General features: G+C 56.1%; 3 protein-coding genes across 10 annotated transcripts; all 3 read right to left on the bottom strand.

The window, feature by feature from the left end:
• Nucleotides 1-3,034: 3,034 nt before the first annotated feature.
• Nucleotides 3,035-24,147, bottom strand: DRC7 (dynein regulatory complex subunit 7). Of its 2 annotated transcripts, none has more exons than XM_014827382.3 (18): nucleotides 24,092-24,147; nucleotides 20,413-20,640; nucleotides 19,853-20,027; nucleotides 18,634-18,759; nucleotides 17,713-17,907; nucleotides 15,826-15,984; nucleotides 14,687-14,905; nucleotides 12,214-12,342; nucleotides 10,058-10,130; nucleotides 8,999-9,127; nucleotides 8,684-8,812; nucleotides 7,448-7,668; nucleotides 6,423-6,638; nucleotides 5,705-5,815; nucleotides 5,508-5,618; nucleotides 4,387-4,581; nucleotides 3,406-3,545; nucleotides 3,035-3,315 (listed from the first exon to the last, which is right to left on the bottom strand). In XM_014827382.3, exons 2-18 carry the CDS (start codon nucleotides 20,601-20,603, stop codon nucleotides 3,222-3,224), a joined length of 2,613 nt encoding a protein of 870 aa, XP_014682868.1. In that variant the 5' UTR covers nucleotides 20,604-20,640; nucleotides 24,092-24,147; the 3' UTR covers nucleotides 3,035-3,221. The 2 variants fall into 2 exon arrangements, with proteins under 2 accessions (XP_014682868.1, XP_070356755.1); XM_070500654.1 differs by having other exon boundaries at nucleotides 18,634-18,831; nucleotides 24,092-24,146.
• A 4,601-nt stretch (nucleotides 24,148-28,748) lies between these two features.
• On the bottom strand, nucleotides 28,749-52,108 carry ADGRG3 (adhesion G protein-coupled receptor G3). Of its 2 annotated transcripts, XM_014827288.3 has the most exons (12): nucleotides 51,758-52,106; nucleotides 47,355-47,502; nucleotides 39,465-39,603; nucleotides 37,716-37,862; nucleotides 36,768-36,902; nucleotides 36,186-36,225; nucleotides 35,921-36,021; nucleotides 35,679-35,791; nucleotides 33,246-33,526; nucleotides 32,991-33,084; nucleotides 31,597-31,871; nucleotides 28,749-29,826 (listed from the first exon to the last, which is right to left on the bottom strand). In XM_014827288.3, the coding sequence occupies exons 1-12, from the start codon at nucleotides 51,966-51,968 to the stop codon at nucleotides 29,714-29,716; spliced, it is 1,797 nt and encodes a 598-aa protein (XP_014682774.2). In that variant the 5' UTR covers nucleotides 51,969-52,106; the 3' UTR covers nucleotides 28,749-29,713. The 2 variants fall into 2 exon arrangements, with proteins under 2 accessions (XP_014682774.2, XP_044617457.1); XM_044761522.2 differs by lacking the exon at nucleotides 36,768-36,902 and having other exon boundaries at nucleotides 28,754-29,826; nucleotides 51,758-52,108.
• Nucleotides 52,109-54,978: 2,870 nt separating this feature from the next.
• On the bottom strand, nucleotides 54,979-94,311 carry ADGRG1 (adhesion G protein-coupled receptor G1). Of its 6 annotated transcripts, XM_070500277.1 has the most exons (15): nucleotides 86,159-86,298; nucleotides 68,228-68,329; nucleotides 68,007-68,095; nucleotides 67,016-67,438; nucleotides 65,401-65,533; nucleotides 64,710-64,857; nucleotides 63,987-64,118; nucleotides 63,526-63,642; nucleotides 63,373-63,418; nucleotides 63,039-63,142; nucleotides 62,177-62,295; nucleotides 60,332-60,600; nucleotides 59,147-59,255; nucleotides 57,887-58,155; nucleotides 54,979-56,401 (listed from the first exon to the last, which is right to left on the bottom strand). In XM_070500277.1, exons 3-15 carry the CDS (start codon nucleotides 68,059-68,061, stop codon nucleotides 56,271-56,273), a joined length of 2,055 nt encoding a protein of 684 aa, XP_070356378.1. In that variant the 5' UTR covers nucleotides 68,062-68,095; nucleotides 68,228-68,329; nucleotides 86,159-86,298; the 3' UTR covers nucleotides 54,979-56,270. The 6 variants fall into 6 exon arrangements, with proteins under 6 accessions (XP_070356378.1, XP_014682779.1, XP_014682777.1 ...); XM_014827293.3 differs by lacking the exons at nucleotides 68,228-68,329; nucleotides 86,159-86,298 and adding an exon at nucleotides 94,210-94,311; XM_014827291.3 differs by lacking the exon at nucleotides 68,228-68,329 and having other exon boundaries at nucleotides 86,159-86,688.
• Nucleotides 94,312-114,682: the final 20,371 nt, after the last annotated feature.

The following is a 114,682-nucleotide window of genomic DNA, read 5'->3' as shown; positions in this document are numbered from 1 at the left end:
TTGGTCAGCCTTCCCAGGGCCCGATGCCCAAAGACCCTCGAACCCCTCCAGCCACTCGTTGCAGCCCAGGGCTGCTCGATCTCACGTAATCTCATCATAACCCTAAGGGGTAGGAATTCCTTCTCCCGTTTACAGATGAGGAAACTGAGGCCCAGGTTAAGGTGCTTGTAAGAAACCACACGGTAATGGGGCAAGGATCTGACCCCTTGTCTTTAAAGCAAAGCCTGCGGGTTGCTCCCAGTACTGCTCCCTCTGAGGGACAGAGGCTGAGGGTCTGCCCCTCACACTGTGCTTTGGGGAAGCGTATCAAAAGAGGACTACATGAGCAGAGTAAAATCTGATCAAAACTGCCCTCCTTATATTTCCCCTCAACTTTTTATTGTGAAAAACTTCATGGAGAAAACTTGAAAGAATACCATAAGGGTGTAGCTGAATAATATAGTGACCCATACACTTGGCATGTCGATTTCAACTCTTGCATCATCTTGTCATATTTGCTTTGTCCAATGTGTATATTTCTTCTGAACCATTTGAAAGTTGTAGACATTGTGAGATTTCACCCCAAGACTAAATACTGAGCCTGTAGCTCTTAAAAATAAGGCCCTTAACCTTCATAACCATTGAATCACTACACCTAAGAAAACTAATAATTCTCAAACATCCAATCCATATTCAGATTTCCCCAGTCATCCCCAAAATATCTTTAATAATTTTTTTTCCTAACTAGGGAGCAATCAAGATTCAGTACATTCGGCTCTTTTATGCTCATTCTATTTCAGTAACTTTTTAATGACATTAATATTTTGAAGAGGGCAGGCTGTTTACTTTTTAGGCTGGCCCCATATCCCACATTTGATTTTGTCTTGACTGTCTCCTGGTATCATTTACCTTGTTCCATTTCCCCTGAATTTCTTAAGTGGAAGTTAAAGCTTGATTCGATTCATGACCAGCTTTTAAAACACTTCATACTGAAGCATAGTACTATAGGGGAGGAGGACATTTCCTCTCCCCAAAAGTGGGTTCGTTTGACCGGAGAGCGAATTAAATTCACATGAGACAGAATAGCAAGAGAAAATTAAACAAAGTTTTATGAGGAACCATGGCCTGGGGCCTTTCTTCCCGAAGGCGAAGAAGTGGGGTGCACAGAGTGGTTATATACCCCCAAACAGGGTGTTTCACGTGTGATTGAAATGTACCTCCCACAATAGTCACAAGATTGTCCTGTCGGCACAGTGCTTGATGGACACAGCAGGTAATGGTCTGCTATCTCGGTGGGCATAGCAGGAGGCAAGTCGATTGTCTGGAGCTGGGCGGTCACAGGTGAGCGCAGCAGCAATCAGTTCCTAGCCTAAGGAAAGATGTTTAATCCTTAAAGAAATGCCAACGTTGGGAGGGGGAGGGAAGTCAGTTACAGGAGGTTACCAGAGAAGCACAATAAAATGCAGATTTAAGTCCTTGCCTTTGGTATTGATTAAGAGTTTTTAGAGAGAAGGTCATCTCCTTTCTTCTTCCTGGTAGAGAGAGGGAGGCCCCTTTACAGATAGAGATTTACCTTACAAATGTAAATGTGTCCTAACAAAGGGCAAGTTCCATTCCTCAGAGCCTCCTTCCCTGTCCAAGTTTATCAAAAGCAATCAGCCTCAAATAATCCTGATGCCAAAGAGACATCTCTTGGGGTGGCCAATTCCAGGTCCCCACAGTACAGATACCCCAAAGGACATATAGTGTGAGTGTACGAGATTGATTCATTTCACAAACTGAACATAATTAGGTCAAGAAGAACATCACCAGCACCGCAGAACCCCCCCCCCACCCCGTGCTCTGTCCCATTTAACCCTCACAACCCAAGAGTGACCACCATCCTGATTTCTACTACCAGTGATTCATTTTGCCTGTTTTTGTTCTTTATATAAATGGAATCATACAGAATGTACTTTTTTGTATCTGGAATCTTTTGATATTATATTTGAGAAATCCAACATGGCATCCATGTGGTTGTACTTCGTGCATTTCCACCGAGCCTGAGCAGGGTTTCTCAAGGTCAGTGTTATTGACATTTTAGGCCAGATGATTCTCTGTTGTGGGATCTGTCCTGAGCATTGCCAGATGGTTAGCAGCATCCCTGGCCTCTACACAGGAGATGCCACTGGCACGCTCCAATCAACAATGTCTCTACCACATATGTATCCATTCCACTCTGGATGGACGTTTTGGTCATTTCCAGTTTGGTGCTGCTATGAACATTCTAGTGCATGCCTTTTGGTGGAGAGAGAGATATATGCATGCCTGTAGAGTTGTTCTTCATTATTCTTGTTCGTTGGATGGATAGATGAATGGAAGGATGTGATGGTGGGTGGATGGGTGGATGGAGTGCAACCTAAGAGTAGAATTGTTGGGACATAGTTTTTTAGTAGCCAGTTTTCCAGAGTGGTTGTACTGACTTCTGCTTCCACTGGGGAAGCCATCTGTGAGAGCTCCTGTTGCTTCTCATCCTCACTGACACTGACTCATTTTATCCATACTAGTGGGTGCGTGGTGGCGTTTCATTTCCCTGATGACTGACGAGTTTGACATTTTCGTGTGTTTATTGGCCATTTTTTAAACTAATATTTCGTGAGTGCTTTGTCTGTGCCCCTCCCGCTCCTCCCTGCTTTGCAAGTCTTCCCTCATTTCATACAGCGACGCCATCCTATTTCACAGGTGGCTAAATAGTGGCTGGCGAGCAGAGGAGCTGTGATGCAGTCCCTTGCAGTCTAATGTCAAGCCTCCAAGTTCTGGGCACACGCCTTGGCCTTGCCATTCCCACTTGGTGAGCTGGGTCCCTCTCGCCATGCTGAGCTCTAACCAGGGGTTTGAAGGTGGCTGTGAGACCTGCAGACGTGCTGCAGAGCCTCAGCATTCCACAGGAAGAAGGACAGGAAGCAAGTGAGGAAGGGGGCCAAGGTGTGGCGGCAGGGGCGGTCCCAGGCTATAGATTAAGAAGGGGAGGAGAAAAAGGGTAGTGCTGGAGTGTGTGAAACATGAGGTACAAATGGCAAATTAAAAGTGTGTTTATTTACAGGAAATCGTGAGAAGCAGGAACAGACAGGGCTGCAGGGAGGTGGCGTGGCAGGGAGCCTGATCCTTGGTCCACAGTCATCAGCTGGGTGCAGGGAGCGTAGGGCCGGGCTCCGGGGGAGGTTTCTTTGTCTGTCCGCTTTGGCTGAGGCCCCAGGAGGGCCTCAAGCAAACACTTTCAGGAGCTCCACCAGCCGCGGGTCCTTGTAGAGCTTCTCCTCCAGAGCCAAGTACTTCAGTGGCGCCAACTCCTTATGTCTGAAATCAGAGGGATGAGCGAGAGGCGGTGAGGGACTACAAAGCTGCTCCTGCAGCCTCCTAGTGGGTCCCTCCCCACCTCATCCTCACCGATTGAGCCGCTGCTCCAGGATGCGGATGCGGAACATGGCTTGAGAGCAGTAACTCAGGTAGAAGTCTTCATCCTCAGTCGTCAAGGTCACCTGGTTCTCCTGGTACCACTGCTGCTTCTTCTGTAGTTCCTGGGTCTCCTTCGGGCACGGGGAGGAGAGAGCAGGCGGGTGATGAGGGCTGAGCCTCACCTAGGCTGCAGGCTGAAATCCTACTGGTCACCAGACAGTCCCATGAGGGTTGGCCCAACTACCCCCACCCACAGAAGCCAGAGACAGGGGCCACAAAATGTCTTGGGAGGGAGCAACGGGGGTCACGTTTAGAGGGACACCATGTCCATGAGGTCAGAGTAGGAGTCAAGCCTGAGACAGCCATGTGGCTCTGGACAAGGTATATTTTCAGAGCTTCCAATTTCTTTTCTGCAAAATGAGGGTCATTATACACCCCCCCACACACACAACCACCACCACTCTTTGTAGAGCTCTTTGTGAAGATTAAATGAGAAAATGCATGGGAACTACATGGTGTATACCTGACCAACAGAAATGGGTCAAGGACTAGGAGTTGTTATAATGCACCATTTATCCATCCATCCATCTACCCATCCACCCATCCCTCCACCCCTCCACCTACCTATCCATCCATTCTTCCTCCCACCCACCCATCCATTCATCCACCCATCTCTCCACCCACCCATCCATCCACCCATCTATCCATCCATCCATCCTTCCTCCCACCCATCCATCCATCCACCTACCCACCCATCCATCCATCCATCCATCCATCCTTCCACCCACATTCTTCCACCCAATGGATAAGAGTGAGGAATGACAAGTTGGTCATTTGGAAACTCCAAGCACTGACATACTCATCCCCTCAGCAGTCTCTCACAAGTCTGTGAGATGGTGGGCAGACAACCCTGGGTCTGTTTTCTGGATGAGGATGCCAAGGTCCCCTCCCCTTCCCGGGCCCTGGCCACACCTTCTCAAAACGGGCCTGGATGAGGTTAGCTTTGTCGATGAGCCTCTGCTTGAAGTCACTGAGACACTCATCCTTGAGGCGCACGGCCTGCCATCGTGTCAGCTTCTCTCCTGGCGGGAGCTGTGCCAGGAACGGGGCCAGGTAATCCAGCTGGGCCTCCACCTGCCGCAAGTGTTCCTCGTGCATCACGCGCTCCTGTGGAGGTGGTGGGGGAGGGGAGAGGGTCAGCTAGACCAGGAGGGGCTGCAGAGACCTCTTGGCCAGCCCTCCATCGACATGGAACTGAATAAAACCTGGCCTCAAATCCAGGTCCCAGTGCTTGGTGCCTCTGGGACTGAGGCCTTAGACAGGGCCTGCGTGCTGTCTCTTGTAGCCATGGTTATTGGTAACAGCCAACTCTTGTGTCACATAAATTCATGTCTCTACCTGAGCCTCAGCACTTACCTAACACTCAGTGGACGCTCGCTCAATCAGTGGTAATAAATGGTGGCTATGAACGATGTTAAATCAAAAACTGGGTACTCCCTTTCCTCTTTCACCTTGGGGCCTTGTGTCCCGTGCTGGCAGACAGGGACCAGTGAAGCTGGAGACGTGAGGCTGACGCCCATCCCTGGGAGTCTAAGAGCCAGTTCTCTGATGCCCGGCCCTGCTTCCCCAAACTCAGACTATTTTTAGAAATCCCCACTTGGTTAGTGAAGGGGATTCAGAATCTGGTCTTGAAAACCAAGCTGGGTCTTGGCAACCTGAGGGTGTAACCTGTATGCCCTGTGCTGCAGGGGCTGGAGAGCCCAGGCCTGGGGCGAGAGTCCTCTTGCTGGGGCTGCCAGCCCAGGTCATGACCTTGAGGGGAGCGCCTGGTGGAGGGAGTGCACAATTTTCATTATTCCCCATGCTTAGAGGCCTCGGCTTGGCCACAACCCCTGGAGGTGGGCGGAGATCATGAGTGCTCTTTAGGGGTGAACCACAGAAATGGTCAGCTCAGCAGCAATGATGACCACAGTGGTGTCAATAACTTCACCCCTGTAAAGGGCTTCCAGGCAGAATCCCTAATCATCCTCAGCACCCTGGAGGCGGGGAACTGGGGTGGGAAAAGCCAGGGCCTGGGCCAAAGCAAGGCTGACCATGGCCTCCCGGTACTCCTTGCTCTTCTCATTGCGCTTGGTGTCATAGATGGAGATGGTCAGGGTGTGTGCCTCCTCCTCTTCCTCTCGGAGCTTCAGGATCTCCAGCACCTGAATTGCGAAGCGGGAGAGGGCACGGTTAAGGCACTCTGTACCCCCGCCACCCCCAACCTGCCTGCTCTCTCGTGGGACCCTACCTCCAGCTCCGACTCCCAGGCCTGATGTCTGGACAGCTTCTCCTCGTTTTTCAGCTGCATCATGGCCTCGTACTGGTAGAGAAGCTTCTTAGTGTGCTCCATGGGCTCCACCTGGGACAACAAGAACCACAGTGACACAGAGACGCAGCAATGGCTGGGGTCGTGGGCAGACTCTGGAACCAGCCCACTTGGGTTCAGATCTTCCCCTGCCATTTTCCTAGCTGCGTGACCTCAAGCAAATTGCTTAACCTCTCTGGGCCTCAGTTTCCTCATCTATAAAAACAGAAATAATAATAGAAGAGGAACTGGAGACTCAGAGAGGCTAAGGAATGTGCCGGGAGAGTGAGGGTTTGCACTAGGAAAGCCAGCCTCGTGAGAGTGGTGGAATCTTCTGCTACTCCAGTGGTGGAATCTTCTGCTACTCCAGTGTTGGAACCGGGATCGCGGGTCTGCTCTCCCCAGGGCTGGGGGGTAGGGTCCAAGAGGAGCAGCCCTAGCCTGCCCAGTTGTCTTTCTTGGTGGAAAAGGGAAAGGTTTTCAAAGGAGCTTTGAAGAAAATGTCTCCAGATGGGAGCTCTTGATCTTGGCAAGGGCCAAGATGACTTCCGGGGCTGGGATCCAGGTGTTTCCACCCCAGGCCTCCCAAGCGGCTGGGACGGGACAGAGGCCCCAGTGCCTCCTCCCCGCCCCGCCCCACCAGCCGTGGCCCCAGGCCCACCTCGAAGCTGACGCACATGTCGGCCGTCATGATGATCTTATTGCCCTTGCTGTCCACCTCAGTACGCCGCAGGAACTCGCGCTTGGAGGCCGTGATGTGGTCCTCGCGGCAGTGGTAGCGCAGCTGGATGCGCTCGTCCAAGATCAGGAAAACGCGCTCCGCCACGTCCTCGTCCGCAGGCTTCGCTGGGTTGCGGGAGAACCGCTCTGTGATTTTCTGGGAGGCCAGAACAGGCACAGGATGGGAGGTGGGAAAGGGGGGGTTCCCTGTGCTCCCCGAGGGCAGGAGCAGAGGACACGCAGGGACAGTGGGGTCTGGGGTCATTTAGGGGTTCACGTCGAGTAACCCTTCCTGGCCAAGTAATGGCTCTTGTGGCCTCACAGGTTCTCAGTGCCAGGCCCCTCTAGCCCCATATGGTGCTGGACCCCTTCTCTAGCTCCCTCCACAAGACACTGCTTGCCTACCTCCAGAGATGGGGGGCTCACCACCTCTCCAGGCAGCCTGCTCTATCAGTAGACATCCCTTACTGCTAGAAAGAGCTGCTATGGTAGACAGCCATTAAACACAGTTGCCAAATAATTTGTAATGATGTGGAGGGGAAAAAATGCACAATTTAATGTTGAGTGGGTGATACAGGGGTTCTACACACAGACACACACACCCCACCTTGAAAAGACTCTCAAAACAAAACCTATTAATACACGGTAATATCTGAGAGATACCATTCTGAGATATTTTTACTTTCTCTTTATATCTTTCCACATTTGCTAAATGTTTAGTCATGAGTGTGTATTTTTCATAATAGTACGGGAATGATACCTCCTTGGCCCGGTGGCCAAGGGCACAGTCTGGCATCAGATGGCCCTGGGATGTGCACTTGGTAAATGCTCCTAGCTCTCAGCTAGGGCTGGGGAAAGGCTGCTCGGGAAAGACCCTGCTCCAGAGTCAGGGCCTTAGCCATCCTGGGGTAACCTCAGCCCACCAGAGAGGGCGGGCACTCTGCCCCGGGCCCAGCAAGCTCTTACCACCACGGGCCGGGGGTTTGACTCTGCACTGTTCAGAACCAGCTTCTTGACGCGGGGCCCAAAATTGATGTGGCGGTAGGACAGGAAGTCCGAGCGTCCTTGGTAGTACTCTGTCATGGTCTTGGGCGTCTCTTCCCGCTTTATCAGGCCGTCCACACGGGCCGTTTCGTAAAACTCCATGACACGGTCCATCCCGGGTTGCATGGTCTTGTATGAGTGCACTGCGGTGGGAGACGGGGACCGGGAGACAGCTGAGTGAGCACCAGGAGCTCTGACCGCCGAAGGATAAGCTGAGCCCGGGCCCCAAGGAGAAGGCATGTCCACGAATGCTCATGGATGAGCACTGGATGTAACCAATCTCTTACTGCTGGATGTTTTGGCTTGTTCCGACTTTTCTTGTTATAAACACACCATCATGAATACCTGCACTGTGCATTTTTTGTTCTAGCTTGTTAATTGTGCAGGACAATTCTCGGCAGTAGAATTGCTGGTCAAAAGGTATACACATTTTAAGGTTGTTATTGATATATTTTGCCTAACTCTCCCCTAGAAAAGCTGTGCCAATTTGCTTTCCTACCAGCAATGACAGGGAGTGACTGACGGCTGCTTTGCACACTTGTTCACACTCGATAGGACCATTTTTTCCATCTTTGCCAACATGAGGGGTAAGAAGGTCCCTTAGTGATTTAGTTTCATTTTTTAAAAATTTCAACCACCAAATGAGGTTGATCTTTTTAAAAAATGTGTGTTGACCCTACGTTTTTCTTTTGTGAACTCCTGGGTAGGGGTGTTCATTCTCTCCCCAGACAGGGCCTTCTCTCCCTTCCCAGCCTCCTGGGCTCATGGCCGTGTCCACACCCTCTGCCCTCTGCCCTCTGCATCGCCCTTGCTGGGGCATTTGTTGGTTTTATTGCTCAGCATCCTGACCCCCTGTAAATGTGGCCCCCACCGTGTGCCCGATCCCAACCACAGAATGGGCATGTGGCCCTGGCTGTGCCTTTCCTGGAGGAACATTGTCACGTTTCTGTGGCTCTTCTGTGCCTCCCCTGACCTCCCACACAGCTGGTCTGCTTAGGGAAGCAGGGTGGTTTCTGTTGCTGGCCACCCAAGAACCCTGTCAATACACAGATGCTGGTTCCTCCCACCACATGCCAGTCACCACGGAGAAGGCTGCCATAAGAAGCACGTAAGGCCCCACCTGGGGCTCCTCACTGGCCCACAGTGGGGTCCACATACCACGTAGAGCCTGGGGGTGGCCCGGCTTGAAGTAGTCGATATTCAGGCCTGTGACCTTGTTTATCTGCTTCAGCTCCAGCATGTCCTCCCGGTTCTGGTACCACTCCTTTATCTCCAAAGTCTTGGTGCCTGAGGGCCCAACCAGTGCTCACTGCAGCCAGGCCAGCTGCCCAGCCTCTGTCCCACCATTCCCAGAGCACAGAGGCCAGCAGGGCCCACACTCACACCGAGAGAGTGGCAGTGACGTGCCCCAGGCCACACAGCAAGTCGGGGGACCCAGCCCTCCCGCTCCCCCGCCCGGGCCATGGCCCTTACACTCTGCGTCCTCGTAGGTGGTGAGGCGGCACACGAGGCCATTGCTGTTGAGGTACGGGGCCCACTTCTCCAGCTTCGCCCTCTTGTACTGTATCACCTTCTTCCCATTTGGGCAGCGAGTCTCAAATGCTGCGGACACAGAGCGGGCTGGGATCCCTTCTCCCCAGATGGGGGGAAGGGAGGGCCGACCCCTCCCAGCCACTCCTCCAGCCACTGTCCCTTGCACCATCTGCTAAGCTGCCCCCGGCCCCAGGTCCCCTCCAGGGAGGCAGAGGAAAACAGTCCCCAGGGACGGCTCCGCCCTGAGGAGGTCTCTGGTTGGAGCTGCCCACAGGATCTGCGCCCTGCCGCACCACACTGCCTCGCCACCGGGCTGTCGCCTGTGCAGGTGTCTCTGCTGAAACACCGTCCCCTCCTGCCCTTCTGGGCTGACTCCTCCTGATCCCTCAAAACTTAGCTCAAATGACTCCTCTTCCTAGGAGCCCCTTCTGCTCACTCACCCTCCAGGCCCCATCCTCAGGTCTGGGCTGGGTGCTTCTCCTCTGGAGTCCCTTGATACCCTCTCTAGCCCTTCTCACCCTGTCAGAACGGCCTATGCCCTCCCCATGGGTCTAGGCGCTGCCAGCCGGCCAGCTCAGCAGCCAGCAGATGTTGGCATGGGGCACGAGCATCCCTGTCTGCCTGCTTCCTCTGCCTGCCTGTGCCCCGTCCTGACATCCCCTCCCTGTGCCCTGTGGGTACTGTGCACGGCCTCCTCCTGGCAGGGTGGGGTGAGGGAGGGGAACAGCTGGTCTTCGGTCCTCCATCACCTCCCACACTTCGTCATCCGGCGTGTGTTAACTGAGCGCCCTCCTGTACGCCAGAATGATGTCAGGCCCTTGGCTGCAGAGCTGAGTGTGCGTGGCGGGAAAGAAGGAGGAGGGTGCAGCAGGAAGCGGGAGGGGGTGGAAACGAGGGGCCTCGGCAGCCTCTGCTGGCCTCCCCCTGCCTGGCCAGTGCCGCAGACCCCTCCAGGGGCCCGGAACCCATCCTGGGGGGTGAACGCAAGCACGCACACACCTTCCGGGGAGATGTCAATCTGCTCCACCCACGAGTTGGGCATGTCGAAGCTCTTGTCTTTGTCGTCCTTGCACTGTTGGGAGAGGCGGGGCGGGGCGGGGGTCCCGGTCAGGGCTGGGTCTCGGAGCAGCGGTTATGGGCAGAGCCTCCGACTCGCCCCCCAGGGCCAAGCCAGGGTGGGTGGGCAGCTCCTCCAAAGGAGGCAGAGGTCACGGGCAGTTCTGACCTGGCATGACCCCGCACAGGGAGGAAGAGGAGGAGGCAGCTGCTGGCCAGGAGCCCTTCCCTGCTCCCGCCTGGCTGGGGCTGCAGCACCCCTGTGCCACATGCCCCACCTTCCCTTGGTCAGCGGAGGCACCAGGCACAACCCTCTGTTAAGAGAGGGGCTGCTGGAGTCAGGTGGACCCAAGCCCCAGCCATCCAGCACCGGCTCTGGGCTCCTGGGCAAGCCCCTTAAATGCCCTGAGCCTCAGTTTCCTAACTGTAAACTGGACCCCGCGGGAGACTTAACAGACAGAATGTACGTAAAGGGCTTGGGACACTGCCTGGCTGCCCTCACTGTTTGTTCTCTTCGAGCCTTAGTTTCCCCATCTGTAAAATAAAGCCTGTCTAGACAAACGGTCCCCAAACTAGGTAACTGCAGAAACTCGGACCAGATTTTCCTGTTTAAAACTTTTCTTGCATAAACATTGCTCAGATCTCTGACGCTGCTCATCGGATCGGCCCCCGCTCTGTGGGTCCTGGACTGAGTGCACAGGGAGGCCCCGGTCCCCAGAGACGCGGCCACTGAGAACGCTCAATACCAGCTCCGGGCCTGTCCACACTGCTAAGCCAAGCACGTCACAGCTGCGGCCTCATTTTGTCCCCAAGCCATCCCTGGAGGTAGAACAGAGTCGCCACTGGCAGACCAGACTTGGGAGGAAGACTGTCAGGCCCCAGGTTCAACTCCCAGCTCTGCCGCTTACTGGCTGTGCACCTCTGGGTGGGGCAGCTCACCCCCCGTGTGTAAGTCTTCCTGTCTGTGAAGTGGGCCGACAATAATCCTGGACGACACACTCACGCCCCCCTCACCGGTGGATGTGAAGATTTAGAGGCGTTAATCCGGTTAGCACCTCCTGGCACTTAGTGAGGGCCATGGGAGTGCCGCCTACTGTTAGGGGCTGCACTGTGTCCCCCCACATTCATATGTCCAAACCCCCAGTTCCTCAGAAAGTGTCTATATTTGGAGATAGGCTCTTTAAGGAAGTAATTAACTTAAAATGAGGTCATGGGGGGGTCCTACTCCAACACGACGGGAGTCCTTGTGAGACGACGTCAGGACACAGCCACGCGCAGAGGGAGGACACAGGGAGGGGACGGCCATCTACAGGCCAAGGCGCAAAACCAGCCCTGCCGACACGTTGTCCTTAAGCGTCCAGGCTCCGGAACCGTGAGAAAAGGAATTTCTGTTGCTTAAGCCGCCTGGTCTGTGGGACTTTGTTGCGGCAACTCCAGCAAATGAACACGCCTGTGATTACCGTGAGCAGAACAGACCCACTCCCCCAGGTAACATGCGGACGCTTAAACTGAAGCTTCCAACCACTGGAAAGTTTGCCCAAGATGCCGACGCCCATAGCTGAGGCCTCTGGGCCCCTCCACGCACAGGGCCTCCCGCAGCCACGCCTGGAAGGCCCCGGACTGGAGATAAGAGAAGGGATACTGACATCTGGGGAAGGCCCCGGCCAATGACCTTGAGAAGGGCTGATAGGATGGAGAAGAAAGGCCTGGACATACATGGGGGGATCACGGTGGCTGTGCAGGAAGGCCTGGACATGAGGCAGGGCCGGCCCTCACAACCCCAGAGGAGCAGGGCAGCCCCTGAACAGGGTGGAATCGGGGGGCGGGGTGTGTGGGGCAGGAGAGCTGAATGCAAGTCCCAGTCCTCCCCTAACCCACTGGGGGGTCCTGGGCGGGGCTCTGGACCTGTCTGGGCCTCAGTTTGCCCATCTGTAAAATGAGGGCAGGGCCCAGGCCCTTCTGCTTTGAGGAATCTACAATTGGGCTATCTGGACTGTCCCCCCCATACACATCCATGTGGTGGGGACATTTGTCTGGCTGGCCTGAAGCCAGACAGGGTGTGAAGCCCCTCCTGCCTACCATGTGCCGCTGAGTCTCACCAGATTGTCCAGGTCCTCGTCATCGTTCATCCCAGTGTCCTCTTCCTCAGTCGTGGACAGGTGAGGCTTGTCGGTCCCCAAGAGCAGGTACTCCCACCTCACAGGGTCTCCCAGGTCAAAGACCAGGTCCTGATGGGGGGGAGTCAGGTGAGCATGCCCCCACCACCACACCCCTCCTGCTCCACGGGGTGGCAGGAGACAGCTGTGCCCAAATAGAGAGGGGGCCTGGGCCCGGGTCGCAGATGGACAGAGTGTCTGCTCCAGGCAGCCTCTGAGCGCCCCCACCCTCCCCATTTCAGCAGGGAAACTGAGGCCCCGAGGCCCCACTGCCCAATCTCCCTATGAAGAAATCGCATCGGTGGTCTCGTGAGAGACTCAGAAACTCCCTGGCCTGGGATGGGCCTGGACGTGGGGTCGTTGTGTACTGTCTGGGGGCGCCCCAGGCATGTTTAGAGCAAACGCAGGCCAGTGAGATCTCATGGGAGGCGGAAGTGGCAGCTTGGAAAAAAGGCCTCTTCACAGTTCTTACCCACGCCTGGGGAGCCCCACAGGCACGCGTGGAGCTGCCCGGAGGAGGCAGGTGGCAACTTCTCCTGGCAGGGGTCTCCACCCTCTTTTCACCCTAGCCCACCTGAGCCCAGGCTCACCTGCCAGATAGCTCCCAGCATGCAGGGAGCACCCCGCACCCCAATCTGCCTCCCCAGGGTGGGGCGCCCCTCACCCCAATGCCCCCTGAGTCAGTTCCAGTGGGAGATCAAGGGCTTACGATCAGCTGCCCCCAAGCGTTTAATAGGAAGTTGTCCTGAAGTCGCCCTAATCCTGGTCCTTACTGTGGCATCTGAGTCCCCGAGCCAGAGGGTTACTCTGTCTGCTGGGAGGTGGGCGAGGGAGGAGGGGGACGTGGGGGAGGACAAGGAGGGACAGAACTGCTCGTGGGTCTAACAATGACGGGCAATAGTCAAGGCTCTGTCGGAGGAGCCGGCTGGCACAGGTGTTTGTATTTCTTTGAATCAGGTCCTCCACTCCATCCTCGTGAGTGGTAAGCAGTAGTTAGACGTTATGCTTTGCTGTTTAATGTTCTATTTCTATTTTCTAAAAACATAAATGAGTGGACGACTCCCACGTCCCGTGAGCCTGGGCGTGTGTGCACCAGGTCTCTGTGCAGGTGCATTGCGTCGCTCCCCGCTCCCAAGGCCATTTCAAGGTTCTTTGAAGGAACAAAGCAGCTGCAGCCATGCTCGTTTTGCAGTAAAAGCGGCAGCCAGTGTCGTGATCGCTTTCTTGGTACCCTCGCTTGGTGATGCAGTACTGCCCCTCTGGCCTCACTTTCCCACCAGGCCACCCTTCCAGCTCCATCTCACAGCTTCTGTTCTGCGTATCATGAATTTCCTCCACCTGGCACTGGTCAGAGCGTGCTGGGAGGGAGGCTGAAGGACCCTCAGCCTAGAAAAGGGACGAAGGGGGACTGGAGGGGCCTCTGAAGGGCCACTGTCCTTGAGAGGGCACTGGCCACCGTGGCCGTTATGAGCCTGCGCTCTGGGGGAGGGTGGTCTTGGCTGTGCCCCATCCGTGCCCCATCCAGGACAAGTCCTTTTTGCGAAATGAGAGCGATGATTTATTGAACAGCCAGGGACTATTCCAAGGACCGACTGAATGTTATTTCCTACAACCTGTGGGGCCAGCGAGGGCAGAGCAAGCCTGGCATGCGTGGCTGAGGGAGGCCAGGGGAGTGGGTGCGTCTCCTTCACTGAAGGCAGACTTCCTCCCCTCGGACCATCTGCCTTCGCCGCGGACACAGTGACTTGCACTGGAGAGCACGCGCGTTAACTCTGACGTCTCCCGCAGCGATGGCAGCGTCCTTGGACGGGGTCACATTGGAATAGGGGCCAAAGGCCCAGGATCTGCCTTTGGGAGGCTGGTCTGGTTGGAAATGGAGGAACTTGGAAACAACAAAGAAGCCCAGGACTTGGAGCCTGGAGCCTGGAGCCTGTCTCTCTTTTGACTTTTGCACAGCTCAACGAATTTCCACAAACTGGACGCACCCTGGCTCCTTGCACCCAGATCAAGAGACAGAACATTGCCCGCACCCCAGAAAGTCCCCTTGTGTCCAGTGATGACCTTCCCCTGCATACGTGCACATATTGTTAACCTATGTAAATGGTACTGAGTTTTGTGTATATACATGTAAATTTATGGAAATTCATTGAGCTGTATACTTAGGATGGGTGCACTTTTCTGCGTGTGTGTTACACTCCAACACAATGCTTAAAAAAATCCTTCATACAAACTAGCAATCCACATTTTACAAGGCTATACAAATCAAAAGAGAGACAATAATCCTATGAGAATGGTTGTTTAAGGGCAAAGGAGTGGGCTGTGGGGACTCAGCTGTGGGGCCAGCTCTCCCCGCAGATCTGGCCAGCGCCTCCCCAGCCCCCAGTTGTGCCTGCCGCTCCCCGGCCCAGCCCGGCACCTTGCAGCAATTCCAGCAGTCCTGCATGTTGACCCAGTAGTTCTTGTGGTTCCAGAGGCTCTCAATGCCCAGGAAGTGGTCATCTTGCGGGCTGTAGCTGCGTGCCGTGAACGGGTCAATGAAGAAGGTCTCGGGTACCTCGCGCTTCCCCGACAACACTAGGACCCAGCAGTGCACCCGCAGGCCGTGCAAGGGGTCAATCTTCGCTTTCTCCGCCTCCTGCACAGGAAACAGTGGGTGACTATGGGCCAGTTGGGTGGGGGGGGGGGGGGCGTCAGGGGCCCAATTATCTCCCTGGAGTGGGGGAACTGGTAGGAGAGCTGAGTTCTGATCCAGACTGCACTACTGGCTGGCCCTGTGAGGACATCACCCCACCTCTGCATCTGTTTTCTTATCAATAAAATGGGAGGATCTGAGTCGATCTGTGGTTTACACACTGGGTCCTTTGGTGCTCTAGGGTATCTGGGATTTGCTGGCTTTCTGTGTTGTGATTCTGAGTGAGCTTTCATCCATACAGAGGCAAGGGGACACCATACGGCTTCCTTGTCTGCCTCCCTCTAGGAGAAGGGTGATTGTGTCATGTTCATTATTGTATCCCTGGGGCCTGGACCAGAGGAGGCACCCAGTAAACGCTATATGGAAGGAAAGAAGGGAGGAAGGAAAGGAGGGTGGGAGGAAGGATGGGAGTGTGGATGGATAGAAGAAGAGATGGGAGGATGGATGTTGGAAGGAGAGATGGGAAGATGGATGGATAGAAGAGATGGGGAGATGGATGCTGAAAGGAGAGATGAAAGGATCAGTGGATGGAAGAACAGCTGGGAGGATGGATGGGAGGATGTATGTAGGTATGTCTTCAGTGCAAAAGTCTGGAATGAGGAGAACACCAGAGCTGCCCAGCATAAATGGGTTTCCCCAGCAGCAGAGCTCTCTGACGTTAGAAATCTATCACCAGAAGCTGACTGACCGTCTTCCCGTATGGCCCAGCAGAGGTGGGGGATGGTTGAGGGGTGGAGGAAGGAATGTGGACTTGGGTGTCCATAAGCACATCCCTTCCACGACCTGTGTCTGGTTCCCTGTTCCCAGCAGCCCTTCCTCGAGAGCTGAGCTCAGGGGTTGAGGGCTGAGGACGATGGACCCACCAGGAGCCGTTCCTCCTCCTCCCGCAGCCGCCTCTCCTCCTCAGCTTTGATCTGCTCCTGCTGCTTCATCTCCTGCTCCTGCTCAAACTTGCTGCTCAGGTCCCTGGGCGGTTTGACGGCGTACTTCTTAGCTGGTGCCTTTTCCTGCTGCTGGACAATCTGTCACCCAGCAAGAGAAAAAGGGTCAGTGGCCTTGAATTGCCCGCCCCTCAGACCAGGAGATCCCAGTGCTCCAGGAACCTGCGGGCTTTCCGGCCCTAAAGGCAGAGGGAGCCTTAGCCCCAGCTCCGTGACGGTGAGCAAGCCCCCTGCCCTCTTCCCTTCTCTTCTGTAGAGTGGGATCTGAACAGTAAGAACCTTCTCCAAGGCCTGTGTTGAGAAGTAAAGACGGGACAACGCCCGCAGGAGCTGCCTGCCGGGCAGGAGACCAGGAGAGGTGATTTTCTCCTCTTCACTCCCCACTGCCCAGACTAGCTATGACCTGGATCTGATCTAGAAAGAGGGCAAAGGGTTGGGAGTCAAATTTTCCAGATTTTGTCATTGGAGGGTTTCCTACGTTGACTTTAAGTTTTCTGGGTAAGGAAGAAGAAGAAAGCCTGTGTGTGTGTGTGTGTGTGTGTACAAATATGTGCGGGGTGGCAAGAAAAATGTCCGGAAAAGAGCACCACAGAGGCTGCAGAAGTGGGCCTGTGACAGTTACAAGGGAGAAATAGCGACCCTCCGCGGTTGAGTCAGACCAACCAGGCCTCGGTGCCTGGGTCTCTGTTTTCCAGCCTTGTGACTTTGGCCATGTTAGTTCCCTTCTCCGTTTCATCTCAACATACTCATTTATACAACAGGAGTGATGGTACCCACCACACAGCACCAGCGTGAGGAGAAGCCAAGTCAATGGCCACAAAAGTGGTTTATAAACCAGAAAATTCTCTGCATCTATTAGCTACTGACGTCATTTTAATCACTAAAATTTGGGCTGAGATAAGAGGCCAGAGTGTGAGCTCACAGGCTTTTTGGAGCCGAAAGCAACGATGGAGCTTTTGTGCTTTCTTCCTTGGAGAGTTGGGCCCAAGAGAGCAAGGCTCTCACCAGGTGCCTCCCCTCCGTCTCGCCTCCCTCCACCAGAGGGCCCACCCAGGACCCCCGGGGCTTGCCCAGGTGTAAGCCAGGTGCATGTGCACCCTGCTGGAAGCCCCAGGCCCCTGCATCCCCAGACCTGAGCTGCAGGGGCTTGACCCCAATCACAGAGTCCTCGAATCAATCCAGCTCATGAAAACCATTTTCTGCCTGTAGTATGGCTGTTTTCCAAATGCAAAGAGATGCTTTTATGACTCCTAAAATTAGATTCACTTAAAAGTGTTTCTTGTGTTCACAGCAGCCTCTGATCGTTATGGACCTTTCAATCAACAGGTATGAAAACACAGCCACCACCTGCTGGAGGCTTGGTGACATTTTCCTGCTGTTAAAAAGGGGCGTTTTACTGGGAGGGAAAAAAAAAGAAGTAAATGTCTGTCCATTCATCTGTTTTTTTCCTTGTAGGAATCGGCTGGGTGGATTCTTCTCAAGTGCGTTGGGTAAATTTGGAAGAGTTTGACTTAAGATATAGGCCATGTGGCATTCACAAAATTTACTTCATGGGGAGCATGGTAGCGAAACGGAGTTATGACAAGGGGAGACGGACAGCCCCTTTGGAGACCTGGGCTGTATGTGTTAAGATGCTGAGGACAGAGAAACCGCTAGCGGTTTGAAGCAGGAACTCCAGGGCAGCTGAGGGCTGCTTGGTGATGGAGCCGCCTGTATGTGGCCGTGATGGGGGAAGGGGCAGCAGGGACACACTGCCCTGACGATGGCGAGTCCTGCAGGATGCTGAGGGCAGCGCGAGCCCGGCCGTACCTCCTTGGGCTTCAGGGTGAGTGGGCACACCTCCCGAGTCAGGTCCATGTGGCATATGTCCTGCGAGCCATAGCCATTTACGCAGTAGGCGTCGTAGCCAGAGCCGATGAGCATGGAGCAGAGCAGCGTGCTGAAGTCGAAGCAGTTCCCCTTCTGCTGCTCCAGCACTGTGGTCGGCGAGTAGAGGAAGGGGGGCTGGCCACAGCCGGCTGGTCAGTACAGCCCAGTTCCGCTGCCCCCCGACCCGTCCTCCCCCCTTGTCTGGGGCCGGGCGCTAGGACCCACGGGCAGTCTGGGCCCCAACACGGCTCCTCCGCGTTGTCGGGTCAGGGAGGCTGCTCAGAACAGGATGAAAAGCACAGAGCCCATGTCCAGAAGGCGCCGTCCACATTTGCCTATACTCTTAAGGGGCTGTGGACTTACGGATGGGAAAGACCCTCTGGACTGTAGAAGCTTCTAGTCTAATGCTCTCTGATCCGTCATTTTATGGTTTTATTCCAAAGTTCCCCCATCCTTTCCTTCTCTTCCCTGTCTCAGATCTCCACTGCTCACCAATCCTTTCTCCCTCCCTCCTTTCTCCATGAGAAGCAGACTCAGCCGGTCAGAACCCCAGAGATGGGGCTGAGGGCCACGGGCAGCAGGGCCCTCCCATCTCTCTCCTTTCCCCACCTCCTGAAGTCATGAAAGGAAGACTCTGAAGGCAGAAAGAGGCGAAGGAGGCAAAGAGGCAGGAGCCTGGATACCGGGCTTGCTGTGTGATCTCAGGCCAGTGGCCACCTCTCTCTGGGCCTCTTTCCCAACCTGTCCCAGACAGACTCATGGGCCGTGGCCTGAGCCCTGTTGAACCTCCTTCTCCTGACCTGCCTGGCTTCCCATCTCAGGCCTCATGGGCCTAGGGATGCAGCCCCGGGTGGCACTTACCGGCTTGAGGGGGTCAGGCAGGGGCACCATGGACAGGAAGTCTGAGACAAACTGGGCGCAGCTCTCCCAGTTGTAGAGCTCAGGGTAGGGCATCAGTGTGGGCCGGAGCGTTGTGCTCACGAACTTCTGCAAGAGGACAGACCACAGGCCCCTGGGAGGGCATGCCGCCTGGGAGGAGACCACCCGCTCCCAGGAAGCCTGCGAAGCCGGAGATCAGGAGTGGCTCTCCAGGCCTCTCCAGGGTCTCAGGCTCCCCCTCGCTGTTGGGAGTTGGAGGGAGCAATTCCTCAAGACCCTTCCAGCCCAGATCTAGAACAATTCCTGGGTGCCAGTGACATGTCAGGGCCTCCCTGTCACCTCCACTGCCCCACTGAGTGCCACTAGATCTGGCATCACCTCTCTGATTCCCCACCAACCCTGTGAGGCAGGTCCGCATCACAGATGAGGACACTGAGGCTCTAAGAGGTGAGCTGACTGGCTCAGGGCCACAGTCAGGAGCAGAGCTGGGTCTGTCTGGCTCTTGAGCACCGCCCAGTGCGGGGACCTGGGGCTTCGAGGGGCCTCGAGGGGCTGCTGTGATGCCTGGTAGCCCGGGGCCAGGCCTCCAGGGTCTCCCTGTGGATTTGAGGAAGGCCCCCCCAGCACAGATCTCACGGCTCCATCTAGGAGGCAGCCCCGATGCGGCCCCCACTGATCGCGGCAAGGGAAATGCAGGCCTGGGTGACCAGCCCAAGAGAAGAGGGGCCTGGGGACCCGAAGGGGAGTTGTGAAGCTTCAAGCGCTGGCAGCTAATACGAATGTTAAAAGCCACCACGTGGGCCAAATAAAACAGTCTGAGAGTCCCTGTCAGCCTGATGGGGAAACCGAGGCCCAGAGAGACTCAAGGATGTGCCCTGGGTCACAGGGCTGGAAGAGAGGAAGCCAGCGCTCGGGCCCTGGTCCATTTTTCCTTATTTCTCCACTCTTCCCCGCACAGGGCCAGCCTCTGGGGCTGGAGACTGCCCTGGGTTTCTGGCTGCCCCTTAGGTGGGGCGCGGGGTCTCCAGGCCCCCTCAGGCCCCTGGGGGTGATCTGCACCGAGCTTTCTGGAGCCTGCGGGCACTGGAGTTTATGCCTCCCATGGGCTATGAGCTCCAGACCATGAGAGGTCTGGTCTTCGGCTCGTCTCCCTCCGCCCTCTGCTGTCTGCCCCAGGCCTGCCCTTCCTGCCCCGGCTCACCGGCAATCCACACTCATTCACGGGGTGCAGGAAGAGGGGCACGCGGTCTGGGCACAGGTCGCTGTACTGGCGGGAGAAGTTGTCTGCCACCTGCAGCAAGTGCTCCTCCTTGGGTGTGTTAGTTTGGTAGGAAACGGGCAGCTTGAGGATGTCGATCGTGTCCTTGGTAGAGATCCTGTGTCCACGAGGGGGGCGGCATTAGTCTGCGTGAGGCTAGACCCGGCGCTCAGGGACCCCTCCATCTACCTTAGCTGCCATTGCTCTATCCCTTCCTCATTTAATCCTCACAGCTACCTTGGAGGGAAGTATCATTATTAGCACCTGCGCTTTTAAACAGGTAAGGGAACTAAGGCACAGAGAGGTTGATTGACTTGCCTAGGGTCACACAGCTAGTGAGGGGCAAAGTGGGGACTTGGAGCAGGCAGCCTGAGACGCCGGCCCTCACTCACAACTGCCTCGCTCTCTGTCCTGGTCCTGCCTCCCAGCCACTGCTTCCTCATTCTGCCTGGCTCATCCTTTGCCCACCCTGCTTTGACCTTGGCCCCCACCCCGACACTCACGAGATCTTCCCCGGGACCAGGATCTCCGACAGCTTCTTCTCCAGGTCCCTGAGCGCCTCCTGCGTCAGCGGGGCTTCCTCCCTGCGCACCTCCACCGGCCTCAGTGTCTTCTCTCCCCGCTCCGCCCGCTCGGCCGCCTCCTCCCGCTCGGCAGCCTCCTCCTCCTCCACTTTCTCCTTCAGGACCTCCATTCTGGGGTGTCTCCTGCTGGCTGTCTAGAGATGGAGTCTAGAGATGTATAGAGGGATAAATGCGCTCAGGACGGCTGCCTCCAGACCAGGAAGGAGCCACCAAGAGCGCCTGCGCCCAGGCGGCGGTTTCAGTGGGTTAGACGGCGGAGGGAGAAAGCGATTCCCTCATAATTGTCCTTTCCATCAAGGAGAAAGTCCGGGCTTGGTGCTGGCCCGTCTGGAACGCCTCCCTAACATTTGCAGACTTCCCTTTAAAACAAAGACACAGCAGGCCACGGGTCGAGAGCTATTGCCAGGGCCCAAGGAGGCAGCCCGAACTTGCTAATATTGCTTTGCTTTTTCCTATATTCATTCTGACGGTCCCTTCTCATTATGGCAAGTGATGCTAATGATGTGGGATTTCTGTAGTATTATGAAGTTTCCTCTTTAAATATGTTTATTAAGTCCAATAAGTGAATTGGTTTAAAGAAAATTATTTATAATAGTAAAGTGGTATGGAATACGACCAAAAATAACGTCATCAAACTTGGAATTGAGGCACAGAGTGAGCAGGGCAGGGCTGCCACCAAGGCACCTGGACAAAGGGCAGGTGTGTGTGTGTGGGGGGGTGACACGACCTGTGCCCTCCTGGCCGAGCCCCAGGTCAGCCCGCAGGGTGATCATTTTGTGAGCCACACTGAGACGCCATATATGCCATGTGCCCTAGGGACGGCCCTGCCTGCGGCCGCAGGGCAAAGCCTTGCTGAGGTGACCACTAGTTCCTACCCAGAGATCCAGTCCTGCCTTCCGTACAGCAGAACCCCTATTTTGTTGGGGACAGCAGTGTGCCTGGTTCTAACTGTTCACCTTCCCAGCCTCCCACACGACTAGAGGTGGCCGGTGACATGAACCCAGCTCTGGCCCAGACAATGGGAGTCAAAGTTGCAGGACGTCAAAGGCCGGGGCCCAGCTGGCACAGACTCTTTGCCCTTCTCTTCCTCCTGCCTGGGACATGGGCCTAAAGCGAGAGGTGGGATGGCTGACGCGTGACTGTGAGGTGACCACCCGTGAGGACCAAAGCTGCCTGCTGAGGACAGCAGAGTGCAGAGACGGGGGGACTGGGGTCCCCAGCGCGCTGTGGAGGCCCTGAGTGCCACCTCCAGACTTCCTGTCACGTGAGAACACTCAGCCTCTGCTTGTTCGAGCGGCCGTTGTCGGGTTCCTGTTACATCAGCCCAGCTGATGCGCCAGACGCCCACCTCCTGGCTCGGGTCTTCCCGTTACCACGCCTCAAATATCTATTTTCCTTACAGCAAACGGAGCAAAGTTCCAGAGAGGAGGAAAATGGACCCAATGCACAGGATGTGATGGGGGGGGATAGAGAGGACTGGGGAGAAAAGAGCAGGGTCTCCCCAGATTTGTCACCCCTCCCTGAGATGGAGCCAGAACTGAGAGGACAATGGGAACCAGGAGGTGCAGGCTGGGTCCCCCTCCCTGCTCTGAGCCCGACCTGGCCACTGCAGCCTCTGGCGGAGGCGAGTCACTGACCGCCAGCCCGGCCAGGGCTCGGCTGGCAGCTCCTGCTGGCCCTCGGCCACTCCCTGCCCCTTCGGGGCCTCAGTTTCCCTTTCTGCAATGTGAAAGGAGGGAGAGATGTTTCCTGTCCGATGCTGACGTTCTGTAGGACTCAGGTGAGGATGAAGGCACCTGTTACTGGTGGTCGGCCTGCCTGAGTCCCAGGTGGTCAGCAGCCCACCTGAGGCCTGGTGTCCAGCAGTCCCTTCAGGGCCCCAGTTCCCTACAGGCAGACCTCCCACTGTGCCCACCAGCCAAGCAGCACAGCCCCGGGATCAGATCCGTTTGTCTGACTCTCCGGCGCAGAGAGGATGCCTCCGCAGAGGGCAGTCATAACCATCACAAGGCGCTCACAGTTTCCTGAACACCCACTGTGTGCCAGGTGCTCTGCTAAGGGTTACACAGAGATAATCCCTTTCAGCCTCCAGGACTCTGTGAGATAACAGAAAGTCTGCATTGCCTCTGCCCGCCGTTCCTGGCACAGGGCTCCTGAAACCCTTGTCATTTCCTAAGTGATAAGAACACCAGTTGCATCTCTTGTCTTGTTGAGGTGACCCTGGGGGTGCTCCTGGATGGGGCTGGTCACCAGAAAGACCCAGCCATGATTACAAGCTTGGAATTTTCAGCCCCGCAACCCTCTCCTCCAGAAAAGGGAGAAGAGCTGGAAATGGAGTTAATAATTGACCACGGCTATGTGAGGAAGCCTCCGTAAAATCCTGATAGTATGGGGTTCGGAGTGCTCCCAGGTTGGCCAGCACATCCACACCAGGAGGGCAACGCACCCCAGCTCCACGGGGACAGAAGCTCCAGTGCTCGGGACCCTCCCAGACCTCGCCCTGTGTATCTCTTCATCTGGGTCATCCGCATCCTTTAGCACATCCTTTAATAAACTGGTAAAGGCAAGTAAGTGTTTCCCTGAGTTCTCTGAGCCGCCCTAGCAAATGAATCAAACCTGAGGATGGGCCGTGGGAACCTCCGATTTGTAGCAGAATCAGACACAAGTTGTGGGTCGCCTGGGGACCTACCACTTGCAATTGGCATCTGTAGTGGGGTGGGAGCAGTCTTGTGGGACCGAGCCCCTAACCTGTGGGATCTGATGCTATCTCCAGCTAGACAGCGTCCGAATTGAGTTCACTTGTAGGACACCCAGCCGCGATGTGCAGAATTGCATGATGGGGGAAAATCCCCACACATTTGGTGAACAGAAGTGTCAGAAGTGAAGAGTTCTGTGTGAGTAAAGGAGACACATGGGAGATGGGAGACGGAACCGAGTTTTCCAGTTACAGACCCTATGAGGTGACACTGTCATGCTACCCACTTAGCAGATGAGCAAATCGAGGCCAGAGAGGTTAAGTGCACTGCCTCAGGTCATAGAGCTGGCTAGTAGCAGCCCTGGGGTTCGAACCCCATCTGGGGCTTCTGGCTCTGAAACCCATGCACTTCAGGGCCTAACGAGACGGGGAGGTCCTAGAAGGGAGGGTAGCGGGGAGTGGCGAGTGAGGAAAGAAGAAGGATGGGGAGAAGCCAAGGTGTCAGTGGGCAGCAGGGGTTACGACGGAGCCCAGGTGCCAGGACACAGCCATCAGAAGCAGAGCTGGGCCAGAACCCGCAGCACTGTTTTCCCCACACCAGGCTGCCTCGTCAGCTGCAGTGCGGCGTGGGGAGGAAGTCCTGCCTCAAAGTTCCCTGGACCCTGCCCAGGGGCCTGGAGGCCCTCCCCACCTCACAGGCCCTTCCCTGCATCCCTGTCCCCAGCAGCAACTTCTTCTTCCCCAGAACACACACGCGCACACAAACACACACACACACACAACTGACAACTTCCTCAGAAAGGTCAGGGCTGGAAGCCCCCTTACCACCGCCACCCTCCCATTCTGCCTCCCCCTGCCAGGCAGGGTCCAGCAACCCCCAGCGGTCCCCTGTTCCCTACTCACCCCTCTGAGGATGGCCTGTACAGTCTGTTAGTCCGTCTCCATGGTAACAGCTTTCTGAAGCTGAGGGCAGGCCCTGGGAGAAGAGGCTTCTGGGAAATGTAGTCTTCTGGGCCCAGAAGACCCTCTTTGGCAGGCCCCTAGGCCAGCAGCCTGAAAGAGCCAGCTTGTGACAGTTTGCAAGAGCTGACTGTTCAAATGTCAGAAATATTTGTGAGCCACTTGACACACACAGCCATTATTACAAATTCAATTATAAAAACTGATAAGTAAATAGATACTAAAAACAAAGGTAATGAATACCCCCAAACTCATCACTTCTAATTATTTTACTACTTTTTACTATGATCTATGTTCTTGAGATTATTTATGCTTATTTCATCTGTACAGTGAAAATATTATGTAACGGTGGGCATCTCTGCATCTTGTCCCAACTTCTGTTCCGTGATGTCACGTTAGTAGCTTGAAATTGGCCGTAGGATTATTTACACCATGGAAGTGGGCAAATGCTCCAGACCGGGGCTTTTTCCTCCCAGCGAACCAGTTGTTCAGCATTTACCAGGACACCGCTGCCTCTGCCCCAAGCTCAGCCAACACGGCCTTCATCAAGACAGAGGGAAACCAGTGTGTGTCCTGGCACGGCTGCTGTCGTGCTGGACCGAGCCAGGCTGCCTGACTGAGTCCTGGGTTCTAGTCCAGCCGGGGCGTCTGATTTAGTATATAGCTTGCCGGACAGGGAAAATGTATCCATTAGGTTAGTGGCCCATGAAAAATGTTTAATTTTAGTTTCTTTGACATTCATAAGAAAGATGAATAGACTAAGAATGAATATATAATTGTGAATCCACTCTGGATTATATTCATCTTTGTCCCCATGCAATTGTAACGTATAAATTTTATGGTTTTGCTTTGGGAGGCAGGAGTCCACCAGAATCGTGGTGCAGCCCTGTGGGGGTGGGGGAGCTCAGAGAAACACTGCAGAGGTCCTGACAAGGTCACATAGCTGCTGTTCCTGGTGAAAATGTAGGAATCAAGTCAATTCTCAGTAACAAAGCATGACTTTAAATTCTGGTTGAAATACTATGCAGTCATGAAAAGTAAAGTGTGCTGGGCAAATCAGACGGAGGGAAAGCTCATGAAAGGGTGTGTGGACATCAGTCCTGGAGCACACTCTGGGGTTACCTCCGTGGGGAATTTGCTCACAGTGAGGGAAGGAGGCAAGGAGGAGAAAGAAAACAGGTGATGTGTCAGCCTGGTCGAATGGAACATAGACTTCAGTTTCCTTTTTTCCCATGCAACATCTCATTTCTTTTCTATATTGATTTACTCTCTTTTATCCCTATACCTGCTCCCATTCCCTGATCCCTATGGCAACCGTTCTGATGTGTATTTTTTTCCTCAAAATGAGCCTTGTTTGCCTGCTGCTGTTTTTAAGCTGTGTAAATGGTATTGTGTTACCGTCTCATTCTGTTTCTTATCTTTTCACTAAGAGCTGTGTTTTAAAGATCCATCCATGTGGCTGTGTGTCTGCGGTATGGATCCACACTAATTATCCTCTACTCTTCCAGTGAGGGACACCCGGCTTTGCCACCCACTCCCTTCCCCTACAGATAATGCCTCACGTGTCATCGGTCGTGTGCCTTCCAGACCTTCCGGATGGTTAACAGGAACGCTTGCTGCGTCAGCAGCAGCATGCCGTTTTTCTCCAGCAGCGAAACCTCCACTCCCCAGCCTTCCGCAGTGTGTGTGGGGCCGGGGACCCTCGCCCCTGCTGGCAGCGACATTATGTGGCTTCCTAACATTTGCCAGTGTAATGGATCCCTATTAAATGTGCGTCTCTCTGATTACTGGTGATTTTCGATGTGTCTTCTTGCACTAACATGTGAGTTTTAGGTGTTTCCTCCTCTGAAATTGTCTTTTAAAAACTCAGCCCATTTTTCTTTACTGGCGACGGTGTTCTTGCTTTGATTTGCAGAACTTCCAGATGTCAACCGCTGGTTTCAGGTTGGCAAACACCTTCCTCCACTCTGTCCTGTGTCTGCCGACTTTGCCCGTGGTGTCCTTCATTAAACAAAAACAAATCTTAGTTTTGACATAATTAAATTTATGAGGTTTTGCTCTGACGTTTTGTGCTTATGAATTTTTGTTCGAGAAGTCCTTCCTTGCCTTTAGGTCACAAAAATATTTTCCTACGTTAACTTTGTAGTGTTACCATCTTGTTTAGAATCTTTCCTCTGCCTGGAGCCTCTCTCTGTATGAGGAGTTAGGTACGGATCCTGTTTTGCTTTTCTCCATAATAGCCATTTTCCAACACATCGTCAGACCGTCCATCCTTCTTGGTGATGCCACTCTTATTGTTTATTAAGTCCTCGAAGTATACATAAGCCTGCCTCTGAGCCCTCTGTTCTGTTCCACTGGTCTTCATTCCTATCCCTGCAGAGACATCACGTTGGATTTACCGCTATGGCCTTGTAATATCTTTATATCTGCAGGTCAAGTCTTCCTGGTTTGCCCTCTTTCACTAAGGTTGACCTAGCTGTTTGAGGCCTATGCGTCTTTGTATAAATTTTAGAATACATTTTTAGAAAGTCTAGAAAAGTCATTTGGAATCTTTATTGGAATTGCCTTATATTTATAGATTAATTTGTGAAGAGCTTTTATCTTTTGATATTATCTTTCTGGGAGCACGGAGCAAGCGAGTCTCCTTATTTCCTGTATATTTGTTCTATTGTAATGAAAAATACCAGGAATGAAGAAACTGGGGCAGAACAGAGAGAACTGGGCGTGGAGGCATGGAGGGGGGACCCTCCCTTCAGCACACAGAGCACACTGCAGTGCAGAGCCTGTAAGGTGATGGCCAAGGCCAAACTCTGGCTCAGTCATGTCATGCGGGTCCAGGCAGGCCAGGCGCCGGGCAGCCCTCCTGGCCAGCATCTCGTTTAAGTCCTCAGCAGCCCCGTGGGGCAGCTCAGGGGATGAGGAACTGGTCCCGGGCAAGTTGCAGAGACAGACTTTGGACCCAGCAGGCTGACCTCAGGGTTCAAGCTCTTAGCCACGGTACCGTCCACCCCCTGGGTTGCTGCTGTTACGGTTCAATGACAGGGGAACCCCGCCTATCTGTGCTGGTCGTTGGGGTGTATTTTTGCAGTAGCCCCTCTTGGCCTTAGCGTGTCCTCAGCTTGGCACTTGGAGCGGCCTTTGCAGTGACCCCAGGCAATGAAGGACCCCAGCCCCCCAGCCCTACCTGGCCCTGGGGTGGAGAGCCAGCTGGAGAAGGAGCACGTCCCCCCCACTAGCTGCACCCCCATCTGCCCTCTCTGCTTGAACCAGGAAACAGCCCATTCGGGGCTTGTGGTTTTCTTGGTCCCACATCCCACTGAGCACATCTTGGAATTTTCTCTTGGGATTCTGGGGTCAAGGGATGATTCCTGAACCCAGGGAAAGCTCTGGGAGGAGGTGTTGGCTGCCAGGGGAGGCCCCACCCTAGCTTCAGCCCAGAGGCCTTGGGCAGGCTGCTGGGCCTCTCTGGGCCTCCATTTCCTCGTCCCCATGCAGGGCTGGCCCACTGGCAGAGCTGGAGAAGGAGTCTGGAAGGGAGCTTTTCCCTTCACACCCCTCCTGTCTTACACGCAGCTTGCAGAGGGTCACGATCCGCTTTACACAAGGGTTCCACCCGGTGTAAGCCAAGGGGCCCTCGGGGAGCCGCTGACTCCTGCTGAGTCAGTGCCAGACGCTTTGCTCCTGTCACCTCCCTTAATGCTGTGGGGACCAGGCAAGGGCGTCATGATCTCCATTTTACGGGGGGGTGGGGAAGCTGAGGCTCAGAGAGATGAGGCAATGTGCCCAGGTTCACACAGCCCTTGAGTAGTAGAGCCAGGATTTGAACCCAGGCCTGTCAGACCCTGGGGCAGCTGTTCTTTCCAAGCACAGGTTAGTGGCTCCGAGACTCTGGGGGAAGGGAGCCAAGATGCTCAGTGTGAGGAGCACATGTCTGTGAAGATAAGCCCCAAACCCAGCAAGCGTGTCCACAAAAATTGATAATGTGGCTCCGTGGGTGCAGCGGCCCCACGCTGGTATTTCCCTTCCACGAACACAGTGGCTGGCACAAAACCCAGGCCCCTGACTTCCTGACGTTCACGTTTGCCGGGTGGAGGAGGGAGAGGGGGTCCACTGTAGGCTGAGGTCAGAGGAGGGGGTGGGCTGGCAGCCCAGGGGCTGCGGGGTCTGTAATAACTTCTCACCTGTAGAAAGGGCTTGACGGGCCACAAAGCCTCCTGGAAAGGGTCGGGGCTGGGTAGCGATGGTGAGACGTCCCCAGCGGTCAGTTAAGGCTAGAGTCGGGGCATGAACGTGCCAGGTGGGGTTCCAGGGAGGGGTGGCCACCAGTGGTCTGCCCTCCAGGTAGGGCCAGGCCAGGCGGGCTGCTGGCTCTCTGCATCTGCTTTCCTGTTAGTTCTGTCTCTCTCCATCTCTCTATCTCTATCATCTCCATCTCTATCTCTATTATCTCTGTCTCTTTTTGTTTCCTACCCAGGAAACCAGCATGTGGTTATCAAATGGAGGCCCAGCCCCTGGAAGCGACACACCCCAGCCGGGTCTGGTCTGAGATGCTCCGCTGACTCAGGGCCCCTTCCGGCTGGTGCCAAACTCCCGCATCCATCAATTCAGCCAAAACAGATTTATTCAGGGCCTGAACGTGCGAGGCTCGGGGTGGCTGGCCCGGTGAGCGAGGCATCGAAGGGCCTACTGTGCAGTAGCTCTGGTTCCGGGGGAAACGCCCACCCTCTCTCGGCTCGGCCCAGTCCTCTCCCCTGCCCGGGACCCCCCCACCCGTTGGGGTGCAGAGCCCTGACCAATTCGCCCTCCTCCCCCATGTGACAGCAGATTAGCGGTCGGGCCACCACGTGGCAGTCAGAGTAGGGACCAGGGGGCGTGTTGAAGTATGACAGCACTGGGTAAGGGGCATTCTCTGAAATTCAGTGTCCCCAGACACCTGGAGGGCTGGCAGCCCCCTGAATTGTGGGGCCTCCTCTGTGAGGATCTGGCCGAGACTGGGGGCAGGCGGGCTGGGAGGACCTGTCCCACCCCAAGCAGCCCTCCAGTCCACAAAGGCCCCGGGGCCTGACGGCTGACCACCTCCTGAACGCCCCTCACACGCGGGCAGCCAGAAGGCAGCGATGTGGAGGGCAGTGGCAAGAGGCGGAAGGGGAGAGGCTGGGGGCTCCTTTAAGGGGCTGTGCCCACCACAGACTCCCCTATTTGGGCTCAGGCCCTTGCTGTCACCAGAAGGTGGGTGATGGCAGAGACAGGCTGCTTTGCTGGGAAGGCAGGGGGGCGTGGGGCAGAGTGAGGGTGCTGCTCTGTGCTGGCAGGCGTCCCAGGATTACAGGAACTTCAGACCCCTGCAGTCCTGGATCGGTGGATGCTAGGACCCACAGACGGATCTGGATGGGACCCTTGAGGCCACGTGGTCGACCCTGGTCCCTGTCCCCTCCCGTCCCAGCCGCATTGTACAGACAAGGGCACTGAGGCCAGAGGGAGGCAGAGAGCCACCCAAGGTCACACAGCGAGTCAGAGCTGAGTCCAGATGGCAGGGCCCACCACGGCCTGACCACTTGAGTCCCCCTATTCATGAGACACAGAGTGGGCCTGGTCAGCTCGGGCAGTGCCAGAAGTGGAGGACGTGGTGCTCTGTCTTGGGAAGTAGAGGATGACGAACCAGCAGAAGATGAAGACACCTGTCAGGGAGGAGAGGGCGTCAGTGAGCCTGGGGTGCGGCCGGCAGGGAGTGGGGCAGCCTGGCTGGAGTTGCCCAGCAGAGAAACAGCTCCACTCTAACAACCCAAGAATGTATGGAAAAATTAGGCAAAAACGAAACTTACTTCTAAAAAAGAACCATATAGAAATCTTGGAAATGAAGAATGGAGTCCTTGAAATAACAAATATACACACATCTATCACAGAAAAGAAAGAGCAAAACACAGGAATTTTCAGACGTACAAAACAACCACCACCACAGTGGGTTTCTCCCACCGCCCGTCTATAGAGGATTACTACAGGGTGCGCTTCCGTGAGAAGAAGGAAGGTGTGAGGGATAAAAATTATAGTAAGTATAGAAATTGGTAGGACAATAAAAACTTTGTGCTTAAAAGAAATTTACAGCTAAAACTCAAAACAATGAAAACATTGGGAAGAGTTCAAGGGCCCTTAAAGCGTAGTGAGGGCCCTGTCGTGTTTGGAAGGAAGACAGAAGTACCAAGTAACTCACACTCAGTTGAAACAATTCAGGAGAGTGAAGTGTTCAGGCTTAAATATTAAGGGTAAACTCTGAAAGAATAATGATATCATCTACAGTTTCCAGGTGCATTTCTTAACCTCTGGGTTTTTCCAGATGTGGACTCATGATTCTTCATCTGGGGACCATTTCAGACAGCCTAATAATAAGGACTTCTGCTGTGATTAACATAGTTCCCACACACTGAAGGCCTACTGTGTCCCCACACGCGTTATCTCAGTTGCTCATCGGGAACTCTGGTGAGAAAGCGCTGGAATTATCCCGACTTCACAGATGACTGCGCAGAGGAGCGGGGAGACTTGCTGGGGTGGTGAGTGGAACCAGGACTTGCTCTCAGGTTCGCCTGTTCCCCACCACGAGGCCACGCAGTCCCAGGAGGTGCTGGGAGCCAGCCCGGTTTCTGTGGGCTCCCACCCGCTGGATCTAGGCCAGCCAGGTTCCTGGTGACTCTCTGGACGAGATCGGACTGTGAGCCAAAGCACACACTGTGCTTCCCTTCCCACCTGTCAGGCTGTTGTACGTATGAGCCAGGGGTGTGAGGAGCAAAGAGGGCAGGTGCGGGCAGGGAAACCGTGACCCACACCCTGGACGCCTGCCCCTTTGCGGGGGTATCAGAGGAAGGACCCTGAGGGGCAGGGAGCAGACGGAGTCATCATTTCCTTCCTGCCTCCACAGCTCCTCAGAGACTCTGTGCATGTCATGCAGCCATCGCATCACAGGACCCTGTCTCCTGGTCACAGCTGACTGGACCAGAGAGGGACCCCTCACCCAAGATGGCCCAATCAGATGCTTGGCTCTGCTCAGACGTGCAAGAGACAATCAGACTGTGGTCATTAGTTTTGGAAAGTCACGTGGGGTTGAGGTGGTCATACTGCGTGACCGTGTGGGGGCCGTGGGTAGGAATGGGCCAGCGGAGAGAAGAATGAAGGAGTTTCCACAGACAGAAGGTGAGAGGCTACACACGGCTCCAGAGAAAAAGATGGAGAAAGTCTCTGCTTTGCTTTTGCTAGCCTTTCCTCCGGGTACTGGCTGCCATGAGGTCAGCCAGCCCTCCTGCCCTGTGGTCCTTGAGGGAGCTCTGGATATTTAAAATCAGTCCCTTTGGTTTGAGCTAGGCTGACTGGTGTCCTGTTTCTTGCCATCTGCTGCCACCTCCCATCACTCCCCAGTGCAGACGGGGCAGCCCGTCACCTCCCTGGCCCGGGAGCCTCACCTTGCAGGGAGTTGAACAGTGCGAAGACGTAGGTGGTGGACAGACCAAGCGGCGTGAAGATGACCAGCCCCCACGTCATGCCCAGCAGGCTCGAGAGGCCCAGCACGGTGAGGACCCCCTTCCAGGTCAGCCCCTGCATCTTGCCCACTGTGGCATTCGACAGAGTGAAGATCTTCCAGGCCACCAGGCCCAGGACCACGGCGCTGAAGAGGAAGGTGACGAGGAAGTAGCCGTGGACAGTGACGTAGAGGGCAGTTTCCTCATTGAACCAGCACCTGGAGGAGACGGATGGCCATCGGGACTGGGGCTGCGAGGGGTGCCAGTGGCCAGCAAGGCCCAGGGATCTGCCTAACTGACCTTCTGTGACCGAGAAGAGGCCCTCTCCTGTTTCCACCCGCCGACCCCCGACTCCCGGGGACAGGGCTGTCATGAGGCTCCATTCTGCTGTCTCTTTACACCAGCGAGTGCAAAAGGTCCAATTTGGGCCCCAAAACATGTTTTGTTTGCCCCACATTATATTGTAAAAAAGCTGAATTAAGGTGGTCACCCTTTAAAAAACAGCAAGTTTGGCGTAAACATCCGTATTTCTGCTTCTCGTAAAACCATGCACCTGGCAGCCCTGGGGACGCCTTCCTGAGGGACAGTAATCAGCTGTCCTTGGGAAGAGCATGTGACTGCCAGTCTGCTGCAGGCCCCCGCCCCCGGACCACCGCGGGCACTTCTGTTATCTATCCAGCCCCTGGGTTTGGGGCCCTGGGGACAGGACCAAGGCCCCACCAGCCCCTCTTAGTACAGAGGGTGCCCCGGTATAGGCTCTGCTCCGCCCCACAGCTCCCTGCACTGCAGAAAGAGCATGTGGATCGGACCCCTCATTGTATGGACGAGGAGACTGAGGCCCTGGGAGGGGACGAGCTCGCCCAAGGTCACACAGCAACTCAGAGGCTGAGCCTGGACAGAACCAGGGCTGTTGCAAATGTTGGGCAGGTTGTGTCCTGCACAAGGGCATCCGGCGGGGAGGGCAGGTGGGGGCTGAAATCCAGCTCACCCTCCACCCACCAGGCTGAGCACCCGGCGTGACAGGTTGGGGGGACGGGAGGAGCTACATTTAAAAATTTGCCCAAAGGTGCCATATGGGCTGGTGGCGGCCCAGGCCAGAGCAAGGCATCCTGCCTCCTGGTGCAGATCTCTGTCCTCCTCAGACCCCCTCTCTCATTGCACTTCCTCTCTCCAGGCCTCAGTTTACCCCTGCAGGCCATGAAATAGCTGGATCTGAGGATCCTTTGCCTTGACTCAGTCTCTCTTCCCCGGGTTCCCTCCTCTCTCCTCCTTCCTCTGGCCCCCATATGTGCAGCCAGGGACCTGATGTCACCCCTGTGCTGCCAGCCACCACTCACAGCTCCAGCGTGGTGGTATTCTCCTTGTCACGGATGGCGTAGAGGCCATAGCTCTTGGCAATCCCGGTGCCAAAAACGATTAGGGCAGGCAGGCCTGTGCGCGAGGGGAAGAGGGATGGCATTGCCGAGGCTCCCTTGGAGTGTCCCCCTCCAACGCCCCCTCCAGCTGCCATCCCTCAAGTGCTGACAGGCGCCTGAGAGAGGGAGCTGCTCTCTGCCAGGCCGTTCCCTCCCTGCCCCTCCCAGGGCGCCTACCCCAGCCCACGAGGCTCAGCTTCAGGAAGTAGTGCCCGAAGTAGGTGTTGAAGACCCTGATGATGAGCAGGTGGAGGTGGAAGGCTTCCAGGCCCATCCAGGTGAAGGTGCAGAGCAGGAAGTAGTGGAAGACGGCCCCGTGTGCCCGGCAGGCGGCCTCGGACGCCCTCCGGCCAACCCCCACGTTGATGAAGAAGACCAGATTCAGGAGAAACAAGCTAATGCTCAAGGCCACATGGATCTTGGGGGCGTCTTCTGACTTGAGCCTCTGCCAATAGAACCTGGGGCGAGAAGGGCCAGTGAGAGGCTGCAGGGGCCACAGCTGCCATGGGGGCCCCAGGCCTCTCCATTCCACTTCCTCTGGTCCATCCCTGCCAGCAACCAGAGTGGGAGCACCCTCAGGTTCAAGTCCAGGAGTCCTCTTGAGGCCCCCAGGGCCCTATGGGTTCCGGATCCTGCTGGCCTCGTCCCTCTTTAGCCAAACTGCATACATTATAATTCCCTGAATGCACGCTGCTTTTCCACGCCTCCCAGATTTTGCCCACGTCCTTCCCTCTGCTCTCAATGCCTTCCCTACTCTGCCTTCAAAACTCCCCTGGGACGGTTCCATCTGGGAAGGCTGTCTCCAAATGTCCCTTATCCCGGGCTGATGTGGGTTTCCCAGCAGTGCAGTGAAACTGTGTACCCTTCTCTTGTCACTGTCCCTCCCCATGCTGTGACCTTGGGCCTGGCGCAGCTGGCAGGAGGAGGCCCTGGGTGCACTGGCTGAGTGAGTGGACAGATTGATGCATGGGGCATAAGGCACAGTAGGGAGAGTGAGGCTCAGAGAGGGACAGGGCCTCTCGCAGAGTCACAGAGCAGAGCAGGGGCTCCAGGCTCCCAGCCCAGTTCTTTGTCCCCAGCCTCCCCTCCCTCTCTGTGGAGCTCCCACTCTGAATTCTTAGCAAATTAGATCCTGAAGGGCTCGCACCTGAGGGATGGGACCGCAGGGCTGCCTGGAGGGGGCGTGAAGGATAATGTCCACCTCATCTGAGATATCAGACCCCACCTTTGGGAGCTGGTAACAATTCCTCCTCGTGCTCCAAGCCTGGCTCACAGGGTCCAGGTGGAAAGTCACACTCAGCTTGTCAGGGATGGGGGCGGTGGCCTCGGCCAGGGCTTGGGGGATGCAGGCAGCGGTGGCACCACTTATACTCATGGTTCAGTCTGAGATGGAGCGAGTGGGGCCAGTGGGGGCTGTAACCCAGGGCCAAATGGTGACAGAGGCAAAGGGGCACGTGGAGAAGGACATTGGAAGGGCCCCAGACCGGGAGTCAGGAGACCCAAGGGCTGCTCCAGGTCGGTCATGGGTCAGGAGCTGAGGGACGAGCCAGCCTGGGGCAGCTCCGTCAAGCTGGCAGTTCCCGTGGGTCCTCAGCCATGGCCTGGGCCGGGAGAGCCTGGGTGCAGGCTGCAGAGGCCTCTGCTGTTTCTACCTGTCCTGCACCCACTCCTCCTTCTCCCAGAACTGGCCCCAGGCTCCTCTGAGGAGCACCCCTCCCAACTCTCAGCTGTGAGCTTTGAGCAGAGTTGGCCTTTTGTGGGCTCAAATCCAAGAGCAGACACATGACCTGGGCTGGCCAGTGAGTCGTCCGTCCCTCCACCCCTGACCACCCCCTCAGTCGTGGGCACGTGGTCCAAGTGAGACCAACGACGCTTGGCTCTGGTATACACGGGATAAAATTGCATACACACTCACACTCACACACTCGTACAAACGAATGCATGTATAAAAAGGTGAAAACTGAGTGAGGTCTGTATTCTAGTTCGTAGCACTGTACCAATGTCAGTTTCCTGGTTTGGATATTGTACTACAGTTATATAAAGTGTCACCACTGGGGAAAGCTGGACGAAGAAACCATGAGACTCTGTGTACTATGTTTGCAACTTCCTGTTAGTCTATAATTATCTCAAAATAAAAAATCATTGGTTTTTTTTTTTTAAAGACCTAAATTCTGGGACTTAGTTTAGAATATTACCTGTTTAGGCAGCTAAGAAGCTGCAAGGCAAGCCTGGGGCTCCCTAAGGCCCCTGAGTGTGGAGAGGCAGCCTGAGATGACTGACAAAGGAGAAAGCAACGTTGTGAGAAGCAGAGAGAGATGAAGTTCTGAGGACATGGTGCTGGATCAAACCGTGCCTGAAGTGACCTCACTTTGGGTTTTTCAATTACTTGAACCACATGTGCTCTATTATATTTAAGGCAATTTGAGTTGAGTTTCTGCCACTTGCAACTGAAATAGCTGGGACACATTTCAACCTCCAACCCCGTTTTGTAAACGAGGAAACTAAGGTTTGGAGAAAATATCAGCACAGGGCTGCACAGCCAGGACGCTTTCTACTCTGCACTGTCGCCGCTGTTGAGGGCAGGAGGGAGTGGGGATGGGGGTCACCCACCTCAGGGCAGCGTAGAGGGCAATGGTGAAGGCCAGGAAGAACATGGAGGCGCCACAGCCAGCCTGGGAAATGTACTTGAGGGCCTGCACAGTGACGTTGTCCAAGACTGGCCTCTGTGGATGACCCCCCAAACCGGGACCCCATCATTTGGAGGCCAGGCCCACACACCCCAAAGGCCCTGGCCCCTGCCGGGCAGCCTCCTCCCTGGGCAGAGCTGTCGGGATTGGGGTCGGGGCTGTTACCAGCAGCAGGGCGAAGAAGGTCAGGTGGTCACAGCGGCACACAGTCTCCTTGGCTCTGAGCTCCGTGGAGCAGCCTTTGGAAGACCAGTCTCCTGTTGACCCTGGAGAGGATGTGGGGGTGGGGTGGGACACAGAGGAGTGGACGGGGATGCAGGGGAGTGGAGGGGAGGAGAGGGGACCAGAGGGAAGCCACAGAGGGGAAGGGCCCTGTGGGTGGAGCCCGTGCCCTCCCACCTATCTTACCTAGGGGTCCTCCATGCCCTACCTTTATTTGCATCCCAGAACACACAGCTGAGGGTCACGTTCTGAAAGCAAAAGTGGGAGTCAGGGGAGAGGCAGCGGGAGACGGGGATAGGGGAGAGGGAAGCTTGGGGAGGGGTGGGGGAGGATAGTGTGCTCCGTGTCTTAGCATGTGCATGCATTATGTAGAAAGCAAGGCCCCCCACCGTGGGTCACGCAGGAACACTGACAGCACCATGTGACGCTCCCCAGGTGGGCGCACAGGCGGTGGGGAGATGGTGGGGGCTGCACTGGGAGGGTTGCATGTCTGTGGGCATGTGCCTTTATTGGAGCACATATGTGGGAGGGTGTGTAATGCCATGTGCATGCAGGTGGGTTTGCCAGGTCCTGTGTGCACCTCTGTGAGTAGGAGGCGTCCCCCCATGGGGACATATGTGTACAGAGTGGGCCTGTGTCCCTGGGCACATTGTGTGTGTGGTGGCTTCTCCTGGGTGTATGTGGAAGGGTGGGGGTGCAGAGTCCTGAGCATGTCTGCCTGTAAGCCCGTGGGTGCACACCCTCCTGTCTGCCCCTCAGTGACGGCCACACCCGGTGGGAGGGCACTCACGGGCGGCTGCTGCTGGTGGGAGAAGGTGATCTCCAAGGGATCGGCCAGCCCGGTGACACATGTGTGGCCCAAACTCAAGCCCACTACGCGATTGTCCAACACTCTGCTGCCGTCCTCCAGGCTGAGCTGGGGGCCCTGTGGAGGGCGGGGGAGGTGGGGCTGCAGAAGGGGCTCTCCCAACCCCAGCCCGGCGGGGGTCCTGGGGTCCTCTAGGACCTGCAGTCCTTGTCTGGAGCACAAAGTCTGAGGCCAGGGGACCAGGGGGCCGAGGGATCACGGGTGACATTTCTCCTGCTGCTCCTTATAGTCTCCTGCTTGGGCTGGGCCATGGCGACACAGACCAACTGGTCACAAGGCCATGCATCTGCTGGCTCTCCATTGCTGTCCTCCAGACTTCCTCTGCCCTCTTAGCGGAGGGGTGCAGGGCCAGGAGAAAGATCAGCCCAGAAGTGGAGGGCAGTGGGTGCCCACAGGTGGGGGAGCAGCTGCCCACACCAGCACTTAGGGGCACACACGTCTACAGGTGCATGGGGACACGCCTCTGGGGCCACACACCTGGTGGTACACATATGCAAGGGCATGGATACCCTTCTTGTGTGGACATGGGCACACCAGAGCACGTATGATTGTGTCTGCACCAGGAATATGAGAGGATGTGCACGTTTGTGCCTGCACAAGGACACACCGGGGGACACGAACACACTCAGCATACACATACACATTCCAAGGGCTGGTGTGTGGGGTCCAAACATCTGAGTGCGTGTGGTCAGTGTGAGTCTGCAGTCCACAGACTTAGACACAGGGGTCTGGGTTGACTGTGGGCTTCCTTAGAAACACTCCAGAGGCTCATCACCTCCTCCACCCCCATCGGGCCCCCTAGCGGACTCCAGAGAGGGCCAGCACAGCCTGGTGAATGGAGCATTGAGCCCCCAGCAGGCTTCTTCTCACCTTGAAGAGATTCCCCGGACCGACATTCAGCACAGTTATGGCCAACCGGACCATCGACCTGCTGCCCTGCAGGGACTTGAAGAGGGTCCTGGGCAGCCGGACTCTGTCAGGGTGCTCGTGCCCATCATCCGTCATCTGAGTTGGGATCTGCAACCACAGACTCAACCACTCCCGTCTTTATCCAGGGATTCCAGCCTCTGACTCAGGTCTTTCCACTCGCCCGGTTGGGAGGGGAAACTGAGGCACACTGGGTGGAGGGGCAGCACCCGAGGACATGGGCTCTGAGAGGCAGGACACCTGGGGACACAGTCAAGCTCTGCTCTGTGCAGGCCGTGAGCCCCATGGACAAGTCATGGCCCTCATGGAGCCTCAGTTTCCCCAATATGGAGATGGTGCTAACAAGCTGCCTGTGTGGCCACCTGATGGGCTGGAAGTGGGCCGTGAAGAGGTGACACCCGGAGAAGCTCACTTTGCAGGTGTGAGGGAGGGTGGGCTGTGGTGCGCTTTTGGCCAGGGTCCTAACGGGCCCTGTGCTCACACAGGGCTTCATGATGACGGTGTTTGGCTCCTGACTTGGGAAAAAATGGAAAGAACAAGGCCATCGGGAAGGGAGATGGTGAGGGCAGAGATGGAGGATACGAGAATTCACACTGACTGTGACTTTTACCCATGTCAACAGCAAATTTCGTAAAAGCTGAGTGATCAAAATATTGAAGTAAATTTCACTGGTAATTGCAAAGTATGTTTTGTTCATGCTCTGACCTTACCGTTCCCCTGGAACTGCAGCCCGACTCCCACCCAGTCCTGCCTCAAATGCATCCCCTGCACAGTGGAACAGCGGGAGCTAAGCGTGGTAGCTGAGGGCCCCGACTTTCTTGTTCCCAGTCCGGACCCTAGTCAAAAAGATGTGTGGGTGACTTCTGGGGTCACTGTGTACCCCACACAGAGGACTCAGCTCTTGGGTGACATAAAAAGGGTTGAGAAGGGCCCTATCCGTCTTCCTTCTCCCCTTCTCCAGGCAGACCTAAAATACCTCCGTGATAGACAACTTGCCTGCTGCCTGGACCTCCAGCCTCGGCTTCATTCCTCGAGCGAGGCTGCGCCCTCGCTGAAGCAGCATTCCCTGTGTGCTGTCTCATTTGCTCCCCCCACTAACCTTGAAAGTGGGCCATAGCATCACCGTTTTACAGATGGGAAAACTGAGGCTCAGAAGATTAAGTGATTGCCTGAGACCACAATAGCTGGTAAAGGGCAGAGCTGGGATTCCAGTGCAGACCAATGTAAATCCAGTCCGCCTGTTCAGTCCTGGGAGTACTGCTAGGTGTGTCTCAACCTGGTTTCTAATGTGCCCCCTGGGTAGAAGAGCTCTTGGGAAGTTCAGACTTTGAAGGAGTCTTAAGGCTCATTTTATAGACGAGCGTTCTGGGCTGAGAGAGGGTCAGGGGTTTCCTGGAGGACACCAAGTGAGGCGGTGGGAAGTCCAGGACCAGAACCCGATCTCTTGGCTGTCAATCTGGTGATCTTCCAAATGCCTCATCTTAGCACCCCGGACACTCTGTCAACAGGATCCAGTCATCCAATTAAGTCGCTGGCCCCTGTTGGCAAGGTGACAGGGCACTCCCCATGGGACATCGAAGGGACAAGTTTTGATGGGCACCAAGCACAGACTAGGACTCTCTCAGAATTCCGAAAAATGTACCTGAGGAAAATGGGGCCAGGACTACCAACAGGAACGGGGGACCTTGTCACCTGAAAGGGCGTCAGGGAGAAGTGCAGGTCCTCTGAGATGTTGGTGCTGATGTCCTTGACAAAAGACTTCAAAAAAGACATATTGACTGTGTCCGTGACCCTCTCTTCCACCAGATGGATCTCGTAGTTCAGCCAGTATCTGCAAGGGGCCAGGATCAGGGGAAAGGAGGGGTTTGCAGGCTGAGTGACGCACGCACCTTCCTGAAGGACAGGAGGGAGCGAGCACGAGGCTCTTGGGGTAGGAAGGGTGACCCAGAATGTCGGTGGAAAGACCCTGGAGTCGCTGGGGAGAAGAGGGCTGCCGCGGGAGCCATCCAAGCTGGCTCTGAGGGACTTCAGCCAGGAGCCCCTCTCAGTATTTCACGTGTTTGCCTTTTTTATGATAAAATTTAGGCAAGGTAAAATTTATCATTTTAAAGCGTACAATTCAATGGCATTAAATACATTTACAATGTTGTGCAATCATCATCACTATCTAGTTCCAGAATGTTTTCATCACCCCAGAAGGAAACCCTGTGTCCATTAAGCAGTCACTCCCTTCCCTCTTCCCTCAGCCCCTGGCAACCTCTAATCTGCTCTCTGTCTCTATGAACTTGCCAATTCTGGATATTTCATATAAATGGAATTACATGATATCTGGTCTTTTGTGCTTGGCTTCACTTCGCATAATGTTCTCAAGGCGCATTTGTGTTGTGGCATGTATAAATATTTCATTCTTTTTTATGGATGAATAATATTCTCTTGTACAGATATAACACATTATTTATCCATTGGTCCATGCTGGACATTTGGGTTGTTTCCCCTTTTGTCTATTGTAACTAGGGCTGCCATGAATATTTATATACAAGCTTTTGCTTGAAGACTTGTTTTCAACTCTTTTGAGTATATACCTAGGAGTGGAATTGCTGGATTATGTGATAATTCTGTATTTAACTTCTTGAGAAAACATCAAACTGTTTTCCATAGGCAGCTGCACGATTTTGCATTTCCATCAGCAATGTATGTTCCAATTTCTCCATATCCTTGCCAACACTTGTAATTTTTCATTTTGTTTTTAATTGTAGCCCTCCTAGTGGGTGTCAAGCGGTATCTCATTGTGGTTTTGATTTGCATTTCCCTGATGAGTAATGATGTTGAGCATCTTTTCATGTGCTTGTGGGTCTTTGTGTATCTTCTCGGGAGAAATTCCTCTGAGTATTTTAAACTGTGGGATGATAATTATGTGGCGTGAGAGAGCACGTCAGCACGTTTATTGAGTGCTAACTGCTTACTGGGAATTCAGCCTTTGCAGATTGAGCTGTGTGGGAACTGACTTATGCGAACTGAGCTGGTGTTGGAACCACACAGAACATAAAACTTAATTGACGTTTATTTTCTGCGGCCCCCTTGCATCAGCTAAAACGTTAGGGCAAGCCCATGGTGCTCTCCGTGGTACTGAAACGTCACCACGCACGGGTGTTCCTTTTCTGGAGCCTGGGGTGCCAAGTGAGGGCTGAGGTAGCAATGAGAGAGAAGGGGGACGACAGAAGACACGGCCAGATCAAGGCAGTTGGAAAGGAGTAGCTATGGAGGGCTGGCCAGGGAGATAAAAGGAAGCTTTCATTTTGACATCATTCTTGAATAGTCACAGATACTAAGGAAAAAAAAAACCCCAAAGAAACTGCAGAAAAAATATCGTACAATACTAAGGTTAGGCCAGGCAAAAATGTGCAAATGTGCTTGGGAGGGGCAGGTAATTAGCACACCAGTCAGCTAGAAACAGTGGGCTGAGAGCATCCAAATCCATCGAGTGAGCTACACCAATTGATTCTAGCTTTTATTTACCTTTTAAAAATCTAAACAAAGACGTATCGTGATTTCCATTGTCATCAGATAAAATAGGAAGTTGTATTTCACAATACATATCGTTCACCTTATGCACTTTAAAAACGTTCCTTGGCCTCATAAACAGCCCAATTCACTTTCTTGAGGAACATTTCCTGATCTGGTTCTCAGAGTACTTTCAAAAATTATTTTAGTTGTGAAATGTAACATATAGTCAAAAAGTCTAAAGCATGGATGGACAGTTGAATTTTTTTTTTTGAGGAAGATTTGTCCCTGAGCTAACACCTGTACGAGTTGTCCTCTATTTTATGTGGGAGGCCACCACAGCACGGCTTGACAAGCAGTGCTAGGTCTGTGCCTGGGATCTGAACCTGCAAACCCAGGACCACTGAAGCAGAACTTAACCACTGTGCCTCCGCCACTGGGCCGGCCTTACAGTCGAAATTTTCAGTACAAAGTTGACACTCATTTGAGCATCATCTTCTTTGTCTGATATTAATATAGCCACTAAGATTTCTTTTGGCTCATGTTTGCATAATACATATTTTTCCACAATGTGCCAGTTTTTTCATGGTAAGTGGTGTGAGGGTCAACAACTTATTTTTTACCTTGGAGGGGATATAGTGGTGTTCTCCAGACCTCTGAATGCCCAGAAAATTCACTGAGGTGATGGGCCCCTGAATTCTTATCACCCATCCTCTGGTTCACATGTCTTCCTAAGACATTTAAGTATTTGCCACGTTCCGTTCATCAGATCACCACCCCTGTTTCTTTCAAGTCTTTCATGGTGGCACTAATCTTTGCAGTTCCCCCTAGGGATGTGGTTTTGTTTCTGGTTTACTATCCCAGTAGGAAGAAGACATTCTTTTCCAGAAGCTTCCATTTAATCCATCAGTGGAATGCCCTCCGAAAGGCAATTCAATGGAGAAAGCACAGGCTTTTCAACAAGTGGTGCTGAAAGAATTAGATAGCCAAATGCAAAAATAGTCATGTTTTCAATCTTCTAAAGACATCATTAAGAAAACAAAAAGACAAGACATACACTGGGAGAAAATATTTGCAAATCATACGTCTGATAAAAGGCTTGTATCCAGAGCATATGAAGAATTCTTAAAACTCAATAATAAGAAGACAAGCAACTCAATTTTAAAAAGAGGGAAAGATTTGAATAGTCGTTTCCCCCAAAGAAAACATACAAATGGCTAATAAGCACATGCAAAGGGGCTCAACATCATTAGTGATTGGTGAAATGCAATTGGAAACCACAGTGAGATGTCACCCACGCTGACTGGCATGGCCATAACCAAACGGCCAGACGACACTGCAGGATCTGTGGAAACAGCAGCCCTCTGCAGGCCTGATGGGAAAGGAAATGACGCAGCCACTTTGAGAAACAGTCTGACAGCTTTTTATAAAGCTAAACATATACTTACCATTTACTCCAGCAATCCCATTCATAGGTATTTACCCAAAAGAAGGGAAAACACACATCTACAAAGACTTGAATTCGAATGTTCACAGCAGCATTATTCATTATAACCCCAAGCTGGAAATAATCCAAATGTCCACCAATTGGTGAATGAATAACCAAAAAGAAGTGTGTCCACACAATGGAATATTACTCAGCAGTAAAAAAGAGCAAACTATTGATACATGCTAAAATATGTGTTACTCAAAAACACTATACGTGAACGAAGCCAGACTCAAAAGACATTATGTGGTTCCCGCATATAAAATGCCCAGAAAAGGCAAATCTATTGAGTAGAAAGCACATTAGTGGTTGACTGTGGCTGGTTTGGGAGCAGGAATTGTTTGCAAACAGGCACAGGGTACTTTTGGGGGTGATGGAAGTGTTCCAAAATGATTGTGATAAGACTTCCACACACTCTGTAAATTTACCACAAATTATCGAGCTACACGCTAACAATGCATAGATCGTATGGCATGTAAATTATACATTAATAAAGTTGTCCAAATTAAGAAAAAACAAGTGAGATACCACTACATGCTTCTCAGAATGGCTAAAATAAAAATGACTGGTAATTCCAAATACCACAAGGTGCGGGGTGACTGGAGCTCTCACATGTGGCTGGTGGGAGGGTAAGGTGACAGGGCCACCACAGAAAACTGGCAGTGCTGACTGAGACCCACCACACGCCCGCCTGTGACAGCCATTCCACCTCCAGGTGTTTAGCCAAGAGAAAGGACTGTGCGTGTCCATGTAAAGACAAGTCCAGAACGTTCACGGCAGCTTTGTTCACAGGAGCCCCTGTTACGGCCCGAATGTTTGCGTTTCCCCCAAATTCACATGTTGAAAGCCTGGCCCCCATTGTAACGGTCTTAGGAGGTGGGCCTTTGGGAGGTGACTAGGTCCTGAGGGTGGAGCCCCCATGAGTGGGATTAGCGCTCTTTTAAAAGAGGCCCGCGAGAGCTCTCCAGTCCTTTTTTCTGCCCTGTGAGGATACGAGAAGTCTGCAGGCTGCAGCCCAGAAGAGGGCTCTCCCCAGAACCCGGCCCTGGTCTTGGACTTTTGTGCTAAAGAACTACGAGAAATACATTTGTGTGCTTTTAAACCTCTCGGTCTATGGTACTTTGTTACAGCAGCCTAAACTGACTAAGACAGCCCCAAACCAGAAACAATGGAAACGCCTCTCAACAGTAGAAGAGAGATTAAATCGTGGTGTATTGGTACTGTGGAATACTAGAGAGCAACAACGAGAACAAGCTATTGCCACATTCAAAACAGCCAGACGAATGCCACAGGCATATTGATGAGGGAGAGAAGGCAGACACACGAAAGTGTGTACTGTATGATTCTACTTATACGAAGCCTGAGAAGAGGTAACATTAATGTTTGGTTCACAAGTTAGAATGGTGGTGGCCGTGATGGGCTGTCACTGGCTGGGAAGGAACAGGAAGGACCTTTCTGTGAGGCTAGAAAAGTTCTATGGCTCGATGTGGGTGGAAGTTAAAGGATGTACATATAAATATGTAAAAATTTATTGAGCTGTACTGTTCACATTTGTGCATTTTGTTATTTATATTATACCTCAAAATTGTTTTTTTGGGAAAAAAAGTTCAGGCTTTGGACCTCTGCTTCTGAGTAGGTTGGAGGTGTTTGTGATACATCAATGCTCTCACTGAGAACAAACGGGAAAGCCAGACACAACACAAAAATTACTTGTTCAAAGGCATCAGGGAGCGGCTGGAAGAAAGAGGACTAGAGGCGTTAACAGTCTGCAGAGGGAGCGTCTCGGAGAAACAAGCTGAAAACCTGCAGTCACCGTTTTCCTGGGGACACTTGCTCATTCTAAGCCTGCATGAAAGACTGAGAATTAGAGTTTTGCTTGGATAGAGGTCACTGCTGGTCACAAACAAGGCCCTGCTGGTCACAATATGAATGAGCCTCAGGAACATGCTAAATGAAGGAAGCCAGACTCAAAAGACAACGTATCGTCTGGTTCTGTTTGTACAAAATGCCAGAGAGGGCAAATCAACAGAGCGCAGATCGTGGCTGACTGTGGCTGGGTGAGGAGCGGGCACGGGTCACACTTTGCAAAGTCCCAGCAGGGCATTTAGTGGTCTTAGTGGGGTGGCGGGGGCCTCGAAGAGCCTCAAGTACACAACTGATTTCTCCTCCAGACCCTTTTCAGAGTCCTGAATCGGCGTGTCGGAGAGGCACCAGCGGAGTGGAAACTCTGAAAAGCAGAGTAGAGTTTCCCACAGGCCTTTACTTTCTTTTAGTGGATTGTAGAGATAAATGAGAAAGATAAAGCAATAAAGCTTTGAGAAGAAAGCATAAAAGAGCATCTCCATGATTTTAGAGTAGGCGAAAATTTTTTAAACAAGACCCAAACGCATTAACTATAAATCTGGTAAATCACACTATATTAAAGTTAAGGATGGCCGTCGTTAGTCAGAAGACAGCACTAAGAGAACGAAGAGGAAGCCTGCAAAGAGGGAGAAGATATTCATGTTTGCAAATATATGTATTCACAAAGACACGTATGCAGAATACATAAAGATAGCCTAAAAACCACTAAGAAAAATTAAACAACCCCATAGAACAACAAGCAGAAGACTAAGAGGGCACTTCACAAAGAGGACATCAAAATGTCAAATAAACATGTGAAAGGTGTTACATGTCAATGGCCATAAGGGAAACATCATTAAAATCACTCTATGATGTAGCACAAAGCTGCCAGAATGGCTGAAATGAAAAAGCAGACAATGTCAAGTGTTGGCAAGGATATGCAGCAACTAGAACCATCATATACTGATCGTGGGAGTGAAATCTGGTTCAAACACCGATTTGGCAGTTTCTCCTGAAGCCAAGCACGTGCTCACCCTATGACTCACCAGTTCCGCTCCTAGGAACTCGCCTCACAGAAACACACATTTTCACCAAGATATTTGAGCAAGAACGTCCATAGCAACACTGTGTGTATAAGCTGGAGGCCACCCGGATATCCATCAACATAGTGGAATGGGCAAATGAGTTACGTATTTAATCCTTGCCATAATCCTACAAGTAAGGTGTTATTTTAGCCCCATTGTACAGATGAGGGTGCAAAGTCACTTTGAGCACCAGCAGTCTGACCCCAGTCCGTATTGCTGTAACCTCCCCCACCGCCTTCCAGACCGAGGCTCAAGTTTGGGTTTGCTACTAACCTGCTAGGTAGCTGTAGACAAGTTACCTAACCTCTCGGAGCCTTAGTTTTCTTATCTGAAAAATGGGTTGATAACAGGACCTATTTCAACAGGGTTGTGAAGATAAAGGAGGTAATTGGATCAAATGATAGAACTGGAAACAGAATCCACGTCTTCTGACCCTGGTCCCCCTGCTTTGCCCAGAGTGCTTATCCCCTCCACAAGGCAGCTCAGAGAGGAGCCCTCTGACAGCTTCTTGGAGCTAAGAAGCTACTGGAGCAGCTGTGGGGGGAGGGGAGCGTTTCCAGGCCACTGGAAGCATGTCGTCCAATCAGATTGCTTTCCTAACACCCAGCCTGACACAAGCTTTTCCTTCATTTTTTTCAACAAATAAGTATTGAGTGCCAACTCTGAGCCTGTCCTGAGTCCCCCAGAAGAGCTAGGGACAACTGTGATTGAAAGGAAGAGGAGGGGAGGGAGGCAAATCTGTTGTTGGAGACGACTCTTGGAGACATTGTGCTCTAAACTCTTTCCTCTTCCTCAACCCGATCTCTCTTGATCCCTTGGTCTCATCAGTCTCCTGGTTTCATTGATTCTGCATCGTGAATCTCTCTGATCCATCCCTCCTTTCCAGGTTCAAAGGGCCAACTGGTGGTGGTGGTGTTGGTGGTGGTTCAGCCCCCGCTCACCCAGACCACCGCAGGTGTACCCCACCTGGTCACTTCTCATCCCGCATCACAGCCCTTGTATCCTTCCCTGAAGCCTGAGTGATCTTTCTGAAAGGTGAAGCTACTGTGCTCTTCCTCTGTTTAAAATATATCCTTGCCCTGCCCCCTCCTGCATTGGTATAGCTTACACAGCCCTTCACACTGGTCCCTGTTACGTCTCCAGTCTTATCCTCCACCTGCCCGCTTTCTCCATCCCCAGCACTTTAGTCTTTCACGGTTCAAAGCACTGTAGTTCTCTCCAGTACTCCCTGAAGTTCTGCTGCTTGTGTCCCCTAACATTGCTAGGGTCCAACTAGAAAACTCCTACACAGCCTCCAAAGCCCTTTCATGGGTGGCCTCCTCTGTGAAGCTTTGGCAGACTTCCCTCCTTTGAGCTGACCTGGCACCTTCTCCACACTTCTGTATGATCACATTTTAGAGTCACCATCGTTTGGGCCCATGTCTGTCCCCCCACAGCTCCCAGTGACAGGGATGGGGGCTGATCCCTCTTTGCATCCCCTGGCTCAGAGGGGGCTTGGTGGGTGGGTCAGGAGGAACGTGGGTGTCAAACAACAAGGTGGCAGAATGAGAAGGGAGCCGCGTTTTCTGGGGCCATGGGAACCGACAGTGCTGTCTCTTCCTGCTCTACTAGCCCCCGCAGCCCCCGCGGGCGCCCCACAGCCCTGCTTCAGATCCTCAGCCCCCTTACCTCTGCAGGGTTTCCAGTTTGCAGGGTTTGCTCCCCTGCTGCCCGCACTCCGTGAAGCACTTCGCAGTGTCGTTAAGGCCAAAGTGGTCGTACGTGTTCATCTTGGGCAACCCCAGGCAGACGTTTCTTGGCTGCTCAATTACCTTACCTAAGTGGGGTGCAGAGAGCGTAAATGGGCTGGGTAGGGAGGGGCAGCAAGGGCAGGGAGGAGGGGGCACGGACCTGGGGCTCCGGCGTCTGATGGTGTGGGCTGGAGTCCCAGCTCCATTCGTCCACACTAACTGTGTGCACCTGAGCTGGACTCATGCCCTCTCTGGGCCTCAGTTTCTGAGGTGAAAGGAGATACTCCTCACACCTCACAGGGCCAGTGAGATGCTTTGGGGAAAGTGTGTACAAAGGGCTTGGCTCCATGGCTGTGTAGATAAAAGGTTTCATATGGTCATGCTATTACCTTTCACTGCCTCCTCCAGGGAGTCTGCCTTGCTTTTCATAGTTGCTCCATATCAGACTTTCTAAAGCCATTATAGCTGTGGCTTCATCGTATAACTCTTGGACGTATTCTGTTTTGGTTTGGCTCATTCTCCCACATTCCCATTTCAACCCTCACAGTGACCTCTTGGGGTGGGTAGAGAAACTGAGGCCCCCTGGAGCACAGGGATTTGAGCAAGGTCACCAGCTAGCTGGAGACGGCTCCAGGACTGGAGACCAGCTTTCACGACTTTCAGTGCAGTTCCCTTTCACCTGGTGCAGGGGATGGAATGGAAGCTTTGGGCCACTTACTAGCTGTGTGACCTCAGGCAAGTTACTTAAACTCTCTGATGCTCAATCCTCTCATCAGGCAAATGAGGCTAATAATACCTTCCTTGCAAGTTTTAGGGAGGATTAGAGATCATATGTGCAAAGAACACAGTTCATTGTAGGTCTTCAAAGAGCCGGTATTATTTATTCCAGGAGGTGAGAATTTTGCTGTAAAACTATTTGTAAATTGTGTATTTATGGATGGATGGATGTGTCTACATATTTATCTCTCTCTCAACAAAAGTAATTCTCCACAAAACTTTTAACAGTTAAAAAAAACAAAACTAAACTAAACCGTACGCAAGGACACAAAATGAAAAGCAAAGGTCCCTGCAGCCCCCAGGCCACCCTCTGGAGGTCGCCACCCGCACACCCTCCCGGAAATTGTCTATGCATATGCGAGTATTTTTATATAAATCGTTTAAAAATGTGCGTGACTGAGGTGGCTTAGCAGTGGCTCTTGAAGAGCTCTCGGCGTCAGCACCTGTCGATCCATCGCATTCTTTATAAACTGGCACATTCTTCGTTACATGCGATTGAGACACTTTTTCAGTTGGTCCTCGATGACATTTAGGGTTCTTTTTGTTGTTTTCTGTTTTGAACGATGCTGCATACTTCTTTGTCAGCTTGTGTTAACAATTCATGAAAAACATTCCTATCATAGGAATTTCTGGGTCGAAATGTACGTGCTTTTCAAAAACGGCGAGGTGTTACTGAATTTCCTTCTAAAAGAGATGCACCCATTTACACTGCCACGCAAAGCAGGCGAGATGGACTATTTACTCTTGTGTTCGTAAACCTGGACTTTACCAAACATTCAAATCTTCGCCAATCCGAGGGGTAAAATTGAATTTCACTTTAACTGAAGAAGGAGTTGGCGCATCTACTGTACGTCTTTTTCCCTGAACTGCTTTCTTGCCTTGCGGGGGTGGGGTCCTGACAATCTCTGCACCTTCACCTTTCCCGCTGGCTCCCCGGGCACTGCGGGGGTCTGCCCTCGGGACGTGCAGCCCTGGGGAGAGGCAGGGAGGGAAACACCTACTTTTGATTTTTTCATACTCTTCTCTGGTGTTTGATATTTTTTTAAATCATGTACAATGTGACTTTCACAATAAAAGAAACAAGTTCATTTTTAAGACAAAAATAAAATATATGGTAAAGATAATGGCAGACCAAAGTTAGAGTAAATGTAGGGTAAAATGAAATAACATTTTAGTGGATTTTATAATAATCAGATCTATGTGTAACGATGTTTTAAGTAGCTTACAAAGGAATTTTAATTCTCTGTTAGATTGTAAAGATATTCATGAGGCCCCAGCCCCATGGCTGAGTGGTTAAGTTCGCCCTCGGCTTTGGCAGCCCTGGGTTCGGATCCTGGGTGCGGACATGGCACCGCTCATCAAACCACGCTGAGGCAGCATCCCACATGCCACAACTAGAAGGACCCACAACTAAAATATATTACTGTGTACTGGGGAGCTTTGGGGAGAAAAAGGAAAACTCAAAAAAAAAATGATATTCATGATACATTGTTTAATGGAAAAAATGCCTGATAGCTGAGCATGTATGTAATATGATCCAGGTTTGCTTTTTAAATAAAGGAGGAAGAGAGAGAGAAGAGGGGCAAGGGGGAGAAAGAGAGAAAAAGAGAAGGAGGGAAGAAGAGAGGAGAGGAAGAGAGAAGGGGGCAAGGGAGGGGAGGAGAGGGGAGGGGAGGGAAGAAGAGGAAATGGTCACCTCGAGGGAGGTGCCATTCTCTCTGTAATCCAGCCCTCTCTGTAAGCCAGAGGGATTATAAAAATGGGCGCTGGGTGCAGGTGGCACCACGGGGGTGTGAACTGCCCTGAAATTTCAGTGCAGTCTAGTATGTGTTGCTCTCGGCAAGTACCTAGTGCGGAGGAGATTATTAAAGACCTTTTTTGTGATTATTTTTGGAAGATGTCGGAAGCATTCAGCGCAGACAGGGGGAGCCTGAACCAGGCCTGTGTCCCTCCTGACCCACCCTACACTTCCCCATCCCGCTCTGCCCCCGAAGCTGGCCTCCGAGGACCACCTCAGTCCGGGTTCACACAGGGTGTGGACTGGAGGGCAGAGGCAGGAGGGTGCAGGGCCCCCACAGCCCCCGCTGCTCTCGGCCAGTGGTCTGTTTTCCTCTGCCACAGCCACAGCCTGCTCTCCCTGGCGCATGACCACCCTTCTTGGGTCCCCTGCCCACACCTTTGGAAAGTCCCTTTATTGAAGAGTGTGTCTGCCTCCTGCTGGGCCCCCTCCACGCCCTGGACTCCTCTGAAGCACCCCCTCCCCTCTGCTGGACTGTGAGCCCTGGGGGCAGGGACCACGAGGTGCACCAGCACTGGGAGCCATTAGTGCTTCCTGAATGAACCAACAAACAAATGAATGAATGAGCAAACGGATGGCTGGCGACTGACCCATCAGCATCTGCACAGGAAGGAGACAGAAACCTCTCAATGCTCCTCACACTTTTCAAATGGCTGACGCTTTGCCAGAACCGGAGCTCCCACCACACCCACCGCAGGGCAAACTCCATCTCACGGGGGAGCCTGGAAGGCCACCCAGCGAATTACGGCATTTGTGGAGGGCCTTACGAGGTTCCTTACGAGGTTCCTTACGAGGCCCGCTGAGAGCAGAGGACAGCCTCTGTCGGTTATGAAATTAACATATCCAGCCAGTGTCACCAGATGGCCTGCTCTGCACCTCCCCACCCGCCAGGAGGACCACACTGCCATTTATCACCCTTTTTTGAGCCGGGGCCTGAATTTTGTCCTTCTCTGAATCTCCCAACCATTGAAGAGAAGAGGGTTCTTAGAAGCCTAGAGAGGTTAATCCATGTGCCCAAAGCCACAAACCCCGTGCTGGACAGGCACACAGGGGAACAGACACGTGGGCCACGGGCTGAATCAAGAGCAAAGCAGGAGGAGCCGCAAGGCACGGGGATGGAGCCAGGAGGAGGGAGCACTCCTTCTGCCAGAGGGGAGCACTGCAGACTGCACAGAGCGGCCAAGAGGGCAAATGAGAGCTGGCCAGGTGGGGGGGGCTCCTCTGAGAAAGGACAAGAAGGGCAGGGCCTGAGGTCTCAGACCACCTCTGGGGAACAACACGTGTGTGCGAGGCCAGGAGGCGGGGGCTGGGAGAGTATTGTTCCTAGCTCAGCTGACCCATGACTGTGGGACCATTGCCAGGACAGGCAGAGGGGAGTGGGTGGGAGCGGACAAGGGAGTGGGGGGCATGAGACTCCAGGGCAGCCCAGCCCCTTCCCCAGGAGCTCAGAGGCCAGCTGGAGAAGAGCTTGTCCAGGGACCACCTTGTCCTGGAGCCAGCCTAGCAGGGTGCCACGGCCCAGAGTGGGGGAGTGGGGAGCGTTCTCCCTGGTCCTGTGGCGAGGCAACGGGGCTCTGAGACCCAGCGCCAAGCCATGTCTATCAGGACCACCTCTAACTCAAGGGTGAGGCTAGAGAAGGTGCCGAGACCATCAGGGTGGGCCCCTTGGAGGAGACGCCCCAGACCCCCCCACTCCTCACCCCCTCCCTGTCCCCATCCCTGGGTCTCCAGGCTTGGCAGGAGGGGACAAGGAATCAGCTGCTCACCGGAGGCCAGAGGCAGGAGGAGTCGCAGGAGCAGGACCCCCAGGGCCCTGGGCGTCACCATCCTCGGCCAGCCTTGCCCACGCCGGCAGGAGCCCTGCAGCCGTGCGTCCCTCTTGTCCCAGGCTCTGCCGGACCGCTCTGCCCCCACCCCCACAGCCGCATCGCGGCTTCCTGTGGCCTCTTGCTCACCCTTCCTGCTCCATGGCGCCATCGGTTGGGTTGTGAAAGGGGAGTGGAGAGAACGGGGCAGTGCTCCCGGTCTCACTCCACCCTGGGACCACCTGCCCAGGTGGCCAGACACTGCTGGGACGCTGCTCCCAGGGCCCCACTCGGGTGGGCGCTGCAGGGCTGGGGTCCAGCGGTCACAGATGCCTCCACACCGAGCAGACTCCTGGGGAATGGTGATGAGCGCAGGGTTTGGAGTCAAGCACACTCAGCTCAGACTTCCTCTCACAAGCTGGGGGCCTCTCTGAACCTCAGTTTCCTCCTCTAAAGCAGATCCAGCAATGGGGCTGCCTCCTAGGGCCTGCCTGAGTTTGAGGAGACCTGTAAACATGCCGGGCATACAGCCTGCCCATAGGGATGAGAGTGAAGTTGTGGACAGTGCTCTTGCTCCCTCATTGATGCCTGTGGCTTGGACAAGGCCAGGCTCAAGCCCACACCTGCTGAGGGCGTGGGAGAAGAGGAAGAGCTGGTCCTGTGGGTCGCGGTCCGCCCCCACCAGACTGGACAACAAGGGGGGGCAGGATGGTTGGACAGGAGCACGGGCCCTGGGGTGGGTCAGGCCCGGGCTGACGCCTGTCCTGGCTACTTCCTGGCTGGATGAGCTTGTGTGAGCTGACCGCTGCTCCAAGCTTCTCCTGAGGCAAGTGGGGAACTCAGGAGGTGATGCATGTAGAGTTCCTCCGCCAGTGGGTGTGGCCATTATTGTCACTATGGTTTTACCATTATCAGTATTATGAAATTATTGTCATCATCACCCAGCTGGTCACAGGTGGCCCAGGCGGGAAGTGGGGGCAGCAAACACACATGGGGAGCAGCGTGAAGATGGGGGAGGTGCTGACCATTCAGGCCCCAACTCTGGGGACCCCAAGGAAGCCGTGTGCACGAGGCCAGGGTGTTCGTCACGGTCCCGTGGCCACTTTGAGATCACGAGATGAAGGGCGTCCTGCCAAGGAGGAGGTGCATTGTCACCAGCAACCCTCCTCAGGCCCCAGGACCAGAACGGACCTTCTCTGCCTTGGGGACCTAATGGGGACTGGCCCAGCCCAGATTGGCGTCTACTTTTCTGTCCTCCCACACAGTGTCCAGACAGGAAACAGTCCCCTCTGGGCCCTCCGGGCCTGGGACGAGCCTCGGGGTCACTCCTGGCTTGCCGGCAGCAGGTGGGAATCTGGCGCTGAGCCCCAGGCACTTCCTCTGTGGGGAAGGCTGCAGGGCCGATGGGAGCCACCCGGCCTGCCCCTCCTCCCCACCAGCAGCCTGCCCCAACCTGCCACCTCCCTCCCAGCTGCAGGCCCGGGGAGGTGAGATGGTGGACGAGGCCTCGTGACCTGTGACCTACTGGGCCCACCACTGGAGAGCCGTCCTGGCACCTGGGCCCTCAGAGGGCCTCACCGGTGCCTGTTGGTGAAGAAGAGCCTGGAGATCTACAGACCAGAGCCCAGAGTGTTCTGGAGACCTGGAAGGACAGGCCTAGGGGGCTGGGGAAGTGGCAAGGGGGGTTGGGCAGGGCTACCTCTCCTAGGCCCCAAGGGGGCTGGGGACTGGCCTGGAACCTCTTACAGAGCCCTGGGCCCCCAAATTCCAGTGCAGACAGATCTGTAGCTTCCCCTCCTGCCGCCTCCCACCTCCACTTGTGTGAAAGGCTCCAGGTGCGGCTCTGTCTCCAGGGCCAAGGCCTTCAGCCGTCTGGCCACTTCAATCCATTCCCCATGCCAAGGGACATCTCCAGACGCAAAACTGCTTGTATCCTGGTGGGAACAGGTTGCCCAAGGCCCCATAGCCCAGTGATATGCACGATTAGAACCGTCAGGGTCAAGGAGCGCCACAGAGCTGTCAGGTGGGCCATCAAGGGCTTGTCACAAGAAGATGGGACCTGACCTGGGACCCCTCCCCGCTACCTGAGCTGGCCTCGGAGGGGGGAAGAAACCTCTGGGCATTCACGAGTTCGTCCAAGTGGGAGAATTTGAGGGAGAGCTGTGTGTCTGGGGCGGGGGCTGGGTCAGCTCCTTCCCTCCCTGAGGCTGGGGAGGTGGCCCAGGGGGAGCCAAGTGATGCGGCTCCGAGAAATGCTCTCGCAGAAACTGAGACGTCTGTGAGAGGGGCGCTGGCTGACCCCCGTGAGCTGCCCAATCGGGACCGTGTAGGGGCCACCTTGGGAAGGCTTGCCGTCCGTCCTCAGGAGCTGGAGAAAGGTGGACACAGAGGCCAAGGGAACAAGAGAGACATGCCAAGGTCCCTAAAGATCCCACGTTCATGCCCAAGGTGGCTTCACACCCCTCTCACCCCTCCAGAGACCCTGCCTGTCCCCAGCCCGTGCCCCCCCAGAGGGCAGAAAGCTCGGCAACCTGCGGCCACCTGCATGGACTTTCAGACCTGGGCACAAATAGCCGTGCTCACACATGACTGCTCTCGTCACCAAGGGGGACAGAAACCCACCTGAGCCGCTTCACCTGTGTCACGGTACGGGGAGGGGAGATTGACAGAGGAGGCCGGAGGTGGTGACAGGAGAAAAGTCCAGTCACTCCATGCCTGCATCCACCTACTTCACCTGCTCAGTAAACTGGTTACATATGTCACCTAAGCAGCCAAGGACTGAACTCAACCAATTTTTTGGATTAGCCCAATTTTTAAATCAGGGGATTTTGCACTACCACAATTGGGATTCTCATTTATTGTAGAAAGGCAGGCGGCCTGGCTACACGGGCCCTCACCCCTGCAAGGCAGTGGCCGGCCAAAGCTGAGCACAGCTGGCTCCCTCAGCGTGGGGCTTATAATCTCTGGTCTGCCACAGACCCCACTGCTCCCCATTGCCTCCCCAACACTGACACCACTCTGCCATTTATCCTCCTCCTTTCTCTATAAAGTTTCTAGCAGATTTCTTTTCACACATGGCCCTCTAATTTATGTTTCCTGATTGGCCCTGAGGTGTTCACATCAGTGACTCTTAGTAGAAGCACAGAAGAACGCTCAGAAGGAAATTCCCCCAAATGTTGACATCAGTTTGTTAGCTGATTTTTATTTTCTTCTTGACACTCTTCTAGTTTTCAAATTCTCTACAACAAACATGTACTTCTTTTTAATATCAAAAGACAAATGAAGCAGTAATTAAAAAGAAAATCCTCCCCATCTTTAAGGATGAGATCTAGATCAAAAGCTGCCTCCTACAGGAAGTCTTCCTGGATCCCAAGCCAGGAATGATGGCTCCCCCAGCCCTGTGTCTGCAGCTCCTGGAGCTCTTGTCTTGTACATGCCTCACACACTAGACTGAGCGCTCACAATGGGCAGTGACCAGGTCTGGCTGTCTGTGTCCAACAGAATTAACTGTGGGGGGCTCCAGCATGCTCACGTCCGCCTGCAGCGATTCAGGGATGACCCCTCAGGAGCACGTCAGGCTCTTAGCCAGTGTCACCAGGCGAGGCATGTCTATCTTCAGGGTGCTGCCGTGGAAACAGATTTGGCCTGCCACGTCCACAGTTCTCTCCACAAGAGGGTTCTGGGAGGGGCCGAGGGGGGACCAGCGGGCTTGGCAGTGTGAGCAAGGGAGAGGCCCAGATGGACAGGCAGACCAGCCCAGAGCGTCTACACTAAGCCTGAGTCAGGGGCAGGCAGAGGCCTGCGCAGTAGATAGAGGTTTACAGCAGGCACCCGGTGGCTCCTGGGAAACTGTACCCAAAATACAGCAGTGGAACTGGGCCCCCAGGCTGTGCGTGGAGGACTGGGGAGGGTGGGGGTGCTGCTGGAGGGCAAGGGCCCAGGGCTCAGAGGTAGGAGAGCTGTGCTCCGGGAGGGGGCTGTCCTCCTCCAGGGGTCTGGCTCCAACGCTCTGCCCCAACCTTCCCCCTGGTACCACCCTTGGGTTAAAATGACAGGGGCTGCAGAGTGTCCTCAAGCGGATCACAAGAGACAGACCAGCTATGGCACAGGATGCCCCAGCCTCTAAGATCCGAGGCCTGACCCTGAGGCTGGCGGGCTCCTGACCCCCAGTCGAGAGGGCTGGGCCAGCCACGGTGAGTTAAGACCAGACTTCAGCCCCAGGTTAGGAGGGCTGGGGGACAGTCCCACTCCTGAGCCCCTGTGAGCTGGACCTGAGAGCCGAGTCGCCCCCAGGCCGATTCAGAAGGTCCAGTCTGAGAGTCTGGCCGGCATGCCGACAGCCCCATCCCTCCAAGGTCCTCGGGCTTCTCAAGTCTCCAGCTGACCCGCCACGGGCCGGCCTGGCTGCAGGGGACACAAGTGCCGTGAGGAGAGGCCACACCCCTGCTCCTCACGCTGGCGAGCGGCTGGCGGCCTAGATGCGGCTGGACGACGTGCTGCCCGAGCTGATGGGGAGCCTTGCGCTGTCCGAGCTGTTCTTCAGAGGGGAGGGCCCGCCCCGGGCCTGCAGCCGCATGGACCAGTACCAGAGGAAGATGAGGAAGCCTGCGGGCAGGGAGGGCACAGGGCTCAGCGGGCGGGGCAGCCCCCCACCCCCACCCCCAGAGCCACCTCGACTCAGATCTGCCCCCCGCCCTCCTCCCTGCACAGGCGACCGGCACCAGTGTCACCTCAGGAGCACCTACTATGCGCCAGACCCTGTGCAATTCACTGGGTGCCACCTCGCTTCCTGCTCTCCAGGATCCTGCGAGGCTGGGCCTAGTCAATGCTGTTCTGTTTTACAGACGAGGAAGCTGAGGCCCAGGGAGGAAAGGGGAGCTGGCTGAGCCACAGGCAAACGGCAGTGGTCTGCCTCCAGGGCCCACGTGTTCAAGCACCATGCAATATCGTTCCGCTCAGATCGTAATACTGAGATTTATTAATAGCTCAGCAAATGTGTGTGAGTTTAGGGGCATTTACAATCCTCACCTCATGGGTGAGAAAGCACAAACCCACCTCCCTCACCCCCACTTGGTCACAGGGATGCCGCGCGGGAGGCTGGCCTTGCAGCCCCTGAGTGCCCCTCGGCCTGGCCAGGCCCTCCATGTTTTCCTGCCCATGTCCTCCTCCCTACCCAGCACGGCCAAGAACAGAGGGGGTGTGTGTGTGTGTGTGTGTGTCTGTGTGTGTGTGTGTCTGTGTGTGTGTGAGAGAGACGGGGTGGGGCGGGGGCAGGTGGAGGCAGGGAGAGCAGGGAGGGACTCTGCTGGCCTCAGGCCAGGCCCCCACGATCCGGCCTCTCTGCTCCTCTGCCCTCCCCTCCGCCCCGCTCCCCCACACGCTGCCCTTTAGCCTCGCTCCTCCTCACTCTTCTTCTAACACACAACCTGTTCCAGCCTCAGGACCTTTGCTCCTACTTCTCCCTCTGCCTGGAGCGCTCCTCGCAGCCCAGGTCTCCTCTGCCTGCAACATGCACACGCATCCCCTGGGCATCTGTGACCACGTGGATCCTGACTCAGCGGGTCTGCGGCGGGCCGGAGTCTGTCTGTCTAACGAGCTCCTGATGATGGTGACGCTGCTGGCCCGAGGAACACACTCGGAGCAAGGAGGCCTTGATCTCTCCCTGGCTGGGTCCTTCTGTTGTCTCCAAATGTCTCATACAGAGAGGTCTCCTTGGCCACTCTCCTCAGGTGTCCCCCACCGAGCCCAGGCTGTCCGTCACACTGCCCACAAGCGCATCCCTCCTCTCCGAGATCCCCTCGGACGGCTGTGTGCTTGCTTGTCACACTCCGTCTTCCTCACTAAAGATGAGCTCTGTGGAACAAGGCCCTCGCCCAACCAGTTCACAACACTAGCCCCAGGGCTTAGCATAGGGCCTGCACATAGTAGGAACTCAATAAAGACTTGCCGACTGCAGCCTGGATGCGCCCATCTTATGAACAGGAAGACTGAGGCCCAGAGAGGGGAGGCCTGCGGGCGGCCTGGATCATCTCTTCTGCAGCCCGTGCAGCCCACCCAGGCCAGGGGCAGGCGGGGCTTCTCCATGCTTACCTTGGAAGGAGGTGATGATGCTGAAGAAGTAAAGCACGATGAGCTGGAAGGTGCCAGAAGCAAAGGAGAAGAAGACCAAGGCCCAGGGCAGGCCGAGGACGAGGCTGAGGCCCAGCAGCGTCAGCACGTGGGGCCATTTCTGGGCGTGGGGGCGCAGCCGCAGGATCTGCACCACCATGGTGCCCAGCATGGCCGCATTGAAGAGGAACACCAGGCTGAAGAGGCCCAGGTTGGTGACGTGGCTGACCAGGGAGTCCCGGATCCAGCACCTGCGGGAAGGGCCAGAGGGCTCAGCGCACGAGCTGCTAGCACAGCGCCTCCCGGGCCCGGGGAGCACCAGGGGAAGCTGAGTCACGGGGAGCCGCTATAAACACCTCTGGCTACAGCGTGGGAAAGTCACTCTCCTCAATCTCCTTTATTCCGTCTCTGTGGCCGAGGGAAAGGCCGCCTGGTGCTCACGTGTCTAACACCCCTAACACAGGCCCATCTCCCCCTTCAACAAAGAGCCGCTCACAGCCTTCAGCCAGCACTTTGTGGTCCCCGTGTTTATTTTCACCATTACTCACTGCTTGTGACAAGTGATGCTTGCTTTCTACTCATAGTATTGATATAATATTTTTTTTAAAATACGTTTAAATTAACAGGTCAGATGATTTAAAGAAAATATGAAGCAAATAATAAAACAGATAGCACAAAGGTGAACCAAAACCCCCACAAGCTCAGGATGTAAAAGATTGAAATCTTCAAAGCACTGAGCAAATGGAGAGAATTCCTGCCAGCCTGTGCTCAGGAGCCCTGGTGCCTAGTCAAGGTTCAAGGGACCCACAGGTAGGTGGCCACTGGCCTGGGCAGTTAGGGGAGGAGCCTGGGTCTCAGCTCCACTCATCCCCAGATGGGCACCTTTGGGCAGCACAGGCGGGCCCCTGCTCTCTCTGGGCCTCCATCTTTCCATCTGTTTGGGGAGACAGCAGAGGACAGCAAAGGAACATAGCAGGGGCTCATGTGCTCCAACCCATACTCCCACTCACAAGTGGGGAAACTGAGGACCCGCTCAAGGTCACCTGGTGAGTGAGTGGCAGATCCAGGCCTTTTCCCATCCTCCCTGACCCTTAGTCCAGTGCTCTGGACACTGCCAGGCCAAAACCCCCAGGGCCCTGGCACCCAGGGGTCTCCTGGTCAGCGTGTCCTGGGTCTGGGCTGCTCTCTGGCCTCTGCCCACCGAGGCCCACATTCCTGCCCCTACTGCACACAGCCACTCACATGGAAGGGTAGATGACACTCTCTGGAGTCCTGTGCACAGCCAGGATGATGGGGCCATAGTTGTTCACGTCCACCAGTGCCACCAACGTCACCAGGAAGATGGGGAAGCCTGTGGGCAGCAAAGCGTGGAGTTCCGTCTCCCCAGCTCTGAGCCCCTCCTATGTCCCGCCCTCTGGCAAGACGTCCCCTCAGCCCTCTGCTCCCAGAGCCCACCCAGCACCATCCTCCAGGCTTGGACCCTTCCCTTCCCCACTCCAGTCTGGATTTCCCATGGAGGGGGCCTGTCTCCCCTGACCTCGCCCCCGCCCCCTCACCATCCCGGGGCCCTTAGGAGAGAGGCCTGCAGCTCCCCTGGATTCCACAAGGATAGACGGGAGGAGCAGACGGGACATTGGTGGATGGAGGACAGTTCAAGGGCGGGCGTCCAGAGTTCCATCCCCAGGGGAAGTCTGTACTGGACCTTGACCTTGTCCGTGAGGTGGAGATTGAGAGCTCCCTGGGTCAGGGGAGTCGCCCACCACCAAACACCTGGGTCTTGACACAGAGCCAGCTCTGAAGGAATTCCATGTCAATCAACAGAGGGAACGAAGGAAGGCGGAATGAGGAACACAGGAGGAGCAGCAAGGTGGCGTCAGTGCCACGTGGTTGGTGGGCCTGTGCTCTGTCCAAAGGGACTGGTGGTGGGTGCCCCTGGGCCTCCAGGTCTGACACAAGAGAGATCTGGGCCGTAGGCAAATTGGGTTGTCTTTGGTCAAGAACAAATGCCAGAGCCCTGGGGACTCTGTTACCTGAGGTTCAGGGGGATTCACAGGCAGGGCCACTGCCAGCCTGGGAGAATTAGGTGAGTGGAGGTCTGGATTACAGCCCCACTCATCCCCCAACTGGGTGCCTTTGAGCAGTGCACAACCTGCACATCCATACATGGTGGCTCCATCTGCAAACCCTCCTTTTAAAGGAGTGAGCAATGTGGAGGATATGTGTTTCTTGGGGAGACGGCTCACCACTCATCTTCCTAAAAGGGACCTTGCCTCAGCCAAGGTTAGGAAGCCCTGAGGATGGGTGGGTGAAGGGGGCCGTGAGGAACAGAGAGGTAGGTGGAGAAGCAGAACCAGGCGCCTGTGATTTCCAAAAGCCGAGTGGACGGGGCAGGTCTGGGGGGCCCACCAACGTCCTCTGCCAACTCACCCCAGCCCACAATGCTCAGCTTGAGCAGGTAGCCAGGGACATAGGTGCCGAAGACCTCGACCACCAGCCGGTAGAGGTTGTAGCCCTCCAGGCCCATCCAGGAGAGGCAGGCGAGCAGGGAGAAGTGCAGGAAGATGGCGCTGGAACGGCAGCCAGCCTCAGAGCCCGCCAGGGCCACTGGCTCGCTGAGCAGGAAGCTCACATCCAGCAGGAAGACGGCCAGCAGCAGGTTCATGTGCACCTTGATGGTGTAATCCCGGGTCTTCCTCCTGTGCGGGGTTGGAGGGGTCACCCTTGGGGCTGGCGTGGGAAGGGGGAGGTGCCCGCTCCTCCTCCTCCTCCAGGCAGCTTTCCCAGACCACACACACACACACACACACACACACTCCCTATCTCATCCCTGTGGCTGCCGCCAGGCCACTCCCCGCTTGCCCCTGTACGCTGACTGTGTGCCCAGCACCACGGGCTCGGGGCCCGTGTGCGCATCTAACAACAGCCTTAGCCAGACAGAGTGAGGAAGACAAGCCAGCCGCTACCATCAGCCAGATGCTCCCAAAGTCAGAGGAAAGACGGGGTGTGTTGCTGTTTTGGAGAACCCATGCCACCACGCTCTGCGTCCGCCTGTCTGTCTGCACACCTGTGTGTCTGTGAGTCTGTGAGCATAGGGCGCATGTGTCCGTCTGTCTCCAGGGTTGCAAGTCTTGTGTGCACATCACAGCCCCACCCCCATCCCGGGACTCCGCGTGGTCCAGGGCCCTGTCGGCCTTTCCTGCCCAGCCCCCACGCCCCCGCCGTGCTCAGCCTGGGCCCACCCCCTGCCCGTCCCAGAGGGCGCAGCGGAACACCCAGGCCCCAGTGTCACTGTCTGGGATGTGCGCCCGCCCTGCCCCTAACTTGGGCTGGGGCCTGGGTGGGTGAGGGTCACACTGATGCAAAGTGTCTGGCACGGACAAGATGCTCAGGCCCTAAGGGTTCCGGTCCCCGTGTCCTTGGGCACTTCTGTGATCAGTGGGGACATGTCAGGGGTGAAGAAGCGCCTGTCCCCAGCCCCCCACTGAGCCTGCCGGCTGTCGCCCCTCACCACCTGCTCCAGCCCTACCATGCGCACAGCTGCAGGCACCACAACACAACTGCCTATGCACACGGCTCCCCTCCTCCCAGGGGAGGACCGTGAGCACCCACGGGGTGTCCCACTGAACCAAGGGTATCTCCCCTCCATATGGGAGAAGCCTCCATGGGGGGAGACGTCAAGCTCCAACACCTGCAGGGGCCAGGCCTCAAAGCAGACACCAGAGCCCAGAAGGCTAGCAAGGATCATCCACAGCAGCCACCACTGCTCAGCCCCGGAAGCTGGGGCCCGTGGACCTGGAGCCAGCCTGCCTGGGTTCAAGCCTGCCTTTGCCATTTCCTTGCTGTGTGCCCTCGGGCAAGTCTCTTACCCTCTCTGAGCACTCTTTCCCAGGGGCCTTGGGAGGATGAACCAAGTTGATACGCGTAAAGCACTTAGAACAGTGCGGGGCACGTGGGAGGCTCGAGGTAAGCATAACCGTTACCACCATCACCATCGTATCACCACGCGCCCCCAGCGGGGTCACTGCTGGTCATCCAAAGGCAGAAATCTAGATTTTTATGCCGATTGTCCTGATTTCCAAGGTTGGCAGTTAATCAAATCTGTAAACGTCACGTTCTCCAAATGCCGCAGACCCGAGGAGGAGACGCGGCCCCGAGGGTCAGCCGGCTGTGCCTCCAGGCCTCCCGCCACCACACCCACCGCAGGGGCAGCCGGGCCAGCCTCCAGGGCGGGCTCCTCCGTGCTGCCCTCTTCCCGCACCCTCCCCGGCCCACCTGGAGCAGAGGTAGGCGGCGATGGTGAGGGTACAGGCCAGCGCGGAGATGACACAGCCCACGTAGGAGAGGAGGGTCAGGTAGTGCTTGTGCACGGGGTCCACCTCCACGGAGGCCACCTGGGTCCACGAGACAGAGTAGGGCTGGCCTCCGCGTCCCCAGCTCGACACGGGGGGGTCCCCCAGATGAAGCCACACCCCCCAAACAGAGCAGAATGTGGCCCCATGGGTGGATTTTTCTGGGGGGCTCTGTGGCCTCCACCACACTCTCAAATGGGTCCCTGACCCCCAAACGTCAAGAACCTCCCCCCCGAGACTCCCTTTTCTGTCCCGGCACTAATGATGTGTCTGTGACGTCCAACACCGGAACGGGGTTCCTGTAAAGGAGTGAGCTCCCCACCCCAGGGAGAGCTGGAAGGCCATCCGGCCCTCAGATGCCGGGGTCCTAAGATTCTGGGAGAACGAACCTAGGATACCAAGCTCCTGAGAGCTTGGGGCACTGAAGTGCACTGCAAGGGCTCCATGCCGGGCCTCGGCATCCCCCAGAGGAACAGCCTCCTGGCCCCACCCCAGCCTGTGGAGTCAGGATCCTAGGCTCGGGCCAGGAATCGGTATGTTTATCAGGCACCCAAAGTTGGGAATAAAGACCAAGGCCTTTAGAGACCAGTGCTTTTACTTCCTAGCTGTGTGACCCTGGGCAAATTGCTGAACCTCTCTGAGCTTCAGTTTCCTTATCTATGAAATGGGACAACAGAAGCCGCCTCGGGGGTTGCTGGGAGGAATGACTGACATATATGTGAGAGCGGCTGGCCCACAGCAAGCACTCGGCCTGTGGTGCGGCTGCAGGGCAGGAGGCCCCTCACCATCAGCACTGCAAAGTAGGTCAGGTGGTTGCAGAGGCAGGACGTCTCTGTCTCTCTCCTGATGGTCTCACACCCAGCGTCGCTCCAGCTCCCCGGGCTGCGCACTGAGGAGGGGACAGCATGGGGCTCTGATAAGCCCAGGCCCCCAGGACCCACTGTGCTCCCAAATGCATGACTGTATGACTCTTCCAGGCCTCTGCTCCATCTGGCAGATCCCTAGTCTGCCATCACTTTCTCCAGGAAGCCCTCCCTGATTGACCCCATCTCCCCCACCCTCCAGGACCACCTCTCTCCTCCAGACACCTGCCCAGCTTGGCGACCCCTCCACACTCACGTGTCAGGTCTTCAACCCAGAAGACACACTGCAGAGTCACGTTCTTCTGTAGGGACGAGAGGGAAGGAGAGCGGATCCCATTTGTCACAGCCAATGGTTCAGAAGGGAGGCCTTGGACAGGCTCGTCCCCTTGGCTGGTCTGCTAACACTCACCGGCTGCGGCTGGTGCTGGAAGGTGAGCACCACGGGCTCTGAGAGGTTGGCCACTTTGGTGTTCTCCACCATGATACCCAAGACCTTCTCACCTAAGACTTGGCTGGAATTCTTGTCCTGGATATACAGGGTGGCGGGAGAGAGTAGGGAGGGGGCTCAGGGCTGGAAAGAAAGACCCAGGGGTCCCCAAGGCTCGCTAGACTCCTGTTTCTCCCCAGCACACCACTTTGAGATGCTGAGCTGCCCTCTGGAAACAATTCTTGCACATGTAGTCATTTACACTGTAGTAAGAGCAACAGCCTTCAGACCTCTCCTGGGGAGATTTGCAGATTGCAGTCCAATTTCTGACTTTACAGGAAAGGCTCTGACTCCTGGAAGAGGTGGCTCAGCTCCACGCCTCCTTCCATCCCTCCTTCCCCACGGCTTTCCCCAGGGGAGAGCATGAGGGTGAGGGCCCACACCTGGAACAGGGCTTGACTGCTGAAATCCACCAGGAGGAGTCTCTTCTCGGCCTCCCCCCTCCGGCCTTTGGTCTTCTGGAAGAGCGCGCGGGGCAGCAGCACCGAGTACTCCAGGATGTCGCCCCGCTCCTCCTGCAGACCAGGGTCCCACTGGGGCTTAGGCAGAGGTGGACCCCCAGCTCCCCTCCACATCCCCACCCCATACCTTCCTGCATGCTGCCATCTCTCAGCCCACCTCCTTCAGGAGCCGAGCCTGACTCACAACAACCCTTCTCGCCCCTCCTTTCCCAGGCACCAGTGCCAGCTGGGGAGCCTTGTGGTTAGAGCCCAGGGCCCGGGGTGAAGGGGTGTTCTGTGGTCCGGGCCACCTCTGCCTACAGCTTCCTGGTGTTGGGGGATGGGGGCGGTGCAGGTGGCTTCCCGCTAACCAGGTCCCCTGGAGGGGCAGTCTCAGGACCGAGGTGCATGCACAGCATTCTGGGGTTGCTCTTCTGTCCACACGGTGTGCCGCAGGGGCCCTGGCGCAGGAGCAGTCCTGCCCCGCCTCTGTCCCCACCACCATCCAGGAAGGTCCTCAGTGCTGTGGCGCTACCCCACGGGCATTCCCTGGCCTAGGCCCTCCTCCGGGGCACACGCCTGGTTCCTGGAGGCCCGGGGGAGGGGCGCGCTCACAGCCCCCGCATCTGCTTCCTGTCCTGGCCGGCCCAGACCCTGACCCCTGACCTCCTGGCGGGCGTGGATGTGTAGGTCCTGGAGGCCGGCCGTGGGCTGGAGCTTCCACACCGTGGCGTTGACCCGATCCTCCTCGAAGGACGCCGTGTGCCCCGTGAACCTCACCGAGGCCAGCTTCGACTCCAGGCTCTGCAGCCTCCTGGCAGGGCGAGGGGGCGGGTGAGGGCCCGGAAGGCAGAGGGGCGGGCCGGGAGGGAGAGACAGGTACCCAGGAGAGAGGGAGGAGAGAGGGGAAGGAGGGTCAGGGCGATAGGGGACACAGCCGGTGAGTGAGGGACAGAGAGAGTGAGCTGCGGGGGACAGAGGAAGCTGGAGGAAGCAGACAGGGTGGGGCTCTCCTGGGACTCAGCCCCGGGTCCTGGCCCCAGGTCTGCCTGGACCGAGCCCTCCATGGCCATGGAGCAGCCCTAACCATCTCTGGGCCTCAGTCTGCCGAGCTCTAAAGTGGGCTGACCGCTTCCCCTTTACTGGGGGGCCGTCCTGGGACAGGGCTGTGATGTTTCTTCTTACAACGTTCTCATAGGGCAGGCGAGGGGCTTGGCCTGCAGGGCGGCCTCTTGGCTCCTCCAGGAGGAGATGGGACGATGAGAAGGTTCCAGCCCCAGGAGAGGCCCCCCACTGGCCCCCACCCCAGGCCCAACCCGGCCAGGCCCGGGGGCCCCTCCTGGCCTCCCGCACTCACTGGTGGGCAGGGGTGGGTGAGGGCCTCCTCCCCATCTTCTGTGGGTGCTGCAGAAGCTGGCTGAGCAGCTGGAGCTCTCTCTTCAGGTCACACATGTCCACGGAGGCCTCGTGGGAGGCCTTCTGGGGAGGGTCTGGGGGGGCACAGACGGACCTGCCTCAGGCTGTGCTCCCATTTAATCCTCCTGCAACTCTGGAAGCTTCTATCCCCATGTTACAGGAGAGGAAACCGAGGATCCGAGAGGTGGGGTGGATCCCCCCATGGTCACTCAGAGATGAGGCCAGCCAGATGGGGGCTCTGCCCCATGGGACCCTCCACAGCTCCAGCCCCCCCAGGGCCGGGTGGGAGGCACTGACCCAGCCCCCTTCTGGCCACACACGGAGCTGGAAGCGCCGTTCCAGGGCCAGGAGAGACGGGGGGTTGGGGGGGCCTGTGTGGTGCCTCTGGGGACTCCATGCCACCAGCCGGCCCCTCCCCAGGCTCCAGGCCCTCCGCCGTGTCGCCTGCACCCCAGGGCCACAGACTCAGGTGTGTCCAGGGGTCAGAAGGGGTGGAGACGAGGCAGGCAGACGGGGACAGAGACATGTGGGGAGGAGGCACGCCTGCACCATCAAGGCAGGCAGGCGCTGGGTAGCCACATCTGAATTTATGAGGCAGAAAGCCTGATTTTTAGGCGATTTGAAAACTCTGGCTCATGTTTTTAAAAAAACGCTCTAGGGGCCAAAGACTACCAGGCCGGAAATGTGCCCAGCTGTGCCTGACTTTGCCCTGAACCTGCCCGGCTGGGGCCGAATCCCAGCCTGGGGGTGGGGGCCTGTCGGCTTCACGGGACAGCCCCTGGGCCGGGAGCCAGGTCTGCCCTGCCATCCCCAGCGCCATCACCATCCTGGAGCTGCTGACATCGTCAAAGGGCTGTGTCCCCCCGACCCCACCCCTGGGAGCCCCGCCCCCAACCCCAGATGCCCGGAAGGAGTGAGAACCAGGTAAACCAAGACCCCAGGAGGCCTGCAGCTCCCTCTGGCCCCCTGTCCTCCCTCAGCGCCACAGGAGGCGACGGCCACACCACACCAGTCACACTGCAGCAGAACACACAGCCTCCGCACGTCAGAGGCTGCCTCGTGCCTCCCTGACCTGCAACGTCTCCTGCACCCACCGACCCCAAACGCCAATCAGCTGCTGGGTGTAAATCCTGGCTCCCTCACTTAGGAGCTGTGCAGCTTTGTGCCCCTCTGTGCCTCAGTTTCCTCCTCCATGAAAGGGGGATGAACAATTGATGATGATGATGATGAAGCGGAAATTTTCCTCTGGCTCCTGACAGCCTGTCCCGTCTTCCCGTCCTCTCGGCTCCCACCTCTCTCAGGCTTCATCTTTCTTGCCCTGGACCGTCCCTGCAGCCTCTCCACCGGACCTACCCCTCCGCCCTCGGCCCTGCCTTCCCACACACCCTCCTGAAGTGCACCTGGGAGCCCTCAACCCTCCTCAGACACCTCTGATGGCTCCCCACTGCCCGTGCACAATGCCCCAGCTCCGTGACCTCGCTCTCGCATCCCGTCTGCTCTCAAGCCTGCCTCCGGGCCTTTTCCCATGCTGTTCCTTCCACCTGGAAGTCCCTCACCGTGGAAGGAAAAGGTAAAGCCAGCAGCGCTGGGCAGGCTGGTGTTCCAGGGCCTCCACCAGGAGCTGACAGAGGTGGCAAGCAGCGGGGGGCCCTGGGCCCGGCTCTCCTCCTGGGACTGGAAGCACAGAAGGCGGGAGGCCCCGTCGCTCAGTGGGAAGTCCTTCTTGCCGTACTGCAGATGCAGTTTCCCCGCACGGCGGTTCCAGTAGAGGCAGAAGTGGTAAAGGCCCCTGGGCTCCGGGAAATCCTGGGGGTCCGGGGAGACTCCGGGGAAGGGGGCGTGGACCGTGAGGGCCTCCTCGGAGTTCTGGATGGAGATGCGCAGCTCCGGCGTCTCACTGTAACGGAGGCTGCTCCTCTGTGTCTGGTTCCGCTGGCCGCAGAAGCGGAAGTCTTCCCCGGGGCCCCTGCCACGGGCACCTGAGGACACAGAGACTACAGATGGGACTCTGGGGCGGGCGCCAGCCAGGGCCATGGGAGGGGGCAGGCCAGGGCCCAGAACACAGGAGCCCAGTGCCTGGGACCCACACACATTTCAAGGGACTATGCCTCAAAGGGTCTACAAAAATGTGAGTCTACCCTGCTCAAAATTACTGGTTTCAAAATACGAAAAGAACAAACTCAAAATTAATAATAATTTCAAATGCTAAAAAACCCTTTTAGTAGCAATAAGATATTTAACGAGGCGATGCCTGCCGTAGACAGTTGTGCAGGCTGTGCATGGCTCAAGGATGATCTGACTGCAGAGGTGAGTGGGGCTGAAACCCAGTCCATGTTCCCCGTGTCCCCCAAGCTGTTCACGGTGGGGTTGCATCTGCTGGAAAGAAGGGCTATCTTTTTCTTTTCTCCAAAATACCATCCACTTGCTAAGCTGTGTCTGCAGGCCCATGCCTGCCCGAAGGGTTAGTGACTTTGCTGGCAGCCATCCTAGACACAGGGCCTTTTAACATAAGGCACAACCGTCCCGGGGACCCACAGGAAAGCACACCTTGAACCAGGAGGAGCAGGAACAGCGCTATCTGCAGCAGCGTCTGGGGAGCCATCTTCCTCCCTGAAGTCACCCTGAGGAGCCACCACCTGAAAGAGGCCAGGAGCGTCACCAGGGGCCTGACTGCAGGGCGGTGGGCAGCCCTGCAGAGAGGGAGACCAATGGAGCCCAGATGTGGGACGTGGGGGGCAGGCCAGTGTGGAAACAACCCGTGGCCTCACCTCTTCCCCTCCCCCCAACTGCCAGAAGCTGAGCATCAAGAGACAGCGCCGTCTGGAGGCCCAAGTTCCAGCCCGAACACTGCCTCTGCTGGCTGCATGGCCCTGTGTAAGTCACAGAAAACGGGGCTCATCATACGATCTCCCTCTGGACCCGGCAGTGATGGGGTGACCTTGGCTAGAATTAGCTGGGGACAGCTCCTCCCAGGCGTGGAGGAGACAAGGAAAAACGGGGCTCTCTTCCAGGAACCCCGCCGTCATCATCCTTGAGACCTAGCTCGTGGAGGACGCCTCCTACAGGAAGCCTTCCCCAACCCCTCTGCATCAGGCCTGGCCTCCCGTGGTTCCCACCATGGGCCAGCGCCTGTCTGTTCGCAGCCCCCAGCCTGTGCAGGATGGTGCACCCCCACTCAGCCAGCCTGGGGCTCCTGAGCCATCTCTGTGGATGCTGGTGCCCGGATGCTGGGGCCTGGAGGATGCTGGAGGAGGGCGGGGTGGGTGGATCTGGTGGGAAACTGAGCGGCGGGTCGGTGCCCCCACGGCGCCCTCCACCTGCCGAGGGGAAGGGTGCTGCCCGTCACAGCCACCAGGGGGAGTGGGTTCCCAGGGCCTGGCAGCTGGGGAGGCCGAGGGACAGCCAGCCAGCCTGTCTGGCGGGGACACCGTGCGGCCTGGGGTGGGGAGGCCCGGCGCCCCCAGCCCACGCCTGCCTAAGGGGGCACTTCTGCCCGCCCCTGGCCTCTAGGGGCTCAGCGCTGACCGCCCCACCCCAGCCCTGTGTTAGTCCTCCCTCTGACCTCGGGAAGCGGGTCCATCTTACAGACCAGGAACCTGAGGTCCAGGGGTTAAAAGACTTGCCCGAGTTTACTCCGGAGGCCAGTGGCTCTCCCTTCCCGGGCGAGACTGGGTGCTCTAGAGAGATGCCAGGTGGCTAGGCCCTCTCCACTGCCAGCCTGCCCTGTGACCAGCTGGGTGCTGGCAGACACAGACAGGCAGCCTCATCCTATGCAGAAGTGCATACGGCCGTGGAGACAGATGCAATCATCAGCCACAAGCCAGACGAAGGGAAGTCTGGCAACCTGGGGGCATATGGGGAGTCTGAGTTTGAGAGAAATCAAGGAGGACTTCCAGGAAGTGGTGGCTTTTGCACGGAATATTTGAGGACAGCGTTAAAGGGAGGGGTAGCCCAGGTGGGAGCTCATTGCCCTCTTCCTGGGCCTGGCCTTGCTGGAACTAACCTGGCCCCCTCAAGCTAGAGCTAGTCTCCTGTGCCCCACCATGCATAATAGAACTCCAATTTCTCAGGCCTCATCAGTCCAATCAGAGGCCATTTGGGCCCATCGTCCTGCCCTGGTGGCACCACAGGTTCCCTTTGAAGAAGGATGTGAAAGTGTTTTAGGGAACGTGACTGTTTCCTAGGGTTTCCTAGGTTTTTTATGGTTTTGCTCTGCATCCCCTCTGAGCATTTTGGCTCCTTTGGAAACTGCCTCCTGCCACCTCAGACCAGCAGAAGGAAACCCAGCATCCGGAGAAAGGAACATGTCCCTCCCGGACCGCCTCAATCCTTCTCCTTTCTACCCGTCCCTGTTGCTATCTACTTCTGACCCCCAATCCAAATGTCACCTCCTGCAGGCAGCCCTACTTGCTGTGACCACCGTTCTGTACTTGTGAACTCATAGCTCACAGATCACTTTGAGAATTTGGCCCTAATTCTCCATTTTATGGTGTTTAGATTTGAGGCCCAGAGAGGGCCAATAACTTCCTGACACCACACAGCAAGCAAGGATGGAGCTGGCCAGAACCCACATGTGGCCCGCTCACTTTCAAAGTGAGCCAGCACCGTCGGTAGACAAGGCCCAGGACAGGGCAGAACCGTCCACTTCACAACGGTCCTCCTGGACTGATCTTTGAGAGCAAAGGAAGCAGAGAGAGGGAGTGAGCTCCCCGTCACTGGAGGGGCACCAGCAAGGCTGTACCACTGTGAGGTACCATGGAAGGGATTCAGACACAGACAAGGGGCCGACCACATGACCCAGACACCTCCTGGCTCATCCCCCCTCCACTCTGGCTGTTTGAACACCCATGCCAAGAAGGACAACTCTGTCCCCCTCACCACTCTTGGGACTTGAGGGCGAGGGGCCACCTGGCTTCCTTTAACTCACTCTTATCAGTTGAGAGGACTCTGGAGCCAGACTGCCTGGGTTCAAATCCTGGTTCCTCCACTCACTAGCTGTGTGTCCTGGAGCTAGTTGCTCACCCTCTCTGGGCCTCACTTTCCTCATCTTTAAATAGGACTAAAAAGTGAGCCTATTTCAAGAGTCAGTGTGAGCATGAGATGAACTGCTACCTGTAAAGGACTTAGAACAGGGCCACACAAGTGGTAGGCGCCAGAGGTGTCAGCTAACTACCTCTGCATCCTTTCTGACAGCTCGTGCCTGCCCCTACCAGCCTGCCACAGGCCCCACTCCTCCACCTCCCCTCCCACCCTCCATGCTCCCTTTGTGGCCTCCACGGCCAGCTCAACATCCAGAGCACCTTGCCGGGAAATTCTTGGAGCATGACAAGAAACTTCCTCTGCGGGACTGACGGCAAAGGGCAGAGCGAAGCCCCACCCAGAAAACTTCCCTCCTTGCAGCCCGGACCCGAGGCCGGCCGTGGCACCCCCAGGGACGGGAGAGCCGGTCTGGGGACAAGGACAGGCTCTAGCCCCGGTCGGGCAGGCAGAGGGCCCTGTCCCACTTGTCCACTGGGCTCTTCCCCCGACTGCCGCCAGCCCGACAGAGAGCCCCTCCCCTGCCCATCTCACGGCACCCCCCATCCCCTGCTCCCTGTACACACACTGCCACCCCACTCAGAGGGCGCAGTACGTCTCCACGACGGCCCCACGCTCCTGCACCTCCAGCAGGACGGCAGGATGCCCAGTCACCACCCGGGGCCACCACCTGACCACCCAGGGAGGGGCCGTGCTCTGCAGCCTGAAGCCCGGAACCAGGAGTCCATATATGAACCTCCACACGGACAGGACCTGTCCCTGGTCGGGAGCAGGAGACCCTCAGAGCTGGACGGGCTTCGGCCATCCGGTGCTCTTAGAACCTCCCACCAGCCCGCAGGCAAGACCCTCGGCTAACCTCACACGGCACCGGGCCGGAGCCTGGGCATTACCGAGAGCGGGGCTTTTAGCAACAGCACGATGGTGACAGCAGTAGCACCAGCCACACCCTCCACAGCCTCAAACCCTCAGAGCTGCCCTGTGAGCCTGGCTCTACTGCTGTGCCATTTTCCAGATCGGGAAACTGAGGCAGGGGAAGGACTATCTGTTCCAGGATGACTGTGAGTGGAGACAAGACACGGAGCTGGGACCCGCTCTAGACATCGTCTTGCCTAGCTGGCACTGGCCAAGGTCTGAGAGATGCATGTTCCCCTGGCTTTGAGACATCCCCAAAGAAAAGGAGAGGAAAATGGGGGGCAAGCCAAGACCCTGGGCAGCTCAGAGATCCCAGCCTGGGAGAGAGGACTTCACGCCCGATCCCTCCAGGGGAGCAGCCCCCACACACACAGATCCCCTTCCGGAGCAGCCGCCCCTGACCTCAGGCCTTCCGTAAACACACAGAGAACAGAACAGTCCGGCCCAGCTTGACACAATGGGGGCCACCATCACGGGGTCCCCAAGGATCCAGGCCGAGCGGGGTGCAGCCAGGGCTGGCCTAAGCCAGGACTCCCCGGCCCTCCCATGCCCAGGACTGGCTGGGCGCAGAAGGGGTTCCAGCTGAGCTCAGGCCGAGCCCATCTTCACCGTGTGGGACGGGGGGAGGGCAGGAGACCGGCAGGCTCACTTTCTCCCCCCGGGCCTGAGTCACTTCCTCTGCCATTCCCGTGGAGCCACGAGTCACCGATAGCCCGTCCAGGCTCCTGGAAAACCCATTTCCTCGGAGGATGGAGGTGGAAGTTGAGTGGACAGGTCCCAGGCGGCTCAGGGGTCAGTCACTCCTTCCCGGGCAGGCACCTCTCCAGGAAGATGCCGGGACCTGGTTCCCTCTCCTTCCCGTTACACACAGGGTGGGCCTCAAGCTTATCCAGCCCACCTCCAGACGGTCCCCTTGCCTGCAATGCTTCCCTGTCACCGTGACAACCCAGATCATCTTTTCAGGCTCAGCGAAGACACTCTCTCAGGGAGCCTTCCCGAGCTGCTTGTCCCCTATCTGAATTCACATCTGTGTCCTCGGGGGGGCAGGACCACAGCCTGCACTCGACGCTAGGTGCCTTTCACCCTACTGCCACAAGAGTTCACATCAGAGGTGCTCCAACCCGCCGTGGGTCAGAACCACCCAGGGAGGCAGCTAAAATGCAGATTCCCGCGCCGCACAGAGGGTAGGATGCAGCAGGTCTGGGGTAGGGCCGGGGAATGAGTCTGGGTTTAGCCAGCATCCCATGGACCGACACTCCGCGGGCTGGGGAGCGCTGGGTGACAGGCCTGGATGACACGTGTGGCCCTGTTTACAAGGAGAGTCAGAGACAGGTGGGGACCGGCCCCAGGTCACTCAGCTGCTAAGTGGTGAAGCAGCGGTGCCCTTCTCCAGCCTCGGCCAGGAGGCACTGTGCTCCTCTGCGGCTCCCCCGGCGTTAGCAGGGCTCCGGGAACCTGAGGGGCCTCCCCAGGGACAGCCAAGAGCAGGGGGGCCTGGGTGGTGGGACTGGAGGCGGGAGGGAGGGAGCCCCAGGGGGTCCCAGGTGTGAGCCTCTCCTGCTCCAGCTGCCCTCAGGGGTCGGGGTGGGCAACATCAAGCGGCTGGCTACCCCCCACCCCGAGCCCTGGGCAGAGGCCCTTATCAGGGAAAGATTTGGCCCAGGAGAGGGACAACGAGAGGGGTGGGCAGGCACCAAACCTTGAGAGTGTAAGCACGCGTGTGTGTTCGCCCCGCAGGCAAGTGTTTGCAGGTAGCAAGGCCAGGAAAGGGAAAGAAGGCCCGGAGCGGGGCAGGTGAGCGGGCAGGTTGGCCCCCCGGAGGAGGAACGGGGAGGGGCCCAGGGCAGCAGGGAGGGGAGGCTCCGAGCGGAACGGAACGGGCACAGAGACTCCTGCAGGTGTTTCCCCCGTGGAGGGCGGGGTGGGGGCTAGAGGACCCTCCACCTGCTGTTTCCAAACGGCTTCCTAAAAATCCATCTTGCTTAGAAACACCGTGTACCCACAAACCAAAGGAGGTGCCCCGCCAGCCCCAAGTGAACCCAGGGCCACTGCCGCTCCCAGCCAGGCGGCAGCGCCCACAGCCCCCAGGAGCGCAGCCCGAAACTCAAGCCACTCTCGCTCCAAGTGCGGTGACTGAGCCCAAGCTCAGTGACCACAGAGAGCTGCCGCAGGAAGGGTGTCACTCTGGGGGAAGCAGCGTGACTTCAGGTGTCAGGAATTTTTCTACAATAAAGGAGAATAAAAATTCAGCTGGCTGCCTGCCCCCGAGGCTGGCGGAGGCCCAGGCCCTGCCGGCTCGTGCCCCCGCGGAGTTCCCCCATCTCACTCCAGACCCTGGAGGGCTGCCCCTGCCAGCCGGGCCCCAGGCCTCACAGCTTCTGGTCCAGCCACACCTTGGGCCACGGCTCCCTCTGTGTGCCCAGACGGGCCCTGGCCTGGTGGGGAGACTGAGGCAGGGGAGAGGTGGGCCCTCCCTGCCAGCGAGGGACAGGCCGGGCCAGGGGAGAAGATTCCGAGTCCCGCTGAGAGCCAGCTACCAGGACCGCCCGCAGAGGGTGGAACCAGAGCGTCGGAGTGAGAAGCCTTGGGGCGGCCGCCCCAGGATCACCCACACAGAGAGCAGCCTGGGCTGGATGCTCCCACCTCCACCTCTGCACACACTGGCCCTGCTCCCTGGGTGCCAGCCTGTGACGTGTCTCTGACGGTCCCGATGCCCTGGGCCTCGGGCCTCCCCATCCTCACTGACCGCCTCCGCACTCTGGCCACCCAGTGCTCAGTGGAACAGCAGAGGGTGAGTGGGAATGGACAGGGGCCCACCTGGCACCGTGAGAAGGACCTGGAGACCACGAAGGGGAGGGAACGACAGCTCCCGTTCAGCAAGCGCTCAGTCTGAGCCAGGGTCCTGCACAGCACCTTCCCCGAATGATTACTCAGTCCTCACCACCACGCTATGAGGCGAACGCTGTCATTATCCCCACTTCAAAGATAAGGAAACCAAAGTCCAGAGAGGCCAAGTGATGCCCAAGATCACACAGCAAGTAAGTAGCACCACACCAGGACTCAAACCCAAATCTGCTCAAGCTCAAAGCCTGTGCGTTTAGCCGTTGTGGTCTCTGGAGTCCCCTCCCTTCTCGGGGACTATCCTCCTCACTTTACCATAAGGTGACTTGCCAGAGCACCTTCTAAGAAGCACTAGTTCCCAAGGGAGAGAAACACTACAGGCCCTTCTTGGTCCTACGTATTAGATGTCAAAGGCTCTGATAAGTCCTGCAGAAAGAAAATCCACAGAGTCTAGCTGGGCTTCGTTTCCCAGCCCACTGTAACCCTGCACCTTTTTCGGATCGACACCTCTTACCAATGTGGAGACCAAGCTCCCAGAAGGCTTGACACCAAACAGATAAGAAGCCTGTCGGCATCACCCCCTCCCAGCCTCCAGCCCCCTCCCCGTCGCTCGGAGCTGTCCCCAAGGCCATTAGCCAGCATGAGATGGGCTGCGGGAGCCACTTAGGCTGTGCTGTTCCCCAGGGCAACTCATCACCATCCCGGACACTTCCAGGCAAGAGGTCCCCCAGGAGCCTGGGGTATATTTGGCCCCGTCCCACCTCCCTTCAGCCAGCAGCCCCCGCTCCAGGGCAAAGGGCACTGCCAGCCCTGTCTCCAGGTTGACCATTCCATTAAAGCCAGCCCCAGCCCACCGGGCCCTCCGCCTTGCCTCAGACAGCTGAGACACTTACAATGTTGGACTTGGGAGGGAGGGAGAGAAAGAAAGAGAGAGAGAATGAGAATACGAGGATGCAAGACCTTTTAGGAACGGAGCATCGAAGCCTCTTAGAGTTGTCAAGTGGCTTGGAGAACCCCAGCACTAAGGGAGGAGAAGGGTTGAGGAGGGGTGAGGCTCGGGCTCCGGGGTTTCTTACAAGCAGTCCAGGGACTCCGGTGCCAGCCCTGTTCAGCTCCGTGCTCCTGGGGCCGCACAGCCCACAGCCAAGTGTCCCCCCCCACCCGCCCTGTCCCCAAGGAGCCACCGAGGCTGGGCTCCAGGACCCGGGGCACACGCCAGCCAGCACCTGCCCGAGGAGCACCCAGGAGGGCTGGCAGGGGTCAGACACACAAGGTCCAGAGTTAGCTCTTCGGCTAATTGGCCCTGGGAACTTGGGGCCAGCCTGTCCCTCTCGGGGCCTCAGTTTCCTGCTCTGTAGAGTGGGTGACTATGACCCCAGTCCCCACCTGCCTTCTCCCTGGACCAGGGCCTCCAGGCGCTTACGCAGGGTGGGGGCAGGGCTCACCTCCAGCTGGCAGCCAGGGGCAAAGAGAATGCTGGGCCCTCTGTTCTCCCAGCCAGCCCTGCTTCCCTCTCCAACCACAGGCGGCCTCGGCCGTCTGGCTGAAGTTCCCCGTCTCCGTCTGTGTTCTCACACTGCCCAAGGCCAGATCTACAAGGTCAGCCTGTCACCTCCCTGCTCATTTTTTAGGGCTGCAGTTCAGCTACCCTGGGCCTGGCCGAGAGCCCATCTCTGGCATGCAAGACCCTCGGCGTGCCCAAGGTCAGCCGCCAGCCCTCACTTTCTGTCTTCCTCCCCCAGGTCCCAGATCCCTGGCTGAGGTCCCTTCCACACACGGGCGGGCGGTCGGGCCGGTGCCTGGGCAAGGAGGAGCCACCAGCTCCCCCCAGGGACGGGCCGCGGAGGCATAGACCAGGATCCCATCCCAGCTCACTGAGCACACAGCGCAGCATCGCCAGGTCCCCCATTGCTGCTTGCGCACCCGTGGGCACCGTGCCCTCCACCTCCGGTGACACGGCTGATGTTAATGAAGCTCTTTGAAAATGCAAGGCTTGAGTCTAAGCTCGTTACACAAACAGACACAGTTAACCCTCTCCAAAGCCTTCTGAGACAGATGCCATCATGCCCATTAAACAAAGAAGGAAGCCGAGGCCCGGGAAGGTGCAGTCACCTGCCGGAGACCACCCAGCTAGCGAGTGGTGGAGGTGAGACGCGACCCCAGGGCCCGGCTCTAGAACTCACTGTCTTGTTTTTGGGCCCTTTCCCCTTGACCTTACCTGTTAGAAACTGCTTGTCTTTAAAAGTCACAGTAGAAGATGCTTCAAAATCTGTGTTTCCTTGACATTAGCTGAACACTCTGCCTCCGGGGTCCCTGGTCCCAGGGGCTGTCAGAATGGCTCAGGTGACTCCCAACCCCAGCTCCACTTCCAGGCACCTGCAGGCCTGGACATCGCCTCCCAACACTCCTCAGATGCCTGTCCTCAACCCGGGGAGTGAGCCCCAGGTGTGCAGCACAGAGAGCACAAAACTAATTTTTAGCTGGAGTATGACTGAGGAGGGGTGGGCTGTGGGGCCTCACCCTAACCACTTCCTCCAGGCCGCTTCAGTCCAGCTGACCAACTCACCCTAGAGCAGCACCCATGGCTCCCCAGCACCCCTAGGGCCACCCCAGCCCCACCTCCACCCCACCCATCAGCTACTCTATCAGTGTTGGGGAGAAGGGAGGGGGAGGAGGATGGAGGGAAGAGGGAGAGGAGAGAGAGGGAGAGGGAGGGGGTGGAGGGGGAGGAGGATGGAGGGAAGAGGGAGAGGAGAGAGAGGGAGAGGGAGGGAGGGGGTGGAGGGGGAGGAGGATGGAGGGAAGAGGGAGAGGAGAGAGAGAGAGAGGGAGGGAGGAGGTGGAGGGGGATGAAAGGAAGAGGGAGAGGAGAAACACGGAGGAGGGGATGGCGGGAAAGGAGGCTGGAGGGAAGAGGGAGAGGAGAAAGAGGGAGAGGGAGGGAGGGGGTAGAGAGGTGGGAGGATGGAGGGAAGAGGGAGAGGAGAGAGAGGGAGAGGAGGTGGAGGGGGAGGAGGATGGAGGGAAGAGGGAGAGGAGAGAGAGGGAGAGGGAGGTGGAGCGGGAGGAGGATGGAGGGAAGAGGGAGAGGAGGGAGAGGGAGAGGGGGTGGAGGGGGAGGAGGATGGAGGGAAGAGGGAGAGGAGAGAGAGGGAGGGAGGTGGAGGGGGAGGAGGATGGAGGGAAGAGGGAGAGGAGAGAGAGAGAGGGAGGGAGGTGGAGGAAGGGGGTAGAGGGAGAACAGAAAGGGTGAGGAGGGGAGGAGAGGGGAGGGTGAAGAATGGAAAGGGGAGGGGGATGGGAAGTGGGGTGAGGTGGGTTGTGGGGAGAGGTAAGGGGGACCAGGAGTGAGGGGGATGGAGGGAGGAGGGACGGAGGGGCAGCACTGTACCTGGACTCCTCCTGCGCGGCATCAAGGGGCCCGTAAGTACATAAGGAGCGTGACTGAATGAGCGAAGGGCTTGCCTTGTGTGCTGGCTGCAGCCCGCTGGGGTGGCGGGTCACTTCAAGAGGACAGAGGAGGACTTTGAGGCTGAGCCACCCCAGCCCCCGCCCCTCACCTCACTGGAGCTTCGAACAAAGGGGGCAGCCAGGGAAGATGGGCTGCCAGCCCGCCAGCCCGCCAGCCACAGAGAAGGGGCGCAGGTGACAGCCGCCCTGGCAACCGTTGCCCTGGCAACCGTTGGCAGCTGGGGGACGACGTCACTGCCAAGCTCCGACCCAGCACGGCACAGGCCGGCTCACTTGTCCCATGCCCAAGCCCCCCGACTCGGACGCTGGCCAGGCCAGGAGCCGGCAGCAGAAGGGCGGGGTCTAGACGAGCCCTGGGGGACACCTGCTTGTGAAGTTCGTCAACATTGGCTTTAAGACCAAATCTTTTTGGAACCCAGTGGCGGCTACCCTGGGATCAAAAATGCCTATTGAGGGCCGGCCCCGTGGCCGAGTGGTTAAGTTGGCACGCTCTGCTTTGACGTCCCGGGGTTTCCCTGGTTCGGATCCTGGGCATGGACATGGCACCGCTCATCAGGCCACACTGAGGCAGCATCCCACATGCCACAACTAGAAGGACCCACAACTAAAAATATACAGCTATGTACTGGGGGGCTTTGGGGAGAAGAATGAAAAATAGAAGATTGGCAACAGATGTTAGCTCAAGAGCCAATCTTTAAAAAAAAAAAAAAACCTATTGACGGTGCCAGCCTAGTGGTCTAGTGGTTAAGTTCGTGCTCTCTGCTTTGCCATCTGGGTCAGCAGATTCAGATCCCAGGTGTGGTCCTAGCACCAGCTTGTCAAGCCACGCTGTGGTGGCATCCCACATGAAATAGAGGAAGATGGGCACAGATGTTAGCTCACGGACAATCTTCCTCACACACACACACAAAAGTCCCACTGAGTCAAAAGGAAAAGAACATCGGGGCTGCAGGGTGGCCTCCTCCCATGTGCCAGACAGGGCACAGAAGAAAACCAAAAGTGGGTGCCTCCAGCGAGGCCTTGGGCCCCAGACCAGCAGCAGATCAGCAGACAGGATGGGGCTGCTCAGGGGGCTAAGGGTCTCAGCCAATCAGCTATGAGCACTTTCCCAGAGCCAGTGGGGAGCCCCCTTGGCGATCACCTTCCAAGGGGCTGGAGGGGCTTTAGGGCGGCTTCTGGCAGAGCCCGTGGGAAAGGCAGGAGGGGCTGGGGCTGTGGGGCGGTGGGCCGAGCGCCCCTCTACTCCGCCCGCCGCCACCGATGGCCCAGAGCCAGGAGTGGCTTTGGTCAGGAGGCAGCTATTGTCTTGCGCTGCCGCCCAGAGCTGTGTCCCATTCAGGGCCTATTTTTGGCCCCCGGAGGAAGAGGAAAAGAAAGCAAAGAAAGGAGTTGCTGTTCTCCGTGGAACCTTCGCCTGGAAAGGATTCTGGGGCCTGCTGGGCCGGAGAAGCCAGTCCCTCTCGGACCAAAAGATCCCGGCTTAAAAGGAGCTGGCGGGGGGCTGTGGCTCGGGGACGCCGGTGCAGGGGTGGATGGGGACCCCCGGCCTCTTACACACACTTGGCGCCCACTAACTGCAGGGGCACAGGGAGAAACAGGCATAGCGTCCCGGGCCCCACCCACCCTGGCTAAGCACCTGGAATAATACAAATGCTGACAGCAGCTCGCAGCTTATTGCTGCCCAGCGCCAGGTCTCTGCCCAGGAGACTGACCCCCTCACAGGACACTCCTGACCAGAGCGCAGGTGGACAAAAGTGAGGAGGCTCATCTCACACGTCACGTAATGGAGGCTCAGGGAGCAGCCTAACGGCCAACGTCTCAAGCTAGTGCCCCACCCTCTGTCCACCGTATGCCCTCCTCATTCACCTGCTCCAGCACGCTAGCCCTCTTTCTATCCTCAGTGAGGGGGACACGCAGGTCCCCGCAGCTGGCAGCACAGGCACAGGGCCAGGCCCCCCCGACCCCTGCGCTCCCATCCTGCCTGCACAGCAGCTACTGCAGCTACCAACTCTGGCTGCCCAAACCCGGGAGTGGGGGCGGGGGCAGAGGCGGGATTCCTGGGTGTGCTGGCGCCTGCTGCCGGGTCTCCATGGGACGGGACTGGCTGTCTTCCCCACCACAGCTCACAGCTGGCCATGGTGCTGGTAGCAATGGTGATGATGGGGTGCTGCTCCAGGCCCAGCTCCCCATTCCCCAATCCAGGCACCGGGACCTGGGCATGCTGGGCTCCCAGCCGAGGAGCTGGAGAAGAAACCCTGTCCACCTGGTCCAGGGCTGCACCCAGGCGGCAGAGCCCCAAGAGGGTGCGGCAGGCACGGTGCCGGGCACAGCATGAGCACAGCTTTGAGGAAACCGCACGAGGATTCCTTCCGGCCCTGCCCACCACCCATGGCTCTCGCAAGGAAATGTCACATACAGGTACGTGGGAGGGGGAACACCCCTACCAGGGCGAGGGAGAGGGAGGGGCAGCATCGGCTCCCTGAGGATTCAGGAGGTGGGTGTCCCCCTTCCCGACTCCCCCTCAGCCCCCCCTGCCTCATGACGGTCCCGTTTCCCTGGAGCCCTGGAGCCCTCTGTGCCCCCATCTGGCTCACGGTGGAGGCTCTCAGGAGCCGCTGGAGAGGCGATAGACGGCACTCATGGTGGAAGTTCAGCCCTGGTGACAGACGAGGCGGGGGAGAGGGTTCCTGGGTGGAGGCGCCACCTGCCCACAAAGATCGCCTGATGCTCCTAGAATAACTGATGTCCTGTCTAGGGACTTAATGATGGGAGAATGGGAGAATTGGGTGCCTCTCCCCCACAGGGCCAGAAAAGCCGCGAAGAACCCCCCATGATGCCCAAGTTCCCTCTACAACTTCCCTGCCAAACTTACACACCTGCAAGACAGGGAACTCACTACCTCTGCTGGGAACACCATCTGTGGTGCCGTGGGCAAAGGTCCAGGCCCGGAGGCAGGAGACTACCTCTGACTGGCCAGGAGACCTTGAACCTTCTTCCTCATCTGTGAAATGTGGATTAAGATTCAAATCTCCAAGAGCAACAGCACCCAAGCCTGAATGGGGGTCTTTGTGGGCAGTGAAGCTGTCCACACGAGGGGTGGGAGTTGGGTAATGAGTCACCAAAGGGGTTGACACATGCCCGGATGGTGACACAGCCAGAGGACCAGTGGGCAGGGGGCACCAAGCCAAGCATGAGTCAGCTGCCCCAGCCAGCCCCTGGGGTTCACCCCTCACATTTGTCCCCATCAAGGCAGGTTGGTCTGGGCAGTTGTCCCTCTGCCACGGGGTCAGAGACCCAGGGTGCCAGCCACAGAGCCACACCCTGAGGGCCAGGGTCAGCCACGGACCCAGAAGGAGTCAGCCTCCCAGGGGCCAAGGGAACTCAACCTGGGAGAGAAGTGACCAGACAGTGCTGTCCCAGGACACCAGCTCAGCTCAAACTCAGGCCTCCCCTGCAGGCCTAGGACCGTGGCCAAGCCAGGCAGGCCTTGGGTCCCAGGGAGCAGGAGGGACCCCCAGACTTGGAGAACTCCTCAGGCCAGCCGATCAAGAGCCCACTAGATGGGAATGTCCACGGGGGTGGCTCCCTGGGGCCTGGGGCCCTTCCCAGAGACATTACTCAGGACGGGCGTAATGCTTGGGGATAAATTCACTGCTTCTCCCTAAGTGAAGGGCCTGGTGGGGGCCCGGAACAATGGCAATGACAACGTCACTTACAGTGTGCCAGGCACTATACTCAGCACTTAAGATTTCGTGGCTCACCTAACCCGCTCAAGGTACCATTACCATCCTCATCTGAAAGATGAGGAAACCAAGGCACAGAGAGGCCAATATACCTGTCCAAGTTCACACAGCTGATGGAGCCAGGACAGAACCAGGCAGCCCCAGAGCCACCCACCTTGTGTTGCTTCTCCCAGAGGGACCGCCGAGCTGGGCAGTGGAGGGACCAAGGTCCAGGACAGCTGGGGAGGGGGGCCTCCTGCCGTGGGCCCCTACACTGTGTGGCTGTCTCCGTTAATCCCCACAGCGTCTCATTTAAATATTAGAGACTTGGGTATCTTCACCCCCATTTTACAGCCTAAATAATGAGGCTTAGAGACACATGGTGGCTTGCTCAAGGTTGCCTTTCAAGGATTTGTACCAAGTTCTAACTCACCCACCGCATGATCCTGCAGACAAAGCCTTCAACTGAGATGTAAGGAAGACCCCGCAAAGCCCCACCTTGTGCCAAGCACCCACTTTGCAGCCATTGCTTGCCCCAGATTCCAGCAACAACCCTGCCAGGGGTGGTATTGTCATCCTTGTGTATAGGTAAGGACACTGAGGTCCAGGAAGGTTGCCCCTGAAGCCCTCCCCTTTCCCACGTGGGCCTAGAGGGCTAGGGCCAGGGCCCTGTGAGGTGGTGGAGGCGGCGCCATCTCTCCTTGGTGCTTGCTTTGGAGTTTAAGTGGCCCAGAGCTGCTCTGGAGCCATTAGCAGCAGAACCACCAGGCTTCCAGGAGCTCGGAGCTGGGCCGGCTCCCGACAACGAGGCCCCTGCCCCCAGGCCATCTCCCTCTAATGCAGAGGCCTGTCCACTGGTGCCTGGAAGCTCTGCCAGCTCTGCCAGGGCTCAGCTTTCATCTCTGCCTGCCTGGAACTGCCTAGCTCACCGTCAACGGCCTGAGCCAGAGCCGGCGCCAGCCCAGGAGCTCGGTGCCCACAGCACCGGCCTCCCCGCCAAAGCACAAGTCAGCCAGAGGTGGGCAGTGGGTCCTGCCAGTGCCCAGGTGCCTCCAGCTCCCCTGGGGGTAGGGGGATGAGGCAGGAAGTAGTCCCCCAAGTTATTACAAGTTATCCCTGGACCTTCGTGCACCCATCTGCTCAATGGGGAGGTCATGACAAGGCTAACATTTGTACGGACCAGGCAGTGTTCTTAACGCTTTCCTATGTTAACCCCTTCATCCTCACAATGGCTCCCTGACATAGACGCTGTCATTATTCACTTTTTACAAAGGAGGAAAGTGAGGCAGACGCCCACGCTCACACTACCAGAGAGGAGCAAGGCCAGGATTCTCCCCAGGCAAGTGGCCTCGCCATCTCTGCGGTCCTGCCGCCCCAGAGGAGTGTGGGCTTGGCAGCACAGGGGTGGGCTCAAGACGAGGGCACGTGCCCTCCAGCACCCAGCACGGAGCCTGCCTGGCCAGGGAGCCCCTCCCACTGAGGGGACAGGAGGCCATGGTGGATGAGAGTGCAGACTCTGAGCCCCAGAGACAAGCAGTTACTCACAGGTGAGCCCTCTGCGCTCAGTGTCCTTAGCGTCCCTGTCTCTGCAGTGGGCTCCATGGGAGCCTTGGGAACAGAGGCGTGTGCAAGGCGCTGGCCAGGGCCCCACGGAGTCTGGGGGCCAGGAAGGTCTGGGATGGTTCCAGCCCAGGCCCAGCCACTGGGGGACCAGGGAGAGTTTAGGGCTTGAGGGTCCTGGGGAGGTGTCTCAGCCCACCTGTGCCAGGGCAGGCTGGCACTGGGCAGGGGTCAGAAACTGTGCCCAAGCTCCTCCCCCAGCCGTGGGCCCTCTCCCCGCCAGCTCAGGCCTCACCCCGGAATCCACAGGGCTCCCCAAGGGCCTCCAGGAACTCCAGATGGGGCGTGAGGACCAGACTGGTGGAGGGCAAGGTGTCAGCCTGGGGAGGCTGAGGCCGGCCACCCCCACCCACCCCGTTTGAGAGGCCCCTTTGTGCCAGCCCTGCCCCGCCCCCACATGCCATCTGCCTGGTCCCCGGGGTCCTGGTCCCTCCGGCTGCTGGGTTTGCTCACGTGATGCCCCATCTGCTGTGAGTCAGAAGGCGGGGTCCACAGGGCCGTCCCCCGGAGGGAGTCGAGGGTGCCAAGCCCTGCCCAGGCTCTGGTTCAGGAGGAGGCGGTGGCGGCAGTGGGTTTTGGGGCTAGGTTGCCACATTTGCCCCATCCTCCACCAGCTCTGCCCCTGACTCTTCACCCTGCCATGGAGAAGCCCACCTGCATCCCTAAGGGGCACAAGCCCCCAGCCCCACCACCCACCACCCACACGCTGCTCTTGCTGAGGATGAAGTGCCCTGGGGCCCAGATCAGCTGGCGCAGAGTCCAGGTGGCCCCCTTCATGGCTGTCCGCCTCCCTCCCCCTCCTTTGTCATGCCAGGCCCTGCTAGGAAGGCCGTCCCCACAACACAGACTCTGCCACAGCTCTGCTCCCTCTTTCACCTGCCATCCCCTTGGCTCGGCGGCCACCTCCCCTTTTGTCCCCACAGCCATGGAGCTGCCCTCCAGGCACGAGCTTGAGCCCCATAGCCAGGGCCTGGGGCAGCCCAGCCAGCCCCGCATCACCAGCCCTGCCCTCTCCATCCTGCTGGGGTGGCAGTCTAGGCACTCAGCCTACACCCGGCACCCCCTGGCCTGGCTGCGGGCTGCAGCGCTGCCCGAGTCCTCCCACCATCCCTTGCTCTGCAGAGCAGGTTGGGACCTGCCAGCCTGGCACTCCAGACCCCATGAAATGCCCACACCTGGTCTCCAGTGCCATCGCCTGCCCAATACCCCCGGCTCTCAGCATTCCCCAGCCTCTTCCCAGGCAGTTTCCTCTGCGAAATGCCCCCCACCCAGTCCTCATGCACATGCTGCACACCCCTCCCCACACCCCACAGGTCCCCAAGCCCAGCCGGAGCGCCCCTGCAGCGCCTTCCGGGTCCCCCCAGGGCAGAAAGCCCTCTCGCCCTCTGCTGGCAAGTTTATCTCACTCTTCAGCCTCAGACCCTAACCGTCTTGTTTGTTTGTGTCCTTGACAAGATGGGGGTATCCCAGCCAGGCTGACTAGCACCTGCCCCGTGGCCCAGGGTGCCGAGACCAGCAACAACCGCGCACACTGCCCGGTACAGCCTCCCCCCATGGGCCTCGCCTGGGGTGGTGTCCTCCACGACCCAGCCCTCTTGGAGCCCGGCCCCAGGACCACGGCGGCCAGGGCAGCCCTTGGGTCCACACACGCCCACTAAGCAGCTGGGGCCACTGAGGCTCAGAGAGAGGCCAGGCAAGGCGGCCACAGGGCTGCTACGACAGAGCTTGGTCTGCACCTCAGCCCCCTGGAGTCCCTGCAGCAAAGAGGGGTCAGGTGTGGCCCCAAGAGCTAGTCCTCCCTCTAGACGTGGGCAAGGAAGACCCCACAGACCCCTGGCCTGGGCTCTGGGGAGCCAGCTCAGCAGCCCGAGGCTCTCACTGACTGGAGACTCCTTCCAAGGAACCAATCCTCTGCCCTCGGGGTACTGCGGCGAGGGGGCTGGGGACTTGGCTCTGGGTCTGCCCCACCCATGTGCTCTAAGACCCCTTATCTGCCTCATTCACAGCCATGTCCCCCAGCCCTTGGACAGTACCAGCACACAGTAGGTGCTCAACAAGTGTTTATATGAATAACTTCCTTGGCCCTCTGGAGTCACAAAGGCTGTTCCTCCCCACCCCACCCACCCCAGGGCAGAGCTGCTCCAGGCAGAGGGCGGGGGGTGGGGAGAAGCGGGGTCCTACCTCACCTCCTGCCCCCCAACTCTCCTCAGTAAAGTGAGCACCAGTCCTTCCCACGGGGCCGTGGGAGACCCCAACTCGGCGCCATAGGAAGGAGGCTCGTTGGGGAGGTGGGGAGGTGGGGAAGTGGGAATTGGGGAGGGCAGCAACCAGCAGTCCCCAGATGGAACAGGGCGGCTGCTGCGGAGGCCCCAGCGGGAAGGTCCTATCAGCGCCCAGCAGATGGGGGCCCTGAGGTCTGCTGGTTATCGGGCAGGGGGCTCTCCAGCCCTCAGCCTCTGCTTCCACATGTGGCAGCCCCTGGTTCCCAGCACATTCTCTCACCCCAGGTCCCCCATGTGCAGACCCCATGGCCAGGACCATCTCCTCCCAGAGGTGGCCTGTGTGAAGGATGAAGAGCCAGACACCCCTGGCTCCCTCAGGGGCGTGGACCCAGCCCCAGGGCAGCTATAGGCAAAGCTACATTCAAGAGCCCCCTGCAGCAGCCTCCCCTCCCCGAGGCTGGACCCTCGTTCTCCATCCCAGGCTGTTATGTGACCTTGGGGAAGCTACCTACCTCTCAGAGCCTCGGCTCTCCCATCTGCACAGTGGGAGCAGGAGCAAACAGTTATCTCAGAGCCAGGAGAGCAGACCCCAGCTTGCTGGGCCCACTCACTATACCACCCTGAGCCTCAGTTCCCCCGGCTAACAAATGACTACTGGCTCTGGGAGGTTCCATCCTCTCGGCCCTGTCCCCTTCCCAGGCAACTCCCGGTCCATCCACCCCCAACTCTAGAGACCCCGCAGAGCACTGCTCATGTGGGCTAGCTCCCGTGAGATACCAAGTCAGTCAATTCCCCTTCCACCGCCACCTCTACCCACTGCTGCCACACACGCCCCACCCTCCTCCCTCCTGCTGTCGCACCCCTGATCTGGTACCTGGGGCCTGGAGGAAGGTCCTGCGTTGGGCCAGGCAGCTGAACCGCCCTTCAAGATCCACCTCCGAGGCTCAGCCTGCCAACCGTGGGCCCGCCGCCGAGCGAGCTGGTGAGTGTGGGAGGCTCCCAGCCCAGTCCTGCGGCAGGGCAAGGCGGGCAGCCAGCGCAAACTGGGGCGGGGAGGAGGCGCCAGGGCGTGCTTGGTGGGGAGACGCCCCCTCCTACCCCAGCTGGGCTCCTCCCTCCTCCCTAGCTCGGCTGGGGATGACTGGACCATACGCGAGTCACGGACTTCTCAGAGGGAGGCTGGGAGGGGCCAGCGCTGAGGGAGTTGAGGTGGTCACCCCGGGGGATGCCCATGACTCAGCACTGGGCAAGAGGGCACTTCAGTCTCGCCCCCACCCAGGCAGACAGGTGCCAGGCTTCCCGGACCGACGCCGGTCAGGGACAACTCTGCCTCCTCGCCCTCCATCTGTCGCTTTCCCAGGGCTCTTCTCCCCAAAGTTCCCACAGAGAGGCCAGGGTTGCTATGGCAACAGGCCTCTCTGATGCTGCCCCCACTCCCAGGCGACAACTGCCCCTTCCTGAAGGAGAGTCCAGCCTCCTTGGCAGCAGAGAGGAGCCAGCCGGCGCTGACCGGCAGAGCGGAAGGCGCTCCGGGGAGGGGGGTGTCAAGTAGCCTGGCGTGCAGCCAGCCAGGCCACGCACCACTGGCCGCTTGACCTTGAGCCCTCCCTGAGCCTCATTTAGCCGTCCCGGCAAAGGGGCTCATCTTGACGTTCCTCACGCACGCACAGTTTGAACACTCCGAGACCCCAGGGACTTGTGGAAACAGACTCCCTTAGTCCGTCTGCTGGGCCAAAGGGGAAACAGAGGCCCCGGTGAGGAACCATTTTTCTGGTGGCTCCGAAAGCTCAGAGAGAGAAATCTGGAAATAGGCTGACACCCTCATGCCCTTTCTGGCTGCTGGCCTCTGTCAGCAGCTCCCCCACTACTAAGGTTCGGGGCCTCTCTGGGGTCAGGAAGCTTCAGATGGCCCATGGCCCACCCTGCAGAGGGGCCACTCCCTGTCTTTCTTCACCCCTGTGACATGAATAAATGAGTCCCAAGTCACAGGTGCTGTCAAGATTTCACAACGTAATGAGGGTAAGTGATGACACCAACAATGATAACAGTAATAATAATAATGACTACGTTTACTGGCCATTTACTACATTCCAGGCTCTTCCCTCGCGCCATCAGCATAGTGCCACGGGACAGTGGTGAGGAAGAAAACATGTCACTCAGACCAGGGCCTGGCCCTCGATGTGCCCTCAATAAATATTCACTGTGAATGGTGAAGAAGGGAAAGCACAGGGCAGGGAAATGAAGCCCAGAGAAGGGAATTAACTCGCCCAAAGTCACACAGCTAACAAGTGGTGGAGTCGGGATGAAGCCCAGGCAGTCTGGCCCCGCACTGGCTCCCCTAACCACTCTCAAATCCAGTCCCCCCGGACCCCTGGAGTATGGGCCTGGACGCAGAGGATGCTCGGGGCGCTGTAGGTCCCTTCTCTCTCACAGGGATTTGCATCCTGAAAGACAGGGCCTGTAAAACTCGCCACATGCAACAGGAATGGAAGCTCTCTGGGTAGCTTGGGAGGCAGAGGTTCCTGGAGGGGAAGCACACCCCTCAGCTGCCGGCATAAATCAAGTTGCAGGGAGAGGAAGGCAATGAAGCCGCTAGGTGCAGTGCAGGCAGACCCCGGGCCAGGGCTTCCAGAAGGAAGCCTCACTGTCCAGGCTGTGGCTGATGCCCGCAGCAGACGGGCACCATGGGCATTTGACCCACGTCTGCCCCGCTGCTCCCTCCCAGGGCCACAGTGGGCACTCCCTCACTGTCAGGACAGGAAGGGCCGGCCCACACTGGGGGGCCAGGAAACTAGGGAGTGGAAGTGAGTTATCCAGCAAAGGATGGAGAGTCCCTCACATGCCGTGAACCGAGGCAAGTAGCCACCTCGAAGCCTCAGTTTCCCCAAGCTCTGTCCTTCAGGGCCGGGCCGGCTGGTAGCTGGGGCAGCCTCGGCTGTTCCCGGGGTCCTGGCCAGCAGGGGAGCAGTCCCCCCACACACACACAGCCCACAGAGGGTGCTGGCCAGCAGGACACAGATGGAGAGTTGGAGGTGTCACTCTGCAGACGGCAGGGGCCCGCCGAGCTGGACACCCGCGAGGGACAAGAAGCCTGGAGCCAGCTGCCACCCTGACCACATAGGAAAGGCCTATGGGGCGGCCCAGCCAGGGCAGGAGTTGGCTTGCCAAGCTCTGCCTGCCCTCTCACCATTGGGCTTCTCAGAGACCTACTCTGGTCTGGACACCATGCCAGGCTCCGGGGCCGGCATGGGGAGACGAGCCTGGCTCACACTGGGTGATTCCAGAGAGTCAATTATCAGCACCACAGAGCTCCAGAGGGCTCTGGGAGTCAAGGGAGAGAAACCAAATAAATTATTATTTATCACAATACTACCTGTCATTAGCACTAATAACAGGACTGATGACAGCCGCTCTGTCTGGAGGCTTCACCGTGGAAGACACTCTACTTTACGTGGATCATTCTCGTCTCATCCTCCCAACCCTGGGGGCTGGGTCCCCCTGGTATGTCAGAGACACGGAGTAACTCAGCCAAGGCTGCACAGCTGGTCTGGGGCTAGGCTCCCAGATATGTGTAGGCTCCAACCAGGCACCTCTTAGGTGTCAGGCCCTGGCCAGGGTCTTCATATGTATCATCTCCTTGGGCTTTCATGACAGTCTCTGTCCCCACTTCACAGAGAGGAAGCGAGGCACAGAGAGGGCAAGGGGCTGTCCACGCCTTTCAGCCACAGAGCCAGGGTGGAGCCTTGCTCCAGAGCCCTGAATGGGTCTTGAAGGAGGGGTTTTGATAAACAGAGACCAGTGGGAAGGCCACTTGGGTAGAGGGAACAGCATCAACAGAGGCGGCGAGTTGGGACACAGGAGCAGTTCCCCGGAAGAAGCGGGATCTAATTAGGGGAGTAGGGGCAGATTCCGGAAGGTTCCGAAAGCATGGCGTTTGCTTTTGATGGAGTTTCCTCAAAGGCCTGGTAAGCCAGGGAAGGGGTTTGGGAGGAAGGGGTGTGGTCAGCCCTCAAAATGCCTTCCCCAGACCTATGGCATGACCCGAGGACTTAGAAATCCAGCATCCCAGGTGTGCCCACACCTGCTGCATGAGAATATGCATTTGAACCAGATGCCCAAGTGATTGCAGCACTTGTTAAAGCAGCCGAAACCCTGGGCTAGACTCCGGGGGCTTGTCCCAGCAACCGCGGAGGGCGATGGGCGGAGGAGGGGAGGGGAGGCCAGGTCCAGCGAGGGCACTGGAGGGGACCACAGAGCGGGGGCTGGGGAGGAGAGTGTGGTCCAAGAAACCAGAAGGGCTAGGACCCGACCCCTCATGTGAGAGGGGAGAAGTCGTCAGAAACTGCCTTCACGCGTGGGGGACACGGGTGGGAGGCAGATCTGAGGGGCAGGGAAGAGGCTGCCCTGGGGCACAGTGGAACGGGGGTGCCCCTGCGACATGTGAGGGAGCTTCCAGCAGGCAGCTGGAAACACATTGCTAGGGCTCGGGTGTGAAAGGCAAGGGTCCCCCAGGCCTACAGAAGGTCATGAGCATTACTGGCTGGTGACAGTGGCCAGGCGTGGCGGGCAGTGCAGAAAGGCTTCGTGTTACGGGATGGGCGAGAGTGGGCAATGCTGCCACCAAGAGGTTGGGAGCTCCAACTCGTGGCTTGGGCCAGCTGGCCTCTACTCTGGGCTCTGCCAGCTGGTGACTCAGGCAGCATCTCCAGCCGTCTACCTCGCCTGTCACGTGGGGACAATAACAGCACCACCACCATAACAGATGAGGCCACATACGTAAATCTCCCAGCCCAGGCGCGAATGAGCACCCGGATGTGTTTGCAACAGCTTTATTGTTCGGAGCAGGCAGCAAAGGAGACAGCGATGAGGTCGCCAGGGAGGTGGGAAAAGATCTGCAAGGATGTGGACCCCAGGACAGGGATACGAGGCCAGAGACCCATGGTGCCCACTGTGAATAGGCCTGGGCGGGTGGGAGGACACTCTGGGGCTTGTTCCTGCAGCCCCGCCCTTCTCCCTCTCGGCCCTCCAGCCAGGGCGGGGTGAGCCAGCCTCGCAAACACTGAAGGGCTGTGCCCACCGACAGGAAGGGCCACAGGTAACCGCTGCCTGCTTGGAGGTGGGTTTTTAGTGGACAAGAGCAGTTCAAGCCCAGGCTTCTCCCCTTGCAAGCTGAGTGGCCTTGTCAATCACTGAGCACCATGCCTGGCACACAGTAGGCGCTCAATAAATGTTAGCCAACGTCATCATGATCATCATAAAGTCAACACAGATCCCAGTGGCCCAGCACTCCTCAGCCTGCAAAGCCCTTTCACGTCCAGTATCCCCTCTACAAGACAGTGGCAGTGGTTCTCCTTTAGCAGAAGTGGAAACTGAGGTTCAGAGAAGCCTTCTCAAAGCCTCACAGCACGACAGCGGCAGAGTCAGGACTCGAACCCAGGTCCTGGGACCCAGACCACGGGCTTTGCAGCCAACGCTCCAGCTACCTCCCTGTTCATTCCCGTGGGAAAGCCTCCTGGCCACAGGCGCGGGGGCAGCCGCAGCCCCATGATAAGGCCACCTCCCGTCACACTCGCCCCAGGGCCCGGCAGGGATGGTGTTGTCCATGTGACTCAGCCGCCCTCACAAAGGCAGCTGTGTGCCTGCACAGGGCCTGCCCTCCCCCAGAACCACTCAGGCCCCAGCTGCAGACGGAGCAGGGAGCCTGACGTCCCCAGGACACGGGGAGAGCGAGCAGCACCACCAGCCGGTCAAACAGGACAAGTCCAATGGAGATTCGAGCCCAGGCCTGGTGCGAGCAGTTGGGGCCAGCTCCAAGGATGCAGAAAAGGCCAGGCAAACAGGAGGGCGGACCGCCGGGTCCAGCCTGTTCTCTGAGACCTTATTTGGAGCTCCAAGACAGACTCAACACAGCTGGTTCCCTTGGGGGTGGAGCCCAGGCAGCTGCCCCACCCTCTACCTGCATCAGGTTTCAAACGCACTGGGGCTTATGGTCAGGGGAAAGACTCCCCCGGATGCCACCCGGATCTCGTGTCCACACCTGTCCCCAGCACTGACCTCTCTTCAATCCTTCCCCCAAAGGTTTCAGACTCAGTGCGCCCCTATGGTGCACTGACTATGTGCCCCATGACTTGCATTTTCTCCCACAGCCTTGCCAAGGATGCTTTGCCCCTTTTGCTACAGGAGGGGACTGAGGCTCAGAGAGGGAGGGGGCCAGCCCAAGGTCACAGAGGATCCGAGCCAGGATCTGACTTCAAGGCCCGTTTCCTCCCCTAGTACCCCCTTCCTGGTTCTAGTAGCATCTTGACCACATGCCAACAAGAAGTGGCCTTGGGCCCAGACAGGCAGGCAGACAGACATCCCCCTCGCCATGGTCACCCTGTTCCTGTCCTGCCAGGAGGAGACCACTATAGAATGCAGGTCCTTAGACACAGTTCAGGCTGGCTGAGCCTCCGAGGGCCACCCTTGCTGACTCCGTAAGGCGGGCATGCCTGGGTGCCCAGCTACCCAAGACAGAAGGTCGGTAGGGCAGCCACCCCCACTTCTAGGCATGACGGAACGTCTGACCTCAGCCCAGCCCCCAAGTGCACTTGGCAGGAGGGCTGGATCCAGCCGGAACAGGCCCAGAAGGTCATCTGGCCATACTCCTGCCTCCCAGTTTCCTGAAACCCCTGAACCCAGGGCAAGGATGGGCCCCCCAAAGATGGGCCACGGCCCTCTCTCCACCCTATCTCACGCCAGCCAGCTTGGGCCACTCTGACCGTGGAAAGCAGGTGAGGGCCAGGCTCCGGAGGCCCAGGTTCCCCAGGTGAGGCCCCAGCCCCTGTAAACTTCAGGGCCCCCCTTTGCAGCTCAGGGGTTGGCGCTGGGTGGGCTGGGTCGTGCCTTCCCACTTGGTCTCTGGAGCCAGAAGTGCAGCCCCTCCTAGGGGTGTGACAGCTGGGGAGACAGCTCTTCCCAGGGGACCCTGGCCACCCTGCTCAGGCCTGGGGGAGACCCAGTGATGGGGGGCTCCAAACTGCCCCTCGCCCCACCTGGACCCCTGCCAGCATTGCCCATAGTCCCTCCAACAGCACACATGGGACCCGGCAGCAAATGGGCCCAGATCTCAGCTTTCTGTGCCTCCGTAGCCACAGGTTAAAGTGGGAACACCCAGCCCATCTCGAAGGCAGAACAATGACAGGTGCGGTCACTGTCTTAGGCCCTCTTTTAAACACAAAGTCCCCCAATGAGGGGAGCAGCAGAGGCTTCTAACCCCTCCCTAGGAGCCTCCTTTCTGAACACGAGGGCCCAGCCAGGCCATCCCAGCTGCTGCTGAGGTCACCACAGTTATGCCTCTTCTGTCAGCTGCTCCCTGGGCCCTGGCCTGTGAGGTTTGGGTGGCAGCTGCTCAGACACCCAGGTGCCTCTGGTCGGCTGGTAACGCATCGTACCTCCCAAGCCAAGGGGGGCAAATGAGGTCCAGAGAGGTCTAGTGACTACCCACAAGACAGTGCAGCAACGAGCAAAGACGTCAGGACATGCTTCATCTTGAGAGTGGCAATGTGCCATCTCACTGGCTACCCTAGGGTCCCCAGGGCCCAGGACCTCGACTTTGACCCCCTGGGTGCCCCACCCCTACACCCACACCCAGCCCCTTGGTGTCCAGCACAAAACTGTGTTAAGGTGTTGACTGCAGGACACCCACCTGGAGAGTCACAAAGAGGGTGCCTCGGTCTCCACACCTGGAAACCCCGCACTTCTCTTTTGGTAAAACAAAGAGCTGGAGTTGGACCTTCTCTGTGGGAAGCCCACAGAGCACCCAGCCTCTGCCCAGGAGTCCCCCCGCCGCCAACACCGCACAGAAGCACTGCCTTCTGCAGGTGCCTCTGCCCCCCAGCTGGGGGTCCCCAGGGTCTCCCCCTAGGGGCTGGGTGCAGATGGCTCAGCAGGCGGAACACAGCAACGACAACAGCCAACCATTAGCAGGGGTGGCCTCATTAACAAAGGGAATGTGGGCGGCCTGTTTGGCTGTCCACATGCCCCAGGGCACCGAGGGGTGGGGGCAGAGCGGGCCGGGCACCAGGCCCCCCACCCCAGCCGCCCACCTCTGCCTGGGACGGGGCTGCCACTCCAGTCTGTCCTCAGCCCCCGGCCCCTGCCTGCCTCCCTCACGGTCCCAGCGGGAAAGAGCAGAGCAGGAAGGCCTGTGGGCAGCACTGGCCAGGCTGGGCCTTTTCCTCCATGATGGCTCCTCCAACCTGGTGTGTCCTCGGCCACCGTTTATGAGGCTCATCACAGAGGCCCAGAGGGGGAGAGCAGCCGGTCAAGGAGCAATTTGACCTTCACCTCCTGCTTCTCGAAGCCAAGGTGGGGAGGCCTGCACTGCCAGGTGAAGGGGCTGGGGAGAGGCAGGGGGACCCCGTGCTGGCCAGATGGGGCGGGCCCTGTCCCCTCCGCTGGCTCACAGGGAGAGGCTGCCTTTCTCTTCCTTGTCAAAAGTCAAACAGCCGGGGCCAACCTGCTGGCAAACCGGTTTCCGTGGCCTCCCAGGAGGAAACACCCTCCAGCATGAGGAGCAGCTGGGGCACGGGGCCGCCTCCTGCTCCCCATCCAAGCGAGCACCGGGGTCCACCGTCTCACCCTGGCCCTCCACCTCTGCAGCCTCCTCACCTGAGCACGGAGCGCACCCCCCACCCTGCCTGCTTCCCTGTGCCTGGACGACCAGCGCTGAGCATGCCCAGCCCACACCCAGAGCAGCAAGGGGTAACCCGGGCCAGCCAGGGCCTCCAGAGCTGCCCAGAACCCTGGGCAGGCCGAGGGCCAGGCCTCATATGTGCCCCTCTTGAACTAGATCTTGGGGTGGCTGAGACCAAGGGGGCCCGGCTGGGAGCCACACCCCACTGACCTTTCCTGCCCCGTTCCCCACCCCAAACAGCAGCTTCTTACCTCCAGGTCCAGGCAGGCCGCTGGCCCGGCTCTGCCGAGGCCGCCTCCTCCCCTCCCACCACCTCCCAGGGCTCCCAGGCTCCAGGCTGAGCTTGTCTGGGCAGGTGGCCCCAGGTGAGGCTCCGCCTGCCCGTCTCGCCCCATTTCCGGCTGGCCCACACCTGCTGCTGCCACCTTCCTCTCTCGTTCCTGGTTTCCCTGCGGGGGCTGACCAGCCCCTCGGGTGCTGAGCTCCCCCACCCCTCGTGTCAGCTCTCCGTGGGCTTTCGGCACCTCTGCCCAGGGACACACGGACTGCTGGCCCCCTGAGACGCCTGGGAGAGCCTGGGGGAGTTCCTGAATGTCTCTGAGACCCAGTGGCCCCCCTTCGGGCTGTTGGGGGTGCTGCCCCCCATATGTAATTACCGAGTCTGCAGGCTCCCTCCTGCCTGCCTCCTGAGATCAGCCCCACCTGAATGCTGGGCCCACGCTCACCTGCCTGCAATTAAAACAAGCCACGGCCAGCAGCTGGCTGGAGGCAGGAGGCCAGGGTGGTATGCGGGAGGATGGGGAATGGGGCACACAGTCACTACTCTCAGGACGTCCAGCCCCCTGCAGGACACAAAGTGGGAACTGACACTGACACAGGGTCGGGCAGGGGTGGGAGATGGGAGATGGGAGGGATTTGAGGCAGCTGCTCCAGTATCCCCGGGGCGTGGAGGGCAGTGGTCCAGGCAGGCTCTGCTCCATCTGAGAGGCCCCATAGAGGCCCAGGGTACCCCCGCCTCACTTCCTCCTGGACCACTGGCCTCCCAACCCTGTCCACCCGGCCCCTGATCCAGCCTTCAGGGCTCACCTGAGACCAGCAGTTCTCACACCCAGGCACCCACGCCCCCAGCTGGCTTCTGATCCCCACCCCCACTCCCAATGTCCCCATTGTTGAGAACCGAGCCACCACTCCTTCCAAGAAGCACCTAGGCAGTCATTGATTCACTGGACAAAGTCTGGATCACGTACCGCCGTGGGCCGGCCTGGGCGAGGCACTGAGTGTGCACAATGCACCCTGGGAGCCTGCTGCAGCTCTCCCCCGCATGCGTCCCCCACAGCCCCCCTGGGTTCCCCCTCACCTGGGACCCATCCCTCGGTGTCGGGATCATTTCTTCCTCGGAAGTGTGCCCTGCCAGATCACCAAACCCAGGCCCCAGCACAGGGCCTGGTGCAGAGAAATTCCAGGGAGCAACAGGTGAGGGAGGAAATGTGGGCAGATAGAATGGACGAGGGAAGGACGGACAGGTGGAGGGACTCAGCCAGGCATGTAGCAAGAATTTATGGAGAGTCTGCTGCGTGTCAGGCGCTGGTCTAGCACCTGGGGACACAGCAGTAAACAAAATGCAAAACCCTCTGCCCTCTTAGAGCTGGAGGGAGACAGATAATGAATATGAAATAAATATGAAATATGTCCAGTGGCAAGAACTACGGGATGAAATAAAGCAAGGTAGGGGGAAGAGAGTGATGGAGGATGGTTTATTCTCTCTGAGAAGGTGACACTCAAGCACAGGCTGCATGTGGCGAGGGAGGTGGACTTTGCAATGTCTGGAGTGGGAGCATTCCAGATAGCAGGAAGGGCACATGCAAAGACCCTGTGGTGGGAGGATGGGTGGGTGGTGTGTTTAAGGAACAGGGAGGAGCCGGGCATAGCTGAATGAAGGAGGTGAAGTAGAGATGAGACCAGGGAGGTGAAGGAAGGATGGATGGACGGATGGACAGTTGGGAGCAAGGGTGGATCCAGGTCTGGTAAAGTGTTGGGGAGCTCCAGGCCCCTGAGGAAGGGCTCTAGCTGTTGGCCACAGCTCAGACACATTCCTTGGGGCTAGCCCAGACCCCCTTGGAGTTCCTTGTCCCCAGATCACCTCCTCACCCCTCTTCCCCTGGCAAATGTCCAACTGCTGATGCTATCTCTGCTCTGCCCACAGGCATGCACGCTGGCCTCACCCAGCAGGAAACTGTGCCCCCTACCCCCACACCTCAGGCTGAGCACAGACGAGGGGGCACCGGGAGAGAGACACCTACCCCGATAAGGACACCAGGGGAGTCAGTGACTTCCCGTATGTTCGTGGGTGCCTCCCCCACTCCTGACACCCACACTCCATCCTCCACCTCGCCCAGCTCCGCCGTCAGGGCCCCTGGCAGGTGATGTCATCACCCCACTCTGTCAGTCTGGGGCTGGAGCCCTGGGAGTTGGCTGTGGGAGGTTGCTCAACCTCTCTGTGCCTCAGGTCTTCTATTAAATGAGGACACATGCCTTTGCCCTGTTTGCCTTGTAGAGGCAAAGGAAGGAAAGGGGATGGGACCAGGAAGGTGCTTCTGCCTCGGCAAAGCCCAGGGCCCTCCAGAGCAGCTGCGTGAGGAGCATGGGTGGGGCTGGTGCCTTGGTCTCTAGGACCCCCATCCAGGACCTGTGGGTTTCCCACCGACTCCCCACTGCACCCTATGGAGCAGGAGCCTCTTTTTAATGCGGAGTTTACAGATAAGGCATAGGGAGGGGAGTAACACATCCAAGGTCGTCCCCAAGTGGTCTGACCCAGGACTGGGGCCCTTATCTGACCCTGGGTAAGCCCAGCCTCACGCTCACCCCCACCCCACCCAGGGGAAGCCTCGGGACATGCAGATCCCTCCCTGTCTGGGGACACGGGAAGTGTGGAGGGGCTGAACGGCCCGGCTCTGACACCTCGCACCCCAGCAGGACCCTGGTGCGGCCTCCACGCGCCACGCGGCGGCTGGCACCTGGGGAGGGCTGGGTAGACGTCTGCCATATCCAGATGCAGAGGAAGACGGAGCTTACTGACCTTTTAAAGCCCCTGTGGCTTCAGTGTGCCCTCCCTGTCTGTCGAATGGAGTTGGCCCCTGCTCCTTCAGTTAGAACAACAGAAAACATTTCGCCCTTTGGGCCACATCTGGAAGAAGGAGATCTCCACGGCCAGATGTGTGTGTACAAGCCCACCGCTCGGGAGCCAGGCCTGAGATCAGCCCCAGCATGCCCACTGTGGGGGGATGGGCTCCCCTCTTCAGGATAGTGTGACCCTGCATCCCAGGATGGGATCACCCTCCACCATCTGCGTCCTTCGGTCACACTCACCTTCCAGGTTCCGTCTATACCTGATCATCCATCTGCACCCTGCCTGGGGATCAGGAGACCCGGTCCCCTTCCTGGGCCGCCACTCGCTGGCAGGGTGGGGCTGAGCATGTCAGGGCCCTTCTCTGAGCCTCAGTGTTCCCCATCTGTGAATTGGGGTGGGACCCATCCCGCAGTGTTCCCAGGTGTGTCATGGGAGAAGACTTGGAGCGGGGAACCGCTCTGACGTGCACTGTGCCACAGGAGGACTCGATCGTCCCAGTGACTCCAAGGCACGTCTGTCCCCATTTGACAGGTGAGGAGACTGAGGGCTCTCAGAGTCAGAGGGCTTAGCCCAGACCCACATGAGTCAGTGGCATCAGGCCACATCCTTGGCGTTCCGTGACACTGAGGGAGTCGTCTTCATGTGGCCCCGGGGGACCTCTCCAGGTTTGCCCCATGTTGAGTTGACTGGGTTCTACCGTGGTTGGGATGGGGAAACTGAGTCACCTCCCCCTGGTGGGTTTTCCGGGGGCCTCCCCGTGTCTCTTCAGAGGCGGTGCTCTCTGTGTAGCCACCAAACACAGGAAATGGGTGCAAACCAAATGTCAAGACCGCAGGGACAGGAGGCTGTGGGCCCAGAGTGGGGCAGCTCGCGCTGTGCCCATCTCCGGGGAGGCATGGAGAGCGGCTCAGCACAGCCCCAGGGCAGGCCCACCCTGCCCACCGGCCTCTTACTGGGACCAGGTGTCCCTCTTCTCTCCTGATCACTGCGAGAGAAATCCACCCACCCTCCTTCATGGCCTGGTTCAAATGCCTCTTCCAGGAAGCCCTCTTGGAGTTATCCCATCCTCCCCAGTAGGAAGGCAGCCTCTGGACCCCTGAACCTCAAAAGTGCTGGAGCACTTTACCTATGAGAACACTGTCATCCGACTCTCCCGGGGGCCTCATTGCGTGCCAGGCCCTCTCCTAAGAACTCTGCATGGACTGATTCGTGTAATCCCCACAACAATCCTGTGAAGGAGGTACTCTTATCACAGACGAGGAGACTGAGGCCCAGAGAGATTTAGTAACTGGCCCCAGAGGACATCGCCAATACATGCCAGAGCCAGGATTTGAACCCACATCTCTGTTAGATCGTCATTTATCTCTATATCATACAGCTTCTCAGTGAACGTATTTCATTCATTCATTCAACAAACATTTTCCAAGTGCTCACTAGACGCCAGGCTTCATGCTGGGCTGTGTGGACACGAGCTCAGAGTGTTGGGGAAACAGGCAGCTGGTAAGTGTGGCTGGAGCATGGGGGCAAGAGAGATGAGGCCAGAGAGCAGGGTGCGAAGATAGGGAGGGAGGCGCAATCTTAGTCCCTGCGCAGTGGGAAGCCACAGGTGGACTGAAGGAGGGGGCGAGGGGATCGGTTTATGTTTCAAGGGGGGCAGCTGAAGGAGGAGGCTCTGCCCTGACCAGGTCACAGCTATAGGTCAAGGCCAGGTCAAGCTGCTTCTCCTGCATCCCAGGCCACGCCTAGTCAGGAACCCCACAGGGTCCTAACAGACAGAGGTAACTGGGCATCTAGCAGGAACCCTGCAGAAGTCCCCAGGGCAGAGAGGCGGGGCGGCCTTGCAAGCCCGCTTCGGGGGAGATGCTAACTCTGGTCCACCCACCGTAGCTGGTACCACAGAGCTGGAAGGCAGGCATCCCTCCGCCCATCAGGCAGTCTGCCTGTACATTTCCTGTCAGCCCTCTGCAGCCTGGGCTCGGAGCCGGCCTCCCTCACCCCTCACCAATGATGGGCTGCTCAGTGGTCACAATGGGCTCTCTGAGTACTGTGCAGACATGAATATTGACATTGTCACTTACACTGACAGGTGAGACAAAAAGGAAACAACAAAGACCCATGTTGGAACTTTGCTTGTCCGTCAATGACGTGGGCCATTTTTTGCTGAATTGGGTGATAGTCTTCAAAGGCTGGAATCCTTGCTGACCTAGACAATAGCTTTTGAATTCATTGCTGAATGGGATAAGAGTTTTCCGGTTTTTTGTGCTATTCACAATGTAACGACCGCAGACATGGCACACAGATGGAATATCCTTATTAGCATTTTCCCCACCACTTTCTTAAGTCTATCTAGACAGTAACCATAACTCAAGGCCTGATTAGTAGCATTTGCAGATTTCCGTGGTGTCAATACTCCCACCATGGCCGATTTCAAGATACAAGCATTGAACGCAGGAAGGAGGAGAAAGATGTGCCTTGGCTCACCACGCTGGAGCGTCTGTGTTGTGCACCAACGCGGGAGACGTCACTAACCGGGAGCACAGATGACGAGTCTGCTGGGGCTGCCGTCACAGAGGACCACACACTGCGCAGCTTAAGCAACAGAAACTTACTGTCTCATGGTTCTGGAGGCTGGAAGTCCACCATCAAGGTCTCGGTAGGCGTGGTTCCTTCTGAGGCTGCGAGAAGGAATCTGTTCCATGCCTCTCCCAGCTTGGGGCGGTTTGTTGGCCATTTTCGGCATTTCTTGGCTTGTGGAAGCATCACCTGATCTCTGCCCTCATCTCTACGTGACATTCTCCCTGTGTGTGTCTGTGTCCAAACTTGCCCGTTCCAGAAGGACACCAGTCGCGTTGGCCTGGGGCCCACCTAACGACCTTCTATTAACTTCATTAGCTCTGTAAAGACTCCGTCTCCAGTTAAGGTCACGTCCTGAGGTCCTGGGGGTCAGGACTCCAGCATGTGAATGAGGAAGGACACGATTCAACCCATAGCAATAGATAATAGCAAAATGTGTCATAAAAATGAGGAAGCAATACATTTTGAGCATTTATTACCATTTTTAATATAATCTAATTTTGAGTTGATGTGATTTAATTCTTAATAGTGTCTGTGTTTAACAACCGACAACCAGCTCCTGCGAGCCAGTGCAGGCAGGCGCTGTCCCCTCTGACCTGCCCGCAGGCTCAGATGAGGGACAGGTCAGGAAAGCTGAGCTTAGGTTCTGTGCATCTCCTCGGAGGAGCTCCGTCAGCCCGGTCTCCTCCTACCGGGGAGGGGCTCTGGAGGAAAGCGACAAGCGGTGGGCACAGGGCTGCCCAGCCTGACCAGCAAGAGCTAGAAACAGTCCAAGCGCCCAGCACCGGGGAATGGCTCAGAAAGCACAGCTGGCTCTGCCCACCTGGGGAACGCACCATCTCTGTTTGCCCCGAACAGCAAATGGACTGTCTCAGCTTTAGCACTGAAGGGTCTGCATCCCAGGAAGTGGGGGCAAACTGGGACACTTGGCCACCCCAGCCTTGGTCATACGGTCATGACCCAAACCAAACATGCTTTCAATACTGAATTCAGTGAAAATAAGCAGGAACGAGGGCAACGTCTCCACCTGTCTCGGGGCTCTGTTTCTCTGCTCTGACGTGGGGCTGCACGCAGAGCCCACTCAGAAGTGCTCTGCGTAGAGCGAATGATCGTGTCGAATTTGTGTTTCTGGGTCAAGCCTGAAGGTGGCAGGGATGTGGAGAAAGAAGAGACAACCCCGAGGAGTGGCAAAGCGCGGGACCCTGCAGCCAGGTCCAGTCCTAGCTGTACCACATACCTAGCCGTGTGACCTGGAGGACGTGGCTTAACAGCTCCGTGCCTCAGTTTCCCCATCTGTAACCTGTTCCTACCCCATTGGGTGGTTGTGCAGCTTCAGTGAGATCTACCACAGAAAGCACAGCGCCTGGCAAGCGCTGAGCACTGAGCCAACGCTGTTAGGAAGCAAACCAGCTGGAGGGACCTGGGGTGTTTCTTTCCATTTCAGAATTATTTCCACTGTGGCTGTTCTAACGTCGTTTGTGCAATCAAAGCAAAGTAAAACAAAAACTGTAGGTATCTGTGCACACAGATGTATATAAATAGAGCCTGCAACCAAATATCAGACTTGGGGGGGGCGGGTTAGAGGGGACTGCTCCCCGGACGCTGCGGCTGGCCCCGAACGTGCCATTCCTGGAGGTGCGACTTTACAGCAGCTGCCAGGAGATGCAGCTGGTGCCTCTCTGAGGTTGTGCCAACTCAGATCAGAACTAAATCCTGGGCAAGCAGCTCCAGCTGAGAAAATAGGAGGCAGATGGACACAGCTCCTGGGTCAGAGAGGGTGTCTGTGTTTCCGGGGTAGCCCAGCACAAGCACGATGCGGGCCACCTCCACAGTTGACACAGATTCTGTTGCCCTCAGCGCTCACCAGCCCCAAGGAGAGAGTCCTCAGCAGCGTGGGGCTGCGGTGGCCCCTGGGAAGAGCGTCTGCCCCATTACACGTTACCCGGAGGGGCAGCCACGCCCTCCCAGTCTGCTTCTCCGCTGTCTCTGAGCTCCTGCCCCAGTAATAGGTCCGTCTTGTGCAGGGTGGGGCGAGAGAGGCCTAGGGTGCAAAATTTGAAGAGGCCCCCGCGGTCAGGTGCTGACGACCCTGCGCCTCACGGTGACCCTCTGTGACTCTATGATGCAGGCTCTGACATCATCCCATCTTGGGGTCAAAACGAAGCAGAACACAAGGCTCAGAGAGCAAGTATTCCCTGCCCTGGAAAGTGCAGAACTGAGACTCGAACGCAGGCCCGGGAAGCTGGAGCATCTGCTGGCTTGACTGCTGAGCCACCCTCCGCGCTGAGCCCAGGGGCGCCTGGCTGACCCTCAGGCGACCGCTGTGGCAGAAAGCACCCGGAAGCCGAGTTTGCAGGCTGGAGCTGGGGTCCCGACTCCGGCCGGGGGCACTGGGTGACCTAGGGCAAGTCCCTTCTTTTCTCCGTGCCTCAGTTTCCTTGTCTACGGAAGCTGATGGCTGCACTGGAGCAGGAGTTACAAACCGCAGTGGCCACAAGCTGGTGAGAGCAGGGGGAAGTGGGGTGGGATGGTCGGGGGCGGGGCATAGGGACTTGGGGTGGGGGACATGGGGTGAACTGGAGAGCACAGGCCATCTTGGGGAGCACTACTCAGCTCCAGCCAACTGTCATTTGAAGGGATTTGGGCCCAGTGTGGCCTGAGCCTTCGGTTTTTCAAGAGAAGCCAGAAATGTGATTTTTATGTGATAATCTAAATGGTTAAAAGTTGGCAATTAATTCAAATGGATTGGAAGCCCTTTGAGAGTCAATGAAAGCCTATGTAGGGCCAGACACCAGCCATGGGCCTCCAGCTGGCAACCCCTGGACCCAGATCAGACCCTGTGGGTGTGCCCCAACATCCACTCGCCCCTTCTAGTGGACAGAACCTCACATATTTGGCTGGGCTCGCAGCCCGCAGAATGAAGACATGGTTCCTAGTTTCCCTGGCAGCTCAGTGTGGCCACATGGCCAAGGGCACCCATCTGCCCAGTGGGGAGGTCACGACAAGGCTAACATTTGTACAGACCAGGCGCTGTTCTAAATGCTTCCCCACGTTAACCCCTTTGTTAGACACCGTCATTATCCACTTTTTCCAGAGGAGGAAACTGGGGCAGACGCCCACAGTCACACACCAGAGATGAGCAAGGCCAGGATTCTCCCCAGGCAAGCGGCCTCGCCATCTCTGTGGTCCCATCGCCCCAGGGGAGCGTGGCCTTGGCAGCACAGGGATGGGCTCAAGATAAGGGCACGTGCCCTCCGGCACCCAGCAAGGAGGCCGTCTGGCCAGGGAGCCCCTCTCACCGAGGGGACAGGAGGCCACAGTGGGTGAGAGTGCAAATTCTGAGCCCCAGAGACAAGCAGTTACTCACGGGTGAGCCCCCTGCGCTCAGTGGGGTCCCGTGGGCAAATCGTCACCCTTTCTGGGCTCTTCTCCATCTAGATTCATGGCCTCCTGCCGCAGTCTCTGGTTTAATTGGTTCTGGATGGTGCCCAGCATAAGTGATTTTTTTTAGAGTCTCTCCCACCAGGTGACTCCAGTGTTGGGGGATGGGGGGGATGGTCCTTTCTTCCCGAGGGTCTTAGGTATCAGGTGCCCGACCTCTCCGGGCTTCCATCACTGCCTCAGCCTTTCCCCTAGAGGTATAGGGTATGTGGGGGCAGTGATCGGGAAGGTGGAGGCCCCGGAGGGTCAAAGTCTGGGCTTGTCAGCGGCGGAGGATGAAACTCTTGGCTGGCCAAACACGGGGACACTGCTCCTGCTGCTCTGCAAACAGCAGTGGGGACCAGCCTCCGGCGGGCGCTCAGCCAGGCGCCCCCACCCACAGCCATGCTGAGCCTCTGCCAGAGCAAGAGGCCCTCAAGGCGGGGGGCAGAGGGGTGACACCACGGGGTGGGCCACGGGCTGTCCCAGAGCAGCCGGTTCCTGGAGACACACAGACCACGGGTCCCATCCCCAGCTCACAGCGACCTTGGGCAAGTCCCTCTTTGACCCTGAGCCTCAGTGGGCCCGGTCTTGGCAACAACAGGACACAAAGTGCCCAGTCCAGGGTCCAGCCTGGAGTCAGGGAAGCAAATGGCAGCTCAACAGGAAGAGGAAAAACAAAGATAAGCTGACTTTTCTTTTTTCCAGTTCTTGCAGGAGTCAATAGATAATGCCCAGGGTTAATAAATCAAGAAACCGCAGCATAAGTGTGTTATTTATCACTCTGGAGGGAACCACCACGTGAACTGAAGCTGTTGGAGTGGTTGCCTCTGGGGAGGGGGTTTCCAGGAAATGGGGCCTTTCGATAAGTCTTTTTCACCAGTTCATGTTTTTAAATATTTATTTATTAAAAAGTGACTCGCCTCTCCAGTGTTGTTCTGAAAGATCACCAATGTCAACAGAAATATTTTGGGCCTATAAAGCCAAAATAAGGTCAAGTGCTCAAGTTGTGGAGTCAGGCTGGCTGGGGTTCAAATCTCTGCTCTGCAACTGACTAGCTGTGCCACCTTGGGCAAGTTACTTAACCACTCTGTGCCTCTGTTTCCTCATCTGTAGAATAAGAATAATAATATGTCCACGCTGCCAGCATGTATAATTGTGAGACATTATTATTAAATATACCTATAACTAATATCTGCAATTGTTTTACAAAAATAGGATTATTATGCAGTATATAGTTTTTGCAACTTGCTTGCTTTCTCTTACCGAGATACAGCAGATTCATTCCAGATCAGTACATACAATTCTATTTCATTCTTTCTAACTGATGTAAGAATTCCATTGCACAGAATATAAAATTCATTTCTCCATAACCCTCTATTGAAGGAAATTTAGGGAGTTTCCAATTTTCAGTAGAATATACTTTGTAGCAATTAACATATATATTTTGGGCACATGTGTGGCTATTTCTGTAGGATAGATTCTAAAGAGAGGGATCGCTGCATCAGAGTTTGTGCAACCAAAACTTTTATAGATACGGCTAAGTTGCTCTCCTTAAAAAGCAGTGCCAAGTTAGATTCCCACCAACACTGTAAGAGAGGGCCATTTTCTCACACCCATACCAAGGTTTTCAAATTTTCTAATCTGGGGGGTGATGTCGCTGTTTTGATGTGCCTGTCTACAATTGCGAAGGAGACCAAACATCTTTTCATAACTTCATTTTCCATGTTTATTTCTTTTTGTGTGAAACAAATGTTTATATCTTTTACCCGTTTCTAATTGGGCTTTTTGTCACAGATTTATTTATTTTCTTACTGATTTGTAGGACCTCTTTTCATCATAAAAACCTTAATTCTTTAATACATAGGAGGCAATATTTTCTGATGGTATACTGTATCCATTTCAGCTAAATTCTTGGTGCCTTTGGTCATAGGAAGTTTTAGATTATTACACCATCAAATGTAACATTCCTTTACGATTTTGGGCTTTCACATCTTAGCCTTTCCTGATTGGGGTTAAATAATGGTCTCCTATATTTGCTTTTAATACTTTTATAGTTTTTCTTTGACGTTTAATCCATCCACCTTTAATCCATCTGGGATGTTTACGGGTGTGTAGATGGTGTGAGGTAGGGATCTAATTTTATTTCCTTCTCAATGGAGAGCCAATAGTCACAATAACATTTGTTGATCAGTCCATCCTTTCCTGGCTGACTTGTGATGTCCCTTTGCCAAATGTAACTCTCTGACATTTTAAGCATCCTTGTTGTGACTGACACATGGCAGAATTCTGTAAATGTCAACTTTGGGAAGAACTGAAATGACAGCTAAATGGGAACCAGCATGTGCTACAGTGCAGCCAAGCACAGGTCTCAGAGAATTCAGAACTGGCAGTGAACACAAGTGAACTCCCAACATAAATGAATATTTGTGCCTTTGGTTTTGATTTTGTTTTCAAACCAGCTTTACTTATCTACAATAAAATTTCCACGTTTTAAGTGTACAGGTCGATGACTTGACAAATGTGTACACTCATCCAACCAACACCCCAAACAAGACAGAAAACATTTTCATCTTTCCAGAAAGTTCCTTTCTGCCCCTTTGCAGGCAACCCCCCCCTCCACCCCCACCCCAGGCCACCACGAGTCTTTTTAAACTGTGCACATGTGGTACGTTGATAGCATTTGCAGAGAAATAAATAACCCAGCTGCAGCCTGAGCCCGTTGGCCAAGGAGGAAGGCCAACTTCCCCTCCAGGAAAGGCTGACAAACACCCTCAGGACCTGTTTGGTTAAGAAGAGAGGGGGGTCACCCAGGGCAGGGCCCCCCGACTTCAGGCAGGCAAGTTCATTCCCACAGTTTTTTCAGAGTCTAGAAATCAAATCTGCCAAATATTTTATTAACATTTCTTTTAAATCTATGGATCTTTTAAAATTTAATTCAAAACGATTGCTTTTAAAAGAAAACATAATATCCGTGTGTTAAATGACCAGGGTCACATGCCATAATTAATGAAAGGATATTCATGAGACTCAAATCGAAAATTAATCTCCCTGTGCCATCTAAAGTCCTATTTAACACTGTCTCAGGGGGAGAACCACAGACACGGAAGAGGTAAGTCGGCAGCACAGACAAGATCCGGAACTTGAGCATGGAGGCTGATGGCTTGAGGGCAGGAGAGCAGCTAGAGGGGCCAAGCCAGCCTCAGCTGATTGACGCCAGGCCTGAGGGCCTGAGGGCTCCCCTCATCACTAAACCTGTGGAGCTGCTTCAGGAACAGACCTGAGTCCACATGCCCCCACTCCCCGCAAGGCTGTGAGGGAGTTGGGCAACAGCCCCTCGGCTCACAGTTCTGGGGCCTTCCATCCATAAAAGGAAACAGGTGTGTTTGAGGGGCCACTCAAGGGGAAAATACCTTTGGAGTCAGATAGACTGGGATCCATCTGTACTGAGTTATGTGTCCTTGGGGAGGAGAATAACCTTTCTGGGCCTCAGTTTCCTCACCTGTAAATTGGGTACCCCTCACTGTAAGGACAGGATGAGACAGGGTTTGCAAAGCGCACCACTTGCCACCGAGCTGACTTTCTGTAAATGATAACCAGGTACCTTTGGTTTCCCCCAGGATCTTGGAGGATGCAAACCACAGACATCAGCCTTTGCCCGAGTGACCAAGTGGTTAATGAAATCAGGCCCTGCCGAAAGCAGAGGCTCTGGCAGTCATCACGTTTATTAATTAATTGCTCATCAAAGTCTTCCTGTTTTGCTAACGGGAGCAACTGATTGCCTGCAGGCTGGCGGCCCCAACTGAACGATAACTGATTTGGAGGTTGACCTGGAGGCAGGGCAGGATCCCGGCGCGTGGAGGCCACGGCCACAGGAGGGGACTGTGGCACCTGCCCGGGTACCACTTCCGAGTTCTGGCTCCCTCCCGGGGGGAGGCCTGGGCCTGGCAGGGGCAGGGAGGGGGCTTGCCGGCAGGAATTACTTTCCTTGTCACTGAGCACTGTCACTGAGCAGGCTCTGGCGGGTTAACTTGGGCAATGCTTCCAGCCCTGCCAGGCGAGTGCTGCTGCTCCCTCCATGCACAGGAGAGGCACACGGAGGTGAGAGAGGCCAGGCAATAAGGCGGCCGGCAGCTGTCCCCATGCTCGGCTCAACGCTGCCTCCCCAGAGGTGGAGGCGGATGGAAATCAGGACCATGCACAAGGAGCGACAGTCACACATTTGCCTGATGGGCAGGTGATGGGGGGCCAGTGAGACTCATCCACACGGTCCCTGCTCTCATTTCATGGAGGGGGGACTGAGCAGGGGACGGGGACAGAGCTAGAGGCCAAAACCCAGTGTCCTGCCTCAGCTCGGGGAAGGCGAGACTGAGCAGGGCTCAGAGGCCCCCAGAGGAAGGCCTGCCTGCCTGAGGCCACCCAGCCAGAGGGCTGCAGCACATTCTCACAGGGCGCTGTCACCCCCCTCCTCCGTGAGAACCTGCTTAACCAAGCCAACTGTTAGCTAACAGCTTCTTAAGTGCTAGAGGTGTGGCAACAGTTGGTTTGAGGCTACAAGTTGTCAAACTGGTGGGTTCCGGGAAGGCTGTGTCAACTCAGCATTCTGCTGCACGTCCCCAGCTCTTTGGTGTCCTTGAGTCACCTTAGCAACCCCCAAACCTTGGAGGTTGGTCTCAACAACCCCCAATGGTCAGATGGAGCTGGAGGCAAGTGAACAGATGACTGGCCCTTCCTCTTGGTTCATCAATGGGGAAAGTGAGGTCCGGAGAGGGAACATACCAGGCCACAATCACGCGACAGTCAGCAGTGACAGAGCCGGGGCTGGAATCCTGGAATGCCGCTCTCCAGGTCAGGGAGCCAGTGGCCTGCTGGGTGGCGTTGGCTGAGTCCCTGCCCTCTCTGGGTCTCAGTTTCTCGTCTATAAAGTGAAGGAGTTGCACTAAATTAAAAGAGCAAGCACAGCGCCAATATTGCATCTATAATTTCAGTTGACCTGGAGAGAAGTGTGAGACTGTTTTTATCATCCTATTTTTAAAAACAGATTTTACAGCACATAATAAACGTACCAGGCACTCCCTTAAAGGCATTGCGATTATTAACTCGTTTATTCTCCTATCAACTCTACGAGCTGGTTACTATTGTGCTCATCCCCACATTGCAGACCTGGAATGAAGCCTCGAGAGGTTCCGGAACTTCTCTGGGGTGGCATCACTCCTATGTGAGGGAGCTTGGATTTCCACCCAGCCAGCCTGGCTTCACAGTGCGTGTTCTTCACCAGCCCACCACACCACATTGCCCCATTTCATAAACCACCCATGGAGCAGGAGGCAGGAGGTCCTTAGGGCAGCTGTTTGGGGACAGGTGGACATAGGAGAAGTCATTAAGAGATGTGCCAGTAGTTAGGGAGTCAGACTCCTGCATTCCCAAGAAAGGGAAGTTCTCTGATCTTCCCTGAGTTCTGCCCGCCGTGTCTACCTCACTTCCGCTCATATCATCTCAGAGGACACGGCATCCTGGCAATGGCACACCGAAATGGTGACAAGTTGTAGGCTGGATGTGTGTAGAGACCAGCATTATAAAGAGACTATTTTCTTTTATGCAACTCAACACGAAATGGCCACTTGACAAATGGGTCCCCTTAGACCCGAGAACTCAGTAAATCTAAAACTGATCTTGAGCTTTCCATTTCCAGTGATGGCAGACTTCCTTTTCCCACTGAACGCAGTTGAAAATGCTGAGTAAAATATTTTAAAGGCTGAAGAGCTAAAAAGATCATGGGGAAACAGCAGGCTAAATTTGAGGAGAAAATATAAACCGAGAGAGGTAGGCAAAATCATGGGAACACCAAAGCCGCTTCTGTATTAAGGGTATTTGCAGAGGCCACACACTTGGGCTTAGGTCTGGGGGCTTTGGGGTGAGCAGGATGGAAGGGAAGGCCAAGGGCCAGTCAAGGGAGGGGAGTCTTAAAGCAGGCTCTCCCCATGTAGGTTGGGACCCCTCCTCAGGAAGAGGGTGACCCAGAACTGAGTCACGCCCCTCCCCTGGCCCCAGACAGCCATCTGGGACTGGGAAGAGCAGGAGCCAAGGGGGAGCGGAAGGAGCCCATTCTGAGAACTGGTCGCCACAGACGGACGTTCTCACAGGTCGTCCCACGTACAAGAGCCCGGGGCAGACAAGGAACCTCACGCTATGAACTTGGTCTGAAATTTCTCCACCTGTAAGTGTCCCAACTGCTTCTCAGAAACAGACGTGAGGCTGGAGGCAGCCACATCCATTCCAGACCTCAGGGGAAGCCCCACAAATAAGTTTCTCAAAACCAGTGACCATAGCAAGGTCCCAGATAACAAAGTCCACAAGGACAAGAGGGAATATGACAGAACCAGCAGAAGCAGAACCACGGTTACTGCAGATACTATTATTATCAGATAAAGAGGATAAAATAACTATTCTGACTATGTTTTTAAAAATGAACTACAAGCTGAAAATACCTGCAGGGAATAATAAACTATAGAAAGTGATATGGCATATTTTAAAAAGAACTGAAGGAAACTTCTAGAGATAAAAACAATATCAATTAAAATAGAAATGCAATGGACACATTTAGCAGCAGAATAGACACAGCAGAAGAGAGAATTAGCAAATGTAAAGATAGATCAGAAGAAATTATCTGGAAAGCACTCAATAGAGACAAAAAGATGGAAGATACTGATAAGATGGTAGGAAGTATGGAGGATATAGTGAAAGAAAAATCTAACATATATTTAATCAGAATACCAAGAGAAGAGACAATGAATGAGTCAGAGGAAATACTTGAAGAGACAGTGGCTGAATATTTTGCATATTTTCCAGAACTGATGCAAGATATCCATCCACAAACTCAAGTGGCCCAGAAAATCTCAAGCAGAACAAACACACAAAAAAATTTGATATTTAACAGAAAGACAAAAACAAGGAGAAAATATCAAAACCAGCCAGAAGGAAAAGACAATTTACTTTCAAAGGAATGGCAATTAGACATACAGATCATTCTCGACAGCAATGATGAAAACCAGAGGATGGTAGAATGAAATTTTTAACATGATGAAACAAAATGGCTGCCAACCTAGAATCTATAATCAGCTAAAATATCTTTCAAGAATGAAGGCAAAATAAGGACATTTTTCTGGCAAACAAAAACTGAGAGAGTCATCACCAGCAAACCCTCACTAACGAAAATTCTGAAACAAGTATTTGAGGCAGAAGGAAAGTGACCTAGATGGAAGATTGGAGGCATCAAGAAAGAACAGGGAGTAGAGAAGTGATACATATATGGACAATGTGCAAAATATTGACTATAAAATAACAGTAATAAAGTCTAGTGGAGTTCAAAATAAAATGAAAATACCACACAGCATAGCCATTAAATTGGAGGTGGGACGTGAATAGGATCAAAACGTTCTAATGTCAATGTGGTATCCAAGGCGACAGTGTTGAGGCATTAACATATTGTGTGCAGAATTAATTAATTTCTAGGGTGAACATTAAAACAAGGTCAGGATGCTATGGCCCATGCACCAAATTCAGCTGGCAGTCTGTGTTTGGATGGCCTGCAAGCTAAGAATGGATTCTACAGATTAAAAGGGTTGTAAAAGGCACCAGTCCCGTGGCCGAGTGGTTAAGTTCGAGTGCTCAAGTTCGAGTGCTCTGCTTCAGGGGCCCAGGGTTTCACCTGTTCAGATCCTGGGTGTGGACATGGCACTGCTCATTAAGCCATGCTGAGGTGGAGTCCCACACAGCAGAACCAGAGGCACTCACAACTAGAATATACAACTATGTACTGGGGGGCTTTGGGAAGAAAAAAAAAAAAGATTGGCAACACTTGTTAGCTCAGGTGCCAATCTTTAAAAAAATAAAAATAAAAGCTTTAAAAAAAATAAAATAAAAGGGTTATACAAATCCAAACAAAGAAGGATGTATGACAGACTGTGGCATGCAAAACCTAAACTATTTACTATCAGGCCCTTTTTAGACTATGGTTGTTGGTCCTGGCACTAAAAAATAGATACAGAGTATATCATTTCAAACTAGTTAAGGGAATAAAATGAAATGGTAAAATATATGCAGGCAATTGTTTAAAGGCCAGAAAGAAGAAAAAAAAATGAGTTCGATAAGTAGTGCAAAATAAGATGGTAGATTTAATTCTAAATATTTGCAATAGATATGCATTACATTTAACTTACCTATAAATACATGTTTACATTAATTATAAATGGACTAAATGCTCCAATTAAAAGGCAAAGGATTTCAGACTTGGGTGGGGGAGAAATTACCCTGTTTAAAAAATGAACTGATACATCTCAAACATAAGAATAGAGAAAAGTTTAAAGTGATAAGATAAAAATACTAGTGAAAAGAAAGCTGGTGTAGCTATACTCATAAAAAATAAAGTAGGCTTTAAAGCAAAAAGCACTACAGAGGTAAAGATAATGATAAGAGTTAATCTCACGAGGAGGACACAACATTAAATTTGCATGTACCTAAAACATAAAATTCAAAATACGTGAAGCCCAACTTAATAGGACCACGTGGAAAAATAGACGAATCAACAGCCATGACAGGAGATTTTGAGGAATCTTTTTCAATTTGATAGAGCGGAGACAAAGATACAGAAGATTTGAAGAATGCAGTGAATAAGCTAGACGTAACGAACGTAAACAGAACACTGCGCACAATGTTCAATGCCCACTTCAAACACAGCCAGAAGACTTGTAAATATGACTCATATCCTGGGCCATAAGGCAAATCTCCACAGATGTCAAGGGATTTAAATCACTCAGATAATATTTCTCTGACCACAATGTAACTAAGCTAGAAGTCCATAAAAAATAAATAACTAGGAAATCCCTATGTCTTTGGAAAATTTAACAACACACTTCTCTATAACATATGAGTCAAAGAAGAAATCACAATTAAAAAGCAAAAATAGGGGCTGGCCCCGTGGCCGAGTGGTTAAGTTCCTGCACTCCACTTTGGGAATCCTGGGTTTTGCCGGTTCAGATCCTGGCCATGGACACGGCACCGCTCATCAGGCCATGCTGAGGTGACGTCCCACATGCCACAACTAGAAGGACCCACAACTAAGAAAAATATACAACTATGTACTAGGGGAATTTGGGGAGAAAAAAAAGATTGGCAACAGTTGTTAGCTCATGTGCCAAGCTTCAAAAAAATAATAATAATAATAAAATTAAAATATCTTCAACTGAACTACAATGAAAATATCATATATCAAAGCCTGTAGTAAATTTTTCTAAAGTAATACTTATAAGGAAATATATAACATCTTTAGAAAGGAAAAAAGGCTTAACCTTATTTAGGTAAGCTTCCATCTCAAGGAGTTAGAAAAAGAAGAGCAAATTAAACCTAAAAACATTTAAGGCAGAAAAATAATAAATATAAAAGCACAAGTTAACAAAACAGAAAGCAAGAATACAATTAAGAAAATCAACGAAAATCAAATTGGCTCTTTGAAAGACTAACAAAATTGGCAAACCTCTGGAGAACTGATAAGGATCAAAGAAAGAGGCACAGATCCCCCGTCCGCCTGGAAGAGGGGACACCGGTATGCCATCGTGGTGAGCAGGAGAAGATATTTGCAACAATGGAGCTGAAGAAGGAGTGTATCCAGAATACACAAGCATCTCCCACAAACCAGTAAGAGAAAGAGGAGAAGCAAGCCCGAGACCAAGGCTTGGGGGCAGCAGTGTACCCAGAAGACAATGACAGAGGCGGAGTGAGGGGTGGGGAGAACGAGACAGGGCAGGCGGACACCCCAATGTCAGGGCATGTGCTGTAGGCAGTGGGGCCTCCACGACCTCTGAGGCGCTCCAGAGTCGTGTCCACAAAGGTCGGGAGGCTGGAGCACTTCTCCGCCCGCCGGCATCATCCCCCGTTCCAGTCTTTTGTATGACATTGGAGAAGACCTTGGGGAGGAATGTGGAAAGACCGGCTCTCAGGCAGGGGAAGGTTTGTTCACCACACAGTCGCGGAAATCACAGTGATCCTGGGCACCGGAAGCATCCACTACAAAGAAAAACGACCCAGGATCAGCCCCGTGGCCGAGCGGTTAAGTTCGCGCACTCTGCTTAGGCGGCCCAGGGTTCACCAGTTTGGACTCGGGAGGATCTAGCACTGCTCATCAAGCCGTGCCGTGGCGTGAGGCCTCATGGAAGAACCGGAATGACCTACCACTAGGATACACAATTATGTACTGGGGCTTTGGGGAGGAAAAAAAAGAGGAGGATTGGCAACAAGCGTTAGCTCAGGGCCAATCTTCCCCACCAAAAAAAAAAAAGAAAAGAAAAACAACCCAGTAGAAAGTAGGTAAAAGATTTGAATAGACTCTTCAAAAAAAAAAGGAAATCCAACTTGCCAATTAATATATGAAGAGGTGCTCTATCTCATTCATTGCCTTGGAAACGCAACTTACAATAACAGTGAGATATCACTATACACACCCAGAAGATTGCCAAAAATTAGCAATACTAAGTGTGGCACCAGGGAGTAATGGGAACCGCTTTGGGCTGGGTGGGACTGTAGATTTGTTAACCACTTCAGAAAACTGACATCATCTAGTAAAGCTGAGGACACATATGACCTCCAGCCCAGAACTTCTGCTCCCTGACATACAGCTTGGAGAAAACACGCATCTACGCACCACTGCTTACATATGAGGTGCTCACAGGAGCATCGCGTACGACGGTCCCAACCTGCAGACACTGCCAGCAGGAGGGCCGGTGAGCAACCCGTGGTGTATTCACGGGCTGGAACAGCACACAGCAACGAACTCGAATAACCGTGTCTACACACAACACCACCGATGAGTCTCATGCACACAGGGGTGAGTGGAGGAGTGTGGGTCACATTTACAAATTTCCAAAACAGGCAAAACAAAACTATGTCATTCAGAGCAGCAGATACAGGCGGTGAAACTACCCATGGAAGCGAGGAGGTGATTATTCTAGATGCCAGGCTTTCCCTGTCCAGCACAGAGAAGCGTGTGATGGAAAAAGGTGGCGGGGGCTTCTGGGGGGGTGGCTGTGTTCCATTTCTTTTCTAGGATGGTGGTCACATGGGGATGTGCTTTGTAACGGTGTCAAACTGTCTATACCCTGTGTTTTCTCTATTGTTCATAACCTTTTTTCATGTTTAAAAATGTCAGTCAGTAAAACTGATGCGCACACGCCATCTGCTCTCCCTTCTTGGGTTCCCCCTCAGTTAGAGACAGACCCCCCAACTACCCAGGACCCCAGAGTATCAGCCTCGACGACCCCCATCCCCACCCGACGTCCAGGCAGGTGTTCCTCCCTGTGCGTTCCCCCTCCAACCCCCCGCAGAGCCTCACCCCTCCCTCCATTGCTGCTGTCAGCTGACCCTGGGCGAGTGGCCCACCATCACCTCGTGTCCACCCCAGAGATGCCACTCCTCCCTGGATGTCCTTGCAACCTGTCTCCGCCCACTGCCAGAGTGACGCTTTTGAAACACCATCTGGATCGGGACCTCTCCTGGTCAAAGACCTTCAATACCTCCCTATTGCCCGAGCTCCGTGGTCTCCGTGATTGGGC

Source organism: Equus asinus, chromosome 28 (assembly GCF_041296235.1).
Source record: "Equus asinus isolate D_3611 breed Donkey chromosome 28, EquAss-T2T_v2, whole genome shotgun sequence".
Lineage (NCBI taxonomy): Eukaryota > Metazoa > Chordata > Mammalia > Perissodactyla > Equidae > Equus > Equus asinus.
The sequence above is the reverse complement of the archived record's forward strand: the minus strand, read 5'-3'. Positions and strand labels throughout refer to the sequence as shown.

Bases quoted from the DNA above. Each gene is read 5' to 3' on its own strand.
- DRC7 (XM_070500654.1), bottom strand. From the start codon at position 20,603: ATGGAGGTCCTGAAGGAGAAAGTGGAGGAGGAGGAGGCTGCCGAGCGG. The intron at 9,128-10,057 runs GTGTGTGCGTGC...CTGTGTCCGCAG, and splicing joins GATTGACATCTCCCCGGAAG to CATTTGAGACTCGCTGCCCA. The intron at 7,669-8,683 runs GTATGTGGACCC...CTCCCACCGCAG, and splicing joins CCACCCCCAGGCTCTACGTG to TGCACTCATACAAGACCATG.
- ADGRG3 (XM_014827288.3), bottom strand. From the start codon at position 51,968: ATGGCGCCATGGAGCAGGAAGGGTGAGCAAGAGGCCACAGGAAGCCGC. The intron at 39,604-47,354 runs GTAAGGGGGCTG...GGCCCCTTGCAG, and splicing joins AAACTGGAAACCCTGCAGAG to ATACTGGCTGAACTACGAGA. The intron at 29,827-31,596 runs GTGAGGCTCCCG...CCTCCCTGACAG, and splicing joins ACTGTTCAACTCCCTGCAAG to GTGTCTTCATCTTCTGCTGG.
- ADGRG1 (XM_014827293.3), bottom strand. From the start codon at position 68,061: ATGGCTCCCCAGACGCTGCTGCAGATAGCGCTGTTCCTGCTCCTCCTG. The intron at 63,419-63,525 runs GTGAGTGTTAGC...TCGTCCCTACAG, and splicing joins TCCAGCACCAGCCGCAGCCG to AAGAACGTGACTCTGCAGTG. The intron at 63,143-63,372 runs GTGAGTGTGGAG...TCCCCTCCTCAG, and splicing joins CTGGGTTGAAGACCTGACAC to TGCGCAGCCCGGGGAGCTGG.